Source organism: Delphinus delphis, chromosome 7 (genome assembly GCF_949987515.2).
Source record: "Delphinus delphis chromosome 7, mDelDel1.2, whole genome shotgun sequence".
NCBI classification, from domain to species: Eukaryota; Metazoa; Chordata; class Mammalia; order Artiodactyla; family Delphinidae; genus Delphinus; species Delphinus delphis.
In genome coordinates this window covers 104,719,745-104,863,923 of record NC_082689.1, presented here as the reverse complement: position 1 = coordinate 104,863,923, position 144,179 = coordinate 104,719,745, and positions in this window count along the sequence as shown.

Sequence of the window (144,179 nt, the reverse complement as noted above, 5' to 3'; positions counted from 1 at the left end):
TTTAGGTCACATTTCAATATTATAGTGGATGTGATACAGAGGGATTTTATGATTCATTGACTGATAGGGGCACAGAAAAAGATAATAGTATCTTAAAAGGAAGGGAACGTGTAAATGGAAGAAACAGGGAAGAAACATGCTAAAACATAAAAACAATAGCTTGAGTTGTCCTTTACTGACCAGCAAGCACACACACACCTTTCTCAAACATTCATTTCCATTTCCACCTAACAAATTACAAGTATCCACAGGCAGTTAAATCCTGCTCAACACTTCCCAAAGAGTTATAGCCTCAAGTCACTTCCAGACATTACACAGTCATGTCATGTCATGAGCCCACTGGGTTTACAATCCAAGGAATGTTCATTCTGCCTCTATGCCTGTTGAAATCCTATTTCAATATTCTGTGGTCTATGCACAGAACACATAATCAAGTTAATCATCCCAAACATACCAATTTAAAAGTGAAAGGAAAATAAGTTAATAATCCAAAATGTTCTCATTCAGAATTCAGAGAAAAGGGAGTAATATAGAGAGGTTCTTGATCTATAACACACATGAAATACTAGACAAGAAGAATAGCATCTCTCTCTGCTAGTGGGGGAATGAAATCCTTGATTAGTCAATCTGGCTGCCCCAATTCTATTCTTTGGCATGTTTGCCTCTATGCTCATGCCTGACAGAGACACAGAAATAACTTACACTCTAGAAGTTCTATCACTATAGAAGCCCATTTTCTATAGGTACAATTGTAGGGAACTGGAGGTGCCTTAGAAATTAATAAAATACACTTGACAAGATTGTATTTCTCTGCCAATACAACTACTTTAAAACCTCAGTCAACTGAAAGGCTATTACATTCCTATGAAGTCTTTTTTTTTTTTTAACATCTTTATTGGGGTATCCTATGAAGTCTTGTTAGTAACCTACACCAGAATATTTAAAGAGACATGATCCATGAATGTTGATTTCAGCTGGTAGATTGTTTCTGATAGCAATAGACCTTGATACTAGATTGTAGTAGATGCCAAGGGGCACTTCCTAGAAGCCCTGTCCAAGACCAAAACCCTCATTTTTCTACTGCTGAAATATTTAGCAGCTAATGACTCTCCACTGTCTTTCTTTAGATCTTTCCTTCAGGTAAAGAAAGCTGCCTTGTTCAAGTTTTGCCACTTTTCTGGGTTTAGCCTACATCAAATGACTGGTCAGTGCAGAGATGTAAATGCCCAGCTTCCTTGTCTAGCCTCAGATAACATTGAAGAGACAACCAGCTCTATAACTACAGATAGGATTGACTAAAGACTTATTGTTGCTGTATCACTCTTCCCGTGTTTGCTCTGCCCATTTCTGCTTCCTTTATTCCCCCAGAGGTGTTGATTCAGAAAACACACCTCCCAACACACCCACTGCTTGCAAATCCCCATCTCAGAGCCTGCTTACCAGGAAACCCAAGATATGATAGATGGCATCAGGAGTGGCCCGAGAGAAAAGACTCTAAACTGAAATTCTGCAGCTAAGCTAGATCACCTACAGGCTGTCAGGCAATGAGGACCCCAAAATGGTGGTTTGTGGAGCATGTATAGTCCTTGGCATGTAGGAGCAGTGTAACTGTTAATACATCCTCCAGTGATAAACTAGGGTGGCATACCAGGAACAGGGCACTGAAAGGATGTTGCTATGGTCAATGAATGCTTTGAAGATAAAAATGAGATGAAAGAATGAGGTGATTAATCTCCAGCCATGGATTAAGACTAGAGGGTCTCTTTAGCAGTATATAAAAAGAATCCCATCTTCTACAATGAGAGAGAAGAAAAAGTTGAGAGTGGGTCTCAAGGTTTAATTATAATAGCAACAGAGGTAGAGAGGATGTTGAATTTTCAAACTTAACAGGCCTGCTATGACAAGATAAGGACTTTTATTAGAAAGAAATGGACACTGGGACAACTAAGAGCTGCCAAATTTTAGTAGGATCTTCTATCAGTCCGAGTTCCACCTGCAAAGCAGATCAGTAGGATATACATACATCACTGTGTGTGTGTGTGTGTATGTATATATAGACACATACATACATGTAAGTACATTCAAATATATGAAATTTATTGCAAGGAATTGGCTCATGAAATTAGGAAGCTGGCTAATCAAGTCTGACATCCATCTGGTAGGCAAGCCATCAGGAGGGACAGGCTGGAAACTCTCTCACATCTACAAAACACGTTCATAACAATACCTTGATTCATGTTTTATTGAATAATTAGGGACTAATAGCCTGGCAGAGTTGACATGTATAACTGATCCTCACAGGCCTAGAACAGGAAAGGACTCTACAGCAGCATCAGGTTGTTTTTATTACAATTTATTATCTCATAGTTTCTGTGGAGGAATCAGGGCACAGTTTATATGGAACCTCTGCTTAGGGTCACTTGAGGTTACAATCAAGAACTTATCTATAGTGGGAAAATATACCATGTGGAGTTTATGGTGTTAACCCAATAGAAGAGACACATAATAAATTTTGCCCTTAGGCCATCATACACTTTTCAAGAAGAGCTCCTGATGTGCTGTTGAACTCTATTAGAGATGAAGTCCCTAACTATGGGACAAGTGAGTATGTGGCCAGAATCCATCATAAGGTAGGATCTGTTAGACATCCAAATCAGAAGATCCGAGAATTTCAAGTAAGTGGAATCCAAAAACAGCCACACCAAGACACATTATAATTAAATTGTCAAAAGTTAAAGACAAGGATAGAATCTTTAAAGAAGTAAGAGAAAAACAACTTGTTACATACAAGGTAATCTCCATAAGACTACCAGCAGCGTTTTCAGCAGAAATTTTGGAGTCGAGAAGGGAGTGGCATGATACATTCAGAGTGCAGAAAGAAAAACAACAATAACAAAAGCTACCAATCAAGATTACTGTACCTGGCAAAGTTGTCCTTCAGAATTGAAGGAGTGATAAAGATATTTCCAGACAAGCAAAAGCTGAAGGAGTTCATCCCCACTAATCTGGCCATACAAGAAATTTTAAATGGACTTCTTCAAAGTGAAATGAAAAGATATTAATTACAAGAAAACATATGGAAGTACAAATCTCATTGGCAAAGATAAATACATAATTAAGTTCAGAATACTCTAATTTTGTAACAGTATGGGATAAATCATTTATAAATCTAGCATGTAGACTAAAAGACAAAAGTATTAAAAATAAGGCTTTCCTGGTGGCGCAGTTGTTGAAAGTCCACCTGCCAATGCAGGGGACACGGGTTTGTGCCCCGATCCGGGAAGATCCCACATGCTGCGGAGCGGCTAGGCCTGTAAGCCATGGTCGCTGAGCCTGCACGTCCAGAGCCTGTGCTCCACAACAGGAGAGGCCACAACAGTGAGAGGCCCACGTACCGCAAACAAAGTATTAAAAATAACTAGAACTATAATAATTTGTTAATGGATACACAAAATAAAAAGATATAAATTGTGACATCAAAAACAAAATGGGAAGAGGTAGTGTATAAATGTAGAGCTTTAGTATGTGTTTGAAGTTAAGTTGTTATCAGCTTAAAATAAGCAGTTATAAATATAGATATTTTATGTAAGCCTCCTGGCAACTACAAAGCAAAAACCTATACTAGATACAAAAAATAAAAAATAAAGAGAAAGGAATCTAAAGATACAACTACAAAAAAATCATCAAATCACAAAGGAAGAGAGCAAGAGAAGAAAGGAACAAAGGAATACGAAAAAAAGGCAATAGTAAGTACCTACCTAAAAATAATTACTTTAAATATAAATGGATTAAATTCTCTAATCAAAAGAAAAAGAATGGCTGAATAACTTTAAAAAAATAAGACCCAACTATATGTTGCCTACAAGAGACACAACTCAGCTTTAAGGAAACACACACACAAAGTAAAAAGATGGAAAAAGAGATTCCATGCAAATGGAAAACAAAAATAAACAGTGATACCTACACTTACACCAGACAAAATAGATTTTAAGCCAATGACTGTAAATAAAGAAAAAGGAGGGCATTATATAATAATAAAAGAGTCAATCAAACAAGAGGATATAACATTTGTAAAATTTATGCACCCAACATAGAAGCACCTAAATATATAATGCAAAATTTAACAGACATGAAGGGAGAAATAGAAAGCAATAGAATAATATTATTGGACTTCACTACCCCACTTGCAGCAGTGGTAGATCATGCAGACAAAAAAATCAATAAGGAAACATTGGAGTTAAATGGAACATTGGACCAGATGGACTTAAAAAACATTTACAGAATATTACATCTAGGGGACGAGGGGAAGATGGCAGAACAATAAGACGTGGATATAACCTTCCTCCCCACAGATACACCAGAAATACATCTACACGTGGAACAAGTCCTACAGAACACCTACTGAACTCTGGCAGAAGACCTCAGACCTCCCGAAAGGCAAGAAACTCCCCAAGTACCTGGGTAGGGCAAAAGAAAAAAAGAAAAAACAGAAACTAAAGAATAGGGACGGGACCTGCACCAGTGAGAGGGAGCTGTGAAGGAGGAAAGGTTTCCACACACTAGGAAGTCCCTTCGCAGGCAGAGACTGCGGGTGGTAGAGGGGGGGAGTTTCAGAGCTGCGGAGGAGAGCGCAGCAACAGGGGTGTGGAGGGCAAAGCGGGGAGATTCCCGCACAGAAGATCGGTGCCAACCGGCACTCACCAGCCCGACAGACTTGTGCCTGCTCACCCGCCGGGATGGGCGGGGCTGTGAGCTGAGGCTCGGGGTTTGGTCGGAGCGCAGGGAGAGGACTGGGGTTGGCAACATGAACACAGCCTGAAGGGGTTAGTGCACCATGGCTAGCCAGGAGGGAATCTGGGAAAAGGTCTGGAGCTGCGGAATAGGCAAGAGACTTTTTTCTTCCCTCTTTGTTTCCTGGTGCACGAGGAGAGGCGATTAAGAGCACTGCTGAAAGGAGCTCCAGAGATGGGCGTGAGCTGTGGCTAAAAGCGCAGACCCCAGAGACAGGCAGGAGACGCTAAGGCTGCTGCTGCTGCCACCAAGAAGCCTGTGTGCGAGCATGGGTCACTATCCACACCTCCCTTACAGGGAGCCTGTGCAGCCCGCCACTGCCAGTTTTCCGGGATCCAGGGACTACTTCCCCAGAAGAATGCACGGTGAGCCTCAGGCTGGTGAAACATCACGCCGACCTCTGTCGCCACAGGCTTGCTCTGCACTTCGTAACCCTCCCTCCCCACAACCTGAGTGAGACACAGCCCCTGAAGAAGCTTATCTTTTAACCCTACCCTGTCTGAGCAAAAAACAGATGACCTGCGGCAACCTACACATAGAGGTGGGGCCAATCCAAAGCTGAGCCCCTGGGAGCTGTGAGAACAAAGAAGAGAAAGGGAAATCTCTCCCAGCAGCCTCAGAAGCAGCGGATTAAAACTCCACAATCAACTTGAGGTACCCTGCATCTGTGGAATACATGAATAGACAAGTCATCCCAAATTGAGGAGGTGGACTTTGAGAAAAAGATTTATGATTTTTTCCCCTTTTCCTCTTTTTTGTGAGTGTTTATGTGTATGCTTCTGTGTGAGATTTTGTCTGTATAGCTTTGCTTCCACCATTTGTCCTAGGGTTCTATCCGTCTGTTTTTTTTGTTTGTTTGTTTTGTTTTTAATTTTTTTTCTTAATAATTATTTTTTCTTTTAATAACTTTATTTTATTTTACTTTATCTACTTTCTTTCTTTATTTCCTTCCTTCCCTCCTTTAGATGAAACATCCCAAATTGAGGAGGTAGACTTTGAGAGCAAGATTTATGACTTTTTCCTCTTTTCCTATTTTTGTGAGTGTTTATGTGTATGCTTCTGTATGAGATTTTGTCTGTATAGCTTTGTTTCCACCATTTGTCTTAAGGTTCTATCTGTCCATATTTTTTGTTGGTTTTTTGTTTTAATTTTTTTCTTAATAATTATTTTTTAATTTAATAACTTTATTATATTTTACTTTATTATATTTTACTTTATCATCTTTCATTCTTCCCTTTTTCTATCCTTCCATCCTTCCTTCCTTCCTCCCTCCCTACCTCCCTCCTTTCTTTCTTTCTTTCTTTCCTTCCTTCCTTCTTTTCTTCTTTTTTCTTCCTTCCTTCCTTCCTTCTTTCCTTCATTCCTTTCTTTCTTTCTTTCATTCTTCCTACTTCTATTAATTCTTTCTCTCTAACTTTTCTCCCTTTTATTCTGAGTCATGTGGATGAAAGGCTCTTGGTGCTGCAACCAGGACTCAGTGCTGTGCCTCTGAGGTGGGAGACCAAACTTCAGGACACTGGTCAACAAGAGACCTCCCAGCTCCACATAATATCAAATGGTGAAAATCTCCCAGAGATCTCCATCTCAACACCAGCACCCAGCTTCACTCAACGACCAGCAAGCTACAGTGCTGGAAACCATATGCCAAACACCTAGCAAGACAGGAACACAACCCCACCCATTAGCAGAGAGGCTACCTAAAATCATAATAAGGCCATAGATATCCCAAAACACACCACCAGACGTGGACCTGCCCACCAGAAAAACAAGGTACAGCCTCATGCACCAGAACACAGTCACTAGTCCCCTCCACCAGGAAGCCTACAAAACCCACTGAACCAACCTTACCCACTGGGGACAGACACCAAAAACAACAGGAACTACGAACATTCAGCCTGCAAAAAGGAGACCCCAAACACAATAAGATAAGCAAAATGAGAGGACAGAAAACACACAGCAGATGAAGGAGCAAAATAAAAACCCACCAGACCTAACAAATGAAGAGGCAAAAGGTAGTCTACTTGAAAAAGCATTAAGAATAATGATAGTAAAGATGATCCAAAATCTTGGAAATAGAATAGAGAAAATGCAAGAAACATTTAACAAGGATCTAGAAGAGCTAAAGATGAAACAAACAACGATGAACAGCAGAATAAATGAAATGAAAAAGACTCTAGATGGAATCAATAGCAGAATAACTGAGGCAGAAGAATGGATAAGTGACCTGGAAGATGAAATAGTGGAAATAACTATTGCAGAACAGAATTTAAAAAAAGAATGAAAAGAACTGAGGACAGTCTCAGAGACCTATGGGACAACATTAAATGAACCAACATTCGAATTATAAGGGTCCCAAAAGAATAAGAGAAAAAGAAAGGGACTGAGAAATTATTTGAAGAGATTATAGTTGAAAACTTCCCTAATATGGGAAAGGTAATAGTTAATCAAGTCCAGGAAGCACAGAGAGTCCCATACAGGATAAATCCAAGGAGAAGTAGGCCAAGACACATATTAATCAAACTGTCAAAAATTAAATACAAAGAAAACTAATGAAAAGCAGCAAGGGAAAAAAAAAAACAAATAACACACAAGGGAATCCCCATAAGGTTAACAGCTGATCTTTCAGCAGAAACTCTGCAAGCCAGAAGGGACTGGCAGGACATACTTAAAGTGATGAAGGAGAAAAACCTGCAACCAAGATTACTTTACCCAGCAAGGATCTCACTCAGATTTGATGGAGAAATTAAAACCTTTATAGACAAGCAAAAGCTGGGAAAGTTCAGCACCACCAAACCAGCTTTACAACAAATTCTAAAGGAACTTCTCTAGACAAGAAACACAAGAGAAGGAAAAGACCTACAATAATGAACCCAAAGCAATTTAGAAAATCGGAATAGGAATATAAATATCAATAATTACCTTAAATGTAAATGGACTAAATGTTCCCACCAAAAGACACAGATTGGCTGAATGGATACAAAAACAAGACCATATATATGCTGTCTACAAGAGACCCACTTCAGACCTAGGGACACATACAGACTGAAAGTAAGGGGATGGAAAAAGATATTCCATGCAAATGGAAACCAAAAGAAAGCTGGACTAGCAATTCTCATATCAGAAAATATCGACTTTAAAATAAAGACTATTTGAAGAGACAAAGAAGGACACTACATAATGATCAAGGGATCAATTCAAGAAGAAGATATAACAATTGTAAATATTTATGCACCCAACATAGAAGCACCTCAATACATAAGGCAAATACTAACAGCCATTAAAGGAGAAATCGATAGTAACACATTAATAGTAGGGGACATTAACACGTCACTTTCACCCATGGACAGATCATCCAAAAATGAAAATAAATAAGGGAACACAAGCTTTAATAATACATTAAACAAGATGGACTTAATTGATATTTATAGGACACTCCATTCAAAAACAACAGAATACACATTTTTCTTAAGTGCTCATGGAATATTCACCAGGATAGATCATATCTTGGGTCACAAATCAAGCCTTGGTAAATTTAAGAAAATTGAAATTGTATCAAGTATCTTTTCCGACCACAATGCTATGAGCCTAGATATCAATTACAGAAAAAGATCTGTAAAAAATACAAACACATGGAGGCTAAACAATACACTATTTAATAACGAAGTGATCACTGAAGAAATCAAAGAGGAAATTAAAAAATACCTAGAAAAAAATGACAATGGAGACACGATGATGCAAAACCTATGGGATGCAACAAAAGCAATTCAAAGAGGGAAGTTTATAGCACTACAAGCCCACCTTAAGAAACAGGAAACATCTTGAATAAACAACCTAACCTTGCCGCTAAAGCAATTAGAGAAAGAACAACAAAAAAAACACAAAGTTAGCAGAAGGAAATAAATCATAAAAATCAGATCAGAAATAAATGAAAAAGAAATGAAGGAAATGATAGCAAAGATCAGTAAAACTAGAAGCATGTTCTTTGAGAAGATAAACAAAATTGATAAACCATTAACCAGACTCATCAAGAAAAAAAGGGAGAAGACTCAAATCAATAGAATTAGAAATGAAAAAGTAGAAATAACAACTGACACTGCAGAAATACAAAAGATCATGAGAGATTACTACAAACAACTCTATGCCAATAAAATGGCCAACCAGGAAGAAATGGACAAAATCTTAGAAATGTAAAACCTGCCAAGACTGAGTCAGGAAGAAATAGAAAATATGAACAGACCAATCACATGCACTGAAATTGAAACTGTGATTAAAAATCTTCCAACAAAAAAAAGCCCAGCACCTGATGGCTTCACAGGCGAATTCTATCACACATTTAGAGAAGAGCTAACAACTATCCTTCTCAAACTCTTCCAAAATATAGCAGAGGGAGGAACACTCCCAAATTCATTCTACGAGGCTACCATCACCTTGATACCAAAACCAGACAATGATGTCACAAAGAAAGAAAACTATTGGCCAATATCACTAATGAACATAGATGCAAAAATCCTCAACAAAATACTAGCAAACAGAATCCAACAGCACATTAAACAGATCATACACCATGATCAAATGGGGTTTATTCCAGGAATGCAAGGATTCTTCAATATATGCAAATCAATCAACGTGATACACCATATTAACAAATTGAAGGAGAAAAACCATATGATCGTCTCAATAGATGAAGAGAAAGCTTTCAACAAAATCCAACACCCGTCTATGACAAAAACCCTGCAGTAAATAGGCATAGAGGGAACTTTCCTCAACATAATAAAGGCCATATATGAGAAATCCACAGCCAACATCATCCTCAATGGTGAAAAACTGAAAGCATTTCCTCTAAGATCAGGAAAAAGACAAGGTTGGCCACTCTCACCACTCTTATTCAACATAGTTTTGGAAGTTTTAGCCACAGCAGTCAGAGAAGAAAAGGAAATAAAAAGGAATCCAAATCGGAAAAGAAGAAGTAAAGCTGTCACTGTTTGCAGATGACATGATACTATACATAGAGAATTCTAAATATGCTACCAGAAAACTACTAGAGCTAATCAATGAATTTGGTAAAGTAGCAGGATACAAAATTAATGCACAGAAATGTCTGGCATTCCTATACACTAATGATGAAAAATCTGAAAGTGAAATCAAGAAAACACTCCCATTTACCATTGCAACAAAAAGAATAAAATATCTAGGAATAAACCTACCTAAGGAGACAAAAGACCTGTATGCAGAATATTATAAGACACTGATGAAAGAAATTAAAGATGATAAAAATAGATGGAGAGTTATAACATGTTCTTGGATTGGAAGAATCAACATTGTGAAAATGACTCTACCACCCAAAGCAATCTACTGATTCAGTGCAACCCTATCAAACTACCACTGGCATTTTTCACAGAACTAGAACAAAAAATTGCACAATTTGTATGGAAACACAAAAGACCCCGAATAGCTAAAGCACTCTTGAGAACGAAAAACGGAGCTGGAGGAATCAGGCTCCCTGACTTCAGACTATACTACAAAGCTACAGTAATCAAGACAGTATGGTACTGGCAAAAAAAAAAAACAGAAAGGTAGATCAATGGAAAAGGATAGAAAGCCCAGAGATAAACCCATGCACATATGGTCACCTTATCTTTGATAAAGGAGGAATGAATGTACAGTGGAGAAAGGACAGCCTCTTCAGTAAGTAGTGCTGGTAAAACTGGACAGGTACATGTAAAAGTATGAGATTAGATCACTCCCTAACACCATACACAAAAATAAGTTCAAAATGGATTAAAGACTTAAATGTAAGGCCAGAAACTATCAAACTCTTAGAGGAAAACATAGGCAGAACACTCTATGATATAAACCACAGCAAGATTCTTTTTGAAACATCTCCTAGAGAAATGGAAATAAAAACAAAAATAAACAAATGGGACCTAATGAAACTTCAAAGCTTTTGCACAGCAAAGGAAACCATAAACAATACCAAAAGACAACCCTCAGAATGGGAGAAAGTATTTGCAAATGAAACAACTGACAAAGGATTAATTTCCAAAATTTACAAGCAGCTCATGCAGCTCAATAACAATAAAACAAACAACCCAATCCAAAAAATGGGCAGAAGTCCTAAATAGACATTTCTTCAAAGAAGATATACAGACTGCCAACAAACACATGAAAGAATGCTCAACATCATTAATCATTAGAGAATTGCAAATCAAAACTACAATGAGATATCATCTCACACCAGTCAGAATGTCCATCATCAAAAAATCTAGAAACAATAAATGCTGGAGAGGGTGTGGAGAAAAGGGAACACTCTTGCACTGCTGATGGGAATGTGAATTGGTTCAGCCACTATGGAGAACCGTATGGAGGTTCCTTAAAAAACTACCCATAAAACTACCCTATGACCCAGCAATCCCACTACTGAGCATATACCCTGAGAAAACCATAATTCAAAAAGAGTCATGTACCAAATGTTCATTGTAGCTCTATTTACAATAGCCTGGAGATGGAAACAACCTAGGTGCCCATCATTGGATGAATGGATAAAGAAGAAGTGGCACATATATACAATGGAATATTACTCAGCCTTAAAAAGAAACGAAATTGAGCTATTTGTAATGAGGTGGATAGACCTAGAGTCTGTCATACAGAGTAAAGTAAGTCAGAAAGAGAAAGGGAAATACTGTATGCTAACATGTATATATGGAATTTAAGAAAAAAAAATGTCATGAGGAACCTAGGGGTAAGACAGGAATAAAGACACAGACCTACTAGAGAACAGACTTGAGGATATGGGGAGGGGGAAGGGTGAGCTGTGACAAAGCGATAGAGAGGCATGGACATATATACACTACCAAACGTAAGGTAGATAGCTAGTGGGAAGCAGCCTCATAGCACAGGGATATCGGCTCGGTGCTTTGTGACCACCTAGATAGGTGGGATAGGGAGGGTGGGAGGGAGGGAGACGCAAGAGGGAAGAGATAAGGGAACATATGTATATGTATAACTGATTCACTTTGTTATAAAGCAGAAACTAATACACCATTGTAAAGCAATTATACCCCAATAAAAATGTTAAAAATAAATTAATTAATAAAAATAAAGGTTAAAAAAAAAGAAGAATATTACATCCAACAAGCAGAATAATGTATATCCTTCTCAAATGTTTACATGGAACATTCCTCAGGATAGATCATATTTTAGACCACAAAATAAGATTTAAAATTTATGAAGCTTTTCCACCAGAAGACTACTAGAGCTCATCAATGAATTCAGTAAAATTGTAGGATACAAAATTAGTATACAGAAATATGTTGCACTTCTACATACTAAAAACAAACTATAGGAAAGAGAAATTAAGGAAACAATACAATTTACCATCACATTAAAAAGAATAAAATACCTAGGAATAAATCTACCTAAGGATGTTAAAGACCTATACTCAGAAAGCTATAAGACACTGATGAAAGAAATTGATGACAACACAAACAGATGAGGAGATATACCATGTATTTAGATTGAAAGAATTGATATTGTTAAAATGATCATGTTACCCAAGGCAATCTACAGATTCAATGCAACTGCTAACAAAATACTCATAGTGTTTTTCACAGAACTGGAGCAAATAATTTTAAAATTTGTATGGAAACAAAAAGACCCTGAATAGCCAAAAGCATCCTGAGAAAGAAGAACAGAGTCAGAGGAATCGTGCTCCCTGACTTCAGACTATACTACAAAGCTACAGTAATCAAAACAGTATGATATTGGCACAAAACAGACACGTAGATCAATGGAAGAGAATAGAGAGCCCAGAAATAAACTCAGACACTTATGGTCTACAATAAAGGAGGCAAGAATATACAATGGAGAAAAGACAGTCTCTTCAATAAGTGGTGCTTGGAAAACTGGACAGCTACATGTAAAAAAAAGAAATTAGAACATTTTTTAACACCATATACAAAAATAAACTCAAAATGGATTAAAGAGCTAAATGTAAGATCAGATACCATAAAACTCCTAGAAGAAAACATAGGCAGAGCACTCTTTGACATAAAACATAGCAATATTTTTTTTGGATCTGTCTGCTAAAACAAAGGGAAAAAAAGCAACATTAAACAAAGGGGACCTAATGAAACTTAAAAGCTTTTGCACAGCAAAGGAAACCACTGACAAAATGAAAAGACAATCTACTGAATGGGAGAAAATATTTGCAAATTATATGACCAATAAAGGATTACTATCCAACATATATAAATAGTACATACAATTCAACATCAAAAAATCAAAACACCTGATTAGAAAATGGGCAGAAGAACTGAATAGAAATTTATCCAAAGAGGATGTGCAGATGGCTAATAGGCACATGAAAAATAGAAATCAGTTACAAGAGGAAAACTAGAAAATTCACAAATATTTGAAGATTAAACAGCATGATCATGGATAACAAATGAGTCAAGAAGAAATAAAAAGGAAAATCAGAAAATACCTTGAGACAAATGATAATGGAAATACAATATACCAAAACTTATGGGATGTAACAGAAGCAGTTCTAGGAGGGATGTTCATAGTGATAGCTGCAAACATTAAAAAAAAAAATAGTCTCAAAAACCAACTTAATTTTACACCTCAAGGAACTGGAAAAAGAACAAACTAAGCCCAAAATTAGTAGAAGGAAGGAAATAACGATAATCAGAAACAAATAAACAAAATAGAGACTAAACAAAATAGACAAAATGCTGGTTGGAATTACCAAAGAGAGAGAGAGAGAGCGAGAGAGAGAACTTAAATAAATAACATTAGAATTAAAAGAGGAGATATTACAACTGATAATACAGGAATACAGAGGATCATAAGACTACTATGAACAATTAAATGCCAACAAGTTGGGCAACATACAAGAAATGGATAAATTTGTTGACGTATACAACCCACCAAGACTGAATCATGAAGAAATAGAAAATTTGAATAGACCAATTATCAGGAAGGAGATTGAATCAGTAATTAAAAACCCCCTACCATAGAAAAGTCAAAGACCAGATGGCTTCACAGTTGAACTCTACTAACCATTTAAAGAAGAATTAATTTCTCAAAAATTTGAAGAGGAGGAAACAATTCCAAACTCATTTTACAAAGCCAACAGTAAAAAAGCCAGACAAGGACACTACAAGAAAAGAAAATTACAAGTCAACATCCAAGATGAACATAGATGCAAAAATCCTCAACAAAATATTAGTAAACTGAATGTATCTATACTGTCAAAGGATTATACACCATGATCAAGTCATATTTATTCCAGGGATGTCAGGATGGTTTTGGCATATGCGAATCAATCAATGTAATATACCACATTAACAAAATGAAGGACAAAAATCATATGATCATCTTAATAGATCCAGAAAAAAACATTTGACAAAATCCAGCATCCTTTCATAGTAAAACCTTTCAACAAACAGCATATAGAGGGAATTTACCTCAACATAATAAAGACTGTATATGACAAGCCCACAGCTAACATCAAATTTAACAGTGAAAAGCTGAAATCTTTTCCTCTAAGATCAGGAACAAGACAAGAATACTCACTCACCATATTCAACAGAGTACTGGAATTCCTAGACAGATCAATTAGTCAAGAGAAAGAAATGAAAGGTATCTAAAATTGAAAGGAAGAAGTAAATATAGAGTATTATGTAGTATTATGTAGTATTATGTCTCTATTTCTACATGACATAGTATTATATATAGAAAACCTTAAAGACTTCACCAAAAATTATTAGAACTAATAAATTAATTCAGTAAAGTTGTAGGATACAAAATCAATATACCAAAATCAATTTAGTTTCTATACACTAACAATGAACTATCAGAAAGAGAAATTAAGAAAACAATCCCACTTACAATTGCATCAAAAAATTAATGCTTAGAAATAAATTTAACCAAGGAGGTTGAGATTTGTACATTGAAAACTGAGACGCTGATGAAAGAAATTGAAGATGACACAAATGAATGGAAAGATATTCCATGTTCATGGATTGGAAGAATTAATATTGTTAAAGTGTCCATGCTACCCAAAGCAATCTACAGAGTCAATTCAATTCCTATCAAAATTCCAACAGTATTTTTCACAGAAATAGAACAAACTATCCTAAAATTGTATGGAACCACAAAAGACCCTGAATAGCCAAAGCAATCTTGAGAAAGAAGAATAAATCTGGAGTCATAACACTTCCTGATTTCAAACTACATTACAAGCTATAGCATTCAAAATAGTGTGGAATTGGCATAAAAACAGACACAGAGGTCAATATAACACAATAGAGAGCCCAGAAATATACCTATGCATATATGGTCAATTAATGTGGGAGAAAGCAGTCAGGAATATAAGTGGAGAAAAGGCAGTCAATAAAGGGTGTTGGAAAATTGGACAGCACATGCAAAAGAATGAAATTTGACTGCAATTTTACACCATCACAAGTGTCAAGTCAAAATGGATTAAAGACTTAAATGTAAGATCTGGATTCATAAAACTCCTGGAAGAAAATATACAGGGTAAGCTCCTTCACATCAGTATTGGCAACGACTATTTTGGATTTGACAACAAAAGCAAAAGCAACAAAAACAAAAATCAATCAGTGGAACTACATCAAATTTAAATGCTTCTGCACAGCAAAGGAAACAATCAATAAAATAAAAAGTCAACCCACAGAATGGGAGAAAATATTTGCAAATAATATATCTGATAGGGGGTTAATATCCAAAATATTAAAAAAAAACACCCATACAATTCAATAGCAAAAACCCCTAAACAATCCAATTAAAAAATGGGAAGAGGAGCTGAATAGACATTTTTTTCCAAAGAAGATATCAAATTGCCTGCAGGTACATGAAAAGGTACTCAGCATCACTAGTCATTAGGGAAGTCAAACCACAGTGAGTATCACCTCACACATTTTAGAATGCCTATCATCCAAAAGACAAGAGATAACAAATGCTGCAATCATGTGGGGAAAATGGAACCCTTGTGCACTATTGGTGGGCATGTAAATTGGTGTAGCCACTAAGGAGAACAGTATGGAGGTTCCTTAAAAAATTGAAAAAGAATTACCATATGATCCAGCAATCCCACTTCTAAATATATACCCAAAGGAAATTAAAACAGGATCTTGAAAAGATACTTGCATTCCATGTTCACTGCAGCATTATTCACAATTCATAATAGCCAAGACATGGAAACAACCTAAGTATTCTTCAATGGTTGAATGAATAAAGAAGATGTGGTATATATATATGTATATATATGTGTATGTATGTATATATATATACACAATGGAATATTATTCAGCCATGAGAATGAAGGAAATCCTGCCATTTGTGACAACACAGATGGAAGGAACTTGGGTGCCTGACACTTAGTAAATGTTATATAGGTGTCTGTTATTCTTAACCTTTATCAAATGCCTATTAGGTCCAGACTCTGTGCTAAGAGCTTTAATACATCACCCCACACAGTTTCTAACCCCTCTCACAGAGTGTGGGCACTTCTCCTAGCAGGTCAGAGGGGGAATCTGCAGCTCTGCAGGATTAAACAACATCCCTAGCTGCTCAAGTGTAAATGGCAGAGCAAGATTTTGAACTCAAGCCTACCTAACTTTCTAGTTCATGTTTTCTTCCTATGATATGAGTGGTACACTTCCTATTCCATGCCAAGTACTTTGAAAAATAAAGAGAAATATCATTTGCAGCTCCTGCCTTCATAGGTCTGGAAACTCCAGGAGTGAGTCAGGGCTGCCAGCAAATGCTCAGTTTGCTGGACCACTGGAGAGGCGGCCAGATGAGCAGCAAAACACCTGAATCAGTCCAAAGTGCTGAATTTCGAACGTTAAGGAAAGCAGCCGCCATGGATTTCCCTGAAGAGCAGTGAGCTGTCAGGTGCTGAGATTTCATCCGACAAAGGGCCCAGGTTATCTCCCTGCAGGGATCTGATATTTGACCTTGGTTTGCTTTTATTCCGAAGTCGTAATGAAAGGCTGCGAGGAGTATAGTCAAAGAAATATCTGGCGTGGAAGGTTGGTGCCACTGAATAAATTGCAGTGATTAAGGAGTGAATATGTTTGGCAATCTGTAAAATAGCTTCCATTTTAATGATACTTTATTTCAAACAGGCTCTCTCTTCAACCCTGACCTTCTGTATGACATTCAATTCCACATTTTCAACCGTTTCTTTGATGGCCCCACAGGTAAGAACAATAATATCTTCTGAAACTGAAATCCAAGTAAAATGGAAGTCATTATCCAGGTTTACCTTCCTACATAGACCTTATTGTCCTTGATATTGTTATTCACCTGGTGCAGGCTTAACACTTTGAAATCATCCTTGACCCTCTCCTTCAAGATAATCACTGGGTTCTACTGAATTTTCCTCATTCAAATTTTCCTCTTATTTTTAAACTACAGCTATTTCTCTAGTTCACACCCGCATAAGCACACACTCAAGATTATGACTACTTTTTATTTTTATTATTAAAAAAATTTTTTTTTGATGTGGACCATTTTAAAAGTCTTTATTGAATTTGTTACAATATTGCTTCTGCTTTATGTTTTGGATTTTTGGCCGCGAAGTATGTGGGATCTTAGCTCCCCGACCAGGGATCGAGCCCACACCTCCTGCACTGGAAGGCGAAGGTTTAACCACTGGACCACCAGGGAAGTCCCTCTATTATTTTTTGTTTAACTGTAATATTTTTGTTGGAAAATACATATACAACTTGGAATGGATTTGAGGCAAACTTTGCCATAAGCAGATTTTCTTTAAGTGGCTAAAACAAAGTTTTAAAAGCAAGAAACAATAAAAGAAAATTTTTCTGGCACAGGACCAGCTGTATGAAAAAACAGTGTATGAGTACTGGATAAAACACCCATTTCTCAATAGTGCTACTTTTAAGTGCATATTGCTGACTGTCCATAGTTCACTCAGAGTTACAACTCCACACTTCACCAACAGCATGCTGACAGTTCCTAAAGAAAATTACTTAAAAAAAAGAAAAAGGCATAGCCCAGATGTTTTTCATTTGACCTACTCCATCTCAGTGTAGATATGCAGAAGGGCTTAGATATATCCAGAGTATTTTTTAACGAAACTCCCTCCTTTCACTTCAAATTCTTCCTACCCAGTATGCAAAAATGTCATTTAAAATACTCTTTAGTATTTTAGTGTATCCTTTAGTAAGAAAAGGAAAAAATAAACAGTAGCATCATCAGATATGTCATATGGATACCATGACCCCATCATATAATGTGACCATAGAGACCTTCACCCAAGCCTACCCATGAGAAAAATAAAAATCAGACATACCCAGGCTGAGAGAAATTCTGCAGGATACTTGGCCAGCATACCTTAATACTGCCAAGGTCATGAAAAGCAAGTAAAAGCTGAGAAACTTCCATAGACCAGAAGAAACTCAGGAGGTATGACAGTTAAACACATTAAGGTACACTGAGATACCTTCATCCTGAGATAGCAAGAGAACATTAATGGAAGAACAGGTGAATTCCAAATAAAGTCTGGAATTTTGTTAGTAGTAATGTACCAATGTTGATTACTTAGTTTTGATAAATGTATCATGCAATCAAAGATGATGACAGGGAAAAATAGCAATCACACATGAACAATAGCATTTATTCTACACTTATGTGGATGTCTCTGCCATGTCTAGATATTTTATCTGTCAATGTCAGAAATTAAAATATTTTCTTGAGCAATAAATTAGCATAAGATATCTTTTCCTAAATCAGCTAACCCTGAAGATGTGATTATGTCCACAGATGCTAAGGGAAAATGAGTTCTCAGCACAGACATTATCTAATTAACAGCAAATGCTGGCATCTACTTAGCACTCCTCTGCACTATCTCCATCCTTAAAGGCCAGCCCTCATTTACAGAAATGTTCACATTCAGTTCTGATAATATTTATCTTGTCAAGCCATGAAAAATTGCTGAAACATTATTTTGCATATCTTTGGGCATTTGAGCCTGAGAGAAAATATTCAAGCCCAGTGTAGGGTACATTTGCCAGACACCACTTTACCAGAGGGAAAGTAAAGTTTGCCAAGTTCTGTGTTTCTCTCAACATTTTTTAAGTAAATAACTTCTCCTGAAACTTCTGAGACTCCGATGCACCACTTTTCAGGCTGCTCGAAAGTTAAGACACCTAAACAAGAGAAATTTAGTTAGAGAAAAAAAAAATGTTGTTTTCAAGATCAGAAGCTGGTAAGCTACTTTCACATCAGAAGTTCAATTTAATCTGTAGGAAAACAAATCCATCAATGTCCATTCAACTAGCTCACAAACCTGTGGGACATTCTGTTTCCTCCTAGTTGAATCTGTGTGTTAGATGTTATTTGGGTCTTTCTATTCCTGAAACACTTACTTTAAGGTGTACTACATAATTGAATTTTGCATTCTTTTTCTTAGTCTGCATATGTCTACGTTTTTTTCAAATTCTCCTTAGATTTTATTTTAACATCTTTATTGGAGTATAATTGTTTTACAATGGTGTGTTAGTTTCTGCTGTATAACAAAGTGAATCAGCTGTACATATACTTACATCCCCATATCTCCTCTCTCTTGCATCTCCCTCCCACCCTCCCTCTCCTTAGATTTTTAACTGCAGATAAAATTTACTTAAAATGCTAGAGTGATTTTTTTGTTTAATTCAAAGACATTAAGTAATATCGGGCAATCAGGCCATTTTGAGTGAGCTATAACAAGATTATCTGCTTCTGATTCAGTGACCATTTCCTTTCATTATGAGCTGCTGGCACCTTGGCCATGGTGGCATCCCTCATCAATGCACCACCATGTTTAGGGGATAATAGTCTGATGGAAACACATCCCAAGGAGAAGTAATTTTAGTGATGCTTCACACAAAGACCAACCGTATAGCCAAGCTTGAATGTAACTATTTCCATTAAAGTTATAACTACATATGAACACAGCTTGGAAACTTCCATTTGATGAAGGAATCTAGGCAAACCCTCAGAGGAGCACCAAATGTTTAAACGTCCCTTACTCCAGAGGAAGAAAGCAACTTCCATGTGTCAAAGACCTGCCCTTCCTAGGAACAACACACTGATGGGTGCTTTTAACTCCACTGTACAGATGAAGAAATTGAGGTTCAGAGAGTTTTAGTAACTTCATCAAGGTCACACAGATAGTAGAAAAAGGAGTTAGGATTTGAACTCAGGTGTACCATGTTCCAGAGCCCTTGATTTACTGAATTTCCCTCGACATACTGAATGAGCATCACTAGCAGTGCCAGCCCCAACATTTATAGCAGCAATAGCATTATACTAGTAACAAGAAAGGTGAAGAAGCACGAGCCTGACTTCTAAGTACAAGCCATCCAAGGGTATGAAGTGTTTTGTTTTTGTTTGCTTACTTGTTGCTTTTGATACTATAAGCTCAGCTTCTCTGTACACTGGTGTCAAATCAAATCTTGGAGACAGAGTTTTGGGTGAAGTAGAAAAGGAGAGCTTTATTAATTTGCCAGGCAAAGGGGGAACACAGTAGGCTAGTGCCTCAAGAACTGTGGTCCCCTCCCTGCGAAATAGGGAGAGGTCTTATCCTCGGGGCTCGTGGTCAGGGGTATGCGATAAGGATCAAGGCAGAAACAGGTTTGCATTCTTCTGATGGGTTGGTGGGGAGGTAAGTAGGAGTCAGCATCACCAACCTTCCGGTCTAAATGGTCTGGGGTCTACACGTTTGTGGGCAGCATACCATTGTAAATGGCTAACTTCTCCCTCACTGGAGGGGGTTTCAGCATCTGCAAAAGAGCTCAAAGATATGGTTGTGTGTATTGTTGATGCGGAAACAGGACCTTGCCCCAAGACTACTCTTGACTGTTTGTTTCTCCTTGGTCTCACATCTCCTTCCTAACTAACAACTGCTTGGATCTGCCCATTAGAACCCAGGGAAGGTCGTGGAGGCTGAATGAAAGCTGTTTCCTGTAGTCAAAGAAACGGGGGACACAGAAAGACTTTGTGCCCAGGAGCCCCACAGGGCCCTGCTCAGTATCACTTTTGTGATTATGTTCCCCAGTGAAGAATACAGACGTGCTATGGAACAAGGGCTCTGCAGTCAGCCAAGTCAGCACCAAGTCTTTGCTCTTGCCCCACCTGTGGCCAGAGAAGCCTTGAGCAGCTGACCTAACCTCCCCAAACCTCACTTTTGACATTTGCCAACTGATGATAATAACTCTGGTTATGCATAGTGTTTGAAGGTGTTAACTGAAATAATGCCCTGAGTGCTCCTTGAACATTGCCGGGAGTATAGGAGGTGCTCTTAAATGACATCTCAATTTTGCACTCTAAAGCATGTCCCTCCTGTCTACATATAATAGGTTAAGACTGAAAACTTGGGCAAAATCTTAGGAGTCCAGAAACCCAGAAAAATTGGTTACCATGGCTGACAAAGTCTTCTTAACCAGCCCCAGTAAACCCATCTAATTCTCAATAGAGAATCTGATTTGAATTCTACGTCTCTTTTATCCTTTCAGGAATTAGTAGGAGCTGAAAAACACAAATGCAAAATTAAGACGAACAAATGCACTGTGACCTGAGATTATGTAGAACATCAGCAAGGGAACCAGAGAGGGAGGAGACGCCCTTCCATGTTGCAGGAGAGCTGTGGCCCCCTTCCCTCTGTTAAAAACCAGGCCCTGGGGCTTTCCTGCAGGGTTAAGAGAACCGCAGTGCATCCCTGATGGCGCTGAGTTTTGGAACACTTCATCAGGCACCATGCCTCACACACACTGTGTGTGTCTCCCGTCCCTGGTGGCATGTTTGTTTCCCATGACAGACAAGTGCCTGGAGGGCCTGGCTCAGAGGATCCAGGACCCCACATCTTCAACTCTCCTCCCATAATTTTTCTCAGAGATCCAGAACATTTGTCAAGACAGCTTCTTAGTTTGGGGCCAGTAAATTGTACCAAGTCTTCTGAATAAAGTAAGAGTCCACACTGTGGTTAAGTAGCCTTTATGTGGCCCCCGGGATCCTCACCTCCTGGAATTTATGTCTTCATCTACTCCCCTTCCTTTGATTGTGCACTCTACTTATTGACTTGCTTTCAATTAATAAAATACAGCAGAAGTTATAGGATGTCAAGCTAAGATTATGTTACAAAAACACTGTGGCATAAGCTAGGGACAACCTCTCTCTCTCTCTCGTTGGCACTGATAGACGTCAACTACCACGTGTTAGCTGCCCCTTGGAGAGGCCCACGTGGCAAGGAACGGAGCGAGGCCTCTGGCCAGCAGTAATCAGGGAACTGAGGCCCTCAGTCCAGAAGCACACAGGGAACTGAATCCTTCCAACAACCATATGAGTAAGCTTGGAAACAGATCCTCCCAGATTCTAGTCCTCCAATGAGACCATACTGCCCATGGGCACATGCAACCTTGTGAAGGACCTCGGGTCAGAGGCACAGACATAGGCCATGCCCGATTCCTGACCCACAGAAACTGTGAGCTAATAAATATTTGCCATTTCAAGCCATGAAGTTTTGGGTCAATTTTTTACACAGCCATAGAGGACACTCTCAGCAAATATTCCCAAGAGTCTGATGAGACAAAACAAGAAAACTTCCTTCAAATAAGGAAGCACTTAGGGGAAGCACTTTCCTCATCACCAAAAAACAACTCTGAATATGGATGGGTGTATATCCACATCCAATTCCAAGATGTATGTTTTCTGAGGCAGGTATAGTATTAATACAATAGCTAATTGCTCAGATTTTCTGGTTTTAAATACTGACTCCACTACACACTAACACTGTGGATTTGAGAAAGTTGATTAGCTCATCTGTGCCTCAGTTTCCTCCTATGTATAATGGGAATGATAACAATTTCTACTGCATAGAGTTAAGAGGATTAAATGAGTTGATTCCTGTAAAGATTTTAGAATAGTGCCTTGTTCATAGTAAGAGATAAATAAATGCTACCCATTAATATTTACCAAGTTCAATGAATTGTTCTCAAGATCCTTGAATAGTTGACTATGTCTATAGGTCTCTAGGATGATCCCCTGGCTGGATCCCTCAACTTCCTTCTTTAGTTATTTATACTTTTAAAAAAATCTGTATTGGAATATAGTTGATTTACAATGTTGTGTTAGTTTCAGGCATATGGCAAAATGATTCAGTTATACATATGCATATATCCATTCTTTTTCAGATTCTTTTCCCTTATAGGTCATTACAGAATATTGAGCAGAGTTCCCTGAGCTGAAATTTCCATCTCCTCACACCCCGCATTAGCTGAGTCGCTCTGCTTACTCCAAAAGGAATGGGCCTCCTCAAACAGCCAGGAAGGCCTTCCTGCCCCTCTGGCTCCAGGGTGGCACCCACCCAATCTAACAGTTATTTTTGAGCTTTTCACTTTAACTTGACAGGCATTCATTGGTGTATTTTTTTTCTTCAAACTCTAAGTTAAAGGTCACCCTCCTCCACCACCTGGCACAACACACATAAAGCGGCCATCCTTCATGATCAACAAAACCACCTATGATGGGAGGTTTCAGTAATTACAGTCCAAATAGAGCATCGTCCGTGTAGAGCATGACTCAGCGTAAAGTCCACATTCTTTAATGCAGCATTTAACAAAGCCGTATTATTCACGTGAAACTTGCTGAGAGACTAGATTTTAATGGTTCCCAACATTAGAAAATATATAATTATGTGGCACAATAGAGGTTTTAGCTAGCACTGCTATGGTAATCATATCGCGACACGAATGTATCAAATCAATACGTTGTACACCTTGAACTTACACAGTTTTGTATGGCTAATATAACTCAATTTAAAAAATTAAAGCATTAAACACACAGCATTCAGGGCCCTTGTTCATCTGTCCCTTGTCTGCTTCTCTATCCTCAGGCTTCAGTCATACTGAACGACTCATAGCTCCCCACTGTCCCATGCCGTGTCATACCTCTCTGTAGGAGCAAACGGTTCCTTCTGCCCTGGATGTCTCCCTGTCCACCAAACTCATCCACCTGGTGACCTTCCTTTAGAATCCAATGAAGGTATTATTTCTTCCTCAGATTTTTGCTAATCTTTATCACTCTTACCACTTCATCTTTGCACAATCATTCTACTTCAACTTATATTTATTTTCTCATAAATCACTGCCTCCTTCACTGAAATATGAAATCCTTTAGGGTAGGGACACTGTGTTGTTTAAGTTTGTGTTCCCAGAATATAACACAGCTTCAGGTTTACAATAGAGGCAAAATGAATGCATGAATGAATAGATGTCACCCGATCCTTCTATCTAACTATATATTGCAATCTATTTGAGGCCATGGGCCACCTCTCACATTGCTATTCTTTTCATCATATCACACCATGCTACATACAGAGAGGTAGCTGAAGAAATATTTTTGACTACTTTGAAACTCACAGAACAATATTGATTCATTAAATGTTAACTGGTTGCAAATTCTTATTCAAACTCTTTTCGCTGTAGAGGGATAAATCAGTCATTCTTCCCAATGTTACTACCCACTTGAATTCTAGGTAATCTGTAGATTTTATAAAGTGTATTATGTTCTATTTTAATTGCCTTCAATCGTCATGAATTAAATGTGTTTCTAGTTTTTTCTTTCACTAAAATAATTCAAAATCCAAATGTACTTAGTTTATAGCATAGACTAAGTTTTGACATTGAACATGAATGCTCTTTGGATGAGAGAATTTATGGGGTTGTGGTTTTGATACTTCTATGTAAGGTACATAATGAGGAAGCCTGTAGTTCATCAGTAGGGAATCCCCAGGGGAGTAAAGATGGCTTGGTATGGTGTGATTTTTACTTCCACCTCCCAGATGGTGCTGTCTCAATTCTTTCCTGCTCCTTCACGTACTCATCCCACTGATTGGTAATCCCTGATCTGCTTAGCTGTCCCTTTCTCCTAGAGATCTGTGGTTTTCAAAGTGGTCTTCAGACTAGTAGCAACTCATTACGCAGGAATTTGCTTTAAATACAACTTACTGAGCCCTACCCCCAGACCTAGTGAATCGACAGCTCGGGCCTAAGGCCAGCAAACTTGTGTTTTATCAAGCTCTCCAGGTGATTCTGAGGTGCCTTAAAGTTTGGGAATCATGGCTATAGAGGATAAGTCTTTCAAGGGCAGTGTCCATGGATTATTTAAGCTGATATTTCCAGTGTACGGTATTTGACCTAAGTAAGCACTCAGTGAATGTTTGTTAAAGAATGACTGGACACATGTGTTACTTTTGAACCTTCTGAATTGTTCTATGGTGCTCTTCTGGGTCATGGTGGGAAGGCGGAATTATGAGCTGTCAGAATCCATATAACAAAAAAATGTGCAAGAAGGGGTGATTGACAAACTCATACTACTCACCTTTCAAGTCTCACCTCAGGCCATACCAGCTTTGCAGACCTTTCTAACTGTACCAAGCAAGCTTATCTCTTGCCCTGCTATCTCCCTGTATGTGTCCATTTATTATTATTATTAATTTTTTATTTTATTTTATTTTTTTTGCGGTACATGGGCCTCTCACTGCCGTGGCCTGTCCCATTGCAGAGCACAGGCTCTGGACATGCAGGCCTAGCGGTCATGGCTCATGGGCCCAGGCACTCCGCGGCATGTGGGATCTTCCCGGACCGGGGCACAAACCCGTGTCCCCTGCATTGGCAGGCGGACTCTCAACCACTGCACCACCAGGGAAGCCCCATTTCTTATTATTTAAGTGACCTATCCTAACTGAACACTGACTATCTTTATTCATATTTGTACCCTCAACCCATAGCATGGAACACATAGCACACTGCTTAGGACAGAGCTAATGCAGAACAAATATTTATCCATTAACAAGCATTTATGGCATGTCTAGGTTTCCATTGAATTAAATCCCTGTTGAAAAATATTATCAAAGCTATAACTATCAGATCTGGTCCCTAGGATGAGCCAGGTCTTAGAAGTGTGATACCTTCCATTATTCCCAAACAGATCAGAGCAGACTCCAGGAGCCAGGTTTTCTCTAGTACCTGCCTTCTCCCTTAACACTACTTTTTCTTTTCTCTGCTAAGTCCTGATCAGGGCATGTCTTTGTTTCCATTTCTTTGAAGATCGTTCTCAAACCTGTCATCAAAGATGACTATCAACTAACGTGATAGCTAGTAAGTTTTAGTTTTTCCTGACACTATAACCTTTAAAAGTCAAAATTTTAAAGATTAAATGATTGTCAACAGAGAAATTAATAAAATCCCTATTTCTTTCTTTCATTAAGGAATATTTCTTTCATTAACAAAAAATGTATTCAGTACCTAGCATCAGGCGCCATTTTAGGTGCTGGGAATACATTCCTGAACAGGCACACAGTGACCCCTGCCCTTAAGGAGCTTGGGTCCAGTGGAGGAGGGGCAGAAAACAGAACGAGAGACTATGAACAACAAACACAGACCAATATGTAAAATAGTAAAGTAGGAGGGGATAGGTGCTATGAAAAAAGAAGGAGCAGCATGAATGGGATAATGCTAGTGAACTGACAGCCAGTTAATTGATTTACAGGTCAGGACTGAAGATTTTGCCCAGAGGGTCCTCAAAACCTATTATTTTACCTTTTCTATGTTCACCTCCTTTATTTTTTCAAGTCTCAGGGCCTCAAATATAATTTATATGCAAATGACTCCAAAATTTATACTTCCAGTCTAGAGCTCCTCCATGGACTCCTGATATATACATCCGTCTGCCTCTCGGCATTTCCATTTGGATATCTAATAGGCATTTCCAATTCAGTTTTTCCAAAGCCCTGTCTTCTCCCCTGCCATCTCCCCACAAACAAATCTGTCCTCTCACAGTGGCTCCCGTCTCAGTTGACCTCTGTCCTCTACTTGCTCAGGCCAAAACACTTGAGGTCTTCATTAACCCTGCCCTGCCCCTAATGCCCCCTAATCTGATCTCACAGCAAATCCTGTCATCTGTACCTTCAAGAGTTCATCCAGAATCCAAGCCTTATCACCACCCTGTGATTCAAGCCTCCATCCATTCTTGCTTGGATTATCAGAACTTCTCATGAGAGCCATTTGCTTTTACTCTTAACCTCATCTGTTTGTTACACAGCAACAACAGTGATGCAGTTATTGGTAAGTCAGGCCATGTCCCTCCTCTGATCCAATCTCTCTACTGTTGGCTCCCCATCTCACTCCTAAAATCCAAGCCCTGTGCTCTGGTTTGCAATGCGCTTCAGACCCTGATTCCACTATCTCTCTGACTGCATAGCTTCCCCTTTTCTACTTCTCATCCTTCTCCAAACACTATATTCTCTTGTAATCCTGAAACACTCCAGGCACGTTCTCACCTCAAGCACTTTGCACCTGCTGCCACCTCTGTCAGGTATATTTCCCCCCAGGTATCCAAGCACCTCTACCCCCGCCTTTCATGTTACAGAGTGAGGCCTCTCCTGACTACCCCGTATACATTGTAATTTCCACCTCCCAACACTCTCGCCGAATGTTCCCAATGGCATTTATTGTCAGCTGACACACTACATATTTTACTTATTAACTTACTGCCTATCACACCATCTCCAGTATGTAAGTTACATGAGAGGGGGGCTTTTGTCTGAATGTTTCATTGCTGTACCCTTAGTACCTAGAAGAGTACCTGGAATATAACAGGCACTGTGTTCCCATCCGTTGTTCCACTCATTTGTCCTGGAATCAGTACTGCATTAGGAAATGTACATCCTTCATAACATTTAATCCTCAAGACAGTCCTAGGTAGTAAGTCTGTTTTGCCCTTGAGAAAACTGAGGTTCAGAGAAACTGCATAACTTGTCCATGGTCATGTATCTCCTACCAGTTAGATCTAGAATTTGGATTTATAGTCTAAATCCCTAGGATATGACCTTGTAATTACCATGTTTTCTAGTTTCTGTCCTTGATGTTTTAACATCTGGGACCTTGCTGACCCGGGAGGGACTGCCCCTCTGAGGGCTAGCTGATGCCTAGAGACGGCAAACAACTCACCTGCAAACCAACCAGTCCAGAGCCTTCACCCCAACCACTTCCTTTATTGAGTTTGTGTAAAAACTCAATAAAGAACTCAGATAACTATCCACCTACCCCTAATCATCCCAGGGCCAAGAACCAGACAACCAGGGGTAGCTTCTATGCCCCAGAGACCACTGAAACTACCCAAACTCACCAGTCTAAGCCTGCTTATCCTGCATTGCCAGGTCCTTCTTGTGGAAAACATAATGAAGGTCCTTGCCCACATTTTCTTCCCACTCCTTCCACCCCCTGACCCACCCTGATGTTTGCCTTGTAGCCCTTCATGAGGTGGCATGGTGTGCCCCTCTTCTTGGTGCGCCCCTCTTCTTCCTAATAGTTGGCCTCACCATAGCTGAATAATAATAAAATGGTTACAAACGCATCCTGAAAAATGCTTGAATGGCAAAGTGTCTGGGAATCCTGTCCTAGCAGGAAGGTTAAAATAACTGAAAAGAAAGAATATCTCAAGTACACACCTAACCCTATTCTGGAAGTAAATGTTATATGGGGAAACCTAGGAAGTTCATCATTACGTACATCGGGGAGACAAAAAGTGGAAAACAGTGGGATAGTAGTGACATAGGCATAAGCAACAAGGGCATACTTTACAGAGTCAAGACATATGGGTGAAGAGGAAAGCAAATCTCACTTACCAAGCACCTAGGGCACATTGCCGTATAATGCACTAGAAGTTTTCCATTATGTTAATTGAGCTTCATAAAAATCCTGGTAAGCAAGTGTTATTAGTGCCATGTTACGGAAACTGAAACTAGGAATCAAAGAATTTAGGTAACGTGCTCAAGTTCATAAAGATAGGCAGAGGCCACTAGGCATCTATCAGGTTTCGACATGTATGTTTTTCCTTTCACTTCACTGAGGTCTAGGGATATGGCTAAACAAGAGGTTAGCTGGGCCCATCTAAGTTTTGCTATCTACTGATTTTCTTTGTTTCTTCAAGTGACTTCTTATCCATTCTTTCCCTCTGCGTTTACTGGGGTTCTTCTATCCTCAAATAATGAAAAACTTGTCTCTCTGCATCTCAGTCATTTCTGATTAAATACCTTGTCATTTCCTTTCTTTTCATTTACAGACCTAAGATTGTACACCACACTGTTTAATTGACAGACCCAGTTAGGTTGGGAACTGTTTTAAAAGAAAGTTTCTTTTGACAAATTACATTTGAGTGATTGATTGGCTCCTGCGCTAGAGATGCTGCCACCCCTCCTTCCTGACTTAGATAAAACTAAGTGGTTTAATACAAATCTACTTCCTGTTGTCAGCCTCCTTATCAGCAGCCTGCAAAACTATTTTCATTTGTAGGCATCGCTCTGCCCTATTTGATAATGTAAATTTATTTAGCAGGCGAATGGACCTTTGAGAGTCAGGCAGATTGTTAGGGACACAAATACAACAAGGCTTGAAGTACAAGAAAGCAGGAAGGATTTGGACTTTCAGAGTATAAAAACAATCTAACAATCTCCATGTATTAGTCATTTGATCTGGTTTTATTGCCTAGGTATAACTGCATCTTAGTTGGGTATAACCATACACAAGATTACCACTATTCAGCCTAACTTTTCTCATCTCATAAGCAAGTATAGTTGTATCATGAGGTTCTTGCTAGGAATGAATAGGATACCATAAAGTACTCAATACTGTGGCTTTCTAGAGTGGGCTTCCACAATTGTCAATAGAATGGACAATGATATTGGACCACTGGTCTTCAAGTCCTGACTTCACCATTCATAAACTGTATGACCTTGGGCAAGTTTCCCTTTGTTTTTTTTGAATAAATTCATTCATTTATTCATTCATTCATTTATTTTTAGCTGCGTTGAGTCTTCATTGCTGCGCGCCAGCTTTCTCTAGTTGTGGCAAGTGGGGGCTACTCTTCGTTGCGGTGTGCAGGCTTCTCATTGTCGTGGCTTCTCTTGTTGTGGAGCATGGGCTCTAGGCAAGTGGGCATCAGTAGTTGTGGCGCACGGGCTTAGTTGCTCTGCGGCATGTGGGATCTTCCCGGACCAGGGCTCGAACCCATGTCCCCTGCATTGGCAGACAGATTCTTAACCACTGCACCACCAAGGACGTCCCTGGGCAAGTCTCTTAACTTCTCTGTGCTTTTTCTACTTCAATTTCCCCATAAGGAAAATGGGGGGAAATATAGTAATAATCTTTAGGATTATTATTATGATAAAAAGAGTTAATGCATATAAAGAGCTTGCACTGGAGATCTATATGAATATATACATATATGCATATATTTACATTTTTAAAGTTGAGATATAATTCACATAAAATTCATCACTGTAAGGTGTACAATGCAGAGATTTTTAGGATATTCACAATGTTGTGCAACCATCACCATAATCTATTTCCAAAATACTTCCATTACCCCAAGAAGAAATCCTGTAATGTTACCAGTCACTCACCACACTCTTCATCCCCTGGCAACCAATAATCTACTTTCTGTTCCTATGGATTTACCTATGTGGTCATTTCATATAAATGGAACCATACAATATGTGGCCATTTGTCTGGCTTCATTTACTTATCATAAAGTTTTTAAGGACCACCTATGTTGTAGCATGAATCAATATTTCACTCCTTTTTATGACAATAATATTCTGTCATAAGGATATACCATTCTGTTCACCTATTCATCAGTTGATGGACATTTGGGCTGTTTCCACTTTTGGCTATTCTTTCCTGCTTAAATAATCTTGCCACCATTGTTGAAAAATGAAATGACCATAGATATATGGGTTGATTTCTGGACTCTCAATTCTATTACACTGATCTATGTATCTATTCTTCTGCCACTACCACATTTTCTTAATCACTGTATCTTTGTAGTAAGTTTTGAAGTCAGAAAGTGTCAGTCCTCAAGCTTTGTTCTTCTTTTTCAAAATTATATCAATTCAGAGTCTTTTGTATTTCTCTATTTAGGATTATCTTGTCCACTTCAAGGCAGCAAGAATTATCATAGGAATTATATCTATAGATCAGCTAGGGGAATATCACCATGTTAACAATATTAAGTCTTCCATGAATACAAGATACCTTTCCATTTACTTAGGTATTTAATTTCTTTCACAGTGCTTTATAGTTTTCAGTGTACAAGTTTTGTGCTTTGGTTAAATTTTGACTCCTTTGGGGTCAAAAAGGAGGGGGCACCACACCATGATAGGTGGAATCCATCTTAGCAAAAAGTTGCATGTGCATGCTGGGGAGGGCCCTAGGGCAGGTCAGCTGTGAAAAAAGAAACAAGATAATTGGCCAAGAACTTTTCTTGTGGCACAGTGGTTAAGAATCTGTCTGCCACTGTAGGGGACACAGGTTGGAGCCCTGGTCCGAGAAGATCCCACATGCCGCAGAGTAACTAAGCCCGTGAGCCACAACTACTGACCCTGTGCTCTAGAGCCACAAGCCACAACTACTGAAGCCTGCGCACCTACAGCCCATGCTCCACAAGTGAAGCCACCACCATGAGAAGCCTGCACACTGCAACGAAGAGTAGTCCCCTTCGCTGCAACTAGAGAAAGTGCGCGCACAGCAAAGGAGACCAAACACAGCCCCCCAAAATAATTAATTAATTGATTTTTTAGAAAGATAATTGGCCAAATGTAAACAAAAACCTGGAAGGAATGTCCTGTATAAGTGATTTAAATCACCTCTTTAGTGTGCTTCTCATTCAGGATGCCCACACACCTCCCCAAGGCAGGTGTGTATTTCTCCCTTGCTTCTGACTTAAATAAATAAACTGTTTCTCTGTGTGCTCTCCCATACATTGTGCTGCGTCTCTAATAATAAACTCTGTACCTGTTTTTGCAGATTTTACCTCCGTGAAATATTCTTGCTTTCAAATGGGGCAAGAGCCAGGGAACTTTGCTTCTAGCCTCTAACCTCGGGTGGACTAGCATCTAGGTTCAATCCCTGGACAGGGAACTAAGATGCTGCTTCAAGAGAGCTGTCCCTCCAAGAACAAAGCCATTTGCGTCCTGGCTTTCTTTGTTGGAATTTTTTATAATTAAAAACTCAGCCTCTTTATTTGTTACAGATGTATTTAGATTCTTGATTTTTCTTGTCACTTTTGATCATTTCTGTGGTTCTAGAAGTTTATTTCACCTATGCTGTCCAATTTGTTGTTTGGATATATACATACACTTTGTTTATAGCACTTCCTTTGAATCCCTTTTATTTCTGAAAGATTGTTATTAATGCCCTCTATTTCATCCCAGATTTTATTAATCTGAGTTTTTTTCTTGATCAGACTAGCTAAAAGTTTGTCAATTTTGTTGCTTTTCTTAAAGAATCAACTTTTGATTTTGTTGATTTTCTCTATTGTTTTCTGATCATTTCTTTCCACTGTAATCTTTAATAATTCCTTTCTTCTGCTTCTTTTGGGTTAAACTGGTTCTTCTTTTCTCCTTGAGAGGAAGGGTTAGAATTTTATCTGAGATCTTCCTTTTTTTTTCATTTTGAGGCATTTGCAGCTGTATATTTCTCTCTGAGCACAGCTTTCACCGCATTCTATATGTCTTGGTATGTTGTGTTTTGATATATTCATCAAAAAACACTTTCTAATTTCCATTGTAATCTCTTCTTTAACTCATTGCTTATTTAGGAATGTGCTGTTTAATTTCCATATTTTGTGAATTTTTCAAATGTATTTGTTATTGGTTTCAAATTTCATTTTGTTGTACTCAGAGAACATACTTTGTATGATTTCAATCATTTTAAATTTATTAAGATGTAAGCTTAAAATATGGTCTATCCTGTGGAATGTTCCATATTCACTTGAGAAGAATGTGTATTCAGCTGGTGTTGGGTAGAGTGTTGCATAGATTTCTGTTAGGTCTACTTGGTTTATAGTGTGGCTCAAATCTCCTTTTTCCTTGCTGACTTTCTAGTTTCGTTATTGGAAGTAGGATATTGAAATCTTCAACTATTATTATTGAATTTTCTATTCCTCTTTTCAATTCTGTCAATTTTTCTTCATATATTTTGGAGCTTTATCATTAGGTGTATATGTGTTATAACTCTTATATCTTGATGTATTGGTATATAAAATACAATATACTTCTTTGTCTCTAGTGACAACTTTTGTTTTAAAGTCTATTTTGTTTGATATCATCATAGATACTTCAGTTCCATTTTAGTTTCTATTTGCATAGTATATCTTTTTTCATCCTTTACTCTCAAATATCTGTGTCTCTTCAAGATAACATATTGTTGGATCCTGTTTTTTAATCCATTCTTTCACCTTTATCTTTTAATTGGAAAGTTTACTACATTTACATTGATGTAAGAAAGGATTTATTTCTTCCCTTTTGCTATTTGTTTTCTACATGCCATGTATCTTTTGTTCCTCAAATATACTGCCTTATTTTGTGTTAATTTTAAACTTAAATTTGCTAGTATATCATTTTAATTCTCTTGCCATTTCATTTACTATATACTTTTTAGTTATCTTCTTGGTTGTTGCCCTGGGAGTCACAACTATCATCTTAATCTATTTCAGATTAATACTAACTTCACTTCAATAGTACACAATTTTTTTTTCTATATAGCTCCAGTTCCCTCACATTTTAATGGTGGTGTTAATATTTTAAATTATATCATTTTACATTGTGTGCCCATCAACATGGATTTATAATTATTGAGTTATGTAACTATCTTTTGAATCATATAAGGAAAAGGAGCTACAATAAAAAAGAATGAGTTCACACCATCTTTGATATTTACCCATATAGCTACCTTCACTAGTGTTCTTATGTATTCATGTGGATGTGAGTTACTCTCTACTGTCCATTCACCTTACCTTGAAGTACTCTCTATAGAATTTCTTCTATGGACTTCCTACTATCTTAACATTCTCTCAGTGTTTGTTTATCTGGTATGTCATAACTTATCCTTCATTTTTGAAGGATAGATTAGCCAGATACAGAATTCTTTGTTGATATATATTTTTTTCATTCTGTTATTTGAATATGTCTTCACAATGCCTTCTAGCCCTATCCTTCCTGATGAGAAATGAGCTGTTAATCTTATTAAGGGTCCCCTGTATGTGATTAATCACTTTTCTCTTGCTGAGTTGAAGATTCTGGTTTGGCTTTTGGTAGATTGATTATGTTGTGTTTGGGTGTGGATCTCTTTGAGTTTACCCCAACTTGGAGTTTATTGAACTTCTTGTATGTATAGATTAATGTTTGGGAAGTTTGGGCCATTATTTCTTCAAACATTCTTTCTACTTCTTTTTCTCCCCCTTCTCCTTCTGGGACTTTCATTACACATAGTTGGTACATATGATGATGTTCCATAGGTTTCTGAGGCTCTGTTCATTTTTATTCATTTTTGACGTTTTATTCCTCAGACTTGATAATCTCAACTGATGTATCTTCAAGTTCACCAACTCTTTCTTCTGCTTGCTTGCAAGTGCTGTTGAACCACTAAATTTACTAAAATAAATGTTTCATTTTCATTTCAGTTATTGTATTTTCAACTCTGTAATTTATATTTTAAAAATAATTTCTATCTTTTTGTTAAGATACTCTATTTGGTTGACATTGTTCTTGTCTATTTCTTTAGTTCTTTAAAGATGGTTTGCTTTTATAATTTGAATATATTTAAATTAGCTGATTTAAAGTCCTTGTCTAGATATTTCCATGTCTAGGCTTTCCTCAGGGGCAATTTCTATTCACTGTTTTGTTTTGTTTTGTTTTCATAGGTGTGTGTGTATGATTCACACTTTTTTTTTTTTTTGCATTTCTGTAATATTTGTTGAAAACTGTAGGTATTTTGAATATTGTAATGTACAACTCTGGAAATGAGATCACACCTCCCAGTTTTTTGGTTGGTACTGCTTACTATACTTGCAGTTGTTTGTTTCGTGTCTTTTCTAAATTAATTCTATGAAGTCTGTACTCCTCTTCAAGTGAGCCATTGAATTCTCTGTCCATTACCTTAGTGGTCAACGAATGATTGAACAGTGAATTCCTCTGAAACCAAAAAATACTCAGTCTTTCTCAGGAGGGTTCTGTGTATATTTGGGGCACTCCTTTGACACATAGCCAGGGAGTTAGAGCTATGCCTTAGCCTTCACTTTCCATTTGCACAGAGACTCAAGGTCAGCAAGAGGTGAGAGTCTCAGGACTTTCCTGAGCATGTGCACAGCCCTACACATACACGTGGTCTTCCAGGTTCCCAGGAATATGTCAGAGCTTTTCAAAGTCCTTATGGCCATCTCATTCCATAGCTTTTCCCCATGAGCTTTTTGATTATGTTTGTCCCAACTTCTTTCTATTGCCATCAGCAGCAGCAGCTAAAACATTTGCCTGTAAATATTTTCAGCAAATACTCCCTAGGTGGTGGCTTTAGCACTGGGCAATTTCTGAATCAGACAAGCCTTTCATGCCAGTTTTCCAGGGAACTACCAGACAGTTCAGATTGCTACAAGCCTTTGGTTGATTTCCAGAGATTAGAAAAAGAAAATGATTCTAAGTGTTTTTGTCAGCTTTTTTATTGCTTATAGAAGTATGGATTTTCAAAGTTCCTTACTCTGCCATTTTCACTGACATTACCCCACTCTATAAATTTATATAATTGTTGTTATTATCGTAGTTTTTCATTTTCCATTTCCCCTATAGTACTGTCCCTCAGATGAGATTTATTATCTAATACATAACAATTTCACATTGTAAAACCAAAGAATATGTATACATATTATAGTCTCCAAACTGGCCCATACCTAGCCCTTCAGTTCTTAGGTCCTGTGACATAAACCTCATGTCACACAGTTTCCCAATAATGTGAAGAAACAGTCTCAGTTGGGACTCTGACTTTTTTTGGTTGATAGACTTTCTCCTCAACTTGAAGAAATTGTAGCGATCCTGTGGCCCTTGATTCATTCTTCACTCAGAAGAGTTGGACTGGCTAGCTTATCCAGATAGAAGCACAGCATATAATTACAGGGTTCAATAAGGAGCAGTCTCTAACTTGACCCACCTGCTTGGAATACTAGTATTTTGTGTGTTTGTTTGTTTGTTTGTTTTTGTGGTATGTGGGCCTCTTACTGTTGTGCCCTCTCCCATTGTGGAGCACAGGCTCTGGACGCACAGGCTCAGCAGCCATGGCTCATGGGCCCAGCTGCTCCACGGCATGTGGGATCTTCCCAGACCAGAGCACGAACCCATGTCCCCTGCATCAGCAGGCGGTCTCTCAACCACTGCGCCACGAGGGAAGCCCTAGAACTATTTTTAATAAATATTTTTGAAGTACAATATGAATAGAGAGAAGTACACAAATCAGGAGTGAACAGTCTGAACAATTTATGCAAAGTGAATGCATCTGTGTAACTAGCCCTCAGATCAAGAAAATAACAATAACAAGCACCTCAGAAGAGTATTTGGTGCCCCAGTAGCTACCCCCACTCTCCATGCAAAGGTAGCCATTTGACTGACTTCTAACAGTACATATTAGTTTTGCCTCTTTGGGGACTTTTGATATAAGAGGACTCATACAGTACTTGCTCTTTTCTGTCTGGCTTATTTATTTATTTAACCAAAAGTTGGTGTTTGAGTTTTTTGTTTTGTTTTGTTTTGATTTTTATTTATTTTTGGCTGCATTGGGTTTTTGTTGCTGCGTGCAGGCTTTCTCTAGTTTTGGCCAGCAGGAGCTATTCTTCATTGTGGTGCATGGGCTTCTCATTGAGGTTGCTTCTCTTGTTGTGGAGCATGGGCTCTAGGAATGTGGGCTTCAGTCGTTGTAGCAGGTAGGCTCAGTAGTTGTGGCTCACAAGCTCTAGAGTGTAGGCTCAGTAGTTGTGGCACATGGGCTTAGCTGCTCCGTGGCATGTGGGATCTTCCTGGACTGGGGATTGAACTCGTGTCCCCTGCATTGGCAGACAGATTCTCAACCACTGCACCCCCAGGGAAGTCGCTGTCTGGCTTATTTTGTGCAAAACAATGTTTGGGAGATTTATCCATGCTTTTGCAAGGAGTTGTGGTTTTTTGGTGAATGGCTATACAGTATTCTTTTGTTTAAAGATGTCACAATGTATTTCTCCTACTTTACTGGTGATGAGCACTTGACTTTTTTCCTGGTTTGATCCCATTGTGTGTTAGGCTACTACACTCATTCCTGGATATGTCTTTTGGTAAGCATACATATGACTTCGTTTTGGATATATATCCAGGAGTGGAATTGCTTAGTCCTAGGGAAAGTATGTATTTCATCAGCCTTTCAAGGGATTTGTTTTACTTTTACTCCCCCACCAGCAGCATTTGAACATTCCAGTTGTCCTAACACAAAGTATCACCAGTCTTTTTCTTTTAGCCATTCTGGTGGACATATAGCTGTGTTCCATTGTTATTTTATTTTGCATTTTCCTGATTCTCAATGAAGCTGAGCATATTTTCATATGTGTATTGCCCATTTGAATATTTTATTTTTTAAAGAATATTTTATTTTTTCAAGGCTCTTGTCCAGTTGTCCATTCAATATTCTTGTTGATTTGTAAGAGATTTTTATATATTCTGAATGAAGTTTTGTGTTAGTTATATGTATTGCTAATATTTTTCCCACTGTAAAGTTTGCTTTTCTCACTCTTTTAAAGATAACTTTGATTCAAAGAAGTTGCTAACCTTAAAACAGTGAATTTCTAAATATATTTCTCTATCGTTAGCATATTAACACCATAGTTAAGAAAATGTTATCTATCTTATCGTAAAGATAATGTCTTTTAGAAGTTCTATTATTTTTCTTTTTAAATGTAGATCTACAATCTATTGCTTTTGTGTAGGAAGTGGGGTAGTAGTGAATATTCACTCTATAAACATATGGGTATCCAATTAATCCAACACTACTTATCGAGAATTATTTCTCCACTATTCTGTATTGCAAAATTTATCATAAAAACTAGTGTTTTAAGTATATGTGGGTTTGTTTCTGTGTGCTCTACTCCTATTCAACTGATCTGCTGTCTACCCTTTCACTAATACCACACAGTTTTAATCAATGTAAATTTATAATAAGATTTTTTATGTTAACTATGTTCTTCTTCAAGACTGCTTTGGATATATTTGATTAGGTACAATTTCCTATGAATTTTAGAATTAGCTTGTCAATTTTCACCAATAATAATAGTTGGGATTTCAATTTGGATTGTTTTAAATTTATAGATTAATGGAGGGAGAATTGATATCTTTATTTAATCTTACAATCCATGAACATGGTATATCCCACCATTTATTTAGATATTTTTAATTTCTCTCAATAATAGCTTGGTGGTATATAGATTTTGTGCATCTTTGGTTAAATTTATTCCTGGCAAGTAGGCAATATTTCAGGAAATTGTGAATGTCATTCCTTTATAAAAAGAAAGTCTGTCTCTGTTTATTGTTAATATAAAACATATAAACGAATATGGGAAGTGTTTCCAGTTTTCAATTCTATAGTGACTTTGTGTTTGATTGCTGTTATTTTTTATTTTTATATTTTTGCGGTACACAGGCATCTCACTGTTGTGGCCTCTCCCATTGCAGAGCACAGCCTCTGGACATGCAGGCTCAGCAGCCATAGCTCATGGGCCCAGCCGCTCCGCGGCATATGGGATCTTCCCAGACCGGGCCAAGAACCAGTGTCCCCTGCATCGGCAGGCAGACTCTCAACCACTGTGCAATCAGGGAAGCCCTGATTGCTGTTATTTTTATTTAAAAATTTAGAAAAAAAGTTACCGGTGAAATCATCTAGACTGAAAATTATGGATTAAATTACTTAAGGATTTTAGAAATTTCAGGTTTTCTATTTGTGCTTTTTTTTTTAACATCTTTATTGAAGTATAATTGCTTTACAATAGTGTGTTAGTTTCTGCTTTATAACAAAGTGAATCAGTTATACATATACATATGTTCCCATACCTCTTCCCTCTTGCATCTCCCTCCCTCCCACCCTCCCTATCCCACCCCACTAGGTGGTCACAAAACACCTAGCTGATCTACTTGTGCTATGCGGCTACTTCACATTAGCTATCTATTTTATGTGTGGTAGTGTATATATGTACATGCCACTCTCTCACGTTGTCACAGCTTACCCTTCCCGCTCCCCATATCCTCAAGTCCATGCTCTAGTAGGTCTGTGTCTTTATTCCCATCTTATGCCCAGGTTCTTCATGAACTTTTTTTTTCTTAGATTCCATATATATGTGTTAGCATACTGTATTTGTTTTTCTCTTTCTGACTTACTTCACCCTGTATGACAGACTCTAGGTCCATCCACCTCACTACAAATAATTCAATTTTGTTTCTTTTTATGGCTGAGTAATATTCCATTGTATATATGTGCCACGTCTTCTTTATCCATTCATCTGTTTATGGACATATAAGTTGCTTCCATGTCCTGGCTATTGTAAATAGAGTTGCAATGAATATTTTGGTACATGACTCTTTTTGAATTATGGTTTTCTCAGGGTATATGCCCAGTAGTGGGACTGCTGTGTCATATGGTAGTTCTATTTGTAGTTTTTTAAGGAACCTCCATACTGTTCTCCATAGTGGTTGTAGCAATTTAAATTCCCACCAACAGTGCAAGAGTGTTCCCTTTTCTCCACACCCTCTCCAGCATTTATTGTTTCTAGATTTTTTTCATGGTCGTTCCAACTGGTGTGAGATGATATCTCATTGTAGTTTTGATTTGCATTTCTCTAATGATTAATGATGTTGAGCATTCTTTCATGTGTTTGTTGGCAATCTGTATATCTTATTTGGAGAAATTTCTATATAGGTCTTCTGCCCATTTTTGGATTGGGTTGTTTGTTTTCCTGTTATTGAGCTGCATGAGCTGCTTATAAATTTTGGAGATTAATCCTTTGTCAGTTGCTTCATTTGCAAATATTTTCTCCCATTCTGAGGGTTGTCTTTTGGTCTTGTTTATGGTTTCCTTTGTTATGCAAAAGCTTTAAAGTTTCACTAGGTCCCATTTGTTTATGTTTGTTTTTATATCCATTCCTCTAGGAGGTGGGTCAAAAAGGATCTTGCTGTGATTTATGTCATAGGTGTTCTGCCTATGTTTTCCTCTAAGAGTTTGATAGTGTCTGGACTTACATTTAGCTCTTTAATCCATTCTGACTTTATTTTTGTGTATGGTGTTAGGAGTGTTTGTGTATGGTGTTAGGAGTGTTTCATACTTTTACATGTACCTGTCCAGTTTTACCAGCACCACTTACTGAAGAGGCTGTCCTTTCTCCACTGTACATTCATTCCTCCTTTATCAAAGATAAGGTGACCATATGTGAGTGGGTTTATATCTAGGCTTTCTATCCTGTTCCATTGATCTATATTTCTGTTTTTGTGCCAGTACCATACTGTCTTGATTACTGTAGCTTTGTAGTATAGTCTGAAGACAGGGATCCTGATTCCTCCAGCTCCATTTTTCATTCTCAAGATTGCTTTGGCTAATCGGGGTCTTTTGTGCTTCCATACAAATTGTGAAATTTTTTCTTCTACTTCGGTGAAAAATGCCAGTGGTAGTTTGATAGGGATTGCATTGAATCTGTAGATTGCTTTGGGTAGTAGAGTCATTTTCACAATATTGATTCTTCCAATACAAGAACATGGTATATCTCTCTATCTATTTGTATCATCTTTAATTTCTTTCGTCAGTGTCTTATAATGTTCTGCATACAGGTCTTTTGTCTCCTTAGGTAGGACTATTCTTAGATATTTTATTCTTTTTGTTGCAATGGTAAGTGGGAGTGTTTTCTTAATTTTACTTTCATATTTTTCATCACTAGTGTATAAGAATGCCAGAGAATTCTCTGCATTAATTTTCTATCCTGCTACTTTATCAAATTCTTTGATTAACTCTAGTAGTTTCCTGGTAGCATCTTTAGGATTCTCTATGTGTAGTATCACATCATCTGCAAACAGTGACAGCTTTACTTCTTCTTTTCTGATTTGGATTCTTTTTATTTCTTTTTCTTCTCTGATTGCTGTAGCTAAAACTTCAAAAACTATGTTGAATAAGATTGGTGATAGTGGGCAACCTTGTCTTTTTCCTGATATTAGTGGAAATGGTTTCAGTTTTTCACCATTGAGGGTGATGTTGGCTGTGGGTTTGTCATATATGGCCTTTATTATGTTGAGGAAAGTTCCCTCTATGCCTACTTTCTGCAGGGTTTTTATCATAAATGGGTGTTGAATTTTGTCGAAATATTTCTCTGCATCTATTGAGATGATCATATGGTTTTTCTCTTTCAATTTGCTAATATGGTGTATCACATTGTTTGATTTGCATATATTGAAGAATCCTTGCATTCGTGGAATAAGCCCCACTTGATCATAGTGTATGATCCTTTTAATATGCTGTTGGATTCTGTTTGCTAGTATTTTGTTGAGGATTTTTGAATTTAAATTCATCAGTGATATTGGCCTGTAGTTTTCTTTCTCTTTGACATCTTTGTCTGGTTTTGGTATCAGGGTGATGGTGGCCTAGTAGAATGAGTTTGGGAGTGTTCCTCCCTCTGCTATATTTTGGAAGAGTTTGAGAGGATAGGTGTTAGCTCTTCTCTAAATGTTTGATAGAATTCTCCTGTGAAGCCATCAGGTCTGTGCTTTTGTTTGTTGGAAGATTATTAATCACAGTTTCAATTTCAGTGCTTGTGATTGGTCTGTTCATATTTTCTATTTCTTCCTGGTTCAGTGTTGGCAGGTTGTGCATCTCTAAGAATTTGAACCTTTCTTCCAGGTTGTCCATTATTGGTATAGAGTTGCTTGTAGTAATCTCTCATGATCCTTTGTACTTCTGCAGTGTCAGTTGTTACTTCCCCTTTTTCCTTTCTAACTCTATTGATTTGAGTATTCTCCGTTTTTTTCTTCATGAGTCTAATGGTTTATCTTCTCAAATAACTAGCTTTTAGTTTTATTGATCTTTGCTATCATTTCCTTCATTTCTTTTTCATTTATTTCTGATCTGATCTTTATGATTTCTTTCCTTTTGCTAACTTTTGTGTTTTTTTTGTTCTTCTTTCTCTAATTGCTTTAAGTGCAAGGTTAGGTTGTTTATTTGAGATGTTTCCTGTTCCTTAAGGAAGGATTGTATTGCTATAAACTTCCCTCTTAGAACTGCTTTTGCTGCATCCCATAGGTTTTGGGTCATGGTGTTTTCATTCTTATTTGTTTCTAGGTATTTTTCGACTTCCTCAGTGATCTGTTGGTTATTAAGTAGTGTATTGTTTAGCCTCCCTGTGTTTGTATTTTTTATAGTTCTTTTCCTGTAATTGATATCCAGTCTCGTAGCATTGTGGTTGGAAAAGATGGTTGATACGATTTCAATTTTCTTAAATTTACCAAGACTTGATTTTTGACCCAAGATATGGTCTATCATGGAGAATGGTCCATGAGCCTTTGAGAAAAATGTGTATTCTGTTGTATTTGGATGGAATGTCCTATAAATACCAATTAAGTCCATCTTGTTTAATGTATCATTTAAAGCTTATGTTTCCTTATTTATTTTCATTTTGGATGATCTGTCCATTGGTGAAAATGGGTGTTAAAGTCCCCTACTATGATTGTGTTACTGTCAATTTCCCCTTTTATGGCTGTTAGCATTTGCCTTATGTATTGAGGTGCTCCTATGTTGGGTGCATAAATATTTACAATTGTTATATCTTCTTCTCAGATCGACCCCTTGATTATTATGTAGTGTCTTTCTTTGTCTCTTGTAATAGTCTTTATTTTAAAGTTTATTTTGTCTGATATGAGAATTGCTACTCCAGCTTTCTTTCTTTTTTTTTTTTTTTTTTTTTTTTTTTTTGCGGTATGTGGGCCTCTCACTGTTGTGGCCTCTCCTGTTGTGGAGCACAGTCTCCGGATGTGCAGGCTCAGCGGCCATAGCTCATGGGCCCAGCTGCTCCACGGCATGTGGGATCATCCCAGACCGGGGCATGAACCCACGTCCCCTGCATCAGCAGGCGGACTCTCAACCACTGCACCACCAGGGAAGCCCTTTTTTTTTTCCAGCTTTCTTTTGATTTCCATTTGCATGGAATATATTTTTCCATCCCCTCACTTTCAGTCTGTATGTGTCCTTAGGTCTGAAGTGGGTCTATTGTGGACAGCATATATACGGGTTTTGTTTTTGTATCCATTCAGCCAGTCTGTGTCTTTTGGTGGGAGCATTTACTCCATTTACATTTAAGGTAACTATCGATATGTATGTTCCTGTTCCTATTTTCTTAATTGTTTTGGGTTTGTTATTGTAGGTCTTTTCCTTCTCTTGTGTTTCTTGTGTACAGAAGCTCCTTTAGCATTTGCTGTAAAGTTGGTTTCATGGTGCTGAACTCTCTCAGCTTTTGCTTGTCTGTAAAGGTTTTAATTTCTCCATCCAATCTGAATGAGATCCTTGCTGGGTAGAGTAATCTTAGTTGCAGGTTTTTCTCCTTCATCACTTTAAATATATCCTGCCACTTCCTTATGGCTTGCAGAGTTTCTGCTGAAAGATCAGCTCTTAAACTTATGGGGATTCCCTTGTGTGTTATTTTTTGTTTTTCCCTTGCTGCTTTTAATATGCTTTCTTTTTATTTAATTTTTGATAGTTTGATTAATATGTGTCTTGGCATATTTCTCCTTAGATTTATCTGGTATGGAACTCTCTGTGCTTCCTGGACTTAATTAACTATTTCCTTTCCCATATTAGGGAAGTTTTCAACTATAATCTCTTTAAATAATTTCTCAGTCCCTTTCTTTTTCTCTTCTTCTTCTGGAACCCCTATAATTCGAATGTTGGTGCATTTAATGTTGTCCCAAGGTCTCTGAGACTGTCCTCAGTTCTTTTCATTCTTTTTTCTTTATTCTACTCTGTAGTAGTTATTTTCACTATTTTATCTTCCAGGTCACTTATCCATTCTTCTGCCTCAGTTATTCTGTATTGATCCCTCCTAGAGTATTTTTAATTTCATTTATTGTGTTGTTCATCATTGCTTGTTTCCTCTTTAGTTCTTCTAGGTCCTTGTTAAATGTTTCTTGCATTTTGTCTATTCTATTTCCAAGGTTTTGGATCATCTTTACTATCATTATTCTGAATTCTTTTTCAGGTAGACTGCCTATTTCTTCTTCATTTGTTAGATCTGGTGAGTTTTTACCTTGCTCCTTCATCTGCTGTGTGTTTTTCTATCTTCTCATTTTGCTTATCTTACTGTGTTTGGGGTCTCTTTTTTGCAGGCTGCAGGCTCGAGGTTCCCATTGTTTTTGGTTTCTGTCCCTAGTGGCTAATGTTGGTTCAGCTTGTTGTGTAGGCTTCCTGGAGGAGGGGACTAGTGCCTGTTTTTTGGTGAATGAAGGTGGATCTTACCTTTCTGGTGGGCAGGTCCACGTCTTGTGGTGTGTTTTGGGGTTTCCATGGCCTTATTATGATTTTAGTCATCCTCTCTGCTAATGGATGGGTCTGTGTTCCTATCTTGCTAGTTGCTTGGCATAGGGTGTCCAGCACTGTAGCTTGCTGGTCGTTGAGTGAAGCTGGGTCTTGGCCTTGAGATGGAGATCTCTGGGAGATTTTTGGCATTTGATATTACATGGAGATGGGAGGTCTTTTGTGGACCAGTGTCCTGACATTGGCTTTCCCACCTCAGAGGCACAGTACTGACTCCTGGTTTTCAATTCTATAGTGAAGTTTGTGTTTGATTGCTGTTGTTTTTATTGTAAAATTTAGAAAAAAGTTCACTGGTGAAATCATCTAGAATGAATATTATGGATTAAATTATTTAAGTATTTTACACCTTTCAGGTTTTCTATGTGTTCTTCTTTCAGTTTTTGCATTGTGCTTTCAAGGAATTTGTCAATTTCAGCTACATTTTTAAATCTATTGTCATTCATTAATATATTTTTAGTATTAATTATGTATGCAGGATATTAGTAATTTGTGCCTCCTCGATTTTATTCTTGAATAATCTTTACCAGCATTCTACTAATTGTATTAATCTTTTTGCAATACCATTGTCAGTTTCTGTGCATTCTCTCTATTGCATGTTTGTTTCTTTTTAAAAATCAATTTCTTATCTTTAGTATTTTCTTATTTCTACTTTCTTTGGTTTTAATCTTTTGTTATTTTTAAGAATACCTTGACATGTATATTTAGATCATAAATTTCAAACTTAGTTTCTCTGATGTAACTTAAGGGTATAAATTTCTCTTAAGCACAATTTTTGCTACATTCCATATATTTTAGAAATTATTTTAATTTCTATTTTGATTTCTTTTTTAAATCCATGACATTTAAAAGTCTTTTTTCTTAATATGCATACTTAGAGAATATTTTAGTTTGTTTTGTTTTTAGTTTCTGCTTAGTTCCACTGTTGTCAGAGAAGATAGTGTAAGATTTCAATACTTTGAAATTTTGTTAAAATTGCTTTTTGATCCAACATATGTTTAATTTTGTATAGTGTTTAGTGGATGTATGAAGAGAGTGTATATTCTACAGTTGTTCAAATTGTCTGTATATTCAAATTGTCTACTTGTTCTATCATCTAATGAGAGGGATTGTGTTAAAATCTTCCACTATGATTGTAGATTTGTCCATTTCTCTTTTTTTACCTCTATTTCTGATTTATATATTCTGAGACTTTGTTAACTGGGTGCATTCAAATTTAACATTTTTATATATTCCTGGTTAATATATAAATGTCCTATTTAATCTCTAGTGGTGCTTTATTTCATAAAGTCTATTTATTCTGACATTGATATAGTTACTCTTTCTTTTGGTAAGTGTGTGCTGGATTTATCTATCTTTCATTCTTTTACTTTCAACATGTTATTATTCTTATATTTAAGTTGGATCTCTTCCTAGTAGAAAAGAGTAAAATTTTTAAAATTCACCCAACAATCTGTGTCTTTAAGTCAGATTAAGTTATAATTTCTGATATAGAATATATTTAGGTCTCTGGGAGGCTGTTAGGGAAAGATCTCCTTAATTCAATTAAGGATTGAGATGATTTGGGACTGGATTTCAGAGTTTGTGGAAGTTCATCTATTTTGTTGTTGTTTCACTTTTACTCTTGATTATATCCCTTCAAAGAAACCAGCCTAAAACCTGGAGATTTTTGCCTGAACCTCTTCACATTAGAAGGTTCTTAATTCCAATTTTCAACATCTCAGACCTATGATTTGCTGAAGGTTCTGCTCATATTCTTACTTTATTAGCCTTTGATGGCTGTTTCATGGCATTCAAAGTAAAGGGAAGAGTATGATCAAAATCACAATGGCAGTAAAACTGTAGAGTATTGTGCATGGCAGGAATACAAGGGTAGAAGCAGAAGATAAGAAAGGAATTTAGGCAGACTGAGTTTCAAGGGACTTGTATGCCACAATTAGCAGATGGGTTTTATACCATAGGATGAAAGCCAGGGCTGTTAGTGAAATGAATCGTTCAGTCCACTGTTTACAACTCTTCTGATGGAGTGACCCCTTACCAGTTTGGACCAACTTCTCTTCCCCTTCCTTATGAAGGACTTAGTTGGTTCAATGTGGGGGAACATAGTGCTTTCAGGGCAAGCTCCTTGGGGTTTTTTCAAGATAGGAGGCAAGTCTCCATGTCAGAAGGAGTTTTTCAACACACGCTCCCAGAAAGTATGTGACTGATACCAGAGGGGAAAGACAAAGAAGAATTTACTTTTTAAAGGCTGAGATGTGAAATTCATGAGCCCTTTCATAATTCCACACTTGTCTCTGACAGATTGGGTTTTCAAACACGTCAACTTATAAAGGGCAATCATTATTAGTAACATTAGAATAAAGAGAAGCTACATCATGTTCTGAATAGCAGGATTTTCTTTTTTAATCTTAACAGCTTAATTACTTCACATTCATTATTTCTCCAGGGTTGAAGATTATTATTTTATCCTGCAAACATTTGCAGTTTGTTTTTTTATATTGATTGGGTTAAAATCCCCAAAAGTTATTTCAGCCTACTGCCAATTCTTTTAATTAGACAGATATAAATTAATTTCAATTGTTTCTGGAACCATTCATTTGAGTAAATTAGATATTTTAAAATTCTTCAAATACATATGTGACCTGAGATGTTTCTTTCATTGACAATAAATTACTTTGTTTCTCACCAAATTACCAACATACTTTCTACTCATGCTGTGTTTTAAAAGCGTTTTTTAAAAGACTTTTCTGGGTGATGAAGAAGGAATTGGGACACAAAAGTGGCAAGTTATTTTTCCTGGACAAATTTAGTGTCATTGTGTTCTTTATGCTTGGTTGTATACCTTCTGGTAACAAGGATTCCAAATCTAGCAAAATTTCTCTACCTCAATATTGAGGTAAAGAGTTTCTAAAAATGATAATCATTTCTATGCCTACCTTTTTTATCATAGAGTCAGCAAATCGTCTCTAAGAATGATTAATACAGGAGCTATAACAGAGTGAAATGGGCAGGGAGACAAGACAAAAGATGAGTCTATTGTGATAGAGATTTGATATAGATCTGACCCAGATTGGGGGATGTGAATTAGAGCCAATGGAATGAATCAAAAACATTCTGAAGAAGAGGAGACAGAACTCACTACATTTTTCTTTCCCAACAATCGGAGCAGTGTAGTGAGATGTAAATTGTATAGGCTTCTGTATTAGACATAGTACGACCTCTGATTGCTCATGTCTGCTTGCTCAATGAGCCCTACAACCCTAGCACAGAGTAGGAGTCTCAATAAATAATGAAAAATTAATTTATAAGTCATTTAAAGGGATAAGTGAGAGTTCACATCATCACAGTTCTTTTCAGTGTGTATGTGGTGTTTTAACTTTCATTTTGGTTTTTAATAGATTATATTACATTTAAAGTTATTACAAAACAATGGCTATATTTCCCTGTGCTGTACAATATATTCCTGTGACTTATTTATTTTACATATAGTAATTTGTGTCTCTTAATCCCATACACCTATTTTGCCCCCCCCCCACTTTCTTCTCCTCACTGGTAAAAAATAGTTTGTTGTCTATGTCTGTGAGTGTGTTTCTGTTTTATTATATACATTCATATGTATTATTCTTTAGATTTCACATACAAGTGATAGCTTAGAGTATTTGTCTTTCTCTGTCTGACATTTCACTAAGCACGATACTCACCATGTCCATCCATGTTGTTGCAAATGGCAGAATTTCATTCTTTTGATGGCTGAGTAATATTACATTGTATATTTATATCACATATTCTTTATCTATTCATCTGTTGATGGACACATGGGTTGCTTCCATATTTTGGCAATTGTAAATAAAGCTGCTACGAACACTGGAATGCATGTATTTGCGTTTTCATTTTCTTTGACTATATAATGAGCAGTGGAATTACTGGATAATATCATAGTTCTATTTTCATTTCTTTGAGGAACCTCCATAACTGTTTTCCAGAGTGGCTTCACCAATTTATAATCCCACCAACAGTGTACTAGAGTTCATTATTTTTACATCTTCACCAACATTTGTTATTTGTAAACTTTTTGAGGCTATCTATTCTGACAGGTGTGAAGTGATACCTCATTGTGATTTTGATTTTCATTTCTCTGACTGTTAGTGATTTTGAGTATCTTTCAGTGGGCCTCTTGGTCATCTGTATATCTTCTTTGGAAAAATATCTAGTCGGGTCTTCTGCTCATTTTATTTATTTATTTTAATGTCTTTATTGGCGTATAATTGCTTTACAATGCTGTGTTACTTTCTGTTGTATAACAAAATGAATCAGCTATATGTATACATATATCCCCTCCCTTTTGCATCCCCCTCCCACTCTCCCTATCCCGTCTCCCTCCCACTCCCCCAACCCACCCCTCTAGATGGTCACAAAGCACCAAGCTGATCTCCCTGTGCTATGCAGCTGCTTCCCATTAGCTATCTATTTTACATTTGGTAGTGTATATATGTCAGTGCTACTCTCTCACTTCATCCCAGCTTACTCTTCCCCCTCCCTGTGTCTGCAAGTCCATTCTCTACATCTGCATCTTTATTCCTGTCCTGCCCCAAGGTTCTTCATAGCCTTTTTTTTTTTTTTTTAGATTCCATATATATGTGTTAGCATATGGTATTTGTTTTTCTCTCTCTGACTTACTTCACTCTGTATGACAGACTCTAGGTCCATCCACTTCACTACAAATAGCTCAATTCTGTTTCTTTTTATGACTGAGTAATATTCCATTGTATATATGTGCCACATCTTCTTTATCCATTCATCTGTCAATGGACACTTAGGTTGCTTCCATGTACTGGCTATTGTAAATAGCACTGCAAATTGTGTTCTCTTTTTATTTTTTGGCTATTGTGTTTTATAAGCTATTTATATATTTTGCATATTAATCTGTTATTGGTCATATAATTTACAAATATTTTCTCCTGTTCAGTAGGTTGTCTTTTCATTTTGTCAATGGTTTTCTTTGCTTTGCAAAAGCTTTTCAATTTAATTAGGTCTCATTTGTTCATTTTTGCTTTTCTTTCTTTTGCCTTAGGAAACAGATCCAAAATATTGCCATGAGTTATGTCAAAGAGTGTTCTACCTATGTTCTCTTCTAGAAATTTTATGGTTTCAGGTCTTACATTTAGATCTATAATCCATTTTGAGTTTATTTTTGTAATTAGTATGAGGAAATGTTCTAATCTCATTCATATGCATGTAGCTCTCCAGTTTTTCCAGCACCAGTTATTGAAGAGACTGTCTTTTCTCTGTCATATATTTTTGCCTCCTTTGTTGTAGATTAATTAACCATAAGTGTGTGGGTTTGTTTCTGGGCTTACTACTCTGTTCCATCGATTTATGTGTCTGTTTTTGTGCCAGTAACATGCTGTGTTGATTATGTAGCTTTGTAGTATAGTCTGAAGTCTGAAAATGTGATAACTCCAGCTCTGTTCTTTTTTCTCAAGATTTCTTTGGCAATTTGATGTTTTTGTTTGTTTCCATATAAATTTTAGGATTATTTGTTCTAGTTCTGTGAAAAATGTCATGAATATTTTGATAAGGATTTTATTAAATCTGTAGATTGCTTAGGGTAGAATGGACATTTTAACAATATTAATTCTTCTAATCCATGAACATGGGATATCTTTCTATTTTTTTGTATCTTTTTCAAAATCCATCTTCAGTTCTTTTTAGTTTTCAGATTATAGTTCTTTCACCTCCTTGGTTAAGTTTAATGTATTTTATTCTTTTTAATGTGATTATAAATGGGACTGTTTCCTTAATTTATCTTTCTGATAGTTCATTATTAGTGTATAAAGCAACAGATTTCTATATAATCTTGTATCCTGAAACTTTGCTGATTCATTTATTAGTTCTAATAACTTTTTAGTGGAGATTTCAGAGTTTTCTATATAAATTATCATGTCATCTGCAATAGTGTTTTACTTCTTCAATTCCAATTTGGATGTCTTTTATTTATTTTTCTTCTCTGATTGCTGTGGTTAGGAGTTCAAAACTTTGTTAAGTAGAAGTGGAAAGAGAGGCCATCTTTGACTTGTCCCTGATTTTAGAGTTTTTCATCATTAAGCCAATTAGTCTCAGGGATGGCATAATACATTTAAAAATTTTAGTTTTCAGTTTTCTCCCATTTGTCCTTTCACAAATGTAAAATGTACAACTGATGTCTCTTTCTCCTAAAATTAAAGTGTGTTTCAAAAATATCTACTCTGGGAATGAAAAGAAGGTAATAGAATATGAAAGTAGAGCAATATAGCATCCCTTTCATAGTAGTTTTACCTGAGTTTTTTCATACCAGTCCAAGAGGCTTACTTTACCACTCACTGTAGGTTTGTCATAAATGATCTTTATTATGTTGAGACATGTTTCCTCTATACCAATTTTGATGAGTTTTCATCATGAATGAATGTTGAATTTTGTCAAATGCTTTTTCTGCATCTATTGAAATAATTATGTGAGTTTTATACTTCCTTCTGTTAATGTGGTATATCACATTGATTGACTTGCAAATATTAAAATATTCCTGAATCCCTGGAATAAATCCCACTTGATTGTGGTGCATGATCCTGTTTATATATTATTAAATTCAAATTGCCCATATTTTGTGACCAAAGTTTGAGCAACCTCTAATAGCTTTTTTTGCTTGGATTGGCTATGGGGAAATTCTCCACAGACACCCAATAGTATTTCTCCTCACAGCTCTACCAGTAACCATAGGACTCGATGGCTCCACTCCACCCAGAATTCCTTCTTCTAGAGCATTCTAGAATATGGAGGCATATGCATCCTCTCTTAGTCTCATAATAATAGTAACTAACAATCATGTTTATTAAATGTTGTGTTAAATGCTTTACATGTGCAGCCTCATTTAGTCTCCATAATCACAAGCACTCAATCTGTAGGTGGGAAAAATTAAGGATTCACCTATCATTATCAATGTTAACATTGAAGCACATAATGGCAACAATATACTTTCTCTTTCCAAGGCTAAGTTATAAAGCATGTACCTTAACGGTTGTCATCCAAGCAGAAATTACTCCTTTTTACATGAGGACTTGAGGTCCAGCAATATTAAATTCTTCATCCAGAATTACAACCAGTCCACACATCTTTGGACTCCCATATGGAGTTCTTTATCCTACAGTATTTGGCAATCAATCCTCTTCACTATGTAACTTCTAAAACATTTTTTAAGTATTGTCTTCTTGATATTGGCCCCCTCCAGTAGTAGCAAAAGGAGTTAATGCTTTAGAATTACAAAAATCAATAAAGGTAGAGCACCCAATGATTTCTGCCTTGTCTTTGGGAGTATGGTGTAACTTAGTCCACACATAGCTCTGAATTAAATCAGTGTTTCATCCCATTACCTTCAGTGGGATTCTCATTGCCCTTCCTGGAATAATTTAATTTCTCTCACTTCTCAAATTAAATGATACCTGAAAGGTTTAGCTGATGAGCAGCTCCTGTTCTGTGGTAGGAGGTCTTCCTTCAGGAACACGGGACATGTATCTTTTACTCTTAGTGAAGACCATTAGCTTCAATAGAATGCCCTCTCTCTGACGTTTGCTACAGTAGTAATACTCTCAACCCCATAATGCAGCTCATTTCCATGGCTCTGCACAAATAAGAATAGGGTATCTTCAATATTTTTTCGACCAGTCTTTTTTTTTTTTTTTTTTTTTTTTTGCGGTACATGGGACTCTCCCGTTGCCGAGCACAGGCTCTGGACGCACAGGCTCAGCGGCCATGGCTCACGGGCCCAGCCACTCCGCGCCACATGGGATCTTCCCAGACCGGGGCACGAACCCGTGTCCCTTGCATTGGCAGGCGGACTCTCAACCACTGCGCCACCAGGGAAGCCCTCGACCAGTCTTTTAAAGAGAGTGTGTTGATGAAAGAACATTAGAGATTATAGAATTGGCTCATTTACAGAAATAGTTTTTATTATTGTTGCCTACATTAGTAGTACAATATTATATTAACGGTGACAATGAGACAATCCAAATATTATATATGACAAAAATCAGAAAATTATAGCTAGTTAGAAATTCAAATTTTAAAAATGACATCAACCTTCTCGGTAATATTAGCTAACACTTATTGAGTGCTAAGCACTATTCTAAGTACTTTGTCAGTCTTACCTAATTAATCTTAATGAGGTGAGCAACTTTCCCAGTGTCTCATGACTAGTAAGTGGTAGAGCTGGATTCAAGCCTGGAGAACACAAAGCCTGTGCCCTGAATGTGGGACATATTGCCCTGTGGAGCCCAATTCAAGACTGAACCACACATTCTATCACATTTCCTCAGCTAAGGAAGAGGAGCAAGCCTCACCTGTGCATGCACATTAGTACAGTTTAAAATGTATGTAATGCAGTCATGGTTTCTCTCAGACTATAGAAACATACACACGCTATCAAACCAAATTTGAGTCTGCTCACCCACGCACAGTAAAAGCCGGTCTACTGATTTACTGGGTCGTGGTAAAGGAAAGTACAGCATTTATTGCAGGGCACCAAGCAAGTAATCCAAGCAGCTAGTACTTAAAAGGCCCAAACTCCCCAAAGGCTTTCAGGAAAAGGTTTTTAAAGACAGGGTAAGGGACAGAGGTTTGGGGAGATGTGATCAACTCATGGACATTCTTTTGATTGGCTGGTGGTAAGGTAATACGGAGTCAACATCATCAACTTTCTGGTTCCAACCAGTCTGGTGTCTATGTGTTTGTGGGCAGCATACAGTTAATTTCTTCCACCTGGTGGGGGTTTCAGTATCTGAAAAACAGCTCAAAGAACATGTCTCAGAATATTATCTATAGCCCTTGAGGAGGAACTAAGGTCCTTGACTTTGTTTAATAGCTGAGGAAATGACCTCAGCTTTAATGACCTCAGGAAAATGTAAACAGGATTAGTGATTTCTTCTTGTTTCAGATAGTCAATCAGTGATCAGTCAAAAAGTATTTGCTGAGTACCTGCTATGTACTATGATAAGTTGCTAGGTCTCTCCAGAGATCATACTTCTTGACTTTCAACTTGAATTGATAAGTGCATCACATCACTTTTGGGCTATGGGATAAAGATATAAATATATAAAAGGTTATAGTTGTCACTGTAGTAGGTTATAGATGTTGGAGGTTGCAGGTGTTAACCACTCACTATGCCCGAAAACAGACAAAAGGACCAATGGGGATTTAATTTCAGCATAAGCTGTCTTAAAGTGTTGGCTGATGTCCCACTTTATAGGGTTCTCTTGTAAAGTCGAGTTGGAAAATGGGATTTGGATCTGAAGGCAACATGAGGTTTTTTGTTACCTTGGCCCCAAGTCCAGCTTTGGGGACTATTTTTTGAAAAAGTTCTATTCACAAATCCAAGTAGTGAATGCACTGATTCATGCAAGGGGTCACAGTCATTCAGCACACACCAGGGGCCAGCAGAATGGGGAACAAAGAGGAGGAAGCTGGGCCTCCCAGTCTGCTCTAAGAGATAGAGGCTAGCCCCAGTCCCTGGGCTTTTCTACACTTTGAGCTGGATTTCCTTACCAAACCCAGATGCAGGCAGCAAAAGAGAGGACAGCGGGCTTGTTTCCTGCTTTTTAGACAATTTCTGGTGGAATATGGACCATCTTCAGTCTCTCACCACCTTCTTTAGCCAGAAAAGCAAATCCTTAGTCCTCCTTGTTGGGGAGAGAGATTGGAGAAATCCCTCTAATCTAGAGAAACAGAGGACTTGGAAGGAAAGGTGGCCCCATAAGCCTGTCACTGCCAAGCACAGCAGACAAGGAGGAACACTGCAGACAGGCCAGCTCTCACAAGGTGAAGGAGGCTGCCTAGTGGAGTCCTGGAAGATCTGGTAAGAAAACTTTCACTGACCTGGCAGATGAAGCAGGAAAGATTATTCTAGAATGATTGCAGGATGAGAAGAAGCTCATGAATCAGAGGGTGTCTAGGTTACAGCCAAGGTTCACACGGTTCTTACCCAGGAGGGTGACGGGGAGGAGAAGAACAGAATGACAGGCAGCAGAGGCTGACAGGAACCAGGAGCATCCTCTGGGACAGCAGGCTTTGTGCTGAACCCCAGAAACCCAGGGTTTCTTGGGAAGTCCCTCCAGGGATCCAGGACCTGCAAGTAGACAGTGATCAGAGCCCTGCCTGCTTTCATCCAGGGCATCTCCTTTTTATTGGAATTAAAAATAAATTTTCATAGGTAAAAAGTGTTCTGAAGCCTGGAAAAAAAAAAAAAAGGCAACCAGAAACTACAACTGCATAGACCAAGGATCCCGAGCCCTGTGTATAGCTACTGATTTTATAGGCATGTTCTATGGTCATGACTAGAACGTCTGCTCCTTGCAGGCAGGTGAACTCTCTGTTCACAGTATAGAAAGCTTGTTAAAGAGAAAGGGGCAGTCAGCGCTGCTCCCTGGATCAGGGGGCTCCCAGGACCAAGCCCAAGCCCATCCCTGGGCTCCAGAGGGTGAGGCTGCAGCAGGGAGGGGAGAGACCACTAAAAGCCACAAATGCACACTAATCCCCAGTGACATCGAGGCAGCCAGACGAGCAGGGAAGCTGGCTCGGGGTCCACGGGTTGGGGGAAGGGAAGGAGGCAGTTGTTCCCCCCCCCAAAATAAGCTTGTTAAAGCAATCACTTTCCAATATCATGGTGCCCTACCTAAGATCACTCGGTGACAATTTTCTGTTTCAACAACACTTCCCAGTCCTTCCTCCTCTTCTTCTCTCATTTAGACTCTGGCTTCCCCTCGTTTTCCTCACTCAAAAACTTCATCTCGGGCTTTTCCCTCTTGGGGAAATAAGTGAGCATTACAACGCCGGCACACCAGTGCCAGCTCATGCCCTGCCCTCAGCCTCTAAGACAATATTTGTGCTGCTCGGAGAAGACTAATGCCAAGGAGCAACAGGCGTCTTCTGTACTCTGGAATCAGGAGGAAGAAGAACCAGCTGCGAATGGAGTGAGAAAGCACATAAAATAAAACCAGAATACTGCTGCAAGTGAGGTAAAGGTCAATGGATATCAAAATGTCAAATGCGAAAAGGATAATTTCCCGTCCGATTTTCAGTTAGTACAGTTTAGTTGCTGCCAAGTTTGAAACGTTTCTGACTTTACGAACATTTTTAGTCTCATATTAGCAGTTTATTATCAATTTATTCAAGTTTATATTAGTAATCTCATAAATGTCAATCAACACCTTAAGTGATGGGAAAAATTTTGGTAGAGAGATTATGTCTTGGGCATAATGATTGCACTCATTGTACTGTATTGTACTGTATTGTACTTCAGACATACAGATGCTCAAAGCTCTATTGAGGGGCAGTGTGGAGGTGGGGTTACTTAGAGGTGAAGGTGGCAGATGAAGACTAAATTTTTCAACATCCCCGCTCACTAATACTTTCTAGGTAATGAAAATGTCCAAATCAGAAATGATGGTGAAGCTCTGGATATTTAACAAACTTTTGTTGAGTTTTTGCATATGGCAGGAATATACATTTGTGTGTGTATATATACGGGGGGCGAGGGAGGGAGAGACAGAGAGAAAGGCTGGCTCTTTAGAGACTTTGGAAAAACACACTACAAAAGCTAAATACACTTATGACTGCTCAATAAACTGTGTATTAACTTTATAATGCCACGCATTATTTTAATCTTGGAGCAGTTATCATTATGTTTATTTTATTATTTTTTTTACATCTTTATTGGAGTATAATTGCTTTACAATTGTGTGTTAGTTTCTGCTTTATAACAAAGTGAATCAGTTATACATATACATATGCTCCCATATCTCTTCCCTCTTGCGTCTCCCTCCCTCCCACCCTCCCTATCCCACCCTTCTAGGTGGTCACAAAGCACCGAGATGATCTCCCTGTGCTATGCGGCTGCTTCCCACTAGCTATCTATTTTACGTTTGGTAGTGTATATATGTCCATGCCACTCTCTCGCTTTGTCACAGCTTACCCTTCCCCCTTGCCATATCCTCAAGTCCATTCTCTAGTAGGTTTGTATCTTTATTCCTGTCTTACCCCTAGGTTCTTCATGACATTTTTTTTCTTAAATTCCATATATATGTGTTAGCATATGGTATTTGTCTTTCTTTTTCTGATTTACTTCACTCTGTATGACAGACTTTAGGTCCATCCACCTCATTACAAACAGCTCAATTTCGTTTCTTTTTATGGCGGAGTAATATTCCATTGTATATATGTGCCACATCTTCTTTATCCATTCATCCAATGATGGACACTTAGGTTTTTTCCATCTCCAGGCTATTGTAAATACAGCTGCAATGAACATTTTGTTACATGACTCTTTCTGATTTATGGTTTTCTCAGGGTATATGCCCAGTAGTGGGATTGCTGGGTCATATGGTAGTTTTATGGGTAGTTTTTTAAGGAACATCCATACTGTTCTCCATAGTGGCTGTATCAATTTACATTCCCACCAGCAGTGCAAGAGTGTTCCCTTTTCTCCACACCCTCTCCAGCATTTATTATTTCTAGACTTTTTGATGATGACCATTCTGACTGGTGTGACATGATATCTCATTGTAGTTTTGATTTGCATTTCTCTAATGATTAATGATGTTGAGCATTCTTTCATGTGTTTGTTGGCAGTCTCTATATCTTCCTGGGAGAAATGTTTATTTAGGTCTTCTGCCCATTTTTGGATTAGGTTGTTTGTTTGTTTGTTTGTTTTTGTTATTGAGCTGCATGAGCTGCTTATGAATTTTGGAGATAAATACTTTGTCAGTTGCTTCATTTGAAAATATTTTCTCCCATTCTGAGGGTTGTCTTTTCGTCTTCTTTATGGTTTCCTTTGCTGTGCAAAAGCTTTGAAGTTTCATTAGGTCCCATTTGTTTATTTTGTTTTTATTTTTCTAGGAGGTGGGTCAAAAAGAATCTTGCTGTGATTTATGTCATAGAGTGTTCTGCCTATGTTTTCCTCTAAGAGTTTGATAGTTTCTGTCCTTATATTTAGGTCATTAATCTATTTTGAGCTTATTTTTGTGTATGGTGTTAGGAAGTGATCTAATCTCATACTGTTACATGTACCTGTCCAGTTTTCCCAGCACCACTTGTTGAAGAGGCTGTCCTTTCTCCGCTGTACATTCCTGCTTCCTTTATCAAAGATAAGGTGACCATATGTGTGTGGGTTTATCTCTGGGCTTTCTATCCTGTTCCATTGATCTATCTTTTTGTTTTAGTGCCAGTACCATACTGTCTTGATTACTGTAGCTTTGTAGTATAGTCTGAAGTCAGGGAGCCTAATGCCTCCAGCTCTATTTCTCATTCTCAGGATTGCTTTAGCTATTCAGGGTCTTTTGTGTTTCCATACAAATTGTGAAATTTTTTGTTCTAGTTCTGTGAAAAATGCCAGTGGTAGTTTGATAGGGATTGCACTGAATCTGTAGATTGCTTCGGGTAGTAGAGTCATTTTCACAATGTTGATTCTTCTGATCCAAGAACATGGTATATGTCTCCATCTATTTGTATCATCTTTAATTTCTTTCATCAGTGTCTTATAATTTTCTGCATACAGGTCTTTTGTCTCCTTGGGTAGGTTTATTCCTAGATATTTTATTCTTTTTGTTGCAATGGTAAATGGGAGTGTTTTCTTGATTTCACTTTCAGATTTTTCACCATTAGTGTATAGAAATGCCAGAGATTTATGTGCATTAATTTCGTATCCTGCTACTTTACCAAATTGATTGATTAGCTCTAGTAGGTTTCTGTTAGCATCTTTAGGAATCTCTATGTATAGTATCATGTCATCTGCAAACAGTGACAGCTTTACTTCTTCTTTTCTGATTTGGATTCCTTTTATTTCTTTTTCTTCTCTGATTGCTGTGATTAAAACTTCCAAAACTATGTTGAATAATAGTGCTGAGAGTGCGTAACCTTGTCTTGCTCCTGATCGTAGTGGAAATGGTTTCAGTTTTTCACCACTGAGGACGATGTTCCTGTCGTAATATATGGCTTTTGTTGTAATATATGGCTTTTATTATGTTGAGGAAAGTTCCCTCTATGCCTACTTTCTGCAGGGTTTTTATCATAAATGTGTGTTGAATTTTGTCAAAAGATTTCTCTACATCTATTGAGATGATCATACGGTTTTTCTCCTTCAATTTCTTAATATGGTGTATCACGTTGATTGATTTGGTATATTGAAGAATCCTTGCATTCCTGGAATAAACCCCACTTGATCATGGTGTATGATCCTTTTAATGTGCTGTTGCATTCTGTTTGCTAGTATTTTGTTGAGGATTTTTCATCTATGTTCATCAGTGATATTGGCCTGTAGTTCTTTTTCTTTGTGACATCCTTGTCTGGTTTTGGTATCAAGGTGATGGTGGCCTCGTAGAATGAGTTTGGGAGTATTCCTCCTTCTGCTATATTTTGGAAGAGTTTGAGAGGATAGGTGTTAGCTCCTCTCTAAATATTTGAGAGAATTTATCTGTGAAGCCATCTGGTCCTGGGCTTTTGTTTCTTGGAAGATTTTTAATCACAGTTTCAATTTCAGTGCTTGTGATTGGTCTGTTCATATTTTTTATTTCTTCCTGATTCAGTCTTGGCAGGTTGTACATCTCTAAGAATTTGTCCATTTCTTCCAGGTTGTCCATTTTATTGGCATAGAGTTGCTTGTAGTAATCTCTCATGATCTTTTGTATTTCTGCAGTGTCAGTTGTTACTTCTCCTTTTTCATTTCTAATTCTATTGATTTGAGTATTCTCCCTTTTTTTCTTGATGAGTCTGGCTAATGCTTTATCAATTTTGTTTATCTTCTCAAAGAACCAGATTTTTGTTTTATTGATCCTTGCTATCATTTCCTTCATTTCTTTTTCATTTATTTCAGATCTGATATTTATGACTTCTTTCCTTCTGCTAAATTTTGGGTATTTTTATTCTTCTTTCTCTAATTGCTTTAGGTGCAAGGTTAGGTTGTTTATTCGAGACGTTTCCTGTTTCCTAAGGTGGGCTTGTATTGCTATAAACTTCCCTCTTAGAACTGCTTTTGCTGCATGCCATGGGTTTTGGGTCGTCATGTCTCCATTGTCAGTTGTTTCTAGGTATCTTTTTATTTCTTCTTTGAATTCTTCAGTGATCACTTCGTTATTAAGTAGTATATTGTTTAGCCTCCAATTACAGATCTTTTCCTGTAATTGATATCTAGTCTCATAGTGTTGTGGGCGGAAAAGATACTTGATACAATTTCGATTTTCTTAAATTTACCAAGGCTTGATTTGTGACCCAAGAGATGATCTATCCTGGAGAATCTTCCATGAGCACTTGAGAAAAATGTGTATTTTGTTGTTTTTGGATGGAATGTCCTATAATTATCAATTAAGTCCATCTTGTTTAATGTATCATTTAAATCTTGTGTTTCCTTATTTATTTCCATTTTGGATGATCTGTCCATTGGTGAAAGTGGGGTGTTAAAGTTCCCTACTATGAATGTGTTACTGTCGATTTCCCCTTTCATGGCTGTTAGTATTTGCCTTATGTATTGAGGTGCTCCTATGTTGAGTGCGTAAATATTTACAATTGTTATATCTTCTTCTTGGATTGATCCCTTGATCATTATATAGTGTCCTTCTTTTCTCTTCTAATAGTCTTTATTTTGAAGTCTATTTGGTCTGATATGAGAATTGCTACTCCAGCTTTCTTTTGGTTTCCATTTACATGAAATATCTTTTTCCATCCCCTTACTTTCAGTCTGTATGTGTCCCTAGGTCTGAAGTGGTTCTCTTGTAGACAGCATATATATGGGTCTTGTTTTTGTATCCATTCAGCCAATCTGTGTCCCTTGGTGGCAGCATTTATTCCATTTACGTTTAAGGTAATTATCGAAATGTATGTTCCTCTTCCCATTTTCTTAATTGTTTTGGGTTCGTTAATGCAGGTCTTTTCCTTCTCTTGTGTTTCTTGTGTAGAGAAGTTCCTTTAGCATTTGTTATAAAGCTGGTTTGGTGGAGCTGAACTCTCCCAGCTTTTGCTTGTCTGTAAAGGTTTTTAATCTCTCCATGAAATCTGAATGAGATCCTTGCTGGGTAGAGTAATCTTGATTGCAGGTTTTTCTTCTTCATCATTTTATATATGTCCTGCCAGTCCCTTCTGGCTTGCAGAGTTTCTGTTGAGAGATCAGCTGTTAACTCTATGGGGATTCCCTTGTGTGTTATTTGTTGTTTTTCCCTTGCTTCTATTAATATGTTATCTTTGTATTTAATTTTTGACAGTTTGATCAATATATGTCTTGACGTATTTCTCCTTGGATTTATCCTGTATGGGACTCTCTGTGCTTCCTGGACTTGATTAACTATTTCCTTTCCCATATTAGGGAAGTTTTCAACTATAATCTCTTCAAATATTTTCTCAGTCCCTTTCTTTTTCTCTTCTTCTGCTGGAAACCCCATAATTCGAATGTTGGTGCTTTTAATGTTGTCCCAGAGGTCTCTGAGACTGTCCTCAGTTCTTTTCATTCTTTATTCTACTCTGAAGTAGTTATTTCCACTACTTTATCTTCCAGGTCACTTATCCATTCTTCTGCCTCAGTTATTCTGCTATTGATCCCATCTAGAGTATTTTTAATTCCATTTATTGTGTTGTTCATCATTGCTTGTTTCATCTTTAGTTCTTCTAGGTCCTTATTAAATGTTCCTTACATTTTCTCCATTCTATTTCCAAGATTTTGGATCATCTTTACTATCATTATTCTGAATGCTTTTTCAGGTAGACTGCTTATTTCCTCTTCATTTTTTAGGTCTGGTGGGCTTTTATCTTGCTCCTTCATCTGCTGTGTGTTTTTCTTTCTTCTCCTTCTGCTTATCTTACTGTGTTTTGGGTCTCCTTTTTGCAGGCTGCAGTTTTGTAGTTCCCGTTGTTTTTGGTGTCTGTCCCCAGTGGCTAAAGTTGGTTCAGTCGTTTGTGTAGGCTTCCTGGTGGAGGGGATAGTGCCTGTGTTTTGTGGATGAGGCTGGATCTTGTCTTTCTGGTGGGCAGGTCCATGTCTGGTGGTTTGTTTTGAGGTGTCTGTGGACTTATTATAATTTTAGGCAGCCTCTCTGCTAATGCGTGGGGTTGTATTCCTGTCTTGCTAGTTGCTTGGCATAATGTGTCCAGCACTGCTGGTCGTTGAGTGAAGCTGGGTGCTGGTGTTGAGATGGAGATCTCTGGGAGATTTTCGCCATTTGATATTATGTGGAGCTGGGAGGTCTCTTGTTGACCAGTGTCCTGAAATTGGCTCTCCCACCTCAGAGGCACAGCACTGACTCCTGGCTGCACCACCAAGAGCCTTTCATCCTCATGGCTCAGAATAAAAGTGAGAAAAAGTAGAAAGAAAGAAAGAGAGAGAGAGAAAGAAAGGGAGAGAGAGAGAGGGAAAGAAGGAAAGAAAGAAAGAAAGAGAGAAGGAAAGAAAGAAAGGGAGAGAGGGAGGGAAAGAATGAAAGAAAGAAATAAAGAAAGAAAGAAAGGAAGGAAGGAAGGAAAGAAAGAAAGAGAGAGAGAGAAAGAAAGAAAGAAAGGGAGAGAGAGAGAGGGAGGGAAAAAACAAAAGAAAGATAGATAGAAAGAAGGAAAGAAAGAAAGAGAGAGAGAGAGAGAAAGAAAGAAAGAAAGAAAGAAAGAAAAAAAGCCAGAAGGGAGGGAGGAAGGAATGAGGGAAGGAAGGAAGAAAGAAAGAAAGAAAGAAAGAAAGAAAGAAAGAAAGAAAGAAAGAAAGAAAGAAAGAAAGAAAGAAAGAAAGAAAGAAAAAGAAATAAAGAAGATAAAATTAAATAAAGTTATTAAAATAAAAAATAATTATTAAGAAAAAAAATTTTAAGAAAAAATAACAGACGGATAGAACCCTAGGACAAATGGTGGAAGCAAAACTATACAGACAAAATCTCACACAGAAGCATACACATACACACTCTCAAAAAGAGGAAAAGGGGAAAAAGTAATAAATCTTGCTCTCAAAGTCCACCTCCTCAATTTGGGATGATTCGTTGTCTAGTCATGTGTTCCACACATGCAGGGTACATCAAGATGATTGTGGAGATTTAATCTGCTGCTTCTGAGGCTGCAGGGAGAGATTTCCCTTTCTTTTCTTTGTTCGCACAGCTCCCGGGGCTCAGCTTTGGATTTGGCCCCACCTCTGCATGTAGGTCGCCGTAGGGCGTCTGTTCTTTGCTCATACAGGACGGGGTTAAAGGAGCAGCTTCTTCGGGGACTCTGGCTCACTCAGGCCAGGGGGAGGGATGGGTACAGAGTGCAGGGTGAGCCTGTGGCAGCAGAGGCTGGCATAACGTTGCACCAGCCTGAGGCATGCCATTTGTTCTCCCGGGGAGGTTGTCCCTGGATCCCGGGACCCTTGCAGTGGCGGGCTGCACAGGCTTCCCGGAAGTGTGGTGAGGATAGTGACCTGTGCTCGCACACAGGCCCCTTGGTGGCAGCAGCAGCAGCCTTAGAGTCTCATGCCCGTCTCTGGGGTCCGTGATGTTAGCCGTGGCTGGCGCCCGTCTCTGGAGTTCCTTTAAGGAGAGCTCTGAATCCCCTCTCCTTGCACACCGGGAAACAAAGAGGGAAGAAAAAGTCTCTTGCCTGTTCGGCAGGTCCAGACTTTTCTCCGAACTCCCTCCCGGCTAGCAGTGGTGCCCTAACCCCCTTCAGGCTGTGTTCCCGCCACCAACCCCTGTCCTCTCCCTGGGATCCAACCAAAGCCCCAGCTTCAGCTCCCAGCCCTGCCCGCCCCGGCGGGGGAGCAGACAAGCCTCTCGGACTAGTGAGTGCCGGTTGGCACCGATCCTCTGTGTGGGAATCTCTCCGCTTTGCCCTCCGCACCCCTGTTGCTGCGCTCTCCTCCGTGGCTTTGAAGCTCCCCCCGCTCCGCCCCCCATAGTCTCCGCCCACCAAGGGGCTTCCTAGTGTGTGGAAACCTTTCCTCCTTCACAGTTCCCTCCCACTGGTGCAGGTCCCGTCCCTATTCGTTTGTCTCTGTTTATTCCTTTTTCTTTTGCCCTACCCAGGTATGTGGGGAGTTTCTTTCCTTTTGGGAGGTCTGACGTCTTCTGCCAGCATTCAGTAGGTGTTCTGTAGGAGTTGTTCCACGTGTAGATGTATTTCTGGTGTATCCACACTTCTCAGTCTTGGCTCTGGGGGACATGCTCTGTGTCTTCAAGGCCTGGGGGGTGCCTTGGACTCCCCTTGGGCTCCTCTCTTCCTCACAGAGTAGAAGGTCTTCCTTGATCCAAGTCTTGATCCAGATCTTAAAGCACTGATGCAGTCTACCTTCCCTGTTCACTTCTGAGGTATGTTTATTTTAGAAATGAGAAAATTGAGGGTCAAATTGCTTCTGAGGCTACACAGCGAATTAGGGGAGAAACTAACTGTTTAACCAGATACTGTCTGACTCCAGAACTCAAGCTCTGTGCACTACATAGTGATACCAGCTGAATACCAATAAAATAAGGCTCAATTATCACATTTTCAAAATGAACTAAACCCATAAAGCAGCCTATGTATACAAGTGAGCAAATAAGACCATAACATATACTGTCTCAAATTTTGCCTAATTTTCTCTTCAATGTCCAAGCAATGCATTATTCTTGAGTTCTTTAAGGAATGAAGTCTATATTATAGACTTGACTGATTTATTAAGTGTCTTCTTTCCCTTTGTTCTCTTTTTTTTCTTCTTTATTTAGCCCCTAGTATAGCACCAGTTGCACTTGTGGCTCCAAGGAGGTGAGGATTCTTAAAGCATTTCCTGCATTGAATGTAATCCCGCCTTCTCTCTTTTCTCTCCATGCAAGTCCACATACTAAGCCTGCAGGGCATGGAGTTGTAGAGTAAAGAATGCACAGTCCTTGCCCTACAGATGCTTAATGGCCAGAGAGGGTGAAAGGAGGGGAAATGACATACAAACAACCTGTTTCTTCATGTCAGTAATGTGGTAAAAGTGCCAGCAATGAGAACAGGAGACTGAGAGATTGGAATATCTATAGGAGATTTGGAAAACCTTCAGGGAAGATAGACACTAGATGGTCCTAAAAGGAAAGCAGGCAGCATGGTCACGTTTATTGTGAGCTGAAAGTATACTACACACAGACACTAAGTGTGAAACTGTGTAATGTGTTTGGTCAACTAGTTAGTTCCCTTTCACCAGAATGAAAAGAATGTGAAGAGGCATGGTGAAAACTGGGGCCAGGGGGAATGAATTCTATGCTGCCAAGTTAGATTTATATTCTGGAAGAAATGGAATACAGGGAAGGTTTTTGATAAGAAATTCAACATGGTCAGACTTGTGTTTTAGGAAAATAACAACTAAGGAAGAAATAAGGGAGGTAAGATTCTAGAAGGGTTGGGACTACATTTGGGCAAAAGCACATGGTTAGAGATGATTCCATTGGGAGGAGGAGTTGGGTACTTTGAGGTTTTCCTGCTCTCTCCTTCCATCTGCAAAGAATGTAACAGAAACCTGCTTCCTTATGATGGTGGAAGATGAAGGGGTTGATCTATGTCATGCTCTTCTCCAGTACAGAAATTCTCCCTCTGTCCCTTGTCCTGTCTTCCCTTGAGCAGGACTTAGTGTTTTCTGAGAAGGGTCAATGGGCTCAAATGAAAACAGCCCTTGGTAATTCTCCTCAAATGTTGAATGAATCCCTCTCTGAGACAAAATGGACGAGGCTTCAGAATGATTTGAGAAACTTCCCAACTATGGCCTCGTAAACAATAGGGAGATATTCGGGAACTGAAGATAAAAAAAAAATCTTCTAATATAGCACTCATGTTATAAGCATAGAGCACTATTAGTGGAGACTAAATTCTTCAACATTCCCTACTCACTGATTCTTTCTGGATAATGAAAATGTCCAAATCACAAACGATGGTGATAATCTGGATATTTAACAAGCTTTGATTGGGTTTCCGTTTATGGGAGGCATTGTGCTATGTATAAAATAGATAGATAGATGTTGAGAGAGAGAGTACATAATATTTGCTGGGGTTTTTAAAGAAAATAAGACATATAGAGCTTTATTTAATAATCTGTACAAAGTTGTACTCTGGCAAAGTTACACATTCCCTATCTCAGCAGATATAGAGTACATTCATATGTGTGTATATAATAGTTTACAATATTGTTGAAATTTGAGCTCACAATAATTTGAATTGTATGCATTAACATTATTTATTATGTGTAATTCCGTGTGAACTCACAAAGCCCCATGTATAAAGTTTTGCACATATTAATGGAAGTATGTGATTATATTAAAACAATTTCGCAGCAAGTCCCTCAAATAGCAACATTTTAAATAATCAAATTCTGTGAATTTCAGTCCTTTTATTCCCTAGAAATGCAGCTTAACAATTCAGCTACTCATACAATGCTCTAACAATTTGAATGTGGAAAACTCTATGGCAGATGGTTAGAATTATAATGGACTTCATCCTAGGTTTCAGAGGAGAAAAACAATTTTCTTGCTTAGACGGAACTTCCCTCAGGAGAAGAAAAACAGAAACTACCAAAAGTTTTCAGGGGATTCAGGAGAAGATGGCGGAAGAGTAGGATGTGGAGATTGCCTTCCTCTCCACATATACATCAGAAATACATCTACACGTGGAACAACTCCTACAGAACACTTACTGAATGCTGGCAGAAGACGTCAGACCTCCCAAAAGGCAAGAAACTCCCCACATACCTGTGTAGGGCAAAAGAATAAAGAGAGACAAAAAAAATAGGGACGGGACCTGCACCAGTGGGAGGGAGCTGTGAAGGAGGAAAGGTTTCCACATACTAGGAAACACCTTCGTGGGCGGAGACTGCAGGTGGTGGTGGGGGAAGCTTCAGTGTTGCAGAGGAGAGCACAGCCACAGGGGTTCGGAGGGCAAAGCAGAGAGATTCCAACACAGAGGATGGGTGCCAACCAGCACTCACCAGCCCAAGAGGCTTGTCTGCTCCCCCGCCAGGGCGGGCGGGGCTGGGAGCTGAGGCTGGGGCTTCGGTCGGATCCCAGGGAGAGGACTGGGGTTGGCGGCATGAACACAGCCTGAAGGGGCTGGTACACCACAGCTAGCCGGGAGGGAGTCCGGGAAAATGTCTGGACCTGCCGAAGAGGCAAGCGACTTATTCTTGCCTCTTTGTTTCCTAGTGCACGAGGAGAGGGGATTAAACGCACTGCTTAAAGGAGCTCCAGAGACAGGCGCCAGCTGCGGCTAACAGTGTGGACCCCAGAGACGGGCATGAGACGCTAAGGCTGCTGCTGCCACCACCAAGAAGCCTGTGTGCAAGCACAGGTTACTATCCACACCACCCCCCTTCCAGGGAGACTGTGCAGCCCGTCATTGTCAGGGTCCAGTGATCCAGGGACAACTTCCCCTGGAGAACACATGAAGCGCCTCAGGCTGGTGCAACATCCCGCTGGCCTCTGCCACTGCAGGTTCGCCCTGCATCCGTAACCCTCCCTCCGCCTTGCTCGCCTTGCTTGAGTGAGCCAGAGTCCCCAAATCAGCGGCTACTTTAACCCCGTCATGTTTGAGCAAAGAACAGACACCCTCCGGCGACCTACACGCAGAGGTGGGGACAAATCCAAAGCTGAGACCCGGAGCTGTGAGAACAAAGAAGAGAAAGGGAAATCTCTCCCAGCAACCTCAGGAGCAGCGGATTAAATCTCCACATTCAACTTGATGTACACTGCATCTGTGGAATATCTGAATAGACAATGAATCATCCCAAATTGAGGAGGTAGACATTGGGAGCAAGATAGATTATCTTTTCCCCTTTTCCTCTTTTTGTGAGTGTATGTGTGTATGCTTCTGTGTGAGATTTTGTCTGTATAGCTTTGCTTTCATCATTTGTGCTAGGGTTCTGTCAGTTTGTTTTTTGTTTGTTTGTTTTTTTACTTTTAAAATTTTTTTCTTAATAAATATTTTTAATAACTTTTTTATTTTATATTATTTTATCCTCCTTCTTTCTTTCTTTCTTTCTTTCTTTCTTTCTTTCTTTATTTATTTATTTATTTATTTCTTACTATTTTTTCTCCCTTTTATTCTGAGCCATGAAGAGGACAGTCTCTTGGTGCTCCAGCCAGGGGTCAGGGCTGTATCACTGAGGTGGGAGAGAAAACTTCAGGACACTGGTCCACAAGAGACCTCCCAGCTCCACGTAATATCAAATGGTGAAAATCTCCCAGAAATCTCCATCTCAACACCAACACCCAGCTTCACTCAATGACCAGCAAGCTACAGTGCTGGACACCCTATGCCAAACAACTAGCAAGACAGGAACACAACCTCACCCATTAGCAGAGAGGCTGCCTAAAATCATAAAAAGGCCACAGACACCCCAAAACACACCACCAAATGTGGACCTGCCCACCAGAAAGACAAGATCCAGCCTCATCCACCAGAACACAGGAACTATTCTCCCCACCAGGAAACTTACACAACCCACTTTACCCACCTTAGCCACTGGGGACAGACACCAAAATAACGGGAACTATGAACTGGCAGCCTGTGTAAAGGAGACCCCAAACACAGATAAGCCAAATGAGAAGACAGAAAAACATACACCAGGAAAACACCCACCAAACCTAAAAAATAAAGAGGAACTAGGCAGTCTACATGAAAAATAATTCAGAATAATGATACTAAAGATGATCGAAAATCTTGGAAATAGAATAGAGAAAATGCAAGAATCATTTAACAAGGACCTAGAAGAACTAAAGAGGAAACAAGCAATGATGAACAACACAATAAATGAAATGAAAAATACTCTAGATGGGATCAATAGCAGAATAACTGAGGCAGAAGAACGGATGAGTGACCAGGAAGATAAAATACTGGAAATAACTACTGCAGAGCAGAATAAAGAAAAAAGAATGAAAAGATCTGAGGACAGTCTCAGAGACCTCTGGGACAACATGAAATGCACCAACATTCAAATTATAGGGGTCCCATAAGAAGAAGTGAAAAACAAAGGGACTGAAAAAAATATTTGAAGAGATTATAGTTGAAAACTTCCCTATATGGGAAAGAAAATAATTAATCAAGTCCAGGAAGCACAGAGAGTCCAATACAGGATAAATCCAAGGAGAAACACACCAAGACACATATTGATCAAACTATCAAAACTTGAATACAAAGAAAACATATTATAAGCAACAAGGGTGAAACAACAAATAACACACAAGGGAATCCCCATAAGGTTAAGAGCTGATCTTTCAGCAGAAATTCTGCGAACCATAACGGAGTGGCAGGACATATTTCAAGTTAGGAAGGAGAAAAACCTACAAATGAGATTACTCTACCCAGCAAGGATCTCATTCAGATTTGATGCAGAAATTAAAACCTTTACAGACAAGCGAAAGAGTTCAGCACTACAAAACCAGCTTTACAACAAATGCTAAAGGAACTTCTCTACACAAGAAACACAAGAGAAGGAAAAGACCTACAATAACAAACCCAAAACAGTTAAGAAAATGGGAATAGGAACATACATATCGATAGTTACCTTAAATATAAATGGAGTAAATGCTCCCACCAAAAGACACAGACTGACTGAATGGATACAAAAACAAGACCCGTATATATGCTGTCTACAAGAGACCCACTTCAGACCTAGGGACACATCCAGACTGAAAGTGAGGGGATGGAAAATGATATTCCATGCAAATGGAAATCAAAAGAAAGCTGGAGTAGCAATTCTCATATCAGGCAAAATAAACTTTAAAATAAAGACTATTAGAAGAGACAAAGAAGGACACTACATACTGATCAAGGGATCAATCCAAGAAGAAGATATAACAATTGTAAATATTTAGGCACCCAACATAGGAGCACCTCAATACATAAGGCAGATGCTAACAGCCAGAAAAGGGGAAATTGACAGTAACATAATCATAGTAGGGGACTTTAACACCTCACTTTCACCAATGGACAGATCATCCAAAATGAAAATAAATAAGGAAACACAAGCTTTAAGTGATACATTAAACAAGATGGACTTAATTGATATTAATAGGACACTCCATCCAAAAACAACAGAATACATATTTTTCTCAAGTGCTTGTGGAACATTCTCCAGGATAGATCATATCTTGGGTCACAAATCTAGCCTTGGTAAATTTAAGCAAATTGAAATTACATCAAGTATCTTTTCTGACCACAACGCTATGAGACTAGATAACAATTACAGGAAAATATCTGTAAAGAATACAAAAACATGGAGACTAAACAATACACTACTTAATAACGAAGTGATCACTGAAGGAATCAAAGAGGAAATTAAAAAATACCTATAGACAAATGACAATGGAGACACGATGAACAAAAACCTATAGGATGCAGCAAAAGCAGTTGTAAGAGGGAAGTTTAGCAATACAATCCTACCTTAAGAAACAGGAAACATCTCAAACAACCTAACCTTGCACCTAAAGCAATTACAGAAAGAAGAACAAAAAACACCCAAAGTTAGCAGAAGGAAAGAAATCATAAAGATCAGATCAGAAATAAATGAAAAAGAAACGAAGGAAATGATAGCAATGATCAATGAAACTAAAAGCTGGTTCTTTGAGAAGATAAACAAAGTTGATAAACCATTAGCCAGATGCATCAAGAAAAAAAGGGAGAAGACTCAAATCAATAGAATTAGAAATGAAAAAGGAGAAATAACAACTGACACTGCAGAAATACAAAAGATCATGAGAGATTACTACAAGCAGCTCTATGAAAATAAAATGGACAATCTGGAAGAAATGGACATATTCTTAGAAATGCACAACGTGCTGAGACTGAACCAGGAAGAAATAGAAAAAATGAACAGACCAATCACAAGCACTGAAATTGAAACTGTGATTAATAATCTTCCAACAAACAAAAGCCCAGGACCAGATGGCTTCTCAGGTGAGTTCTATCAAACATTTAGAGAAGAACTAACACCTATGCTTCTCAAACTCTTCCAAAATATAGCAGAGGGAGGAATACTCCCAAACTCACTCTATGAGGCCACCATCACCCTGACACCAAAACCAGACAAATATGTCACAAATAAAACTACAGGCCAATATCACTGATGAACATAGATGCAAATATCCTCAACAAAATACTAGCAAAGAGAATCCAACAGCACATTAAGAGGATCATACACCATGATCAAGTGTGGTTTATTCCAGGAATGCAAGGATTCTTCAATATATGCAAATCAATCAACGTGATACACCATATTAAGAAATTGAAGGGGAAAACCATATGATCATCTCAATAGATGCAGAGAAAGCTTTTGACAAAATTCAACACCCATTTATGATAAAAACCCTGCAGAAAGTAGGCATAGAGGGAACTTTCCTCAACATAATTAAAGCCATATATGACAAACCCACAGCAAATATCATCCTCAATGGTGAAAAAAGGAAACCATTTCCACTAATAACAGGACCAAGACAAGGTTGCCCACTCTCACCACTCTTATTCAACATAGTTTTGAAAGTTTTAGCCACAGCAATCAGAGAAGAAATATAAATAAATGGAATCCAAATCAGAAAAGAAGAAGTAAAGCTGTCACTGTTTGCAGATGATGTGATACTATACATAGAGAATCCTAAAGATGCTACCAGAAAACTACTAGAGCTAATCAATGAATTTGATAAAGTAGCAGGATACAAAATTAATGCACAGAAATCTCTGGTATTCTTATACACTAGTGATGAAAAATATGAAAATGAAATTAAGAAAACACTCCCATTTACCATTGCAACAAAAATAATAAAATATCTCGGAATAAACCTACCTAAGGAGAAAAAGAAACCTGTATGCAGAAAATTATATGACACTGATGAAAGAAATTAAAGATGATACAAATAGATGGAGAGATATATCATGTTCTTGGGTTGGAAGAATCTACGTTGTGAAAATGACTCTCCATGCAATCCCTATCAAACTACCACTGGTATTTTTCACAGAACTAGAACAAAAAATTCACAATTTGTATGGAAACACAAAAGATCCAAAATAACCAAAGCAATCTTGAGAACGAAAAATGGAGCTGGAATAATCAGGCTCCCTGACTTCAGACTATAGTACAAAGCTACAGTAATCAAGACAGTATGGTACTGTCACAAAAACAGAAATATAGATCAATGGAACAGGATAGAATGCCCAGAGATAAACCCACGCACATATGGTCACCTTATGTTTGATAAAGGAGGCAAGAATATACAGTGGAGAAAAGACAGCCTCTTCAATAAGTGGTGCTGGGAATACTAGACAGGTATATGTAAAAGTATGAAATTAGAATACTCCGTAACACCATACACAAAAATAAGCTCAAAATCAATTAAAGGCCTAAATGTAAGGCCAGAAACTATCAATCTCTTAGAGGAAAACATAGGCAGAACACTCTATGACATAAATCACAGCAAGATCCTTTTTGACCCACCTCCTAGAGAAATGGAAATAAAAATAAACAAATGGGACATAATGAAACTTAAAATCTTTTGCAAATCAAAGGAAACCATAAACAATACCAAAAGAGAACACTCAGAGTGGGAGAAAATATTTGCAAATGAAGCAACTGACAAAGGATTAATCTCCAAAATTTATAAGCAGCTCATGCAGCTCAATAACAAAAAAACAAAGTAACCAATCCAAAAATGGACAGAAGACCTAAATAGACATTTCTCCAAAGAAGATATACAGATTGCCAACAAACACATGAAAGAATGCTCAACATCATTAATCATTAGAGAAATAAAAACTACAATGAGTTATCATCTCACACCAGTCAGAATGGCCATCATCAAAAACTCTAGAAACAATAAATGCTGGAGAGGGTGTGGAGAAAAGGAAACCCTCTTGCACTGTTGGTGGGAATGTAAATTGATACAGCCACTATGGAGAACAGTATGGAGGTTCCTTAATAAACTACAAATAGAACTACCGTACGACCCAGCAATCCCACTACTGGGCATATACCCTGAGAAAAGCATAATTCACAAAGAGTCATGTACCAAAATGTTCACTGTAGCTCTATTTACAATAGCCAGGACATGGAAGCAACCTAAGTATCCATCAACAGATGAATGGATAAAGAAGATGTGGCACATATATGCAATGGAATAATACTCAGCCATAAAAAGAAACGAAATTGTGTTATTTGTAGTGAGGTGGATGGACCTAGAGTCTGTCATACAGAGCGAAGTAAATGAGAAAGAGAAAAACAAATACCATATGCTAACACATATATATGGAATTTAAGAAAAAAAAAGTCATGAAGAACCTAGAGGTAAGATGTGAATAAAGACACAGACCTACTAGAGCATGGACTTGATGATATGGGGAGCGGGAAGAGTAAGCTGGGACGAAGTGAGACAGTGGCATGGACATATATACACTACCAAACGTAAAATAGATAGTTAGTAGGAAGTAGCCGCATATCACAGGGAGATCAGCTAGGTGGTTTGTGACCACCTTGAGGGGTGGGATAGGTAGGGTGGGAGGGAGGGAGACGCAAGAGGACAGAGATATGGGAACGTATGTATATGTATAACTGATTCACTTTGTTATAAAGCAGAAACTAACATGCCATTGTAAAGCAATCATACTCCAATAAAGATGTTAAAAACAAAACAAAACTATAACTCACATAGGAAAAGTGAACACCAAATCCCAGAATATGATGAGCACCCCCTTAAAGTTCGAGAGAGGTAGTTTAGAGCAAATTAAAGGAATTCTTCAGCCAACAGTGAAAAGCAAATTTATCCACCTCAGGTTACCCCAGAAGAAGTAATACAGGCAGAAAATATAAATACATTTTTAAAATTAAAAAAATGTATTCAACTCAGATTAATGGGATTAATAATAACAAAAGCATCAACAACAATTGTAATATAAAATATTAGCCAATTTGGAACAAAAGAGTATAAAACATGCAGTTTCTAAGTGTCCTGGGCCCTGTAGGATGCATGAAAGGGAAAAAGTATAAAGAATTTTTACACTGGATCAGAACTGAATTAAGTCTTTTCATCATATATTATCTCATCCAATGTTCGCAGAAGCCCTATGAGATACTGTGGCGTCTATCTGAAAAGTTCCCTGGGAACTCTCTCTGAATTGCCCAGAAATGCATTAGAGGGAACCAGAAACAACTACCCTCGCCAAGAAGGAGAAGCTGCATTTTCCTACAGGTGTACCCTAGGTCTCAGGTACTAAGCAGGTGACACTTCCCATCACTCCCCTAAACAGTGGCATCTAAGCTTGTTATTACATTATAATTACGTACAATACCAGGTGAACTCACAAAGCATCGTGTCACCCACTGTCAAGGTCTTTCTGGTGCTCATACCATTAAAGGGAGAGCAACAGACTGCAAGGTCCCTTCCCTGGAACACAGCCACGGTAGGTCCAGCAAGCACCACCCGTGACATACACCTCTGCAGAAAACCAGGCAATCTGAGTAACTATGTACCTTTTCTTGTTGACCTTCACTTATAAGTTTCCCTAGAATGACCTTATCCTTGTATCTATACTATGTGTCATTATGGGCTTGGTGAAATTAAATAACATTAAAAACCAATGAGAGGTATGAGCTAGATTACAAATTTTGGTTAGTAAATTAACATATCCAAAGTCATGCTCTTACTAAGTTGTAGGGCTAGAAATTCAACCATGTTTGTCAATTCACAAGCCAGTGTTTGTCATCACAGTGCAATCTTCCTCAAAGCATGAACTCAACACCACTTGCACTGTAATGACCATTATTACTAGATCAGCTTTAGGGGGCATATCACAGATTTACAGAGTCATTATCTCTCATGGCAATGATCCCAAGTCTGCAATTCTTAATAGGCAACATAGGTGATCCCAAAACACTCAAAAGTTTAAGATGTGTTGCCTTTATAAAAAATTGCCCTGAAGTTGCCACAGGAACCTATGTGAATATGAGGCTTCTGGAGCTGTTCAAGGCAAAGGCCAGACCAATCTTGTCTTTGAGTTGAGGAGGTCATGAAGAAGATAGTTATGTGTCAGGAAGGATAGAACTACCATATGATCCATCAATCCCACTCCTGGGCGTATATTCAGGGAAAACCATAATTCGAAAAGATACATGCACTGCAAAGTTCATTGCTGCACTATTTACAATAACCAGGACCTAAATGAAATCTAAATGTCCATTAACAGATGAATGGATATAGAAGATGTAGAATGTAGACACAATGGAAAATTACTCAACCATACAAAGATAAATATCATATGATATCACATATATGTGGAATCTAATAAAAATGATACAAATGAACGTTTTTACAAAATAGAAACAGACTCACAGATCTCAAAATCAAACTTATGGTTACCAAAGGAGAAATGTGGGGGGAAGTGATAAATTAGGAGATTGGGATTAACAGATACACACTCCTATACATAAAATAGATAACTAACAAGGATTTACTGTATAGCACAGGGAACTCTACTCAGTATTCTGTAATACCTTATAAAGGAAAAGAATCTGAAAAAGAATGGATATATATATATATATGTGTGTGTGTATGAAGTGAATCTGTTTTACATATATACATATATATGTATATATATATAAACAGCTGAAACTGTACATCTGAAACTAATACAACATTGTAAATCAACTATACTCCAGTAAAAATTTAAAACAAAAAAGGCTAACCTTCTGGCATCAGTAGTGGAAAACAAGAAAAGGGGAAGTTATTATGATATCACAGGGCTTTTTAGACCTCATGCAGGAGGGTCTACCTGCAGCTCTTAAAATAAGTGATTTCTGATGCATGAATTCAGGGAACATCCTTGACTTTGGTCAAGAGAATCCAGGAACTATGTATCCCCTCCAAGAAGGTTGACAAAATTACCGTGGGCTATTCTGAGCCACGTTGAGGCAGGGAGGGAGGAGAACCAGTAAAAGCTTTAAGGGAAAGAGTCATAGTTTTCTTCCTTCCCTGGAAAAGTAAGCAAAGTTGTTAACCTGCTCCAACAATCCAGGGAGAATCAGGAATTAACTGACAAAAATGTGGACCAGATATGCACTAAGGCAAAATAAGGTATAGGTGCTACAGCCAAGATGTGGGTAGAAACTTTTCTAGTCTGAGGGTGGCACTATTTAATTCACCTGCTCCTTCCTCTCTAGTCTCCCCAGAGAGAACTTGGGTTTCACTTCAGAAGAATCTTGGTCAGAAACCTGTGATTGAGAAATATTTCACCTAATAAATCAGTGTTAAACATGTCAAAAATCAAACCTTCCCATGAACTGTTATAAATCACTCTGCCTAAAACAATAGGAAATATGCTATTCAAATGCAACAACAATTTCCATGAATTCCAAACGACCAAGCAAAAGTCAAATAGAACCCTTGGAGGGAGATATAATTTCATGGTACTTTTTGAGGACCTAAAAATTTTGAAAAAGTAAGTGTGGCATATCTAACATGGTGGAAAAACCAAATGAAAGATGACTAGACACCAGAAAAGAGTCAAGAACATATTTCACTCATTCTGTACAGTGCATGGAACATAGATGTTCAGTAGTTTTTTATAATGAATCCATCAATAAATTCCAAGGCTCTGACAGTTATTTCTGCCAATCCTCAATATAATTAGCCCCACCTTCAGCATCAGAAGAAAGTCCAAAACTAGTGACATCTCCTAGAGTTATCTGTCCTTATCATCGGGCTGGCCAAAAGCTCCCAACATTGGCTGTATATATTCAAGCATTGGTGATTAGCCAATTTACTTCCATATTAATTCGTGTTTTTTTTTAAATTCCATTGCTTAAAAAGAAGAATATGACATTTTCTCCCGTATGTGAGTCACTAACTCAGAGTGAGAATGAGAGTGGGAGTGGCTGTGTCTATGACAGTTTGTGTTAATAAAATTTCAGTAAATAGTTTAATGAGACTTCTCCTAGGATAGCTCTCATAGCCTTGCAGAATTTGGATCAAGAACAAGGTTCGGGGCTTCCCTGGTGGTGCAGTGGTTGAGGCCGATGCAGGGGTCTCGGGTTCGTGTCCCGGTCCGGGAGGATCCCACGTGCCGCGGAGCGACTGGGTCCGTGAGCCATGACCGCTGAACAGGCGCGTCCGGAGCCTGTGCTCCGCAATGGGAGAGGCCACAACAGTGAGAGGCCCGCATACCGCAAAGGAAAAAAAAAAAGAACAAGGTTCATTCTAAATAGGGAACCTGTAGATGCTTAAATGAGGTCTCAGCATCAATAAAGAAGTTTTGTTCCATTATAGTTTTGTTATCAAATTGAAAGATGGCTTAGTGAGAAATGGCCATAACAATGAATTGCTAGAATTATGTATTTATGAAAGAAGATATATATTGATTTATTTGTTTACTGACAGTAGGAAAAACATTGAATTTCTATTTTGCAACCTTTAAAATCCTTCAATTGTAAAGGATCTTTCCCTTAATAACATCTTTGGCAGAGTTTATCAGATCTCATAAATGTTTCCCTGACCAGGTCATTTTGGTCAAGTTTCCAAATTATTAACTCCTCCAAAACAAGATTGCGTGACTACATTCTTTGTGGCTCCTTTTTCCTCCTTCGATCTCTTTTTAGAGATAGGAGTTAATATTCATATGCTAGAAACCAATGGATGTTTGTTAACATGTACATGCATATATACAGACAATTATTTTCTAAGCAATGCTAATATCATCTCTGGCGATAAAGAAACAAATAAATAGGTCAAATTTTTTTTAATTTTTTAAAAAAAGTTTTTTTTATTTTATATTATAGTTGATTAACAACATTGTGTTAGTTTCAGATGTATAGCAAACTGATTCATTTATACATATACATGTATCTATTCTTTTTCAAATTCTTTTCCCATTTAGTTTGTTACATAATATTGAGTAGAGTTCCCTGTTCTACACCATAGATCCTTGTTGGTTATCCATTTTAAACATAATAAGGTATACATGTCAATCCAAAACTCCCTAACTATCCATCCCCCTTCCCCCTCCCCATAACCTTCAATTCATTCTCTAAGCCTGTGAGTCTGTTTCCGTTTTGTAAATAAGTTCATTTGTATCTTTCTAAATTTAGATTCTGCATGTAAGAGATATCATACAATATTTCACTTTCTCTGCCTGAAAGTAGGCTCAAAATTTTTAAAAGATTTTAATAATATCTGTGGGAGGAAAATTCAATCTTGTTCTTGTATATAACCGGGCTCCAGAAATTCTGGCCTTTCCCGTCTTTTCCTAGTAACATTCAGAATGTGCTTCCTTATATTTTATATAAAAAAATAAGTAGCAAAATTCTTCCCCCAAAACCATAAGCTGTCACTTCTACATAAAATATATAGACATGTATGTTTATAAGTATGTATGCATATATGCATGTATATGTGTATGTGTGTACACATATATGGGTGTATATGTGCATATATACATACACATATATAGACAGAAAGAGAGAATATCTTAAAGTCTGTTTTCCAGACAGCAGTCAGGATGGTTATCTAAATAAGAAAACCAGATCCTATCACTGACCTAACATGGTTTTTGGCTCCTTCCAAATACATTATCATGAGCCTCAACATCACCATCCTCCCTCACGAATGGTAACATCTGGTCATCGTGGTTTCCTTTCTCATCCTCAAAAATAAGAAACCTTTTCCTTTTCTGAGTCTCTGACTCAAATGTTCCCCCAATCCCAGCTTGGCTAGCTTATTCCCAAACCTGTGGTATCATCTTAAATGCTACCTCGCCAGACCACTCTCTGAAACTACAGATTTCCACTTCCACCTCATCTAAAGCAGCCTCCCTGGCTTTCTATTATTTGAATATCATTTTCACAGCCATGTAATTGCCTTATTTTTTGTTTTTATTATTGTTTACTCTCTGGTTTCCCCACAATGCGAAAGTAGGCGCGGTGTTAATGTTGCCTATGATTATATTATCATGTATCCTGACACATAGTAGGTGCTCAATAAATGTTTGGTAAGTGAATAGATGGATAGAAAATGATTTCATAATTCATATTATCATGGAATAACTTGCTTTCTCCCATAAAAAGATGAATCATGGAAAAAGTCCTCTGTCAGCACATAAAGAGCTCCCTGTTTTCTAGTTGCTGAATTGTTGTCAGAATATGGATCCCTAGGGACTTCCCTGGTGGTCCAGTGGTTAAGACCTTGCCTTCCAATGCAAGGGGTGTGGTTTTATCCCTGGTTGGAGAGCTAGGATCCCACATGCCTTGTGGCCAAAAAACCAAAACATAAAATAGAAGCAATATTGTAACAAATTCAATAAAGACTTATAAATGGTCCATATCAAAAAAAAAAAACCTAAAAAAAAAGAAAAGAATATGGATGCTTATCATGAAAGTATGTTCCTACTGATAAATGTTCAGTTTCTTTTAAATTTCTCACTATCAGACTCTCCCCTGAAATAGACAGCTTTGTATTTGAACACAAGTTTTTCTGTAGGATAGATTTCTAAGGATAAAACTGTAATATCAAAGGATTTTAAATTCATAGATACATTCAAATTACTATCAACAAATACTGTCAAGAACTGTGAAGAGTCTGAGATTTTACCCTAATAACAGGTCATCCTGCCACAGTTTCATAGATGCTGGAAGAAGACATGAGACTCTTGAGTCAGAGACAAAGGACCTATTGATCACATCACAACAGGCAGCATGGGCTTCATGTTCAAGTTGGTTCCCCTGACCCCCCTCTCCAACAAAGCCCACAGGGGCAATGCAGAGTGGCCCAGGTAAATTCTATGCATGCAGTGGAACCTTGAGCTTAGGAAACCCCCAAACTTTTAAAAAGTTCACAACAAACCTGTCCAGTCTTTAAGCTGAAAAGAGATAATATCTTTATTATCTCAGACAGTAAACTAATCTGGCGTCTCCCCATTTTCCAAGTTTTCTCTATAAGCATCCTTGAAGAAATTGTCTGAAACAGAAGCCATCAATGCCTCTGCTCACAAAAGTTACAGAAATGCAAGAAGCCCATAAAGAATTGTCCCACAATATTGCATCAGTTTATACTTCTACTAACAGCAGAATCCAGGGTTGGGAGTAAGAATGATTAAAACCAGGTGTAAGAGGAGGTGACCAGCACTTCCATCTCTCCATACAGGCAAATTGAGAGGAAATTGGGATTTTGAGTTGTGGATTTGGTCAAGGTATACAATCAATTTGACTACATCACCAGCAAATGGAATACAAAAAGTTGCATGCAAGATTTTATAGTATAGAAATAACATACCTCATATCTCCCCATATCCCACTGGTCAGAATTCAGTCACAGGGCTTCCCCTCACTGTAAAGGAAACTGGGAAATGTAGATTAACCAGGTTCTGAGGAGGAACAGGAAACAGACTTTTCTGGACATGAGACTTCTCAGAGAGTCCATGTGATTAAAGCCCCATATGATCCCCTCACTTTCTCCTTCCTCTCTAGGTTTTGTCCATCAGGGCAAATCTTTCTTCTCATTTCCAGCACCAGAAGTTCTCCTCTTCAGCAGAAACTAACACAACATTGTAAAGCAGTTATACTCCAATAAAGATGTAAAAAAAATAATAATAATAACATAAATGAATAAACAAAATGTATCTAAAGGATAAAAAAAGTTTTCCTCTTCAAGGGTCCATTAGTAAGGGGTTAGGATATGTATGTCACCAACAGAAGAACGATAAAAAGAATAAAGAGATTCCCCAGGTAATAAGGGACGCATAGTGACATCACTCAAAACTGTGAATTTTCCAGCCAACCAATCTTAAGGCTTTACAGAACTTGAAAATATTAATTGGAAATTATTTTTAATACCAAAGAGAAACTGAAGATATTGCAAGACAGAGTCCTTGTCAAGTTCACCTTTAGCACTTCCTGCTAAAGACTTCTAAAGGAAATACAAATGGGGCTGCATAGCTCAGCCCATTTATTAACAGGTACCTATCTACAGATATATTTTTAATTGTCAGGTCATATCTGTGTCTTCTTTGTAAAATAAGAGTTTTCTCTACCTGCTTATTTAACTCTTAGGGATGTTTTCTTCCCTCTAAACTCTCTACTTTCTTCCCTGGGAGATCACAGCAATTTCTTAACTATGTTTAACATTTTAATTATTTTTAAAATGCTTCTGTAAATATACTATCTAAGTCACCTCAAGCTGCTATAACAAAATACCATAGACTGGGTGGTGTAAACAACAGACATTTATTTCCTACAGTTCTGGAGGCTGGAAGTCCAAGGTCAGGGTACCAGCATGGTTGGTTTCTAGGGAGGGCTCACTTCCTGGCTTGCAGATGGCTGCCTTCTTGCTGTATCCTCATCTGGTGGAGAGACAGACTTCTGGTGTCTCTTCCTCTTCTTATAACAGCACTAATTCCATCCTGGGGACGGGGGTGTCCACTCTCGTGACCTCATTTAAAGCTTATTGCCTCCCGAAGTCTCCACCTTCTAACACCATCACATCAGGGGTTTGGCTTCAACCTATGACTTTGAGCAGTGCACAAGCATTCATTCATAATACATGTTATATGTAACAGGCTGGTGGCGTGAATGTGGCATATGAGTTGGTTTGAAAATAACTGATCATGTCTCCAATTGCTTCCTGTGTGCTGTCTGAGATAATTCTTTCACTTCTTTCTATGTGTATGGATCCAGGGTTGAGTGAGTAGCAGAGGAGGTGCAGGATACTGACCTAAGTGGGCAGCAATTTCTGTGATAACCAAGTTAGAGTTAGATTCTCCTGTATAGCACTCACAACCCACCCCCACTTGTGGTCACGGGGATATATATAGAGTTCTATTATGAGCAAGACCTCAGGTGAAAAAATCCAAGATAACTGATCTGAACTCAGTTCCACAGGACCTCTGGGTAGCAGCTGTGTGACTCTGGATAACTTTTGTAATTTCTCTTGACATCTTTTTCCCTCTTCTATTAAAAAATAATTGATTCATTTGCATAAACCCTAAGGTCCCTTCAAACTATGATCCAGTGATACAATAAATATAATCCATGTTTTTATTGCTAATGAATATTTTTATAGAAACAAAATCAGGGCATTAAAAAGAGGAAAAATAAATCTTAAAATATATCAAGTAATCCAAGATAATCCTCCTTCAATTTGCAATTGCTCCAGATACCCTTTTCAAAAAGATTTGCTTTTCCCTGCTGCTCTATCCCCAGCCATCACCCAAATATGCCAGCCAAGTATGATCCTATAAGAAAGAAAAGAGTGGAGAGGCCCACCACAAGCATCCCATAAGCTCTTCCCTTCATGGGTGTCAGAGTTAGGTGGAACTGAGGTTCAGATACACACTCAGTTATCACCATCAACTTTTTAATCTCTCCAAAACATGTTTTCCTCCTATAAAGGAGAAAATATAATTTTGGGACTGACAGAATCTAATGGGGGAATCCACATTAATGAAACAATCATGCCAAATGATTGTAGAATGATAGCTCCGATAAACGCTAAGAACCCTTTGAACAACGAGCCCTGATTTAGGTTGGTAAGGTCAGGAAAGCTTTGGAAGAATTTCAGAGCTGAGATAGGGAGGTGAAGAAGACAGTGTGCAAGGCTAAAGGAACATACACCAAAAGACCCCAGAAAACATGAAATGATCCAAGGGAACAAGAGAAAGTGCAGCAAGTGAAAAGAAGTAAAGTGAAAGATGAGCTTGGAGAGGTGGGTATGGTTCAAATCACGCTGGGTGACTATACAATTATCATCCAAACCAAGACACGTCTGAGCAAAACTGGGAACAATTTTAATAATTATGCTGGGGTAGCAGGCATAAATCAGCACTGTCTCTAGCAAACAAGAGAACTGGAGAAAGGAAAGCCTGTTAGGAGATGAGATACAACGTTAGAGGAGATTGATGTTTTACAACTAAATGCCAGAAGGCTTTGGTGGGAGGGGGAAGTAGGTAAAAGTAAACTTCTCCTGCCTCTTTGGCAGGAAACATGCCTTGCCTTCTAACAGGGAAGAGGTGAATCATCTCTGCGATCCAGCCTAATTAACACATGAGCACTCTCATTAGAGAAGGAAAACAGACATTAAGCATCAACATTGGAAGACTTAAAATTAGTATTTCTGTATGTGTCGATTTTACTGTAAGAAATATTTGTCCAGGATATGTAATTAGTGGGGTTCCCTGCAGGTTTCAGATGCTCATAATATCCCTCCAATTTTCAAGAAATTGTAGCTTCCTTTAAAATAGGGATCAACAGTCATTCACACCCAGAGTTGATTCTAATTTCAGAGGCAAAGACAGCCTCCAGGTTAATGCCTCCAATCTGTTTTGCTCATCTGCTTTGACCTAAATCTTAGCTCCAACCTGAGAGTTGAGAAGGAAAAGAAAAAAGAACAAGGCAGAGAGAGGAGGAAGGAGGGAGAAAGGAAGGGAAGGAGAGAGAGAGAAGGGGAGGGATTCATCCAAATACATCAATGTGCTTGCCCTTGTGTCTCCATAAGAAAAGGTAAGCTAGAAGCCAGACCAATGTGACCTCAAAGTGAGCCCTTTGTGCTTGGCTTCTATAAGGAAATCAGAATGCTCCCATGGGATTGAGTTGCATAAAGTTGGATTGGCATCTTTTCCGAACTCAGACTCCAAATTATGGGAAAGAAGTTTTAAGTAAGCTTGAGAAAAATAAATGAGCATGTTAGTGAGACTGGATATTTTTGGTAAGTGGAAATAACAACTGGGAATACATTTATTTCAGAACAATTTTTAGGATGAAATTGAGCTCTGTTACAATCTCTATCTCTATCTCTTTATCTCTCTGTCCCTTTCTATCTCTTTCCCCACTCACCTCCAACATGTGCCCTTCTTTTTCGCTTTCACAAACATCTGCAGACAGGGTTAGTCCCCAACCAAAGTTGAGAAAATAAATATCTGCTTTGACCCCTTCCATCTTCCCTTTCTGGCCACACCTCTTGGGGCTGTTTGGCTTCCCTTGGCAGGGCCCAGTTGTGTCTGAGGCCATCAGGGCAAACTTGAAGTCCAGTATGACCCCTTCCTTGTATCATCAGAGTGGTCATTTCTTTAATAGCTTAATACCATTTACCAGGAAAGAAACTTATTGAGAAAATATTTCCTGCTAAGGTATAAGTAACTATGTCATGTATTACCCTACCCATCCACTGTTTATCAGAGGAATGTACTTTTTTTTTAAAAGCTGTAAAGAAAAGTAAAGCAATGAAGTAAATTTCAAATGTGAAATATCAGACACTGTGGAATTTAGTGGAAAATTATATATCCATGTGTGTATTTATATACATACAAATACATATGAAATACATAGAGAGTACAGACTCTATCAGCTAATGTAATATAGAAAATACTAATTTACTGAGTGTCCACTGCTCCAGGACCAACCTGGACCAGCCCCCAAATAAATGGTAGTAAGTAAAGCAGAGGTGCTCCTCATCTTAAGAAGCACAGTTTTCCAAAAGTGAGACCTATTATATAAAAAAATAAACAGGCACTTTTCTTTTTATAAATGAAAAGAACAGTGTTCTGAAGAGTAAAATTGTTGCCAGAGCTGCTGTACCAGGTCCTTGCTCAAAACCCCCAACCCACACCTTTAGCAGGAATGAACATAAATCTTTAAGTCATGGGGTCCAGAGAAAAGAAAGGAAGCTATAGGGAGAGACAAACAAACAAGCAAACAAAAAACAGGTGGAACCAGCTGAGACCAAGATGGTGATGAATCTGACCTCCAACAGAACCTAAGTCTCATTATATGCTGATTTCACTATATTAGCAAATTAAATGACACACTTACGGGCAGCCAGGACCGGAAATTAAGACCAAAAAAAGGATAAAAAGAGGGTGGCACCCACTCCCTCAAAAAGCCCTGCCCTTTCCCCAGTAGACTAATGTATATGCCTCCCCATCACTAGCTTCACTCCTCCTCCCTTTGTCTTTTTTTCTTTTCTTTTCTTTTTCTTTTCTATTGAAGCATAGTTGATTTACAATGCTGTGTCAATCTCTGCTGTACAGGAAAGTGACTCAGTTTTACACATTTATACATTCTTTTTTTAATATTCTTTTCCATTATGGTATATCTCAGGAGATTGGATATAGCCTTTGTCTTTACTCTTTAAAATCAAATCCCTCTCACCACGTGGCCCAGAAGTTGATCTGTGAACTTAGTTCCCACTTCTCCACTTCTCCATTCTTTGGCCATTGAGCAAAGATTGCAAACTATCTCAAAACTGGTTTCATTATTTGGCTACACAAACCTGAACAGAAAAAGCAGAGTCCATACAACTTAATTCAGTAACAAAATCAGGGTAACGCTGGGAACTTACAGAGGGGTAAGTATGGTCTTCTCTGAGGCTATATCAAGGTGAGATCGATGGGTGAGAAAATGTCACCATGTCAAATTTGAAGAAAGTCATCCCTTGGCATTTGTTGGCATATTTCTTCCAATCATTTATCTGTGTGCGTGTGTGTGTGTCCGTGTGTTATGTGTGTGTCCATGTGTGTGTGTCCTCACATGTTTGTGTATGTGAGTATGTGTGTATCTGTGTGCATGTCTGTGTGTGTCTGTGTGTGTATGTGTGTCCATGTGTGTCATGTGTGTATGTGTGTGTCCGTGTATGTATGTGTCCATGTGTGCATGCATACATGTGTGTCCATGTGTGCATCTCTGTGTGTCCATGTGTGTATGTGTGTGGTGTGCATGTGTGTGTCCATGTGTCTGTGTGTGTATGTCCATGTGTGCGTGTGTGTGTCCATGTGTTTATGTGTGTTTGTGTGTGGCTGTGTGTGTGTCCATGTGTATATGTGTGTGTCCATGTGTGTGTCCATGTGTGTCTGTGTGTTTATGTGTGTGTGTGTCCGTGTGTGTTTGTGTGTTACAGTTTAGAGCGCTTTCTCACCTTCTGCTTTTTTCTTCCTTTACTCAGTATGTCAAGATCAATTTCTCATATCTTATATTTTAATAAATATTTTTAGTGGTTTTTGGTATTTTCTCATAGAGCACTCCTCAATTTACCAAACCATTTAGGACATCTGTTTCCATTATTCCAGTGTTATGAATAACATTTTGGAGAATATCTTAGTACATAAATATTTGTATTTCAGATTATTTCCTATGGTAGATTCTAGAGTTGGATTTACTGGTTAAAGAATACAAACATTCAGGCTTCCCTGGTGGTGCAGTGGTTTAGAGTCCGCCTGCCGATGCAGGGGACATGGGTTCGTGCCCCGGTCCAGGAAGATCCCACATGCCATGGAGCGGCTGGGCCCATGACCTGCACATCCGGAGCCTGTGCTCCGCAATGGGAGAGGCCACAACAGTGAGAGGCCCGTATACCGCAAAAAAAAAAAAAAAAGAATACAAACATTCAGTATCTGGTACATAATGATGTGAGTGTATGCGAATTCTTATTGTTATGATTTTTTAAAGTGTTTAGTTAAAGAAGTTAATGTGAAAGTTTGCATTTTGATTTGCATTTGTTTAATGTCTTTGACTATTGACTAACCCTTGCTTCCAACTGAAATACCTTGGTAGCAGCTATTTGCAAAGGGACTGGCCTGAGAAAATGGAAAGCAGCTCTACATAGTGGCCACAGCTCACCCCCACAGGCCACACCCTTAGAAATTCAACCCTCCCACACCTGTTCCATTGGCTCTAAGAGCCAAACAAAGGTTCTCCTCTAGGGTGAGATACTGGACTCGCCAAATCTCTCCTGCCACGTCTGGGGAACTGCAGAAAGCATGATTCCCTACTGGCTTTTGAGAGATAGTTCTAGGACGCTGACATGTTTCAGAGGGAGCAGGGCCTGAAGGCAACGCAGAGGGTCATGAGTGGGGACTTGTACATACACCTCTCACAAGTTCATGAGCCCTTACTCTCCCCTCCCTCCAGGAAACTACCTTCTGCATTTAGTCCTTCCCTGAGAGGTGCAGTTAGAGTCATTAGCAACTAGAACTCCATAGAAGACATGCTCGTGGCATCCTCTTAGAAGAGTATCACTTCCCCGACCTCCAGACCTACAGAATCAGAATGTTTTAGGATCTGGAATCCAGAAATCTGCACTTTAAAATACTCCCCATTTGAGGCTGATGTGTATACCTGCTTCAGAATCACTGATTTAAGAGTGCCCAGTTTACTCCTTAGGGCTTGGGGATGTTCGTCCCAAGACTCAACTCTGTATCCAGCCTCTAAGCAGCAAGTTAGTTGTTCTTCTTTGAAGCTCTTGAAACCCTATGTAAACAGACCCACCAGCAGACCCAAACACCACCATTCTACACAACCCCACACTTGCGATGGTACTCAGTTTAGGATCTCAGGAAATCCCCTTTTCCATGTTCAAAGTAAAGTGAGAGGTTAACTATCACCCAGGGAAAGTAGAGCCCAAAAATCTTTTTATCCCAATTATCTGAATAACTAATACAAGGCAAACTAGGATATGATTTTATTGTCCTCAACTGAAAATATGTGTTATCAAAGTTAATCCAGCCCTGGTGTTATAAGAACACAATCAAACTAACATAACCCCAAAAGACATGGTGGATGCCACTAAAATAACTTTATGTGTTCTGTCAATAGTTTTTTCTTTAACTTAATTTCTCCATCAAAAAAGAAGAAGGTTTATTAGGCAGCACATAACTTTTATAAAGTGGTTACTGTATTTGTGATTGTGTGCCCAGTTGTAGAAAGTTCACAAAAACATTTAGGCACTACCTTTTATCGGTGCTGGGTTCCATCAGAGAATTTCACATTGACACTAGGGGGTGTCTCTGTTGCCTTATTAACATGCCAAAGAACCATTTTTAAATCTTACTGAAAAACACGTCAAATGTGGAAGGGCATTACTTGAGACACCAAGTAAGTAGCAAATCAACACTTGCACCGTAAACTAAAGAAAGGCTGTGTTAACAATTAATACATGTGACCTTAAAGGAAAACTATTTTGTTTCCAATTTTCCGATTAATACCCATTACCAAATCAGACATATCTCTTTGCTCTATTTTGAGCATTGTTAACTCGTTCAAAAGGCTAACCCGTGGGTGGTGGGTAACTCAGTGTTCCTGCTGTGACCTCTTGTGGTTGGACATTCAGGACAAAGTCCAGAGGCCTCACAACACACTTCTTAGTCTTCCCTGTCTGGACCTACATTCCACCAGTATCTTTATTTTTCACCTTCTTTACACAAACAGTATCTCTCATATGAAACAATCTGAATTTTATTTAGAACCTGTGTGTTTTCTTTTCCTTCCTTTGCATCTTTTTCTACAAAGGATTTGAAGCAAGTCAGGGTATATACTAAATGCACCAGGTCTTCCCTAACCGCTCAGCTATAAGCTGTCTTCTTCTCCATCAAAACTGTCACTTATTACACATGCCCTGATTTACCTTGTATCAAACGTTATGTCCCATCATTAAACAAACCTTCAAAATCTAAGCCTTAAATCCTGCATCTTGATTACAGATTCTTTGTTTTTGTACTGCATCTTTACAGTGCCTATTCATCTCCTCCAGAAAATGAGCAAATCGACTTTTGTATACGTAGTAGGTGTCCATATATGAAAAGATAGTAAGGACAATATTGATAATAATGAAATAATAGCAATTACCATTTTATCATGCAGCTATTAAGTGCCAGACACTTTCCTAAGTATGTTGCATATGTCATTTTATTTTGTAACCACAAAATGCTCTTTAAATATTATCCTCCCCATTGTCTTGGTGAGGAGCTTCCATATAAATAACAGAGAGCTTTTGCATAGCAGACACTCTCAGCTTGATGAGATGTTATGCTATGGAAGGGTTCTGGAGCCAAAGCAAAGTTAGGAAGAACCAATACCCACATCCCCACTTCCTTCCCCTGACCCTCCATCCCCCAATGGCCCATCTTCCTTCTCTCTCTCCATCTTCATAGATGGGAGTATTTATAGCCAATTGAAATTGACTATGTGACAAGTCTGAGATTTAATAGATGAAGAAAACGACAAAGTTCATTAGCTCCATCAAGGAGCCCACACATAGTTGTATATGCGTCTTCTTAAACATGGAATTATAATGAAATACAGTACAGAAGTATACATATATGAGATGTATTCCTCCCGATTCACAAGTTGCTTGTAAGAAGCACACAAGAAAATAAGCATGAAGCATAAAGAAAGCACTAGATGAATACACGCTGTTGCTGAAGTCCCCTGACATGCACCTTTTCATGACAGCTTGCAAATCAACCAGACCTGGGTAAGAAAAAAGGCAGCTTCTCATGTGAAGGGCCTTCCCTTACAGTCTCTACTCCCAGCAGCTGCCCCAGTAAAGACATTCACCTGGTCCTTAAGGAAACCTTAAGATATTAAGGCATGCTTGCTTTTGGATGACTTCTGACTCTACTGCCTTCCACCCCACCCTGCTTGGCAAAACCTTACTTGTAACATTCAGCTCAGTTCCTCTAGGAAGCTTCACTGCTTTTAACCCCCAGTCCACTTTGGGTGACACTATTCTGTTCTTTGTCACAGCTCAAGCATTCTGTATGGTGGCTATCTCCCCAGCCATTCTCCTCGCTTGACTATGAACTCCTCAAGGGGAGGGGCTATGACTTACTCAACATTGAGCCCCCAACACAATGGCCTTGTGGTAGCAGTCATTCAGGAAATGCCTATTGAACAAATGGATGAATGTATTCGGCTGTCTTTTGATTCAGATGTTTTGGCATCTGGAGGCTTACCCTGAGGAGACTGCCCCTACTAGAGACAGCAAATGACTAACCTGTGGGTGTGACTTCCATACACAAACCAACAGGTCCAGAGGCCACACCCCAAATACCTCATTTATTGAGCTCTCACTCTGGGTTGCCATCCACCTGCCCACCTTATCACCCTGGAGCCAGATACCAAGGTACCAGCACCCCAGAGGCTGTCGAAATTGTTCAAACCATCTAATACTAAACCTATTTACCCTGCCTCACCCATACTTTCCTGCAGGAACCATGATAAAGGCTCCTACCCATGTTTCCCCCTCCCTCCCTCTCCCTCCTGTCTAACCTGGTGCTTCACTGTGTGGCCCTGCTGGTGCAACACACCCTCTCCTCCTGGGAACTGTGAGTAGGAAATTATCTTTTCAATGACTATCATCTCTTCATCTGTAGGCCTTGCAATACCTGAATAATAACTTTTAAAAACTTACATAGTCATAAAATCTATATAAGGAAACCATGAATGAGTAAATGAGGAGAACTTACTGGGCTTATCAAACATACCTGAACTCAGGTAGCTATCTCTGCTGTGTTCAAATCAGTTTTGCAACATTTTCTTGAAGCAGACACTGTGCAAGTCCAGAGCTGAATTACACCCAATCCCTGCCCTCAAGTGGCTGATAATCCGTGGGAGGAGTTTATACACTAGCATAAGCATGCTGATACAGGTCAGTCATCTGGACCCAAAACTCTCCATTGAATCAAAATGTCTTTGAGCTCCTCAAAGAGGAACAATGTGACAGCCAAGACACATTAGTCTAGGGCTGCGGGGCAAGACAGAGGAACAGAAACAAGAAAGAAGGCAGACTCTTCAGTTGAGAGTTAATATTCGTGCTCATTCTATAAATCTTTCTACCTTTGCCATGCTCCTTGTTTGTGCGCTGGGGAAAAGTCTTCAGTAACTGTTGAGCTCAGTTACATTTTCTCTCCCATGTCTACTAGAGTTGCATTTCATTTGTTCCTTCATTTATTTCTTCATTCAGTAAGTTTCAACTGAGCACCTACTATGCACAAGGTTTAATGTTAGGCATGATTCTGCTCTTCCTGGGGAGACAAACATGAAAGAAAGTGAAATTTGATCAAATTCTTTTGTTCAAGAACTGGAGGAGGAGAAAGGAAAGGGTAAGTCAACACTGTTAAAAACAAGGAAGTCTTCCAAGAGGAGATCATGCCTAAGACAGTTCTTGAAGGATAGTAGAAGTTTGCCAGGTAAAATTTGCAGGGAAAGGCTTTCTGGAGAGAAATTTTCAAGGCCAGATGCTTCAGGTGTGCTGGTCACCAGTGGGATTCAGTGGAATACTCATATCCAGGCATTTTCATCACTTCTACTCATAAGACAGGGTGCTTTCTCTGGCTTTGTGTGGCTAAGTACTATTAAAAGTATTGTAGGACAAACATTTATATTTATGCTTTATTTAACTTTTCATTAATAATAAATTCAGGTGAAGTAGAATTGTTATTAATATTGATCAACGTTCCAAATGAAAGCACAGATGTCAGGGATTTTTTTTTAAATGAGTTCAGTTATATTTAAAGTGCTGTTGATGAGAGAAAATCTAATGAAAACCAACAGATGGTCTATTTAATATTGCTCTCAGCTTTGAAACATGTGCCAAATGTGATACACACAAGGACTTGACAGGGTGGTTACTGGAAGCCTTTAATTACAACTATTTGCACTCTTGGGTCTGCTGAAATTGCTAAAATAACACTGCAACTCTAACACTGGCCAAGCCAGAATTTAAATAATATCTATTTTATGATACTGTTTGTGGCATTGTATTTCCAAATGACCTCTATAGAGAATTTTCCTGACAGGTTTTCTTTTCTTTTGGGGAGGGGACATTACTTTGTTTGATTTTTGTCAAGGAACTGGAGCCAGCAGCCAGGATAAGGTCAGATGGTTTCCTTTCCACATATCAACACATTTAGTCTGGAACGTTAGACAGCATTTCCAAGGGCAAGAAGAGGTATGGATCCTTTATTATTAGAGTTAGCTCAATTACAGAGACAGCTCAACCGGGGCAGACTTCCAAAGCAATGACTAAGTAATTAATAATAATAATCACAACAGCAACTGCCCATTATGAACCTTGCTAGACATGTGGCAAATATCATTACTACTTCTCACAACTGGAAAAGTGGAGATGGGGACACTGAAACCTAGGAGGATTCAACATCTGACTCAATGTGACACAGCATATAAGTGTAACCCAGGCAGGCTAGCCAGAAAAAGAACAAAATCGACCAGTCAATTCAAGCAGGATCGCATGTCAGAAAAAGAAGAAAAAGAGGGAGGAAGAGGAGGAGGGTGAGGAGAAGAAGAAGGAGGGAGGAGAGGAGGAGGAAGAGAAGGGGGGAAGAGGGGGAGGAGGAGGGGTAGGAATAAGAGAAGGAGGGGGATGAAGAGGAGGAGAAGGGGGAGGATGGGGAAGAGGAGGGGAAGGGGGTGGAAGAGGAGGGGGAGGAGGCGGAGGAGGAGGGGTAGGAGGAAGAGAAGAAGAGGAATGAAGAGGAGGAGAAGGGGGAGGAGGGAGAAGAGAAGGGGGAGGGAGTGGAAGAGGAGGGGGAAGAGGGGGAAGAGGAAGGGGAGGAGGTGAAAGAGGGGAAGGAAGAGGAGGAGAAGCTGTTCAACCAGGATGTACACCAAAGGAGAAAATTCCCCATTTAAATTGCTCTAGAATGAAGATAGCAGGAGATGCTCATGTATCCCTTCATCCACCTCCCTATTGGGCCATCTCTACCCTATGGCTGCCTGCTGGAGTCTAGGCAAGAGCCTGCTGGTTCACGTCATCTAAGGGGGGAGACATTTGCCTCTCAGGTGAAGATGCCTCAGCTGCCCAGAAGGTCAGATGGGCTCATGGGGAGGCCTCAGAGTAGAGATACCTGCAGGTGACACCAACAGTACTGAGAGGATTACATTATTGGGCTTAGAGCACATGACCAAACAGGCCTCTCTCTATAAGCCACATGAGAAATAATGCGTGTTCCAAATCTGGCCCTCTCTGAGCACTCTAGAAAATAGTCCTCCCTCCCTGGCCCTGCTCTGATTGGCTTCTTATCTGAAAAGAGTAACAAAACAAGGATTAAGTCTATAGGGTATTTTAAAAGAAATAAATTATAAAGCCTGTCTTTTTTTACACATAATAAACCAAGAAATCCTCAACAACAACAAAAAAATGATCAAAGCAAATCTACCATTTGGAAACAAAGAAATATTCTTCTAAAAAAACCCAGTCTCAAAGAGGAAATTTAAGGTGAAATTATAGATTATTTTCATTAATTTATTCATGCTCCCCAAAAGTATACCAGAACTTGGACAAGTCAGGAAGGAAAATTTATAAAGAAGAGATTGTTTTATATCCCAACATGTGGGATAAATAGTACTCAGACAATCTGTAGTCCTAAAAGTATTTATTATTTTCATAGGCATGCAATTAATAAAGAGGAGTAGGAGGAAAAGCTGGAAAAAATAATCAAACTAATATAGTATAGGAAAAGGAATTAATGGTGATAAACTTGAAATTAATAAAAGAAACAAAATATTAAAAAGAAAGATTTTATAAAACCTAGACTTTTTCTCATCAAACTAGCAAATATTTTACTTTAATATTTCTATTGGAGTATGGTTGCTTTACAATGTTGTGTTAGCCACCACTGCACGACAAAATGAATCAGCCATACACATACAGGTATCCCCTCCCTTTCTGCTTCCCTCCCATTTAGGTTACCACAGTGCACTAGGGGAGTTCCCTGTGCTATACAGCATGTTCCCATCAGTTGTCCATTTTACACATAGTATCAATAGTGTATATGTGTCAATCCCAGTTTTCCAATTCCTTGCATCCCACCCATTTTCCCCTTGGTATCCATACATTTGTTCTCTGTGTCTGTGTCTCTATTTCTGCTTTGCAACTAAGATCATCTATACCATTTTTCTAGGTTCCACATATATGCCTTATTATACAATATTTGCTTTTCTCTTTCTGACTTACCTCACTGTATGACAGTATCTAGGTCCATCCATGTCTCTACAAATGACACAATTTCGTTCCTTTTTATGGCTGAGTAATATTCCATTATATATATGTACCACATCTTCTTTATCCATTCCTCTGTTGATGGACATTTAGGTTGCTTCCATGTCCTGGCTATTGTTAATAGTGCTGCTATGAACATTGGGGTACATGTGTTTTTTTGAATTATGGTTTTCTCTGAGTATACGCCCAGTAGTGGGATTGCTGGGTCATATGGTAATTCTATTTTTAGTTTTTTAAGGAACCTCCATACTGTTTTCTATAGTGTCTGTATCAATTTTCATTTCCACCAATAGTGTAAGAGGGTTCCCTTTTCTCCACAACCTCTCCACCATTTATTTTTTGTAGACTTTTTGATGATGACCATTTGGACTGGTGTGAGGTGATACCTCTTTGTAGTTTTGATTTTTATTTCTCTAACGATTAGTGATGTTCAGCATCTTTTCATGTGTTTTTTGGCCATCTGTATATCTTCCTTGGAGAAATGTCTATTTAGGTGGCCCATTTTTGGATTGGGTTGTTTGTTTTTTTGATATTGAGCTGCTTGTATATTTTGGAGATTAATTCTTTGTCAGTTGCTTCATTTGCAAATATTTTCTCCCATTCTGAGGGCGGTCTTTTTGTCTTGTTTATGGTCTCCTTTGCTGTGCAAAAGATTTAGGTTTCTTTAGGTACTATTTGTTGATTTTTGTTTTTATTTCCATTACTCTAGGAGGTGGGTCAAAAAAATCTTGTCATGGTTTATGTCAAAGAGTGTTCTTCCTATGTTTTCCTCTAAGAGTTTTATAGTGTCAGGTCTTACATTTAGGTCTTTAATCCATTTTGAGTTTATTTTTGTGTATGGTGTTAGGGAGTGTTCTAATTTCATTCTTTTACATGTAGCTGTCCAGTTTTCCCCACACCACTTATTGAAGAGACTCTCATTTCTCCATTGTATATTTTTGCCTCCTTTCTCATAAATTAGGTGACCATAGGTGTATGACTTTATCTCTGGGCTTTCTATTCTCTTCCATGATCTATATTTCTGTTTTTGTGTCAGTACCATACTGTCTTAATTACTGTAGCTTTGTAGTATAGTCTGAAGACCAGGAGCCTGATTCCTCCGGCTCTGTTTTACTTTCTCAAGATTGCTTTGGCTATTTGGGGTCTTTTGTGCTTCTGGACAAATTGTAAAAATTTTTGTTCTAGTTCTGTAAAAAATGCCATTGGTAATTTGATAGGGATTGCATTGAAGCTGTAGATTGCTTTGGGTAGTTTAGTCATTTTCACATTATTGATTCTTCCAATACAAGAATCTTATATCTCTCTCCATATGTTTATGTCATCTTTGATTTCTTTCATCAGTGTTTTATATTACTCTGAGTACAGATCTTTTGCCTCCTTAGGTAGGTTTATTCCTAGGTATTTTATTTTTGTTGAAATGGTAAATGGGATTGTTTCTTTAATTTCTCTTTCTTCCCTTTCATTGTTAGTATATAGGAATGCAAGCGATCTCTGTGTATTAATTTTTTATTCTGAAAATTTACCAAATTCATCAATGAGCTCTAGTAATTTTCTCATGGCATCTTTAGGATTTTCTGTGTATAGTATCATGTCACCTGCAAACAGTGACAGTTTTAGTTCTTCTTTTCCAATTTGTATTCCTGTTATTTCTTTTTCTTCTCTAATTGCCATGGCTAGGACTTCCAGAACTATGTTAAATAATAGTGGCTAGAGTGGAGACCCTTGTCCTTTTCCTGATCTTAGTGGAAATGCTTTCAGTTTTTCACCATTGAGACTAATGTCTGCTGTGGGTTTGTCATATATGGCCTTTATTATGTTGAGATAGGTTCTGACTATGCCCACTTTCTGGAGTGTTTTTATCATAAATTGGTGTTGAATTTTGTCAAAAGCTTCTTCTGCATCTATTGAAATGATCATATGGTTTTTATTCTTTAATTTATTAATATGGCTTATCATATTGCTTGATTTGCATATATTGAAGAATCTTTGCATCTCTGGAATAAATCCCACTTGATCATGGTGTATGATCCTTTTAATATGTTGTTGGATTCTGTTTGCTAATATTTTGTTTAGGATTTTTGCATCTTTGTTCATCAGTGATGTTAGCCTGTAATTTCTTTTTTCGTGATGTCTTTGTCTGGTTTTGGTATCAGAGTCATCTGGTAGCCTTGTAGAATGAGTTTGGGAGTGTTCCAACTTCTGCAATTTTTTGGAAGACTTTGAGAAGGATAGGTGTTAGCTCTTCTCTAAATGTTTGATAGAATTTACCTGTGACTCTATCTGGTCCTAGGCTTTTGTTTGTTGGAAGATTTTTAATCACAGTTTCAATTTCATTACTTGTGATTTGTCTGTTCATATTTTCTATTTCTTCTTGGTTCAGTATTGGAAGGTTGTATTTTCTAAGAATTTGTCCATTTCATCCAGGTTGTCCACTTTATTAGCATATAGTTGCTGGTAGTACTCTCATGATCCTTTGTATTTCTATGGTGTCACTTGTAACTTTTCCTTTTTCATTTCTAATTTTACTTATTTGAGTCCTCTCCTTTTTTTTCTTGATGAGACTGATTAATGGTTTATCAATTTTGTTTATCTTCTCAAAGAACCAGCTTTTAGTTTTATTGACCTTTGCTATTGTTTTCTTTGTTTCTACTTCATTTATTTCTCTCTGATCTTTATGATTTCTTTCCTTTTCCTAACTTTGCGTTTTGTTTGTTATTTTTCTTTAGTTGTTTTAAGTGTAAGGTTAGGTTGTTTATTTGAGATTTTTCTTGTTTCTTGATGTAGGATTGTACTGCTATAAACTTCCCTCTTAGAATTGCTTTTGCTGATTCCCATAGGTTTGGGGTCATCATGTTTTCGTTGTCATTTATTTCTAGGTAATGTTTGATTTCCTCTTTGATTTCTTCAGTGATCTCTTGGTTATTTAGTAACATATTGTTTAGCCTCCATGTGACTGTATTTTTTACAGTTTTTTTCCTGTAATTGATTTCCAATCTCATAACATTGTGGTTGGAAAAGACGCTTGATACAATTTCAATTTTCTTCAATTTACTGAGGCTTGATTTGTGAGCTAAGATGTGGTCTATCCTGGAGAATGTTCCATGAGCACTTGAGAAGTGTATTCTGCCCCTTTCAGGTGGAATGTCCTATAAATATCAATTAAATCTATTCGGTCTATTGTGTCATTTAAAGCTTGTGTTTCTTTATTTATTTTCTGTTTGGATGATCTGTCCATTGGTGTAAGCAGGGTGTTAAAGTCACCCACTATTATTGTGTTACTATTGATTTCTCCTTTTATGTCTGTCAGCATTTGCCTTATGTATTTAGGTGCTCCTATGTTGGGTGCATAGGTATTTACAATTGTTATATCTTCTTCTTGGATTGCTCCTTTGATTATTATGTAGTGTCCTTCCTTGTCTCTTATAATAGTCTTTATTTTAATGTCTGTCTTGTCTGATATGAGTATTGCTATTCCAACTTTCTTTTGATTCCTTTTTGCATGGAATATCTTTTTTCATCCCTTTCCTTTCAGTCTGTATGTGTCCTTAGGTCTGACATGGGTCTCTTGTAGACAGCATATATACAGGTCTTATTTTTGTATCCATTCAGCTAGTCTGTTTCTTTTGGTTGGAGCATTTAGTCCATTTACATTTAAGATAATTATAGATATGCATGTTCCTATTACAATTTCCTAATTGTTTTGTGTTTTTTCTTGTAGATCTTCTTTTTTTGCTAGAGAAGTTCCTTTAACATGTGTTGTAATGCTGGTTTTGTGGTGCTGAATTCTCTTAGTTTTTGCTTGTCTATAAAGCTTTTGATTTCTCCATCAATTCTGAATATGATCCTCACTGGGTAAAGTAATCTTGGTTGTAGGTTTTCCGTTTCATCACTTTAAATATGTCTTGCCATTCACTTCTGTCCTGCAAAGTTTCTGCTGAAAAATAAGCTGATAACCTTATGGGGATTCCCTTGTATTTTATTTGTTGCTCTCCCCTTGCTGCTTTTAATAGTTTTTCTTTGTATTTAATTTTTTGTTAGTTTGATTAATATGTGTCTCGGCATGTTTCTCCTGGGTTTATCCTGTATGGAATTCTCTGCACTTCCTGGACTTGATTGACTATTTCTTTTCCCATGTTAGGGAAGTTTTTGACTATAATCTCTTCAAGTATTTTCTCAGGAACTTTCACTTTCTCTTCTTCTTCTGGGACCCCTATAATTCGAATGTTGGTGCATTTGGTGTTGTCCCAGAGGTCTCTGAGACTGTCCTCAATTCTTTTCATTCTTTTTTCTTTATTCTGTTCCTCGTCAGTTATTTCCACCATTCTATCTTCCAGCTCACTTATTTGCTCTTCTGCCTCAGTTATTCTGCTGTTGATTCCTTCTTGTGTATTTTTCATTTCAGTTATTGTTTTGTTCATCACTGATATTTTGTTGTTTAGTTCCTCTACATCCTTGTTAAACATTTCTTGTATTTTCTCCATTCTATTTCCTACATCTTGTATCATCTTTATTATCATTAGTCTGAATTCTTTTTCGGATAGCTTGCATATTTCCTCTTCATTTATTTGGTCTTGTGAGATTTTACCTTGCTCCTTTGTCTGCAGCGTATTTCTTTGTCATCTCATTTTGTATAACCTACTGTGTTTATAGTCTTCTTTCTGCAGGCTGCAGAGTCATAGTTCCTTTGTTTCTGTTGACTGCCCCCTGAGTGAGGTTGGTCAAGGGACTTGTGTAGTTTTCCTGGTGGGAGGGCCTAGTGCCTTCACTCTGTTGGGTGGAGTTGAGTCTTTTCCCTCTTATAGGCAGGGTTGCATCAGGTGGTGTGTTTTGGGATGTCTGTGAGGTTAGTATGACTTTAGGCAATGTGTCTGCTGGTGGGTGGGACTGTGTTCCTGTCTTGCTGGGTTTTTGGTGTGAGGTGATTAGCACTGGAGCCTGCAGGCAGTTGTGTGAGACCGGGTCTTGAGGTTGATATGTATACCTTCAGGAATGTACATATCAATTAATATTCCCTGGGCCTGGGAATTCTCTGGTGTTCCAGCTTCCTGGACTCTATGTTCCCACCCTGGAGGCCCAGACCTGACCCCTGGCCAGGAATCCAAGAGCCTGCAAGGCTCACAGTGTGGCCCAATAAAAAATAGAGAAAAGAAAAGAAAAACAAAACAAATTTTAAAAAACAACAACAAAAACAAAAAAGCAGACATAAAAGGCTCAGGGCAAATAGCTAGAACTGCAGCAACAATAGCAGCACAACACACACTCACACACACATATGCACCAACACAGAGAAAACAAACAAACAAAAAAAACCCCAAAACAAGGGAACAGACAACCAAACAAGGGAATTCTAATATGAGAACAGTTGATAAGGATTATACTAGTGAAAACAAAGAATGAAAAATAAAACAGATAGGGGCAAGCAAACAACATCACCAACAACAACAAAGTGAATAAAACATAGAATATACACCTCTAGGTAGGTCTCTGGACCTGCTGTGGGCACTGTGGGGCCGTCTCAGACTCTGACCTGGCCCGATCCCTGTGTGTATTTGCCCACAAAGTCCAGTGCTGCGAAGGCTAGACTGGTCTCAGATGTTGAAAGGCTCATTGTCTCTTCAGGTATTACACAAATGCAGTTTACCCAGTCGATTAAGGGATTTAATTCACAGCTTGTGCTGTTGCATAGAAAGATTTGTGTCTCTCTTCCTTAGTTGCACTGCCCTTTGGGCTCAGTTTTCGTTTTAAGCCCAGCTCTGCATGTATGCCACCCTCAGGCATCTCATCCTTGCCCAGGTGAGTGGGAGCAAAAGTAGTGGCTGCTTGGAGCACACTCAGGTGCTCCCAGTACCTGCAGCAGCAGAAGCTGGCATATGGGAGTGTTGTCATCCCTGCCACCTGCGTGTCTCTCAACAATGGTGCCTCGCTTTCCAGGCAGACCTTGCTTCCTCCAAGGGCATTCCTGGCCACGCATCCCCTTACTCTCATCCCTTCTGTTGTATCCATGCAGCCAACTGTGTTTCTCTCCCGGCATCTGTTCTTCCAATCCCATGCTTTAGCCCTCTGACACTGCCAGCTTTGGCGGATTCTCATTCCAAGCAGGGGCACCCAGGGCTGATTCCCAAGGAGGTTTTGGGGTGGCTGGCGCTCAAGCCCCCAGAGCCTACACAGGCAGAGGCGAGTCCAGCCCGAGGGGCAGGTCTTTTCCCAGCCAAGAGCTGTCCTCTCCCTGGGTCTGCATTCCAAACTCCTCTTTCCAGCACCCAGCTCCCCTTTGCAACAGGCGGCTCACAATTCAGGATGGAATGCACAGAGCTGTGTTATAGATCATGCGTGCGGTTCTTACTTTGTCTTGCCTTCCACAGACTCTGTCTGCTACATTCTTCTTTGATCTCCCGAAGTTCATTTGCTGTCCCAGCTGATTTCCCCTCTATGAGGGAGTCTTTCTAAATGTGGAGAGCTCTCTTTGCCTTCAGCTTCCCACCAGGGTTTTTGATCTCTTTTTTGACTTCTCTTTTCTTTTTTCTTCTTTCTTTCATTGTTTTGGGAGTCCAAAGTCTACCGCTACCTTTGGGCAGGAGCTCTGTGGGAATTATTCCATTTGTAAATGCGTTTTTGATGAACTTGTGAGGAGCAACGAATTCTGCGTCCTCCTATTCTGCCATCTTGACTCCTCCCAAACAAAGCCCCTTTTAAAAGAGGGGAGGAAAAAACCCTATAACCTCCTGGCAATTCTAATCGAAACAAAAAGAAATTTAATGTGTTCAACACCAAGAATAAGAAAGTCTCACAGGTGTATCAAAGTCATAGTCATAGAAGAGTATACATTCAACTCTATAAATAGAAAATTGTTATTTTTATGCAAATATAAATTTCTAAGATTAATCTATTTTAAGAAAACATTAACAGATTATAAAGATCTACTACTTAAAAAGGTACAAAATACACAAGGTTTTATAGCTGAATTCCATCCAACTTTCTAAACATTATTATCATCATCATTGCCATCACCAACATTTTCTTTTAATTATCTTAACTATCCAAGGATATAGATTAAGATATCAAAACTTGACATAGGACAGAAAACTGCAGCAAATTTCTCTTATAAATAGTAAAAAATCCTGATAAATTATAGTCACACTAAACACAACACCATATTTTTAAATGTCACATTTTAACTAAGAAAAGTTTATTCCATGACTACTGATTCAATATTAAGCAAATTTATCAATATAACTTTATATCAGCTAATTAAAGAGAAAAAAAGCAGAATACGTGATTTTGTTACCATGTGATAAAATAACATTTAACATGACTTAGAAGCCATTTGTCATGAAATTTATTAGCAAAATAGGAATAAAATGAAATTCTCCAAACACCACAAAGTCTAAGTAACAATATCCAACAAGAAGTATAGCAATAATAGTGAAATAAGTTGCCATGATTAACAGCAGCTATTCCAGTAGTCACTAAACAAAAATATCTTTATTTGATGGTTTGCCAGAAAATACAAAAGGCTACTAAAAACATATTTGAAATAATAAAATAAATTTGTAAGTTGGCTGAGTACAAGTTCAATAGATAGATTTTTTTTTGGGGGGGGGGGTACGTGGGCCTCTCACTGCTGTGGCCTCTCCCGTTGCAGAGCACAGGCTCTGGATGTGCAGGCTCAGCGGCCATGGCTTATGGGCCCAGCCACTCTGTGGCATGTGGGATCTTCCCGGACTGGGGCATGAACCCATTTCCCCTGCATCGGCAGGTGGACTCTCAACCACTGTGCCACCAGGGAAGCCCTCCAATAGATAGATTTTAATGCTAACAATTCCATGCTAAAAAGAGATATGTAAAGAGGAAAATCCTGTTATCAAAAGTTGTAAAAACCACAAAATGTAGATTAAATTTAACTTAAAATTACTGGGCCTATATGAAAAGAGCTATAAAATTTTATAAAAGGGTATAAAGTGAAACATAAGTAAAAAGAAAGGCATAGTACTTTCCTGGGTTGGAAGATGTTTAATATCATAAAAAGGACAATTCTACCAAATCAATAAGTTATCTTACTAGAATGGCAATAAGGATTCCATTTTTTTTAACTGGATGTTTTTTTAAAGGTTTATGTGGAAAAATAAGGTATAAGAAATTTCTTCCTAGAAAAATTTGAAAGTTAACAGTCACAGATAATTTGCCTTTCATGGTTTTAAATCTACACAGAGGTAGTATAGTAGTGGTATTGACCCAGGAATAGATAGGCCAGTGAATGAAATAAAAAACAGTGCTGGTAAAAACAAAATATGTAATTGGAAATTAATATATGGTAAACTTGACATTTTAATTAATAAGGCAATTATGATTTAAAAAAATAATAATGACATTGAAATAATCACCTGTCAGCTAAAAAAAGCTATTTTTTGGTAAATAGTCAGATAGTAAATACCTTCAGCTTTGCAGCCCATCTGGTACTTTTCACAAGCACTCTGCCATTGTAGGAAGAAAAGAACCATAGACAATATGTAAATAAATGGACCTGGCTGTGCTCCAGTAAAACTTTACAAAAATGCAGTGGACCAGATTTGGTTTATGGCCCGTAGTTTGCCAACCACTGACCAGAAAAATTTAAGTGAATTTCCAATCTCACAAAAATAAATTAAAGATGACTTAAAGATCCAATGCCAAAAATGAAAACAAAGAATATGAATCCCAACGATATTAAAAGAAGAAAAGTTTCCACATCTCAGAGTGAAGAGGTCTTCTTGAACAAGATGGGAAACCCAGATAATAAAAAGGAAATGACTTACATATTTACTGCATAATTATATAAAAGCAGAGTATAAGAAACTATAAACAAAGTCAAAAGACAAGCCACAGAGAAAATATTTGCAAGAGTATATGGCAGGAAAGGGATAAATATATGTAATATATAAAGAGTTCTTGCAAATTGATAAGTAGAATAAAAATGACCCAATTGATATATCTGTGAAGGACATAAGAAGACAGTTTTCAAAAGAAGAAACTCTAAATACCAATAAACTTAAGAAAGTGTGCTCTTCAAAAGTAAGGTCACTTAGATTCCACATATGATTATCGCTTATATGTGGAATCTTAAAAAATGGTACAAATGAACTTATTTACAAAACAGAAGTAGAGTCACAAATGTAGAAAGCAAACTTATGGTTACCGGGGGGTAAGAAAGGGGGATAAATTGGGAGATTGGGATTGACATATACACACTACTATATATAAAATAGATAACTAACAAGGACCTACTGTATAGCACAGGGAACCTCTATGGGAAAAGAATCTAAAAAAGAATGAATATGTATATGTATAACTGATTCACTTTGCTGTACAGCAGAAACTAACACAACATTGTAAATCAACTATACTCCAATAAAAATTAATTTTAAAAACGTAAGGTCAGGTCACTCCCCAGCTCCCCTGGTGAAGGCTCCCACTTCACTTAGAGCAGAACAGAGCTTACACTACCCACCAGGCCCCCTTGTCTCTGGGACTTCTCCCCTGTTAACCTCTGTCTTGCTCATTCTACTTCAAGCACAGCACCTGCTTTACTGATCTTTAGAAACTCAGACACACTCCTAAATAGGGCTTTTGCAGGGAGGTATCCTCTACCTTGACTGCCTCCCTTCACACTTGCTGTATCCCCTCATTTCCTCCACACAGGCTCCAATGTCTTCTTGAGCCTCTGACCACTTTATGTAAAATTGAATGCCTTCCCAACACACACACTCCTCTTCCCCCTTCCCTCATTCTACTGTTTCTTTTTTCTGTAATATTATTATCTTTTAACCTACTCTACAATTTGTTTATTTTCTGAATCATCTGTCTCCTCTCCAAGAATGTAAGCTCTGTAACAGCAGGGATGTTTGTTTGTTTGACCACTGATGTCTTCAAATCACCTGGAACAGCATTTGGAACATACAATGTTATACTAGTAAATGTTTAAGAAATGGGGGGTGGGAGGGAGTAGAAAGCATTTGATGATGATAAGATTCAAACTCTCCCAGCTTGGCAGATTTCAAGCAACCAAATTAACAAGGTCACTTCATGGAGTTGGAAAGAGTTATGCCCAATCAGCTGTCAGAAGCCACTAGGAGCCCGTTCCAGCACACCATTGAGCATATAGTAGGTGCTCAGTACATATTACTTGGATGAAAAAGTACTAAACCTCATGTGCAAGTGAAGACGTTCAAATTAAAATAAGTACAATTTTCACAAATCGATTGGCAAAAAGTGTTAGAGACTGATAACTTCAGAATCAATGACTCAGCAATTTCAGTTTAGGAACTAATTCTATAGAAATAAAAATATCAGTACCCAAAGGAGGTACGTAACCGAATAACATTCATTGCAGCACTATTTATAATGGCAAAAAACTGAAAATAATCTAAACACCCCATAAATAGAAAAATTATGACTAAAGTATGAAACATCACTTAAACCATTTGAAGCCATTAACATAATGAATTATATCTTTAAATACTAATCTGGAAAGCAGTTTATGACATATTTTAAGTGAAAAATGTAAATTGCAGAGCACTGAGTATAATAAAATCAGTTTTGTTGAAAAATATTAGGAAAATAATTTTAAATGTTTATTTGCAACATCATAAAAAGTAGTTAAAACAGTTAATTTAGAATTAAATTTGAAACAGATTTGTATGAATCTTTATATTCTTTTCCTTCTATGCCTTAAAAAAGTTAGAAAACCTTTAATAATACTTTCCTATGATATGCATAGCAGAACAGTTTCATATCTATTGAGAATTTTATCTGTAAATTCTCTTCTCTAGCAAAAGATCTTGTTGAATTACCTCCAAATTATGCTCTAAACATCCTATTTCATAGTGGTGTTATCTTAGCTCCCTTTTCACTACATCAACTGCACAGCCCAAACCTTCCAGGCTTAAGCTTATAATACCAAAGAGCTGAGAACAAAATGGACCTTGACTTGAAACAAACTCTGGCCAATTACCCAACATCACCTAAAAATATGATTCAAAACAATGTTTTCAAATGAAATTGGAAAGTGGATATATATATGTAAATTAATAATAATATAGTGGGCTTCCCTGGTGGCGCAGTGGTTGAGAGCCTGCCTGCCGATGCAGGGGACACGGGTTCGTGCCCCGGTCCGGGAAGATCCCACATGCCGCGGAGTGGCTAGGTCCGTGAGCCATGGTCGCTGAGCCTGCGCGTCCAGAGCCTGTGCTCCGCAACGGGAGAGGCCACAAGAGTGAGAGGCCCGCGTACTGCAAATAAAAACCAAAAAAACAAAGCAAAACAAAACAATAATAATAATAATAATGATATAGTGACCATTTTTGAGATTCCCAAATATCTATAGGTAAATAAGTTGATGCAAAGGCCAAAACTTAATCAGCTTGGTGAGTTTGAGAATCAGAAGTTCAGTATGGCTGTAACTTGGTGGGTGAGGACTGAGTGGTGTAAGGAAAAGGGAGAACTGAAGTTATCTCAGCCATGTTAGGGAGAATGGGTTCTATTCCAAAGGCAATAGAATGTCACAGGCAGCATTTGTGTAAAGGAGTAAAATTCTATGACTTATGATTTTAAAAGATCATTTTGGCTGGTAGGTGAAGACTCAGTTTCAGAAGAGCAAAATTGAGACAGGGATCTCCATCAGGAATTGGTTGCAGTAGTGCACCAGGAGATGATGATGGTTTGGATTAAGGTGGAGGTGGACCTGGGTAGTAGATAGATGTCTGATATACCACAGAGCACTTACAGTATTTAGTGATAGATTCAACATGGTGGTAAGAAAAGGAGAAGAATCAAGGATGACGCCTACATTTTACCATGTCATTCTCAACTCCTTTGACAGCCAGCAGAGAAAGAGAATCCAGCAGCAGAGACAAAGAAGGTAGTGCTACCTTCAAGAAACGATGAATGGAGAAAGTCCAAAATGACATAAAGAAAACTAGAAGAGTTTAAGGACACAAAAGACAAGAGAATAGAGTGCTTCCACCATAAGCAGAATGAAAAGACAACCCACAGCATGAGGCAAAATATTTGCAAGTGATGCTACAGACAAGGGATTAATTTCCAAAATATATAATCAGCTCATACAGCTTCACATCAAAAAACAAACAACCCACCCCAACAAAGAAAATGGGCAGAAGAGCTTAATAGACATTTCTCCAAGGAAGACATACAGATGGCCCATAGGCACATGAAAAGATGTTCAACACTGCTAATTATTGGAGAAATGTAAATCAAAACTATAATGAGGTATCACCTCACGCCAATCAGAATGATCATCATCAAAAAGCCTACAAATAACAAATGCTAGAGATGGTGTGGAGAAAAAGGAACCCTCCTACACTGGTGGTGGGAACATGAATTGTTGCATCCACCATGGAGAGCGGTGTGGAGGTTCCTTAAAAAACTAAAAATAGAGTTACCATATGATCCAACAATCCGACTTCTGGGCATATATCAGGAGAAAACTATAATTCAAAAAGATATATACACCCTAATGTTCACAGCAGCACTATTTATAATAACCAAGACATGGAAGCCACCTAAATGTCCACTGACGGATAAAGAAGATGGATATATAAAATAAAAGAAGAATGAAATAGTGCCATTTGCAACAATATGGATGGACCTAGAGATTATCATATTAAGTGAAGTGAGTCAGAGAAAGATAAATATCGTATGATGTCACTTATATGTTGAATCTTAAAAAATGATACAAATGAACTGATTTACAAAACAGAAATAGACTCACAGACATAGAAAACAAACTTATGGTTACCAAGGGATAACAGGGAGCCGGGAGGGAGGGATAAATTAAGATTTGGGGTTTAACATATACACACTACTATATATAAACTAGATAAGCAACAAGGACCTACTGTATAGCACAGGAATCTTGTAATAACCTACAATGGAAAATAATCTGAAAAATAATATATATACATATGTGTGTGTGTGTGTGTGTATAACTGAATCACTTTGCTGTACACCTGAAACTGACACAACATTGTAAATTAACTATACTTCAACTTAAAAATGGTAATAAATAAATAAATTAAAAGATGCTGTAATTTTCAAGAAAAAAAGTACTTCTTCCCAAAATGTGTCATAAAAAGGAGATGTGCAAGTCTAGGCTCACTGGGACTTCTCACACACTCTATCTGGGCTTACTGTCCCTGGTCAGTCTCACCTGCAACCCATCTTAAACTCTACTGCCAGTCCAATCTTTCTCATCTACATCTTTTGTTGAATTATTTTCTGCTGAAAACTACGATCATGCCCCAGAACCTGCTTAACCAGATTTAATGTTTCCTAACTTGAATCTCAGGATCCCCCAAACTACACTTCCTGACTTATCACTTTTGTACCAGGAAAAAATGTATTAGTTTTATGAGATGAACAAACCTCATTTTTACATAAGTGTTTATTTTTTTAAAGTATAATCAACATGGATTTTGAACTTCACATCAAAGGCCTCTCATAATATGCTCAACAAAAATTCCTACAAAGACTGCAGCTAAGGCATGCTGCCAGAGCATCTCGGGTGCCTGTGCAGATGTGGGTTATATTTAGACCTACACAAAACGGCTCCCAGCAGAAATGCCCACCTTTATTAGAACATCTTTCCCATCTCTAAGTGGTACAAGTGTCTCTCGGTGGGAGATGCCATCTTGCTGCCATTACTTATTGCAGGCTTCCCCTCCTGTGGAGAAAGAAACTTGGAGAACAAAGGTCAACACCTGCATGCAGAAAAAAAAAAAGCTCGTTATTTTAAGCATCTCTTCTGTACTTTGTCTTTCCTTCATTAATACTGGAGGTTCGTCATTACTGGTTTGCTAATCTCTGGCTTCACCGTAAATGCAAATCTAAATGTCTAATTCCACATTAACTAGGTCTACTCAAAATTCCAACTACGTTGACACTTTATTCAATTACAAAAAGAAAGGAAACAATATTTTTGTACAGTATAGTGACATAGTTTATGTCAATGCTGCTTTTAAGTAAGAAGATACCAAAAAAAATGTTTTGAAGAAAATGTCTGTTATTCACCAAAGAAACAGTGCATATGTTATATAATGACGTTCAACATGGATGAAAAACAGCCTGAATGTCAAAAATTATGGTGTGCTGTTCACCCATCACTGTAAAAGTATTGTGCATAATTTCCAGTCATTTTTTAAAGGGAGGGTTGTCATTCTTTGCCTCATTCTTTGCTGACAGGAATGCAGATGGAATGACTGGAGCTCTAGCACTCAAAACACTTTAAGGAAACTTTTAGCACAACAAAGATTATTTCAAATAAACCTCAAAGTATTAAATAACTAAAAACATCAGGTATAATAAAACTATTAAATAATTTAACATCAAGCAAACGCTCAGTACTGTAGTAAACAAACCAAAGACAAATGCAGGTGAGATCTTTCAAAAGGAGCCCTTGCCAAAATCGGGATGACCCCAATTTGCTGGCAGGACCAAGCATGTGATCAGAATTCTCCTTCCCCAAACAAAACCACTGACCACAATCTCTCTTATGTTGTGCCCTTTTTATACAAGTATATATTTTGTCCACTCAAATAGACAAATACATGACATCTACTTGTCTCTTGTTCTTTAGAGTGTATTTTAAGTGATTTCCAGATCTCTAAGTATCAAAACAATTTTATACAAGAAAGTAAACTTCCATGGGGGAGAAAAAATAGTCACTTGAAATTTTAGTAAATAAATAACATACTAAGTGGTGGTTTTGCTCCCACATTAACCCACTAAAGCAATGAAAATGTTCTGCATTCATATGGAAAAGCACAAAAAGTGTCTGTTGCTTGCAACTACTCTACATGTTAAAGTCCTGCCAAATTTGTAGGTTGGGTTGGTCTGTGTGTGTCAGAAAACCTAAAGTAACAGTAAGTGAGAAGTTGATTTTTGTTCCCTCTCTCCCCAGAGGTAGAGCAGGTAGATGAAGCAGGTTCATAGAAGTATGAAGGGCATGCACTCCTTCTACTTGGTGACTCTGTCATCCTCAGAATGTGCCTTTTATCTCATAGTCCAAGATAATTGCTTGAGTTCCAACCATTAGTTCTGCATTCCGGCCACTGGAAAGGAGGATAAGGAACATAACTGTTTTTAATCTCTTTGCCAGAATATAGTCGCATTTCCACACTTAGCTGCAAGGGAGAGTGGGTCCCTGGGTCACAGGGGTGAGGGTGGTAGGCAGGACAGCTTGGCTGTGAAAGGAGCACCATCTGTCAGTGAAGGAGGACAAGGATGGGAAGGGGGTGACCAGCAATTTGCACGTGTGTTCACCTCATCCCAAACCAAATGTCCACGCCTACGTTGAGCCAAAGGTTAAAGAGTCTTGTTAACTAGAGATATGTGTGTGAAGGTATATGTCTACTCTTTAGATTATTGTGTTTAATTGTATGAACATTCTCCATTCTTATTTCTGCCTTCCTTTTGTCCTTCTATCCTCCTTTTTCATATTTTTAGAAAAGGCTAACAAAACATGTGGAAAAAGGCTAACAAAACTTGTAGTCATGTCCAAATCTGATACTTTTATCAAATAAACACAGACACACACACACACACACACAGACACACACACACACACACACACACACACACACACACTACACCTTGGAAGTCAAGAAAAAGAAAAAAGAAGAATATCATTAACACACTAGTATTACCCGCAGAATTTTATATTTGCTAGTATAATTTTGATGATGCTTAAGTTATTTCTCTACAAACATATTCTTGAGGATCTGAGGATGAAAATAAATGCATTGAAGTGTCCTGTTTTGCTTGTGTACTAACTGGATGGAAGCTGGAGAAACGAAAACATGAGAAAGAAAGGCAGAAGATGGTGTGATTGGAGCCGTGGCCACCAGCTCTGCCCCAGCTCTGACCTTGATTTGCTGGGCACTTTCCATTTCCAGACATCAGTTTCTCCATTTATAAAATGTGGGGACTGGTTTAAACCATAAAGTCACTGTTACAGACCGAACTGTGTCCCCTCAAAATTCATATTTTGAAGCCTTAACTCCCAATGTGACTATATTTGGACGTAGGGTCTTTAAAGAGGTAACCAAGGATAAATGAGGTCATAAGGGTGGGGCTCTGACACAGTAGAACCGGTGCTTTTGTAACAAAAGGAAAAGACACCAGGGATTAGCACACGCAGGGAAAAGCCCAAATAAGTACACAGCAAGAGGGTGTTCATCTGCCAGTCAATGAGTGAAGTCTCAGAGGGATCCAGCTCTGCCAGCACCTTGATTTTGGACTTCCAGCCTCCAAACTGTGAGAAAATCATTTCTGTTGTTTAAGCCACCAGTCTGTGGTATTTTATTATGGCAGCTCTAGCAAACTATTATAGTTGCTTCCAGTTCTAACATTGTTTTGCCAGGAACCTAGAATGTCCTTACGTATAAAGAACAAAATATATTCATCTGAATTTAAAAACAATATCGTGGTGGGGGCTTCCCTGGTGGCGCAGTGGTTGAGAGTCCGCCTGCCGACGCAGGGGACATGGGTTCGTGCCCCGGTCCAGGAAGATCCCACATGCCGTGGAGCGGCTGGGCCCGTGAGCCATGGCCGCCGAGCCTGTGCATCCTGAGCCTGTGGTCCACAACGGGAGAGGCCACAACAGTGAGAGGTCCACATACCACAAAAAAATATATATATATATATATATATCATGCAAATAATAATGGTATTGAAAATAATTCTACAAAGCAACCATCAGCTCCCAGAATTTTAATCAAATAAAAATGATTGCTTCTAAAGGGCCTTCATGGTTTACAAAGTCTCTACACATAAATTATTTTATCTCATAAACTAAAGAAGTAGACAGTTTTGTAGGTCACAGGATTAACCCCAGGTCCCATAATTTCTATCTATGCACATGGATCTCTTCCCTTTCCTTCATAAAAGAACAACAAAAACAAAATTGTCTGAATAAGTTATATTGAAAATGGGTGTGTAATGATGACAACCTACCAAAAAAATCATTTAAAGGTAGTTGTTGATTCTCACCTAATTGACAACCATTCCTATAGCAATGACTCTCTGCAGGGCACTATATCAACATCGGTGGAGAAATGCAAAACTCCAAGTCTTGATTTCTGTTCGAAGGGAGACTATAATCAGGGAAATAAGATATAAACAGGAGAGTCTAAAATAAGAGAGATGTATATAATGACAGAAAATATGTCACAAAATATGTTCTCTAAAAAGATGAACAACTGTGGAGGAAACAAGAGCATTTCAAAGACTTTTTGCTGTGATATCTAGCAGATAAAATGAAATCAGAGATTAAAAAACACATTGTCTCTGGTTGGGTGGAGGAAGGCTGGCAGGAATGGTGCTAGTCCAAGTGGGTGGGAAATTATTAACCTGACCAAAGGCTGCTTCAAGTTATTTGAGATCACTTCCTGGACCCACAAGTGATTGCGGCTTGATTTTTGGTATGTTCCTATCGCATGTATTATTTAAAATATTTGTCACTCACCTGTCTTTAGGTAGCTTATCAACCTGGGTATCCGGGCCTTATCCAATTACCTAAATTTATCTCATTGGTTGGAGATGGTTCCATATGCCAACAGTGTAACTCCTTTACGATGGCCCCAGAGGGGTGAGAGTCACCCTCTTGGAACAAAAAACGATATCTAAGATAAAAAGAAGACATTTGTCAAAGTTGTATCCATCTCCTGCCAGCTCTGGTTTGTGTTCAGTGACCCGTGTTTCGTTCTTGAGCCCACTTTACCCTCAATGTACAAATTTGGATGTCTCCTCCGACATCTGGCCAACAATTGGGTCCCCTACTTGGCTTCACCCATCAACTGGGATTTCTGCCTTCTCAGTTGGGCATGCATTACTGACACCACTTCCGACACACAAGGCTGCATTTCTGGCTTTGGACAAACCAATCCACATGACCACTTACCCTGGTTATCAGTCCTACGAAGTTCACATCACACTTCTGATCATTCTTGGCAGGTACAATATAGATCAATTCTTTGTGTTGACTTCTTCTGTTGCTGAACCATCCCAAGATTCTATATCCAGCTAAAACAAGAAACGTGCACCAGGAAAATATCATCTCTGTAAAGGCAGTCAGCTGGCAGAAAGGCTGTTAGAACTTCTCATCGTTCCTCAAGCCCGAATGCCTCCCTGGGTTGGATTCCAGAGTGCATGGCTGAAATAAGGTGATCCATTTATTGAGGAAATGAAGCTGATGATTTGATTATAATAATTAACTGTTTGAAAATAATTATTTAACTCTAGTTCAGATTTACCAGGGGGGTCATTGGCTCCTGACTGCCATCTCAAAAGCTTAGAAGGAATTCCTAAATCTCATGGAATAAAACCAAATATTTTCCCTAGTTTTATCATAGTTTCATTATTGGATGAGGTTTAACAAGATCTCCTTATTAATCAAATTCTCACAAATACAGTCTACACAACTTCACTCTTAAATGACCACTTTTATCTAAAGAAAGGGATCCAAAAGTTACAATAACCTAGTTATTTTTATATTTGACTGGTATAGGAAAAAGGGAACTTACTGGGATGCTTGAGGTTTGGCTGTAGAGTGGTACAGGTATCTTGTATGAGTATTGGCAGTTACAGGAGGCTACTTTTTAAGGCTTCAAAAATGTTTCAAGGTAAATTATAATGATGGACACTTCTTAATTCTTAATACCTCTTTCCACCTCCTATGTTCAACCTCTTTTATATCATTTGAATTCTTTTTTCTCTCTACCCCCAAAAAAGATTTAAAATCTTTCCAAGTGATACAAAATAATCTATGCCGTATATTCATAGCCATGCAAAGACAGAAGAAACTGGTTAGGGGGAAAAATAACTAGAAAAAATAAACTGAAATGTTTAGGATGGGTTATGGATGAGGTTTTTTTCTTCCTATTTTTTCAAATTGCCTACACTTAGTAAGTGACACTTTTGCGATGATAATAATAGTATAATCATGATGATAATAATAGACCCAATAACATAGTGGAAAGAACATGAGCTCAGGAATCAAATAAATATGATTTAAATTAGTGCCATATGACGGTGGACAAGTCTCATCACCTTTATAAGGCCCTGTTGTTACCTTTTTCATCAAATTCCTTATAGAATACCTTCCTCCCAGAGCAGTTGTAAGAATTAAATAAAATAACCTCTGTAAATTACCTCACATGATACAGGTTGCTTTCTTATATAGTAAAATTTTTATCGAAATGGGAGAAGGAGCTTCACTGAAAACTAAGCTGATCACTGAAACCTAAGCTGAGACACATTTCTGAGTAAAAAACGCCATGTCGGGCTTCCTTGGTGGCACAGTGGTTGAGAGTCCACCTACCGATGCAGGGGACACGGGTTCGTGCCCCAGTCCGGGAAGATCCCACATGTCGCGAGGCGGCTGGGCCCGTGAGCCATGGCCACTGAGCCTGCGCGTCCGGAGCCTGTGCTCCGCAACGGGAGGGGCCACAGCAGTGAGAGGCCCGCGTACAGCAAAAAAAAACAAAAAACGCCATGTCTCTGTCTACCTAGAAAGTCGGATACCAAACCAGAAATGTTCCCTACACGAGTACATCAGCTCCATGTAAAACAAAGCTTGTGACCGTAAAAACAGTGGCAGACAGGTGTGCTGTGAGTCCAGGTTTTTTACCTGGATACAGGGTAATCAGTTAGACTTTCAATGGCCTGTCTGGTCTCTTGAACGCCTGGTAAAATTAAAATGCCTAAAGACTAGCAAAGGATATGTTTATAGTAGATAGCTGCCATAAAGCTAATGAACTGAAAAGTCTGAAATTCTCTTGCCGTCAGAAGTGGTGTGATCTAGCTTAGGAAATCATCTCCCTGATTCTGTAAGGGGAGGAAGGGGAGCTTTCTTTGATGCTATGCATGTGTGATAATGGTTCCTCTCAGGAAACCTGGGATAATTAGACCAAATTGCTTTTATTCTCTTGAGAGATGCTAGTAACAATGATTATAAGAGATTTAGCCATTTCAGGAAATATGCAGGCTCTATTATGAACCTCAGGGATATGATTTCTGGTGAATAAAGTAGTTTGTTAAAACTCTGCAAAAAAATATACCTTTTGACCAGAAATTAGTGTATTTAACAAATGACTTCTGAGTCCCTGCTACAGGCCAAGATCTGGAGATACAATACAAAATGTACAAAATGAATGTCATCCTGATAGTCAATCCCTAACAAATCCTGTCTATTTTACATCCACGGTCCATCCTTGTTTCCATCCCGCTGCCATATTGTTGCTCATATTGTCTACAATTAGTAAACAATAATAGGATTATAATAATAATAAACCCAATAACATAGTGGAAAGAACATGAGTTCAGGAGTCAAATAAATCAGATTTAAATTCTTGCCTTCGACCTTCAATTCCAACCTTCATCTTCTCATTTGGATAGATGACAACAGCCTTCTGTCTGTTTTACTCTTCATGCAATTTTTCCCCATGCCTAATTGATCATCCTCTCTCCAGAATCCATATCCTCCAGGAGAAAGCCCAGGCTCCTCCTCAATTTTCCTCTGGCTCTTCTCTTTTGTCTCATCTCTTGTCATCCATATACTGCAATTCTAGTGAACTTTAAATACAGGCATTCAGGGGACACATCGTGATGTGCTGTCCACACCCTATCTGCTCAAGCTTTTTGTCTCCTTGGTGTGCCCTTGGCCATCTCCTTGCTTGGATAATTCTTTCCCATGACCCTAAAATACACTGTATTCATCATGCCTTTTAATTTTCCATATTTCTAAAGCTTTTACATTCAGGGCCTTGCTGACCCTGGAGAGACTGCTCTTCTGAGGGCTGGCCGATTCCCAGAGGTGGTAAACAACTCACCTGGGAGAGCATCTTTTGTGGGCAAACCAACAAATGCACACACCCAGGCCACCACTTTATCAAGCTCTCATACTTCAAACCACTATTTCACAGCCCTAAACATCTCTGGACCGACAACAAACAACTAGGGACAGCCCTTATGCCCCAGAGCCTGTTGAAATTATTCAAACTAGACAATTCTAAACCTACTTACCCTGCTTCACTAGCTCCTTTCTGTGGGAACCAGAATAAAGACACTTTGCCATGTTTTCCTCTCGCTCCCTCTGCCTCCTGACTGACCCTGGTGCCTCCCTTTGTGGCCCCTGTGTGGCACATGTGCCCCCTCCTCTTGGGAACTGTAAGTAACAAATTATCTTCAATGGTAATTGTCTTCTTGTCTGTTGGCCTCACCTAAGATGAATAATAATGAAACATTGTAAAACACCTCCATTATTACCCCACTGTGGAAAACCTGCCCAAATTCTTTCTCTCCCCCAGGCTGAAAATGATACAGTGTATCTCATCTATGTTTCCATTGGCCCTAGACATACCATCATCAGAGTTCTTACTGCATTGATAATATGGCAAGTTTCCCCACCGAACACTCTGGCCAGAACTACATCTTGTACATATACTTATTGCTAAAGCTTCAAGTAACAGCTTGAACAGGAGTGTATGGCAAACTCTACAGTTGGACTGAACTCAACTAGAAAATGATCTCTGCCCTTAAAACATCAGTCTGAAGAACGAAACAGAGCAGCAACCAGATCATTCCAATTCACCATGATAAACACTAAAAGCAATAAACACAGGGCACTGTGGGAACTCAAAGAGTGCACATGAGACCCTTGACCTGACATGTAACAGTTTAAAAGGCTTCATTTTGGTTTTCTTTTTGGCTTTGAAAGCCAAGGGTACTCCTACTTTCAACAGAGCTTGTGCATTATTCCACAGCAAATTTAAAAGCACTAATAGAATGAAAAACCACTGCCGCAAAATCAGTTAATTTCGAGCTCCTGACTACTGGGATGGATGACCCAGCATATTTATAAAGGAGGAAGAAATTATTATATCAATTAAATTAGCTGTCTTGGATTTCACCTTCTAAATGTGCTTTCACCATGTCCTGTCTCCATTCCCTATGCTAGTATCTTTGTCATGGTTAATGTTGGCCTCATACCTTCCTCAGGAATGAAGGACCAAGCAGCGATTAAGTGTCCTGGTTTGCATTTTCAGGCCCTATTTGCCTTCTTGATTAAATATTCAGCATACATTACGGGGATGCAGCTGGTCTATTGCCCCTTTCACCTCACTTTAAGACGTTCCATCACAACTTCTTATCAAAGTTTGACAAACTGACTCACTGACATATCAATTTTAGGCATATATTCAAAGCCTGTGATTTAATAATTCACTCTACTCTCCAAATACATAGTCATTATGTCTTGAAAGCATGTTATACTGCATTGTAATTTTCCATAAAATTGCAAATGATGGTAAGCCATAAGCCATGACACCAATTCTGGTCAGAGCCAACACAAAAGTCCGGATGGAACCATAGAGTGCTTCAAACAAGTAACCCTAAACCGGGGAGGAAATATCTGGCTTAATTGGATTCTCATCAGTTATATTTTAATGCTGAGCTGCTTCTAAAAGCATGTGTGCAGTGGAATTTTTCATTCTCATTACGATATTATTATTATTTATTTTACACAAGGCTGTAACTGATATGGCTGGTACACAAATTTACTTTCTCAATGCCCTTTCAGTCCTTTAGATAATGTCCTTACTGAGATGATCTTTCCAATAAAACCCTTCACAAAAAGTAACTCTTAATGTAATCTCATTAACATTGATTTTTCTGGGGGGGAGAATCTTGAAAGAAATACAAAAAGTCACAAGTCCAAATTCTGAATGAATTATTAAGTTGATTACATGGATTGTCATCCAAATTTCTTATGCAACAACAAGCTAACTCGGAATGTTGAAAACAATACAGGAACTTTGATGGAGGCTTATGGAGTTTAATGATTCTGATGGCTTGATTGAGATTAGAGCAATGCTAAGAAACCTATTTACCTTACTGAACTGTTGATGCTCTTCAGCACTGCTAAATAATTCTAGAGATGAGGCTGTTTATCAGTTTGTTTGTTTGTTTTGGCCCTATAATATAATCCACATGATAATAACATGACTGAGCAAGCCCTATTCCCCATTGCAATATTTTACCTTCAGTCTTGGTCAGTAAACTCAGGCTCAGATTCTGAGAAGGATTCTGCCCCTTCTTCAGGAAGAATTTGATGTACCTGGATTCCTTAATTCAGGTCACTCAGAACAAGGTAGCCTGATGATTAGTTGGGCTCTGAGTTTGTATACCATTTTCCCTCCACATTTATTGAGATATAGCTGACATATACTGTATGTTTAAAGTGTACATTGTGTTGATTTGATCACTTATATATTGCAAAATTATTGTAACCACAGCACTAGCTAACACCTCTATCCCATCTCATATTTACTGTTTCCTTTTTGTGGTGAGAACATTAAAGATGTACTCGCTCATCAACTTTCAAGTACACGCAGTCCCTGACTTTGATGGTCCTGCTTACAATTTTTACTTATGATGGTGCAAAAGGGATATGCATGCAGTAGAAACTGTACTTCGCATTTTCAGTTTTTTTCCAGGGCTAGAATTAGGTGGTACATACTCACTCCTGATGCCAGGCAGTGGCAGCAAACTGCATGTCCCAGTCAGACACACAATCACAAGGGTAAACAACCAATACACTTACAGCCATTCTGTACCCAAACAATCATTCTGCTTTTCATTTTCAGTATAGTATTCAATAAATTACAAGAGATATTCAACACTTTATTATAAAATAGGCTTCCTATTGGATGATTTTGCCCAACTGTAGGCTAATAGAAGTGTTCTGAGCATGTTTAAAGTAGGCAAGGCTAAGCCATGATGTTCGCTAGGTTAGGTGTATTAAATGCATTTTTGACTTGCAGTATAAACTCATCGAAAATAGAGGAAGATCTGTATCTAATAGAATATTATACCTAAAAGTGTGTACCCATCGGTCTTGGCCACTTCACTAAACATCTCTCAACATCTCCCCATTTCCCCCACCCCCAACCTCTGGTAACTACCACTCCACTCTCTGTTTCTGAGTTTGTCTCTTAATTATATTCTACATATAGGTGACAATATGCAGTATTTGTCTTTCTCTGTCTGACTTATTTCACTAAGCATAATGCCCTCAAGTCCATCCATATTGTTGCAAGTGGCAGGATATTTTTTCTTTTTCATGGCTGAATATTACTGCATTATACATATACATACATCTTTATTCAGTCACAGTTGATGGACATGTAGATTGTTTCCATAGCTTGACTATTATAAATAAGGCTGCAATGAACATGGGGTGCAGGTATCTCTTTGAAATACTGTTTTCATTTCCTTAAGATATACACCCAGAAAGGGGATTGTTGGATCATATGGTAGTTCTAATTTTATATTTTTGAGGAAACTCCATACTGTTTTCCATAGTGGATACATCAATTTACATTCCCCTGAACAGTACACGAGGGTTCCCTCTTCTCTACATTGTCACCAACACTAACAATAATTGCCTTTTTAATCGCCTGTCTTTTTGATAATAGCCATTCTAACAGCTTTGAGGTGATATATCATTGTGGTTCTGATCTGCATTTTCCTCATGATTAGTGATGCTGAGCACAGAACTTTTCTCTATGTCTTCTTTGGAAAACTGTCTCTTCAGATCCTTTGCCCACTTTTCAGTTAGGTTGTTTGGCTTTTGTTTTGTTTTTTGCTACTGAGTTGTATGAGTTCTTTGCATTTTTTGGATATTACCCCCTCATCAAACATGCAATTTGCAAATATTATCTCCCATTCAGTAGGCTGCCTTTTCATTTTGTTGATTGTTTCTTTTGCTGTTTGGAAGATTTTTAGTTTTATGTAGTCCCACTTATTAATTTTTGCTTTTGTTGCTTGTGCTTTTGGTATCATATCCAAAAAATAATTGCCAAGACCAATGTTAAGAAGATTTTTCCTTAGGTTTTCTTCTAGGGGGTTTACAGTTTCAGTTTTTATGTCTAAGTCTTTAATCAATTTTGAGTTAATTTTTGTGGGTGGTATAAGAGTCTAATTTTATTCTTTTGCGTGTGGTTACCCAGTTTATCCAATACCATTTATCAAAGAGACTTTTCTTTCTGTATTGAGTATTCTTAGCTCCCTTGTCAAATATTAGTTGGCTGTAAATGCAAGGTTTTATTTCTGGGCTCTCAATTCTGTTCAATTGGTCTATGTGTCTACTTTTATGCCAGTGCCATAGAATTTTGATTACTAGAACTTTGTAGTATAGTTTAAAATCAGGATGTGTGATTCCTCCAGTTTTGTTCTTCTTTCTCAGAACTACTTTGCATATATATATGTGTGTGTGTGTGTGTGTGTGTGTGTGTGTGTGTGTGTGCACGCGCATGTGTGTGTCTGTGTGTATAGTGATTCCATACAAATTTTTTGATAACTTTTTCTATTTCTGTGGAAAATCCCATGGGAATTTTCATAAGAATTGCACTGAACCTACAGATGGCTTAGTATAGTATGGATTTTTTTAAACAATATTAATTCTTCTGATCCATGAACATGAGATAGCTTTCCAGATATTTTTGTCTTCTTCAATTTCTTTCATTGAAGACTTGCAGTTTCCAGTGTACAGATCTTTCAACTTGATTAAATTTATTCCTAAGTACTTTATTGTTTTTAATGTTAGACGATAAAATACTTATGATATTTTTATTGTTTTCTTTATTTCTTTTTCAGATGTTTCATTTTTAATATATAGAAAAACAACTGATTTTTGTATGTTGATTTTGTGTCGAGAAAATTTACTGAATTTGTTGATCAGTTCTGAAGGGTTTTTTGGAGGAGTCTTTTGGATTTTCTACATATAAGATAATATCATCTGCAAACAAAGAAAATTTTGCTTCTTCCTTTCTTATTTCTTTTTCTCACCTGATTGCACAGGATAGGACTTCCAGTACGATGTTGAATAAGAGTGTTGATAGTGGACACTTTTGTCTTGTTACTGATCTTAGAGAAAACGTTTTTAACCTTTCACAATTGAGTATAATGTTAGTTATGGGCTTTTCATATGTGGCCTTTATGTGTTGAGATACATTCCTTTTATACCCACTTTGTTAAGATTTTTATCATGAAAAGATGTTGTATTTTGTCAAATGCTTATTCTACATCTATTGATATCATTGTATGATTTTAGCCTTTCATTCTATTAATGTGTTTTGTTACATTTATTGATTTGTGAATGTTGAAACATCCTTGCATTCCAGGAATAATTCCCATGTTATCATGGTATATGATTCCTTTAATGTATTGTTGAATTTCATGTGCTAGTATTTTGTCGAGAACTTCTTCATCTATGTTCATCAGGGATATTGGTCTATAGCTTTCTTTTTCTTGTAGCATGCTTTTCTAACTTTGGTATTATGAGAATGCTGACCTTGTGAAATGAACTTGGAAATATTCCTTTCTCTTCAATTTTTTGGAAGAGTTTGAGAAGAATTGGCTCTAATTCTTCTTTAAATGTTTGACAGAACTTGTCAGTTAGGCCATATAATTCCGGGCTGTTCTTTGTTGGGAAGTTTTGATTGCTGATTTAATCACCTTACTCATTATTGAGCTGTTAAGATTTTATATTTCTTCTTCATTCAGTCTTGGTAGGTTGTATGTTTCTAGGAATTTATCCATATATTCCAGATTATCCAGATTATTGGCAAATAATTGCCCACAGTAGTCTCATGATGCTTTGTATGTCTGTGTTATCAGTTGTAATGTCCCCTCTTTCACTTCTGACTTTAATTATTTGGTCTCTTCTGTCATTTTTTTTTTTCTTAATCTAACTAGTTTTTCAATTTTATGTCAATCCTTAAAAAAAAAACAGCTCTGAGTTTCATTGATCTTTTCTGTTGCTTTTCAGGTCTCTGTTTCATTTATTTCTGTTCTGATGTTTGTTATTTTCTTCTTTCTGCTAACTTTGAGCTAAGTTGTTATAATTTTCTTGAGCTGTAATTGTAGGTTGTTTGTAATCTTTCTTTTTTCTTTTATTTATTTATTTTTTTAACATCTTTATTGGAGTATAATTGCTTTAAAATTGTATGCAACTTTCTGCTTTATAACAAAGTAAATCAGTTATACATACACATATGTTCCTACATCTCTTCCCTCTTGCATCTTCCTCCCTCCCACCCTCCCTATCCCACCCCTCTCGGTGGTCACAAAGCACTGAGCTGATCTCCCTGTGCTACATGGCGACTTCCCACTAGCTATCTATTTTATGTTTGGTAGTGTATATATGTCCATGCCACTCTCTCACTTTGTCACAGCTTACCCTTCCCACTTCCCATATCCTGAAGTCCCTGATCTAGTAGGTCTGTGTCTTTATTCCCATCTTACCTCTAGGTTCTTCAAGACTATTTTTTCTTAGATTCCATATATATGTGTTAGCATACAGTATTTGTTTTTCTCTTTCTGACGTACTTCACTCTGTATGACAGACTCTAGGTCCATCCACCTCATTACAAATAACAAAATTTTATTTCTTTTTATGGCTGAGTAATATTCCATTGTATATATGTGCCACATCTTCTTTATCCATTCATCTGATGATGGACACTTAGGCTGCTTTGATCTCCTGGCTATTGTAAATAGAGCTGCAATGAACATTTTGGTACATGACTCTTTTTGAATTATGGTTTTCTCAGGGTATATGTCCAGTAGTGGGATTGCTGGGTCGTATGGTGCTTCTATTTATACTATTATAAGGAACCTCAATACTGTTCTCCATAGTGGCTGTGTCAATTTACATTCCCACCAGCAGTGGAAGGGTGTTCCCCTTTCTCCACACCCTCTCCAGCATTTATTGCTTCTAGATTTTTTGATGATGGCCATTCTGACTGGTGTGTGATGATATCTCATTATAGTTTTGATTTGCATTTCTCTAACAATTAATGATGTTGAGCATTCTTTCATGTGTTTGTTGGCAATCTGTATATCTTCTTTGGAGAAATGTCTATTTACCTCTTCTGCCCATTTTTGGATTGGGTTCTTTGGTTTTTTCTTTTTTTTTTTTTATTGAGCTGCATGAGCTGCTTGTAAATTTTGGAAATTAATCCTTTGTCAGTTGCTTCATTTGCAAATATTTTCTCCCATTCTGAGGGTTGTCTTTTGTTCTTGTTTAAGGTTTCCTTTGCTGTGCAAAAACTTTGCAGTTTCATTAGGTCCCATTTGTTTATTTTTCTTTTTATTTCCATTTCTCTAGGAGTTCGGTCAAAAAGTATCTTGCTGTGATTTATGTCATAGAGTGTTCTACGTATGTTTTCCTCTAAGAGTTGGATAGTGTCGGGCCTTACATTTCGGTCTTTAATCCATTTTGACCTTATTTTTGTGTATGGTGTTAGGGCATGACCTAATCTCATACTTTTGCATATACATGTCCAGTTTTTGCAGCACCACGTATTGAAGAGGCTGTCTTTTCTCCACTGTATATTCTTGCCTCCTTTATCAAAGATAAGGTGACAATATGTGCATGGGTTTATCTCTGGACTTTCACTCCTGTTCCATTGATCTATATTTCTGTTTTTGTGCCAGTGCCATACTGCCTTGATTACTGTAGCTTTCTAGTATAGTCTGAAGACAGGGAGCCTGATTCCTCCAGCTCCATTTTTCGTTCTCAAGATTGCTTTGGCTATTCAAGGTCTTTTGTGTGTCCATACAAATTGTGAAATTTTTTGTTCTAGTTCTGTGAAAAATGCCAGTGGTAATTTGATAGGGATTGCATTGAATCTGTAGATTGTTTTGGGTAGTAGAGTCATTTTCACAATATTGATTTTTCCAATCCAAGAACATGGGATAACTCTCCATCTGTTTGTATCATCTTTAATTTCTTTCATCAGGATCTTATTGTTCTCTGCATACAGGTCTTTTGTTTCCTTAGGTAGGTTTATTCCTAGGTACTTTATTCTTTTGGTTGCAGTGGTAAATGGGAGTGTTTTCTTAATTTCACTTTCAGATTTTTCATCATTAGTGTATAGGAATGCCAGAGATCTCTCTGCATTAATTTTGTATCCTGATACTTTGCCAAATTCATTGATTAGATCTAGTAGTTTTCTGGTAGAGTCTTGAGGATTCTCTATGTATAGTATCATGTCATCTGCAAACAGTGACAGCTTTACTTCTTCTTTTCCGACTTGGATTCCATTTATTTATTTTTCTTCTCTGATTGCTGTGGCTAAAACTTCCAAAAGTATGTTGAATAAGAGTGGTGAGAGTGGGCAACCTTGTCTTGTTTCTGATCTTAGTGGAAATGGTTTCAGTTTTTCACCATTGAGGATGATGTTGGCTGTGGGTTTATAATATATGACATTTATTATGTTGAGGAAAGTTCCCTCTATGCCTACTTTCTGCAGGGTTTTTATCATAAATGGGTGTTAAATTTTGTCAAAAGCTTTCTCTGCATCTATTGATATGACCATATGGTTTTTCTCCTTCAATTTGTTCATATGGTATATCACGTTGATTGATTTGCATACATTGAAGAATCCTTGCATTCCTGGAATAAACCCCACTTGATCATGGTGTATGATCCTTTTAATGTGTTTTGGATTCTGTTTGCTAGTATTTTGTTGAGGATTTTTGCATCTATCTTCATCAGAGATATTGGCCTGTAGTTATCTTTCTTTCTGACATCTTTGGTTTTGGTATCAGGGTGATGGTGGCCTAGTAGAATGAGTTTGGGAGTGTTCTTCCCTTTGATATATTTTGGAAGAGTTTGACAGGATAGGTGTTAGCTCTTCTCTAAATGTTTGATAGAATTTGCCTGTGAAGCCATCTGGTCCTGGGCTTTTGTTTGTTGGAAGATTTTTAATCACAGTCTCAATTTCAGTGCTTGTGATTGGTCTGTTCATATTTTCTATTTCTTCCTGGTTCAGTATTGGCAGGTTGTGCATTTCTAAGAATTTGTCCATTTCTTCCAGGTTGTCCATTTTATTGGCATAGAGTTGCTTGTAGTAATCTCTCATGATCCTTTGTATTTCTGCAGTGTCAGTTGTTACTTCCCCTTTTTCCTTTCTAACTCTATTGATTTGAGTATTCTCCGTTGTTTTCTTTATTAGTTTGCCTAACTGTTTATCAATTTTGTTTAACTTCTCAAAGAACCAGCTTTTAGTTTTATTGATCTTTGCTATTGTTTCCTTCATTTGTTTTTCATTTATTTCTGATCTGATGTTTATGATTTCTTTCCTTCTGCTAACTTTGAGGTATTTTTGTTCTTCTTTCTCTAATTGCCCTAGGTGCAAGGTTAGGTTTTTATTTGAGATGTTTCCTGCTCATTAATATAGGATTGTATTGCTATAAACTTCCCTCTTAGAACTGCATTTGCTGTATCCCATACGTTTTTGGTCGTCGTGGTTTCATTGTCATTTGCTTCTAAGTATTTTTTTGATTTCCTCTTTGATTTCTTCCATGATCTCTTGGTTATTAAGTAGTGTATTGTTTAGCCTCCATGTGTTTGTATTTTTTACGGTCCTTTCTTGTAATTGATATCTAGTGTCATAGCATTGTGTTCGGAAAAGATACTTGATACAATTTCAATTTTCTTAAATTTACCAAGACTTCATTTTGACCCAAGATATGATCTATCCTGGAGAATGTTCCATTAGCCCTTGAGAAAAAAGTGTATTCTGTTCTTTTTGGATGGAATGTCCTATAAATATCAATTAAGTCCATCTTGTTTAACGTATCATTAAAGCTTGTGTTCCCTTATTTATTTTCATTTTGGATGATCTGTCCATTGGTGAAAGTGGGGTGTTAAAGTCACCTACTATGAATGTGTTACTATCGATTTCTCTTTTAATGGCTGTTAGTATTTGCCTTATGTATTGTGGTGCTCCTATGTTGCATGCATAAGTATTCACAATTGTTATAACTTCTTCTTGGATCGGTCCCTTGATTATTATGTAGTGTCCTTCTTTGTCTCTTGTAATAGTCTTTATTTTAAAGTCTATTTTGTCTGATATGAGAATTGCTACTCCAGCTTTCTTTTGATTTCCATTTGGATGGAATATCATTTCCATCCCCTCACTTTCAGTCTGTATGTGTCCCTACGTCTGAAGTGGGTCTCTTGTAGACAGCATATATATGGGTCTTGTTTTTGTTTCCATTCAGCCAGTCTGTGTCTTTTACTGAGAGCATTTAGTCCATTTACATTTAAGTTAATTATCGATATGTATGTTCCTTTTCCCATTTTCTTAATTGTTTAGGTTTGTTATTGTAGGTCTTTTCCTTCTCTTGTGTTTCCTGCCTAGAGAAGTTCCTTTAGCATTTGCTGTAAAGCTGGTTTGGTGGTGCTGAACTCTCTCAGCTTTTGCTTGTCCGTAAAGGTTTTAATTTCTCCATCAAATCTGAATGAGAGTCTTGCTGGGTAGGGTAATCTTCATTGCAGGTTTGTCTCCTTCATCAGTTTAAATATGTCCTGCCACTCCCTTCTGGCTTGCAGAGTTTCTGCTGAAAGATCAGCTGTTAATCTTATGGGGATTCCCTTGTGTGTTATTTGTTGATTTTCCCTTGCTGCTTTTCATTAGTTTTCTTTGTATTTAATTTTTGACAGTTTGATTAATATGTGTCTTGGAATGTTTGTCCTTGGATTTATTCCGTATGGGACTCTCTATGCTTCCTGGACTTGATTAACTATTTCCTTTCCCATATTAGGGAAGTTTTCAACTGTAATCTCTTCAAATATTTTCTCAGTCCCTTTCTTTTTCTCTGCTTCTTCTGGGACCCCTATAATTCAAATGTTGGTGTGTTTAATGTTTTCCCAGTGGTCTCTGAGACTGTCCTCAGTTCTTTTCATTCTTTTTTCTTTATTCTTCTCTGCAGTAGTTATTTCCACTATTTTATCTTCCAGGTGACTTATCCATTCTCTGCCTCAGTTATTCTGCTATTGATCTCTTCTAGAGTATTTTTAATTTCATTTATTGTGTTGTTCATTGTTGCTTGTTTCATCTTTAGTTCTTCTAGGTCCTTGTTAAATGTTTCTTGCTTTTTGTCTATTCTATTTCCAAGATTTTGGATCATCTTTACTATCATTATTCTGAATTCTTTTTCAGGTAGACCTTCTATTTCCCCTTCATTTGTTAGGTCCGGTTGGTTTTTATCTTGCTCGTTCATCTGCTGTGTGATTTTCTGTCTTCTCATCTTGCTTATCTTACTGTTTTGGGGGCCTCCTTTTTGCAGGCTGCAGGTTCGTAGTTCCCATTGTTTTTGGTTTCTGTCCCCAGTGGCTAAAGTTGTTTCAGTGGGTTCTGTAGGCTTCCTGGTGGAGGAGATTAGTGCCTGTGTTCTGGTGGGTGAGACTGGATCTTGTTTTTAAGGTGGGCAGGTCCAAGTCTGGTGTTGTGTTTTGGGGGTATCTGTAGCCTTATTATGGTTTAAGGCAGCCTCTCTGCTAATGGGTGGGGTTGTGTTCCTGTCTTGCTAGGTGTTTTGCATAGGGTGTCCAGCACTGTAGCTTGCTGGTCGTTGAATGCAGCTGGGTGTTGGTGTTGAGATGGAGATCTCTGGGAGATTTTTGCCATTTGATATTACGTAGAGCTGGGAGGTCTCTTGTGGACCAGTGTCCTGAAGTTGGCTCTCCCACCTCAGAGGCACAGCACTGACTCCTGGCTGGAGCACCAAGAGCATTTCATCCACACGGCTCAGAATAAAAGGGAGAAAAAGTAGAAAGAAAGAAAGAGGATAAAATAAAATAAAATAGAGTAAGATAAAATAAAATAACGTTATTAAAATAGGAAATAATTATTGAGAAAAAATATTTTAATTAAAAAAAAACGGACATACAGAACCCTAGGACAAATGGTGAAAGCAAAGCTATACAGATAAAATCTCACACAGAAGCATACACACTCACAAAAAGAGGAGAAGTGGAAAAAATAATATATCTTGCTCTCAAAGTCCACCTTCTCAATTTGGGATGATTCGTTGTCTATTCAAGCATTGCACAGATGCAGGGTACATCAAGTTCATTTTGGAGATTTAATCCGCTGCTCCTGAGGCTGCTGGGAGAGATTTCCCTTTCTCTTCTTTGTTCGCACATCTCCTGGGGTTCATCTTTGAATTTGGACCCGCCTCTGTGTGTAAGTCACCCGAGGGTGTCTGTTCTTTGCTCAGACAGGACGGAGTTAAAGGAGCTGCTGCTTCGGGGTCTCTGGCTCACTCAGGCCGGGGGTAGGGAGAGGTACGGAGGCAGGGCGAGCTTGCGGCGGCAGAGGCCAGCGTGACGTTGCACCAGCCTCAGGTGCACCGTGCGTTCTCCCGGGGAAGTTGTCCGTGGCTCCCGGAATTCTGGCAGTGGCGGGCTGCACAGCCTCCCTGAAGGGAGGTGTGCAGAGTGACCTGTGCTTACACACAGGCTTCTCGGTGGTGGCAGCAGCAGCCTTAGCATCTCATGCCCGTCTCTGGTGTTCGTGCTGATAGCCGTGGCTCACGCCCGTCTCTAAAGCTGCTTTAAGCGGCACTCTGAATCCCCTCTCCTCGTGCACCAGGAAACAAAGAGGGAATACAAAGTCTCTTGCCTCTTTGGCAGGTCCAGACTTTTCCCCGTACTCTCTCCCGGTTAGCTGTGGTGCACTAGCCCCCTTCAGGCTGTGTTCATGCCGCCAACCCCAGTCCTCTCCCTGCACTCCAATGGAAGCCCAAGCCTCAGCTACCAGCCCCCACCCGCCCCGGCGTGGGAGCAGACAAGCGTCTCGGGCTGGTGAGTGCTGGTCGGCCCTGATCTTCTGTGCGGGAATCTCTCCGCTTTGCCCTCCGCATCCCTGTTGCTGCGCTGTCCTCCGTGCCTTCGAAGCTCCCCCCCATCCGCCACCTGCAGTCTCCGCCCGTGAAGGGCCTCCTAGTGTGTGGAAACTTTTCCTCCTTCACAGCTCCCTCCCACTGGTGCAGGTCCCGTCCCTATTCTTTTGTCTCTGTTTATTCTTTTTTCTTTTGCCCTACCCAGGTACGTGGGGAGTTTCTTGCCTTTTGGGAGGTCTGAGGTCTTCTGCCAGCTTTCAGTAGGTGTTCGGTAGGAGTTGTTCCATGTGTAGATGTATTTCTGGTGTATCTGTGGGGAGGAAGGTGATCTCCGTGTCTTACTCTTCCGCCATCTTCCCGCCCCTCTTTTTTCTTAATGTAGGCATTTATCACTCTAAACTTTTCTCTTAGAACTGCTTTTGCAAAATCCCTCTGGTTTTGATATGTTGTTTTTCCATTTTCATTTGTTTCAAGATTTTTATTTCCCTTTTGATTTCTTCATGACTCATTGTTTGTTTGTATATCATTTTTTAAAAATCACATTTCTGCCACGTGTCAGACAAGAGAATGCACCTCACAAACCTCTAACGAAATGGTGCATTATGGACTAAAGACCCCTTTGCTGTGCTCAGAAATCTATTACCACTTTTGAGCAGAGACTTTGCTTCCCATAAGCTGCTACAAGGTTAGCCTGCACATGGGGGTAGATATCATTATTCCCAGTCTATAGAAGGGGTAACTGTGGCTTAGAGAGCTTAAATAACCTACCAAAGGAAATGAAGAATTTGGAAGAGCTGTTGGTATGTTTTCAATATAATTTTTAAAAGCAGTATTATTCCCAACAATTGTGGTGTTTGTAACTTCAAAGACCCTGCCTAATCAACAATCCTATATGGACAAGTTCTTCAGCACCTCAGTAGTTCTAGGAATGGTAATTCACTTTATCTTGTCAGGCTCCACCCTAAGACTAGGTTTCTGTTTTTTTTTTTTTAACATCTTTATTGGAGCATAATTGCTTTACAGTGCTGTGTTAGTTTCTGCTTTATAACAAAGTGAATCAGTTATACATCTACCTATATCTCCATATCTCTTCCTTCTTGTGTCTCCCTCCCACCCTCCCTATACCCCCCAGGTGGTCTCCAATGAAAAAAAATTGTTTTACTTAGAATACTGAGTGAAAAGTCAACACTGGAATTTTCCAATGCAGTAGGCCTGCTACTATTTGCCATCAGCCCTTCCCTCTCTTGCTTGGGTGTGTGTTGTCTGCTCCTTTCAATATGTTTCTCAAGCCTGCTGGGACTCCGCCCAACCCAGTTTTACCCATCATCTGTTTCCATGGTCTCCAAATGTTGGGCTCCCTATCCTTAGTTGTTTCTTAATCCAATACCAGCTGCAATGTCCCATCGTGCATTCAAGGACCCAACAATAAACAGGCTCCATTCAAGCATAGTAATATTTCATCTACCTAAATGATGAGAACAAAGTTAAAGGAAACCAACAAGGAGTGGTAAAGCACCTCAGGGCCAGCAAGAGCATGGAGCCACTCTACCTCTTAGGCTGAAAGGGCAAGGAGAGGGGGAAAAATTTCTAGACCCTGGTGAGGGTCATATTGTAACAGTAGCTGTAGCTGTAAGACAAGATAATGAGACAGAAGCTCTGACTTTCTGGAGAACACAGTCACTGCCACCTGAGTACAGGAGGGAAGGAGCAAAGGGAATAAACACCCCAATCTCTCTCTATTCCCACCTTTCCATCTTATGATTGTGGAAGGTGTGGGGCAAGGGAGTTTGGCTAGTGTAGCCCGTGACAGTCATTTTCCTCCAACATAAAACAGGGTGGAGAGAAGGGTGCAGAATGGATCTGGAGGAAAGAAAGGAAATATCTGTCATGACTCCACATACCTGCTTTTTCCCTCAGGATGTGTCTAGTTTACCCTTAGGTTTCTCCCTTCTGAACTTGTTTGCTCCATGGCTCCCTAGAATTCTTTTCAGAAAAGCTCACTGCAAGTTGTAGGCATTTGCTAATTTTGGCCTTTTGATATCCTTTTCCTCTTCTTTTGGTAACAATCCTACCAAAACTCTTTTGAGGATTCTTTGCATCCTGATTCTTATTTCATGTGGTATGTGGCTGGTTTAAACATCCCCAGTGATAGAGGTTGAGTTCATTCTTAGGCAGCAGGATCAGACTAATCCAAAAGACAATATTTCAGTACGAGTCCAGTTGAGGAAGTCAAAAACAGATCAGTTAACACATGAAATTCAGGCCAGTTTTAAACTTTAGCTCTCAAAAGCTGTCATCTGCTGTTTCTTAATCCTAACTCTAAAATAATTATCCCACTGTGCTACAGGATGTTATAAGGCTATTTCCATTCTAAGACTATGAGGGCAGAGAATGCACTGTTCTTTATATCCCTAATATCCAGCACAATCTCTGACAGTTAACACTTGTGGAATAAATGGGGGAATTAACATGAGAGGATAAACATCCTGGCATGGTTCTATCCAGATGATGGGTGATCCTCATAGAGATTTTGTTGCTGCACATCAGCCTGTGTGATTACCTGGTGTCAAGAGTCAGACTAAAAGTCACAGAGAAAAGAATAAAGGATAGATGGTGATAATGAGAGATTAGGAAATAAACTTGTAGCTTTGTATGGATATAGAAATGACTGAAAGCCAGATACCCTGGTAAAAATTGAAATGTTCCTACATTTTATTCACTGAATAGAAACTACAAAATTGGCAGTAGAGAATGCACAAGATTAAGCAACTAAAAACATTAAATAATGGATAGTTATGTTTCTGATAGGAGAATAAGAAGGCTCACAAAAACCTAGAACACTTCTACTGTTTTCCAACATATATCCCCTGGGGTCCACCCAGTTAGCCATTTCCATACCTTTTCCATTCTAACCTTTTTGTTTTTTTTCAAAGACGTGGAGGCTTCCCACCCCCTTCCTTGTACCAAGGAAGGCCAAGTTCAAATTACAGTCCCTCCCAGAATCCACCTTACCTACTCTGACTCATATTACTTTAGAGCCAGCAGAGACAAAGCAGATTCACTTTTATCTATGTGTTTGAGCCTCAATAGAAGATGACTCAACATCACTCAAAATTGTCCTGGTTTATTACATTAATGTTTCACCTGCACAATATTTTTCATCCTCTCAAAACTAAAAAGGTTATGTAGGAGGAGGGAAAATAGCAACTATGATTTAAAATTCTCTTGCCACCCTCCCTTTCCCACCATAACCCCTAGCAAGCCCAGAGTTAGGCATTAAATAGGTATGTGATAATTTTGCTCAATCAAAATAACATGATATGAAGAGCAGTCACTTTGTATCGTGAAGTCTCCTTCAAATGATAGGAATGTGTTTCAAGCAGCTTCATTTCTCTTAGGAACCCAAATCCATAATTGTATCCCCGTATATTCTGAGGTTGCATTAAAATTGCTAGCTGAGCAAATATGGTTGCCCCCTTGCCCACCCCAAATTCCTAAAAATGACAAATCATATTTCAAAAATAATCAGTCTACAACTTTACAGAATAAAAGATATAGAAAAGACAAGATCAGATTGACAGAGAAAAGTATAGAGGAAAGCACGTGCAAAAAGATATTGCTGAAAATGTATAAGTGGTGGGTAGGAGTCAGGAGAGCCTTGGTTATGATGCCACAGCAAACAACTCCAAAAGTGTGGTTACTTAATGCACAAGCCTAATTCTCCCTTATGTTACACATCCCCAGGGGATTGGTGGGGGGTCTATTACAAAAATCACTCGAGGATCCAGGATGAGGGAGGTCCCTCCTCTTTTAGAAAGAACATCATTTATAATATGCATCCCCCTCAGTTGCTGGAAAAGGAAGAGGAAAAATCCAGCCAATTGCACATGGACTTCCTACTGCTTCAGCCTGCAATGGAGCCACATCACCTGCCAACCCCTCATCGACCTAAGTACCCACGTGGCCCTCTCTAACAAACATGACTGAGAAATGTAGAAGAGAAAATTAAATATTTGTTGAACGTTATTCTCTGCCACTTAATGTAAAAATATTTCAAGTCTTCAGGCGATACTGTATGACTTGATTTCGGGAATATGGTAGATAGACCCTGACCTACAAAGGTTCCTAGAGAAAGAAGAACCAAAGAAACAAGAACTGCTAACAAGGAGCCATGCCTCTATCTTGCATCTATTACCTAAGGTACTTCTTTCCCATCAGTCTCCTTTCCTGTTTATCTAGTACATTTCCTCCTTTTTAAAGACAAAGACATTGGGGTTTAACTTTCTCCTTACAATCAAGGAGGAGCCAGTCCCACCTGAGAACAGGACTAAATCCTTGGACTGAGATACTTTAAAGGTCCGGTGGATAGAATATCAACTAAATATATTTCTTCTAAATGTGTTCACCCAGCCATTCAATCAGAAAGTATTTGGGGGTGCTTTCTATGTGCCAGATAATGTGCTAGGTTCTCTGTCTCCGGAAGCACAAAATCAAATCAGACCTAGGTTCTGCACAAAGCTGAGGCAACAGAGACACACATGGAGTCAATTGTCCAGGGCATTATTGCAGAATCTTCAAGCTTAGTGATGAAAAAAGAGGATTAGGTCTGCAAGTGAACAGGCCAGGAAGGGTCTAGAAGGGTTTCATGGTGAAAGTGACATTGGAAGACTTAAAAGGTCCAGTTTAGGTATAATAATAAGCATTAGGAAAATGTTCTATTATTTTTTTCAATCTTTCCTCACCACAGTTACTTCTTTCTCCAATTCATCTTCCCATTTTCTTGCTTGGCAGAAGTGGCAGGAATCCATAAGGGTGTAACCTTTCCCTCCTTCCAAATCATTCTGCTTTGCCTTTTCCAGCTGTTGTGCTGAATTTAAGTCTGCAAAACCAACCTGGGGGCACAGGAAGCTGAGGCAACGAAAGCCTATTCATTTGACTGCTGCTTTCCCACTTGATGGTTGAGTCGGCTTTTAAAATAATGCTTCCCTTATTTGTCATTCTCCTTCTTTAGCACCACTGCCAGCTGTACTTTCCACTTCACATGAATTTTGCTCTATTCCAATTTTCTGCTTCTCTTGACTGTAATCCCACGGTTACAAATGGAATCCCAGGATACACTAATATCTCTTACTCACTGGCATTGAAAAGATCAATATTTCAAAATGCCATATGTTTCCTAGATCAGCCATGACATGCATACAAATAAGTGAGATCTGAACCATTACAGTATCTGTAAGTTACATAAACCACCAACCAAAAAAGGCAAGTTATCCCTTGTGGCTAAATTTCCAAAGGTCATCTTGATGGCTGACCAGTGAGCCAACTGGTCACGTGTCTTTGCCATATCTGGGAGTCTGAGGAAGAAAACGATCACCAAAAATGCCAACAGCATGCTAGGTAATTCAATGCTGAGTGTACCCATTGTCAATCAGACATCCCAGGGTCCAGCTAGAGCTCTACCCAGTGATAGCACTCCATTCCTGAGAGTCTTGCTTTGTACCCACTCATTCAACTCATCCATTCAACAAATACTCATTGAGCACCTATGTTTCATGGCCTGAACTATGCTCCAAGGGTAAAGGGACAAATAAATCACTTTTCAAGAGGCTTCTGTTCCACCAGAGGAAGGAAGTATGTACATAGGTAATAAAGTGTAATAAGCACAATGACAGACATGCATAGTGCCTGAGGAGTGGAGGGAAACCCCAGCTAAAAGATCCCAGGAGTCTTCCAGGAGGAAGTGATGCCTGAGCTGAGTGGTGAAGGATAAAGGAGTCAGGTCAATAATTTCAAAATACATCTGTTGGAAAGAATGACACATGTCGGAAACTGTGCGTAGTTCAATATGACCAGAACAATTCATGACAATGGGCATGTGAGACATACAAAGAAAAAATAAGAAATCATCTGTGCTTCAAAAATGTTAGAGTTCTTCAGGACAATTAGGGACAAGATGTAGCACATGTGGATTATTCATTGTGTACATCCACGCATTGGGGGTTTTCACACATTTTTAAATGTTATCCTTACAATAGTCCTCAAGGTGCATTTAACGAAGGCCCTCCCTCTTTTGCAGATATGGAAATGAGGACACAGAGAGATTCAATATTTTGCCGTGGCTCTTCCCATAGTAAGTTATAAAATTAGGCTCTAAGCCAAGGGCTCCAAAGTTTACAGAATAGACCAAAATTCCGGTTGAATGATGTATAGAGCCAGACCAAGGGACATACATTCTTAGATACAGAAATCTGGTGGAAGGAAAAATCAGTGTTCATAGAGTGAATATGTAAGACAGATGTGGTAGATAAAATACACACCTGAAATATGGGATAGAAATTCACCAGGGAGAGAAGAAGCAGCACATCTTTACAGGTAGCAAATAAAGAGTGCTTAAGAAGTTACAGTCTGCTGGGGTGCATTGCCCTCGTGAAACAGCTTTGGAGGGCTGGACAAATAATTATGGAATGCCTCTGAGATATGAAACCCTATGCCTTGTACTTCAGAAAACTTCTCTCATTTAACCCTCATAACAAATCAATAAGCTTCCCTACCTTTTCATCCATGAAATGGGAGTGAATCCAGGTTAAAAATAAAACACATGTCACACATACATAGCACAGTGTTCAGCATAGAGTAGACCAATGGCTCACATCCCCTTCATTTTACAGGTAAAGAAACTCGAGCTTGAGGGAGATTGAATCCCTTGCCTTCAATCACATAGCTAAAGGAGATAGAGAGCATATTTTAATCCAGGTATATCTGCTCCATTTCTTCACAGCCTTTCAAGTCATACAAACTCCTTTCGTTAGGGTTAAACTGAGGCAGAACTGTTTAATAGACAACATAAGTACTAGTACTCAATGAAGCAAGAAAACTAAAACTCTATTGTTTACTTCCCTCACCATAATATATCTTTGTTTCAGGAACCTGGGGCTTCCTGAAATCCCCTCTAGTTCTGATTGTTTAAAATTATAGATTGATAGATTAGATAGATAGATAGATAATTAGACATTTCTACTTTAATATGATTTACTGCCATGCCTGATCTCTTCCAGGTTCTTTGTATCTTAAAGTTTTTCTGTAATTTGTATAATTAACAAGTATACACTTTTAGATAATTTCAGCAACCACTGAGCAGATAAGGTGTCAGAAGGCCCCTGAAGTCATTACAGTCTTACTATATCCTTTGATTTAATGAAAACCAAACCATATGAAAATATCAAAAGAAAGTAAAATTATCAGGCTCCACAGAGGTTCCAAAGTAATAAAATGAGCCAGTTTTCAAGTCAAGAAGAATGACCCCTATTAAAAAGAGTTTTAAAAATTAGGTGTGGTAATATGGCTTCAGTCTGTCAGAGCAGTAGTCAAATGAAAATATATTTAAAACAGTGGTTCTAGTCCCTGTGGTAGGTGTACCCTGGGAGAGCCATCATATCTTTAATAACTTTGCTGTATTTCTTCACCACATTATTGAGAATTGTTTAATGAGCAGTTTCCCTCAGGGAATATATCAGATTCTCAGAAGCAGTTGCCATGAGAGATATTCTTTAAAGACTGATGTAATTATGTTTATTCTTTTACATTTCTTCCTGGAATGGTCAAAATCATGGTACTTTCTTTTTTTTCCTTTTAGAAATATATTTTCTGCTTATAAAGATAGTAAATGTTCTTGGTAGAAAATTTAAAAATGAAACAGAATAAAGAACAATTGAAATCAATGTGATTCTATTGTCCAAACACAGAGGGTAACTAACTATTCGGGTTTTATTTCTTTCTCAACTTGAATTCCTACATTATTTTTATATAAGCAAGATCAAATAAATGTATGTTAGTCACATTTGGATACTGCCTCAATTTTGTATCGCACTTTGTTCTATAAGTGTATCATTCTCTCGTGTTAATCATAATCTTCTTGTAAACCAGACAGCAGCTACCTGGATATTTCAACATTCTCCAGCGTGCAGTGATCTTGTTTTCCATTCACACCTAACACTTGCTCCCATTCATGACTCTTGGGTCCTTAGGCAGCTACTCTCCTGTTTTAGCCTACTTTGTGCCGTGGTGGTGTCACCCATCTTCCTTCAGCCTAACCCCATGATTACATGTGTTGACACGAACATCAGAGACCCACGGGTCAACTCACCCATCCAATTACTGGCTCTGTGATTTGGGGTAAGTCACTTAAGCTCCCTAGGCCTCCATAAAGTGGGAGTAAATCCAGATTTAAAAATAAACCACCGGAAGGGCATAGCACAGTGATAGGCATGGAGTAGACCACTGGTTCGCATTGGCTTAAACAGTAGTCAATATTGAAGAGAAGTAGTGGGAAATATTACATTGTTAGAGGTAGTTAAACTTCTCCAGACACAACTAACACAAGATTCTTGAGTACGATGTCCTTTGTTGAAGGTTTGAAGGTAGGAGAGGGTCATTTGAGCAGAAGCCAAGAAAAAATTTAAATTCAATGTCAGACATCACTCGTCCTAGAAATTTTGAAAAATATCTTCCAAAGAGACGTTTTACTGGCTATCTTTTCAAATAACAGCACAGCTTTGCTTTTAATAATTTCTAAACTTTCTTCTGGGGCTTCCCTGGTGGTGCAGTGGTTGAGAGTCCGCCTGCCGATGCAGGGGACAAGGGTTCGTGCCCCGGTCCGGCAAGATCCCACATGCCGTGGAGCGGCTGGGCCCGTGAGCCATGGCCGCTGAGCCTGCGCGTCCGGAACCTGTGCTCCGCAATGGGAGAGGCCACGACAGTGAGAGGTCCGCATATCGAAAAAAAAACAAAAACTTTCTTCTGAAATTTTCCTTCATAAATTGCCTCTATCCCATTTCTACTGTTAGCTTTATTTTCCTTTTTGGTAGATTCTTTCTTTATACTTCTTGATTCTTTCATTTACTGGGGTTTTAATGTATTTCTTATCGATTTACAGGTGTTATTTTTATGTCAATTACATATATAATGTTATAGTCCTTTTGGTTAGTCGAATATTTTTAATATTCCATTTTGATTCCTCTGTTGATGTTTTAGCTATAACCTCTTTGCATTATTTTTTACTGATTTCACTAGAAATTACAGTGGGTATCTTAACCATCTATGTGGGCTTAATTTTTACTACTTCATGTAAAAAAATGTAGAAATCTTCTAATATTATAGTTCAATTCACCACCACTATCCTTTGTGCTATAATTATTATACATATTATACCTATAAATGTTACAAACGCCATACTACAGTGTTATAATTATTACTTTAAGTAGTAGTTGTTGGTTTTTTTTTCATTCCAACTCCATTTATTAAGAATTTAAGCTTATAAGGACACTACTGTAGGGATAAAATTCTTCATGGATCTCTCAAATTCCTGCACATTTTGAGCAGAGAAACTGACTGCCTTCTGTTCTGGACTATCTTTTGAAGGATGTTTATGTAATGACCAGCCTTGATGAAGAGAGACAGTGTCTCCCTCTGGAGCAAAATGCAGGTTTTGCTTACATCCTTGTAAGATAGCTCCTAGCTCCCCAAAATTTGCGTGGTTTTTATGTGCCGATCAGGGAATTCACACTCTCTGTGGGGCTCCACCTCTTCCAAGAACTCTCCCATAATTTTATCGTCATTCTGCCAGCCTGAACTTTGTCTTTTGACACCTTGTGCCGATAAGGAGCAGCTTTCTGCAGCTGGAGCCGCATGCAAACTAAGTATGGGGCAGCAGAGGGTACCTTCCAGCCTGATGCCGCCAACTTGTACATCTGACTCCTGTTTCTGCATGTTTGCTCTCTAGGGCTTTTAAATAGTTGTATTTTTCACATTATTTGTCTACATTTTATAGTTATCATCTACAGTTATAGGGTGAGCCTAATTAAGCTCTTCCGTCACTACCAGAAATCAGATTTCTTATGTGATTTCTGAGTTTTTTCTTCCTCCATCCTCTCTTTGCCTGAGTTCCACCAAGGAGTCACTTTCTCCCATCTGGAAGAACTATTCTTCACTCAAGAGTGTATGAGGCTTTCTTTCCTACAGGAATCTTCAAACAAATTACTAGAATGAGGCTCTAATAATAATGGCTGCAACTTACTAAGTCTAGTCCACTCTAGCTCTCCCAAAATGGAAGAAAGTAACCAGAGCTTATTCTTCACGTGAAAAAGAATGTTTCTCATTTTTCTATCCACGCTGCCCTCTTCACAGCCATTACTTCAACACTCTCTTCTGTTTTATTTCCCCAAATGGGCACTTCTTCCCTTACTGAGAAGAGCCTATAGTCCAGGACCTGTTCTTTCTATTGAACCTAAAGGCTATTCATAAATATCTAGCGTTTACATGGTCTTCATTAATGTTCAGTCACCATTTCTATTTTTTAAAAAAACATTATTTCTGGATTGGAAAATCCTTGAGAATGTGAACAACTCACCAGTATACCTGCTCCTAAAGTCATCTCTTTTTAAATTCTGATCAGTTCTCATTTCTCCAAATATGACATACAGATGGCCAACAGGCACATGAAAAGATTCTCAGCATCACTAATTATTAGAGAAATGAAAATCAAAACTACAATGAGGCACCATTTCAGACCAGTCAGAATGTCCATCATTAAAAAATCTACAACAGGGGCTTCCCTGGTGGCGCAGTGGTTGGGAGTCCTCCTGCCGATGCGGGGGCAAGGGTTCGTGCCCCGGTCTGGGGGGATCCCACGTGCCGCAGAGTGGCTGGGCCCGTGAGCCATGGCCGCTGGGAGCCTGTGCTCCGCAACGGAAGAGGCCACAACAGTGAGAGTCCCGTGTACCGCAAAAAAAAAAAAAAAAAAAGAGTCTACAACAAATGCTGGAGAGGGTGTGGAGAAAAGGGAACCCTCCTACACTGTTGATGGGAATGTAAATTGGTACAGCCACTATGGAGAACAGTATGGAGGTTCCTTAAAAAACTAAAAATAGAGTTACCTTATAATCCTGCAACACAACTCCTAGGCATATATCCGGAGAAAACTCTAATTTGAAGATACATGCACCCCAATGTTCATAGCAGCACTATTTACCATAGCCAAGACAGAGGAACAACCTAAATACCCATTGACAGATGATGGATAAAGAAGATGTGATATATATATACACACACACACGCACACACACACAATGGACTATTACTCAGCCACAAAAAAATGAAATAGTGCCATTTGCAGCAACATTGATGAAGCCAGAGATTCTCATACTAAGTGAGGTAGGTTAGAGAAAGACAAATATCATATGATATCACTTACATGTGGAATTTTTAAAAATGATACAAATGAACTTATTTAAAAAAACAGAAACAGGTTCACAGACATAGAAAACAAACTTACAGTTACCAAAGGGGAAAGGCAGGGAAGGGATAAATTAGGAGTTTGGGTTGAACATATACACACTATTACATATAAACTAGGTAAACAACAAGAACCTACTGTATAGCACAGGGAACTATATTCAATATTTTGTAATAACCTAAAATAGAAAAGAATCTGAAAAAGAATATATATATGTATAACAAATCACTTGACTATACACTTGAAACTAACACAATATTTTAAATTAACTATACTTCAATTAAATAAATGAAAAGAAAAAAATTCTGGTCAGTTCTACTCCAATCCAAAGTTGAAACTTATCATGCAAGAAATATTTTGGAAGGGAAGAGGCAAATAAGAGTTGAAAACTAGAATTGATCAATGTAAGAGAGTTAGAACATAAGACACTAGAATACATAAACAGATAGTCAATACATTGAATTCAGGTAATAGTATTTGAGTTCTTTAACTCAAATACTGTATCTAGAGACATCTACTGTAAATAGAGGTATCTGGGCCATAATAGGTGCTCAATAATTATTTATTGAATAATGATTGTTTAATTAAGCTGGTAAATGACAGTGGACAGTTTGTCCAAACTACTTGCTTGTGATTCATTGTAAAGATGTTTTTATTTAGCTTGTCTGGCAAGAGAGACTAAAAGTTTGCATCATGACCTCTGAAACAGCCTCCAACTCTAGCAAAATAATGCTGTGACTTTGTGTTTCTAGGTTGAAATGGGCTTGACAGGGTCCTTCTAGGCACACCATAATGAGTCTTTGCACATGTCTATTGCAACACTTCAAACTGATTTGTAATAATTTATCCAGCTGTCACCTCCATCAGACTGTGAGTCTTGGAGGATGAAAGCAGTGCTGTCCTCATTTCAGAAGACCCCAGCAGTAATTATCGCTTTCCACACACAGTGGAAACTCAGAAAATGATAAATGGGTACACGTGGGACTTTTTGTTCCTAAATGAATGGTTCATTTAGTATACTAATTAAGAGTAAGAGCTTTTCTTTAATGACATATTAATATGCCAAATTAGACTGCTATTGAGTTTATACAGTTTCAGCATTAATTTATTGGTTGCCTCCTAAGGATCGGGCATGGAGAAGGGCCAGAAGATGCAAACATGCGAGCACTTACAGAGGAATAATGGGCTTCTGTTGCCTACCTGTGCATCAAACAAAGCATAGCACAGGAAACAAGGCTTTATTCAATAAACTGGAAACTAGTTCTGTGCTTTTTGGTCCTCTGCCAATGTAGGGGACACAGGTTTGAGCCCTGGTCCGGGAAGATCCCACATGCCGCGGAGCAACCAAGCCCGTGCGCCACAACTATTGAGCCTGCGCACTAAAGCCTGCCAGCCACAACTACTGAGCCCACATGCCACAACTACTGCAGCCCGCCTGCCTACAGCCCGTGTTCCGCAACAGGAGAAGCCCCCTCAATAAAAAGCCTGTGCACCGCAATGAAGACCCAATGTAGCCAAAAATAAATAAATAAATAAATAAATATGAAAAAAAGATTAACATAACAGCTACAAAAATTCAATCAAAAATTTTCATTTCTACTTAAAACAGTTAGGGGTAAGATACATCACCATATATTACCCTCTGGCTTAGACTTTCTGAGCAGAACTATTTTCAATATCCACTTTCAAAACACAAACCAATAGTATATCAGGAATCTCCATCTACCACATTCTGCCCTAGTCAACTATGCCAGAGCAGTTTCCTTAATAAAAGTGGTAACATCTCAATTTTACCATAAGATGAGCCACATGGAGCGAGATGCATATAATTACCACTTAGGAAGGAATTTGATGTCTCCTCTTATTTCTGGGATTTGGTAAAAGAAAAATGGATTTATATGGTGGGCAAAGATTGTCCAAGATAACTTTCAGATTACTGAATTGGGTAAAGGAATGGCTAGTTGCTACGGTTCATAAGCCCCTCTTCTTTAGAAATGGGAAGAAGCAGCACCAATTTCGTCAGCTCAAAGAAATAGAAAGCACATTTGATATTGGAGCACCTAACCAAAACAAAGTAAGGAAATAGGTGTTAGAATAGGAAACCCTAGGAGAAATGGGCTGTACTTATGTTTTCTAGACTCAACGACACAGCAAAATGCAAAGTAACGCAGTGAAATCCCCTCAACCGCCATTGCCGTTGTTCCTTTCCTCCTAGGTCTTATACATTGTTTTCATCTGGACGATTTCAATAACCTCTTAGTTCCTTGTCAGCTATCTCATCTTCCTCCTGTATGTGCTCCAAAGAACCACCAGAGTGAAGTGATCATGCTGTTTTCATTCTCAAATTCTTTCAACAACTCCCTCGGAGAATGAAGTCCAAAGTCAGCCTGGTATTTAACTCTCCTTAAACAGTCTTCCTTTGTAAACGCTTTAAAAATAACCTAAATAACAAGAGTAACACCTATACTCTAGGCTTCCCGTTGGGACATTTTAATGGCCACATTTAAAAGTCTGTATTTCCTGTTTCACTATGCATCCCAGACCTTGCTGCACAGATGTGTTTTTTCTATCAACTATGTAAACAATATCACACAAAATGTCTAGCCATGACTGGATTAATTAGGGGCCACCAAGTTCCAAGGCAATTTAAGTGAGAATCTTAGCACTGCCTTGAAATCCAAGGCACTTGTTCACATTTAACAAGCTGTGCAGTGAAGGAAATGTGATGAAATTTGGCACAGAATTTGGGACAGAATGTTTTTTTCACCCAAAGGTTTGCTAGATGCAGTAAAACCAGAAAACTCTTCTTTTTGTTTGTTTTAAGACAAAGTAATGGGAGATTTGTTGTCTTTCAGCCTAATGCTAGTTTTCTGACCAAAATGACCAAATCACTTTTCAGGGCTAATGAAATTGGTCAGTGGAATTTCGTTATGCTGGGAAATGAAATTAATATGCAGTCCAAAAATAAAATTGATTTTCTGTAAACATAGGGGATTGGTCAAATCTAGAAGGATAGTTTTTAAAAGATAAAATGACAGCAACCCAAGACATTTTTTAAATGCCACAATATAATTAATCTGAGCATTTTTCTTTTAAAAAATGTTGTCTCGTGAAAATTTGGATTAGATACCCACAATTATATTTAATATGTTTTTCTTTACATTTACTTGTATACCCCAAATGGAAAGAGTCTGTGTTCATTTGTTGCTTAACCCCATAAGCCAGCCTCAAACACTCAAATACCATGCATTCGTGTCCTGTAAAGTTCAGCCTAAAACACCAGTTTATGCTTGAAGTAATTTCTCAGAAATTTTTACTTGTTTGTAAGCCTGTTAGAACTAAGATTCTGTTTCCACCTACTCCAAAATCTGAAGGCAGAGGCTTCAGTCTTAGACTCTCCAGATACAATGTTGACCCCTTCTCTCCTGACACTTAGGCATCCTCTTTTTCGTAAGCAGCTCTGTCCCACCATCTTTGGCTTTTAACTTCTCCTGTTGCTTCATGAAGAAAGTATTCCAATCAATGTCACCACTGAGCCCTGTATTGCTATAATAAATGCAACTGCTGATTCTCCAGCTTCCATTCACATTGACTAGGTGGATTGCTCCCTCCTCTTCAATAGTATTTGCTTGTTTGACTCCAGGATATCATCCTTTCCAAATTTTCCTCCTATCCCACTGGCCCATTGCTTCTGCATCTTCTTTGATGTATCCACCTCATTTCCTTGACTCAATCTTGGACATCTTCTCTCTTCTAACTAGACTCACTTCCTTCATGATCCCATCAGTCTTATGACATTGAAATCCATCTATACACTGCTGTCTCCCCAAATGATGACCCTCCTCCATGGACCTGTCAACTGAACTTCTGTCTCCAGCTCTCTACTTAAACGTCCACACTCTAATAAGCTCATTAAGCTGAGTGTGTCCCAGACAGAGCTCCATCTCAGTTTGGATAACTGCAGTATTCCTGCTGCTCCAGCCCAGCTGTCCACGACTTCTCTCTTACTCTCACATGGCACATCAATTCTATCAGATACCTGTGGTGCCATGGAAATACATCCACAGTCAAAGACATCTCATCACCTCGACTGCTACCAACCTGTAACAAGCCAGCATCATCCCTGACATGGATTACTGAAATACCTCCTAACTTGTCTTCTTTTTTTTTTTTTGGCTGCATTGGGGCTTCGTTGCTGCACACAGGCTTTCTCTAGTTGCGGAGAGCAGGGGCTACTCTTTGTTGCGGTACACGGGCTTCTCACTGTGATGGCTTCTCTTGTTACGGAGCATGGGCTCCAGGCACGCGGGCTTCAGTAGCTGTGACATGTGGGCTCAGTAGTTGTGGCTCACGGGATCTAGAGTGCAGGCTCAGTAGTTGTGGCGCACGGGCTTAGTTGCTCCACAGCATGTGGAATCTTCCCGGACCAAGGATCAAACCCGTGTCCCCTGCATTGGCAGTCAGATTCTTAACCACCGCACCACCAGGGAAGTCCCCTAATTTGTCTTCTTGCTTCGGTCTTTGTTGACTCTATTGTGCCTACTACCCAATGTTTTAGTCTATTCTTGACACTGCAATTGGACTATTCCTGTTAAAATGTAAGTTATATCATCTCACTCTCCTTCTTACACCCCTCTGTAGCTTTCTACATCATTTCAAGTGAAAGCCAAAATCACTGCAATGGCCTACAGGGTCTGACACAATCTTTAACCCTGCCTCACTTATCTCATATGCCTCCCTACCTCAAACCCTCCATTGGTCCACACTGGCTGGCTCACAGTTCTTTAAGACTGTGTGTCCCACTCCTTCCTGAGAGCACTTGTACTTGCTGTCTTTTCTTCTGCACCATTCCTCCTTGCTATTTCACCCCACGTTGCTCCCTCTCTTACTCCTTCTTGTCTTTATCAAATATCACCTTCTCTATCATGCTTTTAAAAGTAGAATCTTGGGACTTCCCTGGGCTTCCAGTGGGTAAGGCTCCTCGCTCCCAGTGCAGGGATCCCTGGTTAAATCCGTGGTCAGGGAACTAGATCCCACATGCATGCCGCAAATAAGAGTTCGCATGCCACAACTAAGAAAAAGATCCCACACGCCCCAATGAAGATCCCGTGTGCTTCAGCTAAGACCTGGCACAGCCTAAATAAATATTTTAAAAAATAAATAAATAAAATAAAATTAGAATCTTTCCAGCACTACTTACTTAATTATGCAATAAAATAGTAAAATATTAATTACAACATAAATATTAAACCTAGTAAACATAGAGTTAAACCTTGGAAACTAAAGCCTGGAGAAAAAAAGAGAGAGAGAAAGAGAGACAGAGGGAGAGAGAGAAAGGGAGAGAGAGAGAGAAGACAAATATGTGGTCCAGAAGGTCCTCCAGGACTTTACTTCTGAGCATCATGACAATCAAAATAAAAATGGTAACAGAATCATTTGAGTGGTTTCTCAATGCCCATGAAGACAAATCATGACAGTTCATAAGAGGAAGTAAAATTTTACCTACCACTTCACTCCGAAAGAAATTTCTTGTAAGGAAAGAAAAAAAAAATTTTTTTTTTTTGGGCCACACCAGGTGGCTTGTAGGTTCTTAGTTCTTCGACCAGGGATCAAACCCGGGCCAAGGCAGTGAAAGCGCCAAGCCCTAACTACTGGACTGCCAGGGAATTCCCTGTATGAAACTTCTTAAAAGGAATTCAAGCAATGTTGGGGGTGGTGACAATAACCATATCTCATTATGAAATGTACGTGTGAGCCTCAGAAAACACTTTTTCTTGATGCCTCGATGAAAGTGTAGGGTATAATACCAAAGCACAACTAAGTGAAAGGCATTCCATTGAAGAGAAAAGAGTGTTCTTTGCAATGTTTGTTTCCCACCTCCTTAGACTCCCAGCCCAAAGCTAACCCAGGAGAATAACTAGCACAGGGTGTCCCCTTAAGCCTTCCCTGCCCAAAGGACCTTTTCAATTCCTGCCCCGTTCCTGCAGACCCATTCCATGACCAGCTCATTAGTTTTGTTATTAAACCTCATTAATCAATGGGCACTTGGAAAATATTATGTCAGTGTTTCTGAACTTATTTGCTATTAGAAAAACT